Here is a 144,179-nt window from a genome sequence, read left to right on the forward strand (position 1 = left end):
CCGTGTTCACAGTCACCAGACTTCTGAGTGAGTACATCTGTTCTCAATTGCAGTCACAGCCTATTTAAACAAACTCTGAACATTGCCTCGTTGAGAGATAATTTATTCAGCCCACCCAGGTTGACGCTGCCAAGCCACGATCTTTGCATTCTAGTGATTCTAGCTTATGCTCATGTTTCTTGTTCTCAGTTCACAGTCCTACTCATAGTCTTGTTCATAGTAGCACTGATTCATAGTTTTGTGAATCTTGCCATTGATTTGAGTTCATAATTTGGATTTGTCTGCCCTGTTTGTGCATCTGCATCCACCTATCTTACCGAACAGATTACTTCGCTGGATGCAGCAGACTTCTGCCACTGCTTTCAGGCCCAGTGCAGGCAGGTCTGGGAGGAACAGCAGGAGCTCGACCAGATGGACACTATGCTGTGCCAGCTCATGACATGGTCCCCCAAATTGTTTGTATCTCATGCCATGGCCCAATTGGAGGTGCACAGGGCAGCCAAGCAAGCAATACCTGAGCCAGAAGACAAAGTGGAGGCCTCACAAACACAGACAAACTCTCTAGTGTCCAAACTGCCTTGAGCCTGGACATTGTTCTGCCCTCCTGCTTAGCAGAAGACATTGCTCCTTGCTCTGGCCTCACCGCATTCATCACTTTTGTTACCTGCTTCGCCCTGCTGGAGTCACACCTTAAAGACGGGATCTGTTATGTCAGCTCTGAGTTCACCTTTTGGATTTTTCTTCCGTTTGTGAATAAACCCATTATTCTGCATTTCCATCTGCCTACCTTTCCTACCAGTATGAACAACAATATGGCAAACATCTATAGGAGTCTGCGACATTTCCAATATATTGCCCTGTGAGAATGTTTTTTTTTTTATATCCAGTGCCTACAGTTAAATGTGGATAACTTATGTAGCCATGAAATACTAACATAAGGTTATGAAATTGTAATGTGTGAAAGGTATGTAGGCTATTTTATTACAGTTTTCATTATATATGATGTTTCAATTTTTTTTTTTATATCATTTCACAATCTAATAACTTTGCCAATTCTCATTCAATTGACCTCAAATTTTAACAGCATGTGTGGAAACAGGTCAAAATTGTTCATGTTTAATGTTTTTTATTTTTATCTTTTTAGGTATAGAAATGCCATTCACTGGAAAAGAAAATGTGCTTTGTGTGTTAGAGGACGCTCAAACATAGTCGAACAAGACTGTGCAGTGGTGCATTTATGAAAGAATTCTCTAAAAATGCACCAACTCCAATGCAGATTTGGACACGATGCAAAAAGTTCAAAGAGGAAGGCTGTGTGTGCAGGGCAAAAGGATCTGGATGACCGCCAGCATCGGAAGAGACGGTCGAGCGAGTGGGTTCACGAATATTGAAAATTTGTGAAATCATTCATGGAATCCAAATACCTTTGAATTTATCATCCAAATTTTGAGAAATGGTTGTCCAACATGGCCTTCGCTTCATGCACCTCCAACTTCAGGCTTCAGCGGCTATCTGTCTATCTATACGAGGGTAAGTCAAAAAGTTCTAAGACAGATGTTATAATTTCAAAAGGAATTCAAAAGAATTCAAAAAAGGAATACAAAGAAAGAATTCTTTGATGGAAACGCCGCTTGCAGAAGTGTTTAGACTTAAATGGAGGATATGTAGAGAAATAGCTTTGTTCTTTTCATAAATAAAGATTTTTTTCATTTGTCTTAGAACTTTTTGACTTACCCTTATATATATATATATATATATATATATATATATATATATATATATATATATATATATATATACACATACAGTGGTGCTTGAAAGTTTGTGAACCCTTTAGAATTTTCTATATTTCTGCATCAATATGACCAAAAACATCATCAGATTTTCACACAAGTCCTAAAAGTAGATAAAGAGAACCCAGTTAAACAAATGAGACAAAAATATTATACTTGGTCATTTATTTATTGAGGAAAATGATCCAATATTACATATCTGTGAGTGGCAAAAGTAAGTGAACCTTTGCTTTCAGTATCTGGTGTGACCCCCTTGTGCAGCAATAACTGCAACTAAACGTTTGCGGCAACTGTTGATCAGTCCTGCACGCCGGCTTGGAGGAATTTTAGCCCATTCCTCCATACAGAACAGCTTCAACTCTGGGATGTTGGTGGGTTTCCTCACATGAACTGCTCGCTTCAGGTCCTTCCACAACATTTCGATTGGATTAAGGTCAGGACTTTGACTTGGCCATTCCAAAACATTAACTTTATTCTTCTTTAACTATTCTTTGGTAGAACAACTTGTGTGCTTAGGGTCGTTGTCTTGCTGCATGACCCACCTTCTCTTGAGATTCAGGCTACATCCACACGACAACGGCAACAAGATGTTATTTAAAAATATATCACGTCCAAATGGGCAACGATCAGTAAAATATCAGGTCCATATGGCAACGCAACGCTTGCTGAAAACGATGCAATACACATGCCACACCTCTAGGGGCGCTGTAAGACGGTCCCTTCAGAGACACCAGAACAATAGAAGAAGTAAGGACGCATGCGCATAAACTATTATGCGCGAGACTTCATATTAGCCACAAAGTCAGGAAAATCTGTTCGTAAAATTACATTATAATGACCAAATACAATGAAAAGTATTTTTCCAGTCTCACCTGTGAAAGGTAATCCCATGTGATCTCGTTTGGACGGTAAACCTGTTGGTACAGTTAAACGCAGCTAATCTTTATTCTCCGCTTTGACCTTTCCAATATGGCGGCGAGGATGACGTATGATTCTACGCGGAAGGCGGCGTCTTTAATGGTCCGGAATAAATTGAATACTACATGTTGATGGGTTAATTTGTTGTTTCTCACCTGTGAAAGGTAATCCCATGTGATCTCGTTTGGACGGTAAACCTGTTGGTACAGTTAAAGGCAGCGCATGAATCTTTATTCTCCGCTTTGACCTATCCAATATGGCGGCGAGGATGACGTATGATTCTACGCGGAAGGTGGCGTCTTTAATGGTCTGGAATAAATTGAATGCTACACGTTGATGGATTAATTTGCTCCTCTACGCCCTTTTTGAGGAATGTACTGTAGGACTAAAACCAACATCTGAAGAGGTTAGATCGCTCCTTTTTTCCCCTATTTTTGCTGGCAGGATTGACTCTGCCCTAAGGGCAGAGTCTCTCTCTCTCTCTCTCTCTCTCTCTCACTTTGCACCATTACACAATAAATATTCACAGTGAAAATATTTTGTAAGCGCGTTTCATGAACCAAGTTATAGGATTTGTTGACAACTTGCATCGCATCGCAATGAGAAGATCATTGGCACTACTGGTGTTAAGAATCAGACCATTTCATAAATGAATATTTTGCTGTAGAGCTGCAGTGTTTGTATAATTGCATGTTTTTGCTTCACTATTACTGTCTCTATTCTGCTTCTTGCATTACTACTGTGAACTAACACTGAACATAATAATAATAATAATAATAATAATAATAATAATAATAATATCCAAGCTCGTGTTTCACTCTCACTAGTGCTCTGTAAGGCTTTTTCCTGGTGATATCCTGGTGATATTCGTTACACTTCTACCCGGCGTGAAGCACTCACAGTCATGTGGTTGTGATGTCATCGTAAACAAATCCGTTCTACTCATCCAGACGACTTCACAACAGCAACGTTGCCAGATCTTTCCACTCTGGAACCCGTTATCAAAAAGATTGCGTTTTGGGCACCCAAAATGCCGGTGCCGTGTGGACACCAGGCCTAAACGATAAGCAATTGTATCGGAGTCACCTGAATCTGTTGCCGTGTGGACAGGGCCTCAGTTCATGGACAGATATCCCAACATTTTCCTTTAGAATTCGCTGGTATAATTCAGAATTCATTGTTCCATCAATGATGGCAAGCCGTCCTGACCCAGATGCAGCAAAACAGGCCCAAACTATCATACTACCACCACCATGTTTCACAAATGGGATAAGGTTCTTATGCTGGAATGCAGTGTTTTCCTTTCTCCAAACATAACGCTTCTCATTTCAACCAGAAAGTTATTTTTTGGTCTCATCTGTCCACAAAACATTTTTCCAATAGCCTTCTGGCTTGTCCACATGATCTTTCACAAACTGCAGACGACCAGCAATGTTCTTTTGGAGAGTGGTGGCTTTCTCCTTGTAACCCTGCCATGCACACCATTGTTGTTCAGTGTTCAACTGATGGTGGACTCATGAATATTAACATTAGCCAATGTGAGAGAGGCCTTCAGTTGCTTAGAAGTTACCCTGGGGTCCTTTGTGACCTCGCTGACTATTACATGCCTTGCTCTTGGAGTGATCTTTGTTGGTCAACCACTCCTGGGGAGGGGAACAATGGTCTTGAATTTCCTCCATTTGTACACAATCTGTCTGACTGTGGATTGGTGGAGCCCAAACTCTTTAGAGATGGTTTTGTAACCTTTTCCAGCCTGATGAGCATCAACAACGCTTTTTCTGAGGGCCTCAGAAATCTCCTTTGTTCGTGCCATGATACACTTCCACAAACATGTGTTGTGAAGATCAGACTTTGATAGATCCCTGTTCTTTAAATAAAACAGGGTGCCCAATCACACCTGATTGTCATCCCATTGATTGAAAACACCTGACTCTAATTTCACCTTCAAATTAACTGCTAATCCTAGAGGTTCACATACTTTTGCCACTCACAGATATGTAATATTGGATTATTTTCCTCAATAAATAAATGATCAAGTATAATATTTTTATCTCATTTGTTTAATTGGGTTCTCTTTATCTACTTTTAGGACTTGTGTGAAAATCTGATGATGTTTTAGGTCATATTTATGCAGAAATATAGAAAATTCTAAAGGATTCACAAACTTTCAAGCACCACTGTATATATACACACACACACATATACATATATACACACACACACACACATATATACACACACACACACACACACACACACACACACACACACACCACCGGTCAAAAGTTTTAGAACACCCCAATTTTTCCAGTTATCTATTGCAATTCAAATCGTTCAGCTCCAATGAATAGCTTGAAATGGTACAAAGGTAGGTGCTGAACTGTCAGAGGTAAAAATCAATCAATCAATCAATCAATCAATCAATCAATCAATCAATCAATCAATCAATCAATAAAAAAGGTAAGGTTACCCAAAACTGAAAAATAATGTACATTTCAGAATTATACAAAAAGGCCTCTTTCAGGGAACATGCAACAGGTTAACAATTTAAAGCTGTTCTGCAGCAATGAAGGTTGATCAAGCCTTGAAAGCTGGTGCTACTAATTCCTACAGGTGTTCCAACTTTTCTTGATTGCTTACGTACTGTACAACCCTCTCTGTCTGCATAAAAGCAGTGTTGGAACACACTGTGGTACCATACCCTTGTGAACATCAGTTGAACAGTATTGTACTGCAGAAAGTAGTGTGTTGCTACAAAAATGGTGAGAAAAAGGCAATTAACAATGGAGGAGAGACAGACCATCATACCACTTAAAAATGTAGGTCTTTCCTACAGAGAAATTGCCAAGAAAATCAAGGTGTCAGTGAGTACAGTTTTCTTCACCATCAAAAGGCACTCAGAAACTGGGGGAAACTCTGACAGGAAGAAGTTTGGCAGACCCAAAGCCACAACTGAATCAGAGGACAAATTTCTGAGCGTTAACGGCTTGTGTGATAGACAGCTCACAGGACAACAGCTTCAAGCACAGCTTAATAGTGGTCGTAGTAAGCAAGTCTCAGTTTCAACTGTGAAGAGAAGACTTCGAGCTACAGGTTTGACAGGACGAGTTGCAGCAAGAAAGCCATTGCTAAGATGTCAGAATAAGACAAAGAGGTTTGCCTGGGACATGAAACACCGCCACTGGACTACTCAAGACTGGAAGAAGGTATTATGGAGTGATGAATCAAAATTTGAAATCTTCGGTTCATCACGCAGGATCTTTGTACGCCATCAAGTAGGCAAAAGGATGGTTCCATAGTGTGTGACATCAACTGTCAAACATGGAGGAGGAAGTGTGATGGTCTGGGGCTGTTTTGCTGCATCCAGGGTCAGTGACTTGTACAGAGTGAGATGGACCCTGAACCAAAACGGCTACCACAGCATTCTGCAGAGCCATGCAATACCCTCTGGTATGCGCGCCTAGTTGGTCAGGGGTTCATCCTACAACAAGATAATGGCCCAAAATACAAGTCCAAGCTATGCCAGAACTACCTCAGGAAAAAAGAACAAGATGGTAAGCTTGAAAACATGGAGTGGCCAGCACAGTCTTTAGACTTAAACCCCATCGAGCTGGTTTGGGATGAACTGGACAGAAAAGTGAAAGCAAAGCAACCTACAAGTGCCACACATTTATAGGAACTTCTGCAACAGATTTGGGAAGAACTTTCTGAAGAATATTTGATTTCTATTGTAGAAAGAATGCCACGAGTGTGTTCAGCTGTTATATCTGCCAAAGGTGGCTACTTTGAGTCAGAAGTTTAGAATACATTTTGGTCTATAAATTGATTCCATGATTTTTTTTTTTTAAACCTCCAATTGCTTATTTGTACTATGCTTTCATTTCAGCGTGCAATGAGACATTAAACTGAATAGTTTCCAATAAAAAACTGGAAAATTTGGGGTGTTCTAAAACTTTTGACTGGTAGTGTGTGTATATAAAAATTCAATCCACTTTTACTGCATATGAGCAATCGTGCGCTGTGATTGGCTACTCTACTACTAGGATATCAGCTCATATACCATGAGTAAAGAAAAACAAAATGGTAGAGCGTGTTGCTGAACCAACCGAGGACGAAATAAAAACTCGACTCGAAAACAAAGTCTCCAACAAAAAAAGCAACAAAATATGGAATGAAAGTATTTGATGGTAAGAACTTGTCTTTTTTTCAAGAATTATTATTATTATTATTATTATTATTATTATTATCGCATTTTTCACAAATTGCTCCTGTCATTTCGCCGGTTTGTTTACATTCTTCATCTTTAAGTATTAAAATTTGTCAATTTTGTTTAGACTGGTTCAAAAGCTCAAAGAAGTTTAAAAATTACAGAACTGAAATGTCAATGGAAGAATTAAATAAATGTCTAAAGCTATTCTATACCTTGACAAGGCAGCAAGATGGCACTTTCTACAAAAAAACCCCACAAAAACAAAAAACCAACACTAAAGTTAATCCGTGCAGCCATTGATAGGTTTTTAAGAAGTCCGCCTAAGCGGAAATGATTTTGTCCCATAGGTGCTAAAAGAAGGCAACTGGACTTGAAATTCTTGAAGACTTTTCACCTCTCTTCCGAATGGCTTCTTCAGTTCCAATGAGAGGTGAAACGTCTTCAAGAATTTTAAGCAAGTCCAGGTGCCTTGGCCGGTTAGCTCAGTTGGTTAGAGTGTGGTGTTAATAATGCCAAGGTCACAGGTTCAGTCCCTATACTGGCCAGTTCTATTCTTTGGGTGGCATGGTGGTGTAGTGGCTAGCACAGTCGCCTGCACAGCAAGAAGGTTCTGGGTTTGAGCCTGGGGGTGTTTCTGTGTGGAATTTGCATGTTCTACATGGGTTTCCTCTGGGTGCTCTGATTTTCCCAACAGTTCAAAGACATGCGGTTCGGTTAATATGGGACGGCCTTGGGCTGAGATGCCATTGAGCAAGGCACCTAACTCCCAACTGCTCCCTGGGTGCTGTTAACATGGCTGCCCACTGCTCTGGGTATGTGTGCTCATTGTTTGCATGTGTGTATTCACTGCTTCAGATGGGTTAAATGCAGAGAGGAATTTCACAAGCACGTGATGAATAAAGTTGTTGTTCTTCTTTCAGCACCTATGGTTTACTATGACTTGGACAACAGAGAACCTTCACAGACAAATTATTTTGTCGGATGTTTGTTTGAAGTTTTTATTTATTGAATTTGCAAAAAATGAAAATAAAAATTTCTCGAAATCCAGTGAATGTGGATAGAATAAAACGATTATTCCACGCAACCTTGTCGTACATGGCTAACAGCCAACTCGGTGCTACACGCCTCATCGGCTATCGGCTCATGTACAACTCGATTTCGTGGAATAATTGTTAAATATACATAAGTTTTCAAATTGATAAACTGATGTCAGTGTTTTTGTTAAGTCAGTGGGCTCTCCTGTAGAGAAATATGCCAATTTTTTGAAGGATAAGCTGACCAAGCACTCATCTGCTATACTTAAGAGTTACTTGAATTTAATTGTTAAGTTTATCCATAAAATATCTCAGATAATAAATTTCATGTAGATTTGAAGCTTCCATTTCATCCAGTGTTCTCAATGGACTTTAAAGGAAGGATACTATTAATTAATTAATTCCTGGTGTTTTATTAATTAATTAATGCCATCCAATGGCATTCTATAGATTTTTTGAGTACCTTTACAGCCCAAAACATACATTTCAGTATGGCATATTGTGGTTAAATCAAACTATCAGACAGTGGTGCTGGGCTTAATACCGTTCATTGCTTAAGCTGATATCACACAAGAAAAATGGGTGGCAAAAGTCCAACATTCTCTGAATCGTGCTCAAGTTTGTTGTTAGTTTTGAGGTCTGAATGCCAAATTTGAGCAATTTCGGTGCAAAGTCTGTGTGCTTAACTGAACTCTGAATATGGCCCAGACAGCACACACAGAGAAAACAGTAATTGAACAAGACACTTAAAATAAACGAGACACAACAAAGCAGAACATGAAGCAGGCGTGAATGAAAACGACTGAGTGTGGTTCAGGCAGAGCAAGAGCAGGTGTGTGTGTGAGGCAAACAGCATGTAAACAAGTGGTGTTTATGAAAGAAATGTTGCAAGGATTTCTCCGAATCTGATATCAGAATTATGGCTTATTTGTTGTAAAGCATCACAAAGCATGACACACACACACACACACACACACACACACACACACACAAGTGCTCACAGATGAGCCATCTGACACGCCATCCATCATTCGCATAATGCTCTGGATTTTATCAAGAACACACCAGCAGATGGGCTGTGAATAAGAGCAAGTGTGAAACCACACTCACACACACACACACACACACACATGATCTCACACGCCATTTTGTGTAAAAATCCCAAGCATCCATCTTCCTCAAAAGACGTTTCAGCCTCTGACACTTTCTCTCTCCATCTAAGTGTAACCTCACTGAAACTTTATGCTGTGGTCAGGTGACTAATTTCCTCCACAGTAATTAGCATCTGGCGTCTGATTGTTGGTTAGAAACAAACAAACAAACAAACAAACAAACAAACAAACCAATCAAACCACAATGTTTTCTCATTCAGGCCATTTTAATGCTGTTCAAGTCAGTTTAACAACTACCTAGTCTCAATTACTTTCAGTGTTTGGAATATAGCAATGCAATTGGCAGAGAGTCTGATGACATTTGGCTGTATACTTGTTGTATCCTCTGATGATACCACAGGATATGATTAAAACAATTGAACCAGAAAAGGCAATCATAACAGATTCTTTCCATTTTGTGTCACGGTTAAATAATGACACACACACACAAAGAAAGATGACAAGTATTAAAGTAATCGCAAAAGACACTTGCCATTTGGTGGAAATTGTCTTTAATTTAAGTTCAGTGTCCTTTGGCTAGAAGTGATTACTCTGGCGCAGTTCTTTCACCGAGACAAATGAACACTTGTCATAATATTGATACCTAAACAATACTCGGTTCACAAGTATGACATATCCACATGATAATGAGAACAAGAGGCCAGATTATCTTGGCGCATCATCTTTCAGGCCCAACCGCTGCCTCTGTCATTTGTGATTAATGCCAGAATTATTGTGTTTTATATTTCTCTTTCCTGTATGCTAACGATGAGGTTTACTGTTCCAGAATTCATTCAAAGTTTTTGTTTGATAGTCAGCCAGGATGACCAGGCTTATTCCAACATGTGATAGAACTACCGGGTTCAACAGTGTTCAACTTGCAAAGTGACTATGAGGTTTCTATTTTTGCTGTGTCTCATATTAGCCATTGTTTTTACCTTGGGCTCTACCATAAAGCAAGGGAAATGGCTTTTTTTTTTCATTTTCATTGTTTATGAGCCCATGGACAACCAGACAAATCCAACGGATCATGTATTGGTGATGAAGAAGCACAAACAGACTGTTGGTGACCTTTCGGTTTGACACTAAAAAAGATAAACATTGGAAAGATTCCTCTAAGGAATATAAAACGAGAGCACAGTTATTAAGAAGTTGACCACTCATGAATAATGGAGTAATTCTTTGTTTGCCTTGGGCTGTGTCTGTTCATTAAGCATTTTCAACCAACTATGGCCTAAAACAGGGGTTTTCAAACTTTTGAAGCCAGGGACTCCTTCCAGAGTTAGGGTTGCCAGATGTGAACAGACCAATGGCATCTCAAAAAACAGCACCAAAAGACCTATAGTCCAAATTAGCAAAGGGAGGAATAATTTTTCTTGAAATAACATCACTGTAGTAGCACAAATGAAGAAGAAGAAGAAGCCTTTATTTGTCATATGCACACTCAAACACAGTGAAATTCATCCTCTGCATTTAACCCATCTGAAGCAGTGAACGAACACACACACACACACACGCACACAAGTGAGCAATGAGCACACACCCATACTCAGAGCAGTGGGCGCCATGCTACAGCACCTGGGGAGCAGTTGGGGGTTAGGTGCCTTGCTCAAGGGCACTTCAGCCCAAGGCCGCCCCATGTTAACCTAACCACACATTTATTTTTTTTTTTAAACTGTATGAGGATTCCTGGAAAATTTGATCAGTTGTTTTTGTCACAGATCAAGTGCACTAAATCCCTGTGATAACATTGGTTTTATGTGTTAAGTGTTGTGCGCAAAGTGTCTGTTTTTATGTGTTTTTATGGTAAAGACAAGACAAGCCAAGAAAAAACATGCTCACTCATTGAGAACAATTGTCCCCTAGGGGACAATAAAGCTTCTACTGTATTCTATGTCTTTGAACCGTGGGAGAAACCGGAGCACCCGAAGGAAACCCACACAGACACGGGGAGAACATGCAAACTACACACAGAAAGGCCCCCGTCAGCCACTGGGCTCGAACCCAGAACCTTCTTGCTGTAAGGCAACAGTGCTAACCACTACGCCACCGTGCCATGTAGCAAGCATTTCTAATAACAATTCAATAATAAAAACAACAAGTGTTGCCGGGCAAAACAAACCTCGCCCGGCAGTCTGGCCTATTCACCTTACAAGGTAACTCTGTGACCTTCAGTTTGACATTTCAATGTCACTCAAGGACAACATTCATGGTGCTAAATGAAAGCCCATATGGGACTACCTATATGTTGATAATATTGGTAATATTTCTCAATCATCAGCTGTCAGGTTATAGTCCTATGAAAATCCATGACCTTGAGTTTGACATTTCAAAGTCATTCAAGGTCAAAGGTCATGGCAGCAACTGAAAGCCCATATGGGACTTCTCATATGTTGATAATGGTAAACATCTGTCCACCATTAACCATTTTAAAGTTATGAGCCTCTGAAAACCCGTGACCTTGAGTTTGACCTTTCAAGGTCACTCATGGTCAAAGGCCATGGTGCCAAATGAGAGCCCATATATGACTTCCTATATGTCGATAATAAGTATTAAGTATCTCTCTATCTTGAACCATTTCCCAGTTATGAGCCTCTGAAAACCCGTAACCTTGACCCCCTGACATTTGACCCCCAACCACTAAGAAAACTATGAGAGATACCCCATCATGTAGCATATCAATGGAATCAGAATTGAAAGATGAATATTTTGGATTTGGTTTGAAGAAAATATGATGAATATGAAGGAAGATATCATGAAAAAAATATTTTGACCTTTTTGGTCACCTTGATCTTGACCGGCTGACCTTCAAAAACGTTGGAGGTTCTATTTCAGACAAATGCCCATCTATCCTGAAAGTTTCATGAAGATTGGTCCATCCAATTTCCCGTAATGTTGCTAACAATAAAACAAAGAAACCCGACTGAAAACAATACCTTGTTCCGCTTACTGCATAGCAGGCAAGGTAAAAATGCTTCTGTACATCACTGATACACTGAACTTATATCCAGTATTTCCTTTGTTTGCAGAAATTAATTAGCTTTAATTCTGATTATTTGCTTTGAAACAAATTCTTGGCAGCCACAGAGAATTTTTTAACAAGCCTAAAAAACACCAGCCATAGACTTGCTTTTTCCACTTGCAGCCTCATTCTAAATCGAGTCCAATTTGGTGTATAAATCGTGACCCTAAGCCAAGAGCTCTATTATGATTACTGCACAAATTTAAATTTAGGAACAACAAAGCAAATATGTACCATCATATTAATTTATTCGAATCATTAGAAACTTTCAACTCAGCCAGATGGAGAAAGACTATGCATCATATTAAGCTGGGGTCCTGGGTTTAGTAAAATTGTAATTAAATAAAATATATTCCTACTTGTTTTTTTGTTTTGTTTTTTTAGTTGAGTTTTAATCTCAGCCCATTTTCATTTCAAATGACCAGACAGTTAGGCTTACAATGAACTAAATAACAGTGGCAAACTGTTACTATTAGAGCTGGGACTTGAGCTCAGCTACACCTTAGCCAGACACCAAAAAAGCAACAGGGCAAAGGCTTTTACAAGGGATTAGCGGCAGGCTGCCAGGTCGCTCCACTGCATGTCGTCATTGATGTTGATTTTAAAAGTAACTAAGTAAATTACACAGGGAAATGAATACTTAAGTCTAAGTGAAAAATACTATAGCAAGCGTGCAGCGTAGAAGAAGAGTCTGGAGACAGAAAGCTTAGTTTCTCGGTCGTTAGCCTGTGCTACTTGCTCTCGATAGATAGCACTGGCTTGACTGCTTTATTAGCATTTGCTAACACTACTGATGAACGCTACACCGGCTGGAAGGTGACTTCACTGCTGCACTGACTCACGGTTAAGCTAACGTTGGCCTTCGAGAAGGCCTATGTTGATACATTTTTTTGTCCCACCCACTATAAATCAAAATCTGATTGGTTATTTCATCTGTCACTTCCTACATAAGCATACACTGCAATGGCCTTCTGTCCCAGCAATGAAGTCCTAACCAATGAATGAGCCAGCTCTAAACTCTTCTCAGCCTAGAGACAACAAACAAAAAAATTTCACTAGATAACTCGATTTTAATGTTTTCAGGACAGTAACCCTTTCATTTTGGAAGCAAATTTGATAGAAAAGGAGGCCAAATTAGAATTAGAAGTGAATAATTATCATGAAATTATGAAAGAATGAAAGCAATTAAAGAAAGAATGAAAGAAATTAAATACAACATTTGAGATGTTGATATGTTTGGGCCCTCTGTGAAGGCCTGGAAGGCCCTGATGGTTCTGCAAAATAACTATATTAACCTTGATTTTCATCACATTCTTATGATTTAAAGTTCCACATTGACTTTATTAAAGACACTTGTTCTTGTACAAGCTTGTACAAATTTATCTTAAACAGGGGTTGTGTTCTAATACCTAATACCTGCCCTCAGTGACTTCAACTCACTTCTCCTTGAAGGAACGCTCATTAACATTTTAAAAAATCATTCTAATACTTTATTATCTTGATTGTCATTTGGTAGAAGAACGGAGTCAGCAGTAACATAAATATCCAGAGCAGAACTTACCCAGAAGGCCTTCTGAAAGAAAATAGATTCTGTTTGCTATGTTGAGATTGATCGTTGATGGCTGAAAAGAGCCATATGAAAACAAAATTATTAATTTGTGCTAATGTGGTGGTTGGTGGTGCCAAAAGAAAAAAAAAAGACAGATCACTTTGACTATGAGTGCAATTTGCTGGAATCCTCCAGAAAATAATGGCACAGCAGCTGAAGTGTGATGGATGATATCTTGGCATATGTAGGAGTTGAAAGAGACGTGTTCCACCCAAACACCTGTAGGTTTGTTTATACAATCCCAGAAGCAGCACGGTTCGAGGAGGACGGACATGTTGAAACATCATGACAGACTGTCAACACCTGCGTCAGTCGCCCTTCGGAAACTGGCATCCTGTGCACGCCGTCTCGAAATAAAGACAGCAAGAATAAAAAGAGCACATCACAGAAGATTACATGAAGTTCCTCTAGGGAATCTATCACAATGTGGCTTTCAGCTGTTCACACATAGTAGGGAGCTGGATGACTTAATGGACCATGTAGTGTCAACATCTTGGCGCACGATGAAGCAGAACGGGTAATTATCCATTAACGTAAACTTCAAAGTGTTGACATTGCAATACTTTTGGGTGGAATTGTTTCAGCGCCAGTAATCCTTTGAGGTGGTACGGTATGTCATCACTTTTCTGAAATACTGAGCTTTCCTAAAAAAAAAAATGTGGAAATGAGAATTGAACAAATTTCACACCTCAAGGAAAACCCAGTCATTGTGTTTACGCAAAACTAACAGTGCATGCATTGAAGCTCAAACAAGCCACTGGCAGTTTGCTTTTCATCAATTCACACTCTTATTAAAGAAATAATTAAGTTGTCATTATGATCTCGTCTGATTACCCCTTCAGCTAAATTGGGATAAATGAAAAAGAAAAAAAAAGAACAAGCCAACATACAAACAAATTAATAATTGACGAGGAGTGATAGTTATTTGGCCAAATAAACAAGCTGTATAAACTTTTGATAACTCACTTTCATCTATTCCTTTGACTGAAACATCTCAACCGTCAGTTGGGTTTTCATAAGAAAGTGACATCACTCACAACAGCTCATTCATCACCCCATAAGGATTTACAAATGAACCCTGAAAAGCAAAAACACATTGCAAGTCTTGACAATCTCACTCAAAACCCACTGTGGTGGATTAAATCTAAAGCCTCAAACGTGAAGTCCGTCTTGCACGACGCACTGATCGGAATACCACAGCCACCACAGCATGCCTTCATCTTGCCACATCTTCTCTGGTGGATAATAAAAAATGTCACCGCCTGCTGTGCTAATGGCCTCCATTTGTTCTGCATTACAATGCCGGTACCTCAGCCCGACTTGCACGGAATCAGACTGATTGTTTTCCAGTGGAACTTCTGGAAATGGCTCCCCGTGTTTAAAATTGTTTATTTTGGCTCATGACGGACTCACGTTTGATCTGGAGACACGTGCTGCCGAGACCAGGCTGTCTGCTTGGCCTTCTAGCTTGTGAGTGACACGTGTGTGGCTCACATACGCACGACCCGAGGCTAATTAAATAAAACGCATGAGTTTGAGCTGTGTTTGAGTGAACTGCATGCATGCCACAATGAGAACTATCTAACCAATCTCAGATCAGTGCAGGGCTTGATCATCAAAAACCAAATAAACACCTCCTATTGTTTCGTTCACAATAAGGTTTATCAAGATAAAACATATTTCCTTTTTTTATAATAACAGAGGTTTCATTAGAACAGTAGAGAGTATTTTCTGAAAACAGCAAGTGTTATTCTATCCACATTCACTGGATATGAGCAATCACGCACTCTGATTGGCTACTCTACTACTAGGCTACCAGCTCATATTGCTGGGTTTCAGTCACCTGACTTTTCTTACCGGTTTTACCGGAAGTGAAATAGCTGGTGGTCTAAACGGCTGCCGTAGTGCAAACAACTAGCGATAACTTATCAGAGTATGCTCGTAATCTAGAAGCCACTGCTCGCTTTAGATATATTCAGAAGATTGCTATGTGCAATGGAATTGAACCCTAAAGTTTGGGCAAGAAGGATTTGTCATACGATCTCGAAAACTAACCTTCAGTAGTCAAGTTCCCCGACATCTCGAACTATCTGGTGTTGCAGACATCCTTCTACACCACAAAACAGATGAAAACGTGTGGGAGTACAGAGGCTTACAACTTTTTTGTATGTGGCTGAGTAAAGGATCTCGGTATCAAGTTGCTGCCGAATGAATCCTGTTTTGTTTTTGCCTGTGTAAGTATGTGGGCTTTTTTTTTAAGCTTTTCGTTCATGTCTTTACAATGAAGCGCTGCAAGTTGAAGTGTAAACAAACAACAGTTCGCTTGATTCTCACTTGTGTTGGCTCTTATCTCTCAGGTAAATCATTCACAAAGCTCATCAGAAACCCCTTTAAAGACCTGGATCTTAGTTAAACAAGACGGAGAAGTGATCACAGTGCATTGTAACTGTACGGCTGGGTAAGAATTTTGTCACGACCTTCATGCATATGGACTTTGTGAGGAGTGAGGAGGAAACAAAGAAACAGCTGGGGACTTTAGCACTTTGTGACTAAAAAAAAGTACCGTAAAATAATGACGCATACAGTAACAAGAAAAGTACTTGGAAAACACTAAGGCAATAGCTGAGAAGGAAATACAAACCTTTCACCAAGTGACCACTGCAAACTTGAGCATGCTTCAACTCGACTCCCTTCGATTTCAGTGAGAGGTTCAAAAGCCACCTTTCTCCACGTCTTTTTGTGAAATCCTGTGTTCATTCACGGGGAACCCTGAAGAAACTTTTATCAGGTTCACGGTTTGATCGATTCAAACAACCTAAAACAATGCAAGCGTAAGGCATTTTCCATGAGAGCAATGCACCTTCCCCATACAAACGCTTTGTCAACTGAGCTTTGGTAGACCACCAGCGAAAGCTTTGAATAACTAATGAGGTGGATGTGACATCACGTGAAACCCAGCAATGCCATGAGTAGAGAAAAAGAAAATGGCTGAGTGTGTTGCTGAAACAACTGAGGATGAAATAAAAACTCTACTCAAGAACAAAATCCCCAAACATAAAAAAGCAATAAAATATGGGATAAAAGTATTTAATGGTAAGAAGGTATCTTTTTAAAATTATTTTTCAATAATTATTATTATAGCATTTTTCACAAATTGCTCCTGTCATTTCGCCAGTTTGTTTACATTCTAAACGGGAATTATTTTGTCAGATGTTTTGTATAAAGCTTTTATTTATCAAATTTGCAAAAAATAAAAATGCTCTGCTTTTCAAAATCCAGTGAATGTGGATAGAATAAAACAGTTACTCCACTCAATCTCATCATACATGGCTTATAGCCAACTTGGTGCTACGGTACATGCCTCATCGACTATCAGCTCATGTATGACTCAATTTCGCAGAATAACTGTTATTTATATCTGTCATAACACTGAAATTTGCTAACAATTACAAATTCCTAACAATAAAAGAACAACTTTTTTCCATCGATCCATCCATTATCAATATCACTTATCCATCAGGGTCTTGGGGAAGCTGGAGCCAATCCCAGCTGACTTCAGGTCAGAGGCGGGGTCCATCCTGGACAGGTCACCAGTCTATCGCAGGGCAAACACAGAGTTGAACAACAATTAACACTCACATTCACACCAGTGGGCAACATAGAGCAACCAGTTGACTGAATCCACATGTCTTTGGACTGTCAGAGGAAACCGGAGCACCCGGAAGAAACCCATACAGGCATGAAGAGAACATACAAACTCCACATTTAAAGGCCCCAGTCAATCACGAAGTTCGAACCTAGAACCTTATTGCGCTGATGTGACAGTGCAAACCACTGCACTGCCATAGCAACATTTTACATTTATAGAATGTTTTTTATTGATTTATAGCAATGTTTTATGTTATAGAATGTCCACAAATCAGATTGGTTCATCTTAACACTGACATTATAGCAGCTATAAAATGGTTTCCTCACCAACCTCTTGTTTTTTCCCCTCTATTTTTAAGTTAATGAGACAAAAAATTGCAGCTAGTTATGTTACCGAGAAGCCCTCCAAAGATTACCTCTTTACCTTTGACTGTTACCGAGTGCTGTCACTGGAGACTCCTTCCCTTTGTCAGAGTTTATCACCAAGTAAGAAATACGAGTATCATGAAGAAGAGAATTCCTGTCCATAAGGAACAAAGACTAAGAAGGATATATTATGATGGAGTATTTTTTCCAAGGTTGTCACTATGGGCATTATTGGCTAGCATCATGTCTAAAATGGTACTCTAAAACTCCTTCAGCATCACAGTTTAGTGACACAAAGTTTACACACACACACACACACACACACACACACACACACACACACACACACACAGTGGTGCTTGAAAGTTTGTGACCCCTTTAGAATTTTCTATATTTCTGCATAAATATGATCTAAAACATCATCAGATTTTCACATAAGTCCTAAAAGTAGATAAAGAGAACCCAGTTAAACAAATGAGACAAAAATATTATACTTGGTCATTTATTTATTGCGGAAAATGATCCAATATTACATATTTGTGAGTGGCAAAAGTATGTGAACATTTGCTTTCAGTATCTGGTGTGACTGCAACTAAACGGTTCCAGTAACTGTTGATCAGTCCTGCACACCGGCTTGGAGGAATTTTAGCCTATTCCTCTGTACAGAACAGCTTCAACTCTGGTGGGTTTCCTCACATGAACTGCTCACTTCAGGTCCTTCCACAACATTTTGATTGGATTAAGGTCAGGACTTTGACTTGGCCATTCCAAAACATTAACTTTATTCTTCTTTAACCATTCTTTGGTAGAATGACTTGTGTGCTTGGGTCGTTGTCTTGCTGCATGGCCCACCTTCTCTTGAGTTTCAGTTCATGGACAGATGTCCTGACATTTTCCTTTAGAATTTGATGGAAAATTCAGAATTCATTGTTCCATCAATGATGGCAAGTCGTCCTGGCCCAGGTGCAGCAAAACAGGCCCAAACCATGATACTACCACCACCATGTTTCACAGATGGGATAAGATTCTTATGCTGGAATGCAGTGTTTTCCTTTCTCCAAACATAACGCTTCTCATTTAAAACAAAAAGTTCTATTTTGGTCTCATTCGTCCACAAAACATTTTTTCAATAGCCTTCTGGCTTGTCCATGTGTCTCATCTCATTCTCATCTCATTATCTCTAGCCACTTTATCCTGTTCTACAGGGTTGCAGGCAAGCTGGAGCCTATCCCAGCTGACTACGGGTGAAAACTTGTCCATGTGTTCTTTAGCAAACTGCAGACGAGCAGCAATGTTCTTTTTGGAGAGCAGTGGCTTTCTCCTTGCAACCCTGCCATGCACACCATTGTTGTTCAGTGTTCTCCTGATGGTGGACTCATGAACATTAACATTAGCCAATGTGAGAGAGGCCTTCAGTTGCTTAGAAGTTACCCTGAGGTCCTTTGTGACCTCGCCAACTATTATACGCCTTGCTCTTGGAGTGATCATTGTTGGTCGACCACTCCTGGGGAGGGTAGCAATGGTCTTGAATTTCCTCCATTTGTACACAATCTGTCTGACTGTGGATTGGTGGAGTCCAAACTCTTTATAGATGGTTTTGTAACTTTTTCCAGCCTGATGAGCATCAACAACGCTTTTTCTGAGGTCCTCAGAAATCTCCTTTGTTCGTGCCATGATACACTTCCACAAACATGGGTTGTGAAGATCAGACTTTGATAGATCCCTGTTCTTTAAATAAAACAGGGTGCCCACTCACACCTGATTGTCATCCCATTGATTGAAAACATCTGACTCTAATTTCACCTTCAAATTAACTGCTAATCCTAGAGGTTCGCATACTTTTGCCACTCACAGACATGTAATATTGGATCATTTTCCTCAATAAATAAATGACCAAGTATAATATTTTTGTCTCATTTGTTTAACTGGGTTCTCTTTATCTACTTTTAGGACTTCTGTGAAAATCTGATGATATTTTCGGTCATATTTATGCAGAAATATAGAAAATTCTAAAGGGTTCACAAAATTTCAAGCACCACTGCAGTTATTCCACGAAATCGAGCCGTACATGAGCTGATAGCTGACGAGGTACGTAGCACCGAGTCGGCTATAAACCATGTACGGTATGATGAGACTGAGTGGAATAACTGTTTTATTCTATCCACATTCATTGGATTTTGAGAAACAGTGCATTTTCATTTTTTGCAAATTCAATAAATCAAAACTTTATACAAACCTGTCAAAATCATTTCTGCTTAGGATGTAAACAAACCAGCGAAATGAAAATAGCGATTTGTGAAAAATACTACAATAATAATTCTTGAAAAAAAAGTGTTCTTACCAGGAAATACTTTCATTCCATATTTTGTTGCTTTTTTTTTTTTTTTTGTATTTTTGGGGTTCCTATATTTGGCTGGTTCAGCAACACACTCTGTCATGTTCTTCTTCTTTAGGTTTTTTTTTTTTTTGCGGTTGGCAAACCAACTTAAAGGTGCATACACACACACACACACACACACACACACACTTTTAGCTGTTTCTGTTATTTTTTTTTAAATACTTGATAACAAAGTGATATATCTGACTTGATGTGCACTGCCATTTTGTATTTCTCTACTCACGGTATATGAGCTGATAGTAGTATTAGAGTAGCCAATCAGAGTGCGCGATTGCTCATATCCAGTGAATGTGAATAGAATATCACTACACAAGTCTTCAGTGTTGCATAAACTAAAAAAGTCTCCATGCTAATGCTGTTAGTTAAAGCTAAATGCTTATTAGCCTGCAGACCAAACTAGCTAGTTATACTTGATATAGTTAACAACCTGTTTATCTTCAATATTAGTGTTTCTTTCTTTTTAAACTGAACTGAGCCTAGTGTGTGCAGTCATTCCCAGAGTAAGAGTGTCCTACATTCCCACATGCACTCAGCTTACTGTGGTTCAGCGTTGTCAGTCATGAGCAACCACTAGAAAGATGAAGCTGCACATTCTGACACACTAAAGATGTGGCCAACTGGAGGTTACTTCCCACTTGTCTTCTGTGTGTAAGAATAAAAAATAAAAAAAAAAACATGACAGATACTATGGTCAATTGTGATTTTACATCTTAGAGTTTTAACATTGATATTGTTTTATTTTAAATGCATTTTCACCATGTTTAACAACTAACAGCAACCTAAACTGATGCCTGTGCCAAGTACAGTGGCTGGTGTATTTTCCTTTCATGTCATCCAATATCAAGAGTCATGGACACTCAGGAATGGAAGTATTTATATTAACCCAATCCAGTCTAAACTGTGACATCAATCTGACAGTTGCAGAGCTCAAATACTATACTCTGACTGTTCAGAAGGTATTGTTATGTGTGCAAGTTAATCTGCTTATACAACCAGCGATTTGCCAATGATTACAATTTTTATTTATTAATGAATGACACATTGGCTTTTTTAACTGTTTATGGTCACATGTAATGTTATGGCATGTCTGCCAGACTACTAAGTTCCTGGTATGGCTTAATTTATAAACAGTCTTTCGCTCACCAATCTCTCTCTCTCTCTCTCTCTCTCTCTCTCTCAGTTAATAGAATCCAGAAAGCCCAAAGGTGATGCTGAGTTGCACTTCCTGACTGCACTTTCCAGAGTGCACCACGGTCTACAACATAGCCACCGAAGACTACATCACACCCATCAGCCCCAGCACATCACATGTCCATGATTATCCTCACCTATTTCTAGATCTTCTTGATTTGTATCCTATTTACAGTTGTAGTCAGAAGTTTACATACAGTGACATGAATGTCATCTTGGATATGAATGTCACGGCAATATTTGGGTTTTCAGTAATTTCTTTGAACTGCTCTTTTTCTGTGGCAGAAGGATTGTACAGCATACATCTTTAATTAAAAAAAACACTCGAATTTGGTGCACAAGTTTTAATTTTCTTTGTGTTTTCTGAAATCAACACAGGGTCAAAATTATACATCCGCTCACTTAGGTTATTAATTCAGAGGTGTTGAAACTTCCAAAATGTCTTTTATCTTGCCAAGGCCGAGGCCTCTTAACTTCCTGTTAGCGATCATGATTGACTACAGCTGGTAGCTTCTCTGTGCCTTCATAAAAAGGGTTTGTTTACAGCGCTCACTGGATTGACCAACACACAGTCAAATGGGAAAGTCCAGGAAGCTCAGTGCAGGTCTGAGAAAGAAGACGATCGCAGATATACACAACTCCAGAATGTCTCTTGGAGCCATTTCTAAACAACTGCAAATTCCAAGATCAGTTCAAACAATTGTATCCAAGTTGTTGTGAGGTGCAGTCACTTTGCCAAGCCACTTTGCTTCAAGAAAACCCAAACTGTCACCCTGAGCTGAAAGGAAATTGGTTTGGATGGTCAGGAAGAACCTTGGAACCACCATGGCACAGCCCTGCCATGAACTGGAAGCTGATGGATCACTGTCTACAGTTCAGATCACCATGGACTAAGAGGCTGCTATCCAAGAAATAACTCCCTGCTCCAAAATTGACACCTTCAAGCTTAACTAAAGTTTGAAGCTGACCACACAGACAAAGAAAAAGTCTTCTGGAGGACAGCTGTATGGTCAGATGAGACAAAGATTGAGTTGTTTGGCTACAATGACTGCCATGTACAGAGGGACACTGTACCAGCTGGTGGTGGTGGTAGGATTATCATGCGCTGGGGCTGTTTTACTGCCAGTGGAACTGATTCACTGCACAAAGTGGATGGAATAATGAAGAAGGGGAACTACCTCAGAATTCTTCAGCATAAACCATCAGAAACTTGAACATGACTTGGGACTTACAACAGGACAGTGAACCCAAACACACATCAGAACTGGTTGTGGAGGATAAAGCAGGCTAACATTTAAGATTAAAACAAGTCCTGACTTCAACCCTATTGAAAATATATGGACCGTGCTTATAAGTTGAGTCCATGCCAAGAAAAATAATAATAGCTGAACTCTACCAATTCTACCATGAAGAGTCGTGAAATATCCAACCAGAATTCTGCCAGAAGCTTGTTCATGGTAAACAAAAATGTTTGGTCAAGGTGAATCCTGCGAAGAGACATTTTACCCAAATATTAGGTGTGTTGTATGTATATTTTTGATCCCGTATGTATAATTTTGACCCTGCGTTGATTTCAGAAAACCCAAAGAAAATTAAAACTTGTGCATGAAATTCTAGTGTTTTTTTTTTTTTTTTATTAAAGATGTTTGCTGTACATTCTGCCACAGGAAAAGAACAGTTCAAAGAAATTACTGAAAGCCCAAATATCGCCGTGACATTCATATCCAAGATGACATTCATGTCACTGTATGTAAACTTCTGACCACAACTGTAAGTTAAGGTTTCTGTGTTTGTTAAGGTTTTGTTGTGATTTTTTTCCTCTTTGTCAGCGTTTTGTCTATACTTAACCATGTTATTTTTCATGATTATTGTTTACCTACGTTTTCTTTCATAAATATATTCTGCATTTGCATTGGGAATCTTAATACACTGCATCCCCGCTATAACGAACTCCTTGGGAGACGGCCAAATAGCTTGTTTTACCCAAAAGTTTGTAATACTGAAATGAACCCAGTTGTCACACCAAACACTCACATTAAATGTGAAATTTTAGGCACATTCTCCTTTGCATGAATTTCTCCTTCCGAGTCACTCAGTGCGTTTACATGCACATAGAGAAAATCGAATTTCTGCCGTAGCTTGACTGAAATCGAAGTTCTAAATGCCATGGATACACCTTAGCTCGGCTGAAATCGAAACGAACTGGATTTCTCGTAATCGAGCTACGCGACCTAGGTTATGCGATTGTAGCCGAGCTACTTAGTGCATGTAACCCTATCGAGCTACGTAGTCGAGCTACTTACTTCCCTTCCGGAAGTGATGAGTGACGAGACCACAAGCGGGAAACACAACAGCCTCGGTCGGCATGACAACAGTAGTAGTAGCGAGCAGCAGAAGAGGTCAGGAGGAACAAGGAGACAAAAAACAAAAACAATTTAACTTTTTGTGTGTTTATTAAGACATAAGTTAAATTGTAAGCAAAAAATGGACTTTAGAAAAATATACAATTGTACAAAATTAGTTGTCTTACAAAACAGTGGTCTGCGCAGGACAGTTTGTAGCCAACAGGTGGCAATGACATGTGGTGTGAATGTAAAGTGGAAATCACTCCTCTTCTTCATGACGACAACCGGAAGTGTACCAACACGATGGGGCGTGTAGCGCCACCTGTGGCTCGGGTGCACAATGTACCTCACACAATAGCTCGATTTCCTTGTGTGCATGTAGGATTGGATTTCTCTGGCACCCCTGCTGGGACCCTTAGCTCGATTACCGACAGTAGCTCGATTTGGATGTGCATGTAAACGTACTGAGTATCGCAGTTCATTGAGTTAAAGGATCACAAACGGAGACAATGATTTTTTTCGTCTGTTATGGAAATTACGGAGGTTACTGGTGTATTGTTGTCAATGTCCACCTACTGACTCGCTACGTTTTCTAAATCTTCACCATTCAGTTCATTCCAAAGACATGCAGGTTAGGTTAACTGGTGACTCTAAATTGACTGTAGGTGTGAATGTGAGTGTGAATGGTTGTCTGTGTCTATGTGTCAGCCCTGTGATGACCTGGTGACTTGTCCAGGGTGTACCCCGCCTTTCGCCCGTAGTCAGCTGGGATAGGCTCCAGCTTGCCTGCAACCCTGTAGAACAGGATAAAGAGGCTAGAGATAATGAGATGAGATGAGACTCCAACTCACTGGCACTAAAGGCAGGGGACACAAACTTACTTCCTTATATGCAAAAGTTTGTCGTAAAAGTTGTTCATTATTGCGAAGTTGCAGTGTAACCTGTTCCAAAGCGCTGATCCTGGAGACTCCTTCTGTAAATCTTGCATAAATACCTCCTTACAGAACACATCAGCATATCAACAATAACACATTTTACTTTGCTAAACCACAATATTTTTAAAAATCCATTGATTATTAGCTTTAGATTTTGAGGAGCATGAGCCATACAGTCCCTTTGTAAGCTGTTACTATAGAAACGTATTAACACATTAAACTGAGTATTAATATAAACTATAAAATATTATTTATATTACAGCCGTAATTATTGTCAGAGATGCTGTAACAGGAAATAATTGCGCATTCTGATTCAGAAATTCAGTCACACTGAGGTATAATTTTCTATAACAGCAGCTCTGAACATTAAGTAGTTCTGGCTGTAAGGCAAAATGCAGGTTTTTATTAATGTGCTATTTAGAATACGTTATTGTTTCTATAGTAACAACTTACACAAGATTTTGTATAGCAGACGCTCCATAAACAGTTTAAAGAGTTTAAAAAGTCGTATCCCTGACATTTTCTGTGAGGAAACATTTGTTTATCATTCGTGGATGGTTTTCATGGAAACTCATGGTCGTTCAGACATGTTAAGTTTTGTTAAGTGCAGTCTGATTTTCGTCAGTCATTTCTTAGTTATTTGCGAACACATCTAAGGTATATGTTAACATTCCTGACAGTTTTGTTTTGTTTACACGATCACACCACTTTTATATTTGTATAAATAGGCTAGCAGTAGCCTAGCCTGACAATAAACAATACTGGACAATGTGCAATACCTCTTCTGTTGCCCCCCCCCCCCCCCCCCATATCTTATTCTTATTCTTTTTTATATTTGTATATGCAAATACCTAATTTAATTTAATTTATCTAGAAGTTTTTTTCTCTATTTCTATTCTCTGTTTATCCTGTAATGATGCTACTGGAATTTTAATTTCCTGAGGGAACCCTCCCAAAGGGATCAATAAAGTTCTATCTAATCTATCTAATCTACAACCCCAATTCCAAAAAAGTTGGGATGCTGTGTAAACTGTAGATAAAGTCAGAATGCAATAATTTGGAAAACATGGAAACCCTATTTTTCATTGAACATAGTACAAAGACAACATTTCACATGCTGAAACTGAGAAATTTCAATGTTTTTTGAAATATATATGCTCATTTTGAATTTGATGTCAGCAACACATTTCAAAAAAGTTGGGACGGGGCATATTTACCACTGTGTTGCATCACATCTACTTTTAACAACACCCGGTAAACGTTTGGGAACTGAGGAGACCAATTGCTGTAGTTTTGAAAGAAACGTCGTCCCATTCTTGCCTGATGTACAATTTCAGTTGCTCAACAGTTCGGGGTCTCCTTTGTCTTATTTTGCACTTAATAATACACCAGATGTTTTAAATGGGAGACAGGTCTGGACTACAGGCAGGCCAGTTTAGCACCCGGACTCCTTTACTATAGAGCCATGCAGTTTTAATATGTGCAGAAAGTGGTTTGGCATTGTCTTGCTGAAAGAAAGAAGGCCTTCCCTGAAAAAGATTTTGTCTGGATGGCAGCAGATTGCTCTGAAACGTGTATATATCGTTCAGCATTAATGATGCCTTCCCAGATGTAGCTACCCATGTCATGTGCACTAATGCACCCTCATATTTTTTTAACAACTTTATTGGGAATCAATGAAAGGAAAATTACAGAATATGTAGGACTACCCAAAGAGGAAAGTGGGAACGGGACTCTAAGTCCCATGCTAGGCATTTCCTTTTGACTAACTTAAAATAAATAGAACAATTGACTTGAAAAATTAAATAAAATTCAGTTATGGTAAAAAATTGATAACTAGTGAACTAAGATCTATGAATAACAATCAAAAATAATCACTAGAGTTCAGATAAATAAAATCAAATAAAGTCACTGAGATTCGGTTATTATCGAGTATGATGACAAGGACACTTGCGAACTAGTGACCAAGTACATGTCAGATCAACATCAAATGTGTCCTCAAGCAAAGAGAAGTATTTATGCTTTAGAAACAATTTAAATTGAGAACGACTAGAAAAAATACTAGTTGGCGCCTCTTTACAGATGGCATTCCAGAGGCAAACTATCCTATTAAAGTAAGATGCTTGAAATGTAGTGGTTTTACAAAGAGATGTTTCAAGAACGATACCGGGGTTCTGAGTAAGACAAGTATGTCTATGTTTGGTGAATTTGACAAAATCATGAACATTAAGGTTTGTTTGTCCATATAAAGATTTATAAAAGAACATCAAGTCCTTAATCTCTCTATCATAGCAGAGAGGGAGTAAGTCCAAGTTCTTTAACTTTTCTTTGTAAGTGGTTTCCCCAGTCTTGGTCCTGAGGATCCATCTGGTGGCACGTCGCTGGACTCTTTCGATCTGTTCTTTGAGTTTAAACAGACTGGGTGACCAAACCTCAGAAGCAGTCACTAGCTGAGATTTTACATGTGCTAGGTTCTTCTGCATCTTGCATCGGTCAGTTGAGGGCATGTCCTCTTGAGCATACCAAGAAGTTTGTTAGCCTTGGCTGTGAAGGTTCTAATATGCTCGTCCCAGTTAAGGTTGCTTGTGATGGTAACTCCGAGATCTTTTTCCTTTTGTACACGTTGGATTACGTCTGCACCAAGGTGGTAATCATACAGGTTTGGACTTTTCTTGCGTGTCACTGTCAACAGCTTACACTTGGAGTCATTGAATTTGATGTTGTTGCTAAAGCGTTAAGCCTTGACTGCATTCTGAAGGTCTTCGCAGTCACCATGAGAAGCAACTTTATGGAATATCTTGGTGTCATCAGCGTACATAGCAGCCGTGGTTTTCTTGGGAATGACATCAGGAAGATCATTAATGAACATTACAAAAAGAAGAGGACCCAAGATGCTGCCTTGAGGTACTCCAGAGGTGACTGGAGCCCAGGAAGATGCAACACCGTTGACAACAACTCTTTGAGAACGACCATTTAAGTACTCCTCAAACCAGTTCAGGAGCATCCCACCGATGATGTACAATCTTAGCTTACTTAAGAGGATCTTATGGTCGACTTTGTCGAATGCTTTGGCAAAATCTAGGTAGATAATATCTACTTGAGTGTTCTTGTCAAGGGATTCTCCAATAGTGTGGAGTACGGAGAGTAGCTGAGTAACACAAGAGCGATGTCTGAGGAATCCATGCTGTGCAGTGGTGATCAGGTTCAACATGTGGTCGTAGATCCTGTTATAGACACAGTGTTCAAATACCTTGCTTATGATGGGCAGAAGCGAAATAGGTCTGTAGTTTTCAGCTAGTTCCTTTGAGTCTTTCTTGTGGATGGGTGTTACATCAGCAGATTTCCACTCCGGAGGCAGATGAGCAGTGCTCAATGAATGGTTAAAGAGAGCACAGATTCTAGGTGCAATTTCTTGACTGCATTCTTTTAGAAGGAGAGGAGGAATACCGTCAGGGCCGCAAGCCTTCGTAACATCCAAAGCACTCAAACAGTTCAGTACTTCATTCTCTGTGAGTGAGAGATCACGTAGTTCCTCATTAGCCTTTATAGGTAATGATGGCGTTCCTACATCTGTGTTGGAATTCTTAGGAAGAAATATGGAGGAGAAGTAAGAATTGAAGAATTGAGCTTTTCCATATGGAAAAGCTCATACCATCACAGATGCTGGATTTTGAACTGTGCACAGATAACAAGCCGGATGGTCCCTCTCCTCTTTAGCCTGGAAGATGTGGTGTCCATGATTTCTAAAAAGAATTTCTACTTTTGATTCATCAGACCTCGGGACAATTTTCCACTTCACCTCAGTCCATTGTAAAAGAGCTCAGGCCCAGAGAAGGTGCTGGTGTTTCTGGACATTGCTTATATCTGGTTTAACTGGATGCAGTAATGAACTGTTTTCACAGACAGTGGTTTTCTGTAGTGCTCCTGAGCCCATACAGTGATTTCCACTACAGACACGTGTCTGCTTTTAATGCAGTGTCGCCTGAGGGCCTGAAGATCACAAGCATCCAATGTCAGTTTTCAGCCTTGTCTCTTGCACACAGAGATTTCCCCAGATTCTCTGAATCCTTTAATGATATTATGGACCATAGATGATGTGTGATCCCCAAATTCTTTGCAATTTTACATTGAGGAATGTTATTCTTAAATTATTGCAGTTTGCCCATGCAGTCTTTCACAGAGTGGTGAACCCCTCCCCGTCTTTACTTCTGAGAGACTCTGCCTCTCTGGGATGCTCTATTTATAGACCCCTTTCACTGACGTCACCCGAAACCGGAAGTAAACAGACCCTGCGCCATTTTGGAAGACCAACAAACTCGTGATAAGGGGGAAATAACGGCAGCAGTATGTGAACCCACGAGAATAAAGTGGAGTGGCAAACGACTTAAACAAACAAATCTGAGCTGTTTTATTTATGATTTATTGGCCCAACAGTAGACTTGAAAGAAACCTGTGTGAGACTTGGCAAAAAACTGTGGATATAATGGATAAGTCTGTGCATGATCTGCGGACACTTTGAGGTAAGCAAACGCAAGAAATTCAGATTTAAAACATGCTAAAGTGGCCCCAAGTTGATAACTGTATGAGGAGCAAGCCTCCCAGACTTCTACAATTTAATAATAATAATAATAATAATAATAATAATTTAGGATGGTTTGGGGCTTGCTCGCTGCTGCCAGGTTGGTTGTTGAGTAGCCTGACTGTTTTTTTTTTCTTGCATGTGGTATCATTGTTGACGCGAGGTTGTTTTTTGAACATGCCAATGCGGACACGATTTCCCCTGATGAGTTATGACTTCAGACGCGATGCGTGTGTGGAGGTGTGGAGTCCGCGTGATATGTGCATAAGAGAGGCTTCTCATGTGTTTGGAGATCCGCTCTCCGAGACAAGCACAAGCACACACACACCCAAGGGAAAAAAAGGGACCCCCCGAAAATATCGGCATAGTTCGAACACTGAGTGTAGGCACTGGGTGTAAACAACAAATAGTTTACAATGTCTGGGTAGCAAACAGATGGCAGAATTGGTGTCCAGTCCTCCTTATGTTTGCATTCTCCCTTGCCGCGAGTCTTATCATATGGGTCAAACCCATCAATCACAGCCAGTTTCTCCACATACCGTGCCCTTTCTGCAGCTGGTAATGTACTCACATAACCCGAATTATCATCCATCGTGTCACTTTACTCTCGCTCGTACTTTGTTTTATATTGTGAGTGCATGTACTTGGTCTTCCAATATGGCGCCTAACAAAATCTCGCGGCGCGGTGACGTCATGTGAAAGGGGTCTATACCTAATCATGTTACTGACCTGTTGCCAATTAACCAAATTAGGGTTTTTTTTAGCATTACACAACTTTTTCAGTCATCTGTTGCCCCTGTCCCAGCTTTTCTGAAACATGTTGCTGACATCAAATTCAAAATGAGCACATATTTTTCAAAACCAATAAAATTTCTCAGTTTCAACATTTGATATGTTGTTCTTGTACTATTTTCAATGAAATATAGGCTTTCCATGATTTACAAATCTTCACATTCTGTTTTTATGTACGGTTTACACAGCGTCCCAACTTTTTTTGGAATTGGGGTTGTAATCTAATCTAGTGAAATTGTTAGCCTCGGTTATTAGCGAGCAACAGTGTTCTCACAGCTTTAACCACCTGAATATCAAATATATCGCATGACGAACTAACCAAAACACAACAATAATGCGAACAGAACAAAGTTGACTAGCCCAAGGATATGCCTAGTTATGAGGCTTTAGAATTACAGCTATTGTGCTAATACAAAACAAGGTGGGCTCTTTGCAGAATAAAGTAGCTCGCGTCCAGCCAACTCTTTTATATTCATATAAAATCAACATGTATCAGTTTAAGCCTGTCCTCCTTTAGAAGCTTTACAAAACAGGCTACATTCCTTCCTATTCAAATTGTGTGTAAAACTCGACAGGGTCTCAGCTCTTTGTTGTGTTCTCAGCATTGCCTGAGGGTAGCAGACAATTTGTGAAGTTCGCAAATTCCTCTTGTCTGCGATGTAGATACCAAATTAGTCTCTCGGGTTTTTTTTTTAACAATGGCTGTTGTTTGCTCCAGTTTGAAAGCATATGAGATGTATATTCCTGGTCATGGTGACATGTAAAGAAGAAAGAGGACATGCCAAAGGCCAGCAGTGTGTTTTTATCTTGAATGACAAGCTCCCAAGGACACCAAATAGCCCATGAGATGCCTCCAAAGCTGGAGAAACATTGCACAGATAAATTTGGGACAAAATGGGCATTGATGTATGTCTACGGTGAATGAAAGGACTTTTAGAAACAGAAAATTCCATCCACCTTTGTTTACATCTTAAAATTGGCTCTACTCTACATATATATGTTGTGTATGTATGTATGTATGTAGAGAGGATATTACATGGTTGTGCAAAGATATGAAGTTTATCTTTGAGTGGTGAATGTATATGTCATGAGTGAGCAAAGTAAACGAGTGGTATATTTTTCAATATGAGCAGACAAACTTCATATCTTTGTGTCACCATGTAATGTTATATATACGCAAGCTAATCAAAAGAATTTTAATTTTGAACCGGTTCGCCATTTTGACAACACGCGTCTAGTCAGCGGGAAAACACTGGAAGTGACATCAGTGGAGTGAAATATCAGGAATTATTATACATACAGGACACTTTTTTGATGGAATAAAAACATGTATTCTAGTCCCTTTTAGCGGGTTTCATTCATTTGGTTTGATAGCATGCAATATTGTTAGCATATGGTTCATCCTACGTGTATTATGTCACTCTACCCAATGGAGAATATTGTTTACCCAATGTCGTTGAATATAGTTTATGATATTGCATGGTTGTCAAGACAACATGATGTCACACGTCGGAGACGTAAAAATTCTATGTAAAACTAGCAAGTGACTGTGACAATTTGCAAACACACATGGCCGCCAGGTATGGTTTGTTAAATACGGAAGATTTTGAGAGAATTTTGAAAGAGAAAGACGTGTTGAACACCCGAAAGGAATGTGTATGCATGATAATAATAATATTAGCTTGTTTTTTCGTGGTATATCAGATATATTCTATTCAGCTACTCATCTTTGACTCATTCAATATCGTACTTGCTGAATGGAATATATCTGATATACCACTCAACGCCAGCCAATATTATTTAAATACATCATCGTTGCTATTCTCGATGTCCCAGATGTAGTTTGTATGAAAAATACGAGTGGTGTATTTCAGAGTAAAACATTCATGTTCATATAATGTATGTATGTATGTATGTATGTATGTATGTATGTATGTATCTTATGCAATGACTTCAGGACTGACACACCCTGGGGTTTTCAGACAGCTAGAGACCGCAGAAGGAAATACCTTAGGCGTTGTCACAGTTGTCTGCACAGAAAGAGCTTGAATCTGAAAGACAGCATGTAAATAACACCAGACTGTCATGACAGATTAATCACTCCTATTAGACTGAAGATGTCAAATGAAGTACAGAATTCAGACGGATGGGTTTTATTTGGGGGTGGAATGGTGTAGAGAAAGAAAATTCATACTATGACCTTTTTATCACTTTTTATAAGTGGGTTGACTTTAATTATATCAGGCTATAGAGGCAGTCTGAGGATTAAATGAGTATGCTAAAATGCTAAAAGCTAAATTAAAACAGCTAAAATAAAAATGGCCGAAGAAGATGTTGAGTTTCTAAATGTTCATCACCACAATAAACAAATACAGTTTTCTCTGAACTTTCTGACATTTAGTAGGTTTGTGCTATAAACATTTGCTTGCTGTGTTTTCAAAGTCTTTTAGCATCAGTGAATGGATTTGCTACACTTAGCCTTTTCATTTAGCGTAGTAAAACTAACAAGCTAGTAAACAGCAAAGTAGCACTGTGATCTTCATGATGTTTACTACAACATTTTGTCCCAGCTTTCAGAGGGAAATTTACCACAGTATCGCAAGTGCTTCTGTTGCCAACTTAGCATGATTTATCTTTCTTTGATAGGCTAACCAGCACTTAGTAATGGCTAATTACTGTCCCTCTGAGTTACATGTCAATCCTGGGATCGAGATGCTGACCTCTTCTGCTCCTCAGACCTGCCTGATCCATCCTGGTGCCCTGTGTCTGGTTGGAGTCTCATCACATCGCTCCTGTGGAGGACGGCCCCATATGGACAGTTGAAAGTCACACTTGGAAGACACTCTGGACACTTACAGTAATGCTTTTGTGGCTGAGGACTACAGTTGGCTTGCTAACTTTGGGACTGCGGTTGTCATGAACAGTTTTACACTCAAGTTTCCATTAATGAAGAGTTATAACATCAACAAAACTGACTTCATGTTAAAACTGTTAATGTTAGTCATGTTATCTGTTGTTGTCCAGGTGAGGATGGGTTCCCTTTTGAGTCTGGTTCCTCTCGAGGTTTCTTCCTCGTGTCGTCTAGGGGAGTTTTTCCTTGCCACCGTCACCATGGGCTTGCTCATTGGGGATAGATTAAGGATAAAATTGGCTCATGTCTTGGGTCATTCAGATTCTGTAAAGCTGCTTTGGGACAATATCTATTGTTAAAAGCACTGTACAAACAAACTTGACTTGACTAATGTTAGCGTAGCTAGCTAAACTAAAGAATAGCTAGCTAGCTAGCTGTTTAAAGTTAGTGTTAAGATGGTAAATAAAGCTTTTTCTTTCTAAATTGTCTTATCTCTGAATGTTTGTCTTTGGAAAAAGTCATAAAAAAAACAAATTTGTATTTTTCTTTTGTTGTTTGAGGAAAAAAAAGTAGGTGTGTTGTAGCACTATATTGTGACATATATCTCTGTGTAATTTTGTTATATTTCCAAACCTGCAAAGGTGATCTAGAAATATGGTTTTATGCTACATCCTTGCAGATGTTGAATTTGAGGTAGATTTTCTTATACTATAATTCTTCTTATTTCTTATGAAAGAAATGCATAACACTCATGACTGCTTAGACATAAAGTCTAAGTCTCTCAGCGTGTAGATTTAGGAAAGCAACCAGTGACCGTGAGTTAGTAAAAAGCTTGTGAAAGCAGAGAAGGCTCACAGTTGCGCTCCTCACTATGACTCTATTGCCTTGAGGCGTTTCCTCATGTCTGACAAATTGCCATTACTCTCCTGATGTGTACTCAGAAACAACCCCTCAGAGGGCAAGACCGAGAGAGAGCAAGAGAGAGAGAGAATAGAAGGTCATTCGGTACACATCTTGATATAAAACCTTGCATGTACAGCAGGGTGCAAAAGTCTGACTACACCATCAAAAAGAGCTTTTTACATAACAAACTGTGAAAGTAGCATTGACGTCAAGTCATACTCAATTAATTTTAGCACTGACAAATGCATTTAAAAACAGAAGCGAGCCTTTACATGAAATCGATTTAGTTCACACACACACAATACAGTATGTTTGATTTGAATGGTAACATAGCTATGCATGCTCCTTACAGAGATTGTTCACAATCTCTCAGTTCAGTTCCAGAGCATTTGTAGCACTTCTGCGATTACCATGGGTAATAATGTTTATGTGAAAGTCATCCAAATCAAATAAGAATCATTGCTAAATAGAAGTTCAAAGGCAGTTTGGGATTCCATCAATAAATGTTGACAATACTTAAGTACAAAACATAAATTCAAAACATTTTTTTCGAATAGTAATGGCCTTAGGATGAGACTGGCATAATAAAAAGTCTTAATTTGGTAAAAAGTCATTCTGATCATGGACTTTTAAGGTGTTTAAAATTCCATGGTATCCATGTGCACACCTGAATTAAATAAACCACATCAAAATGTTGATTTGTTTCACATATACTGGACATTTGAGTGAATCAAATAAACTGAATCAAAATGCTGATTCATTTCACATAGACTGGATGTTCGAGTGAATCAAATAATCCAAATAAAAATGTTCATTCGTTTCGCATATACTGGACATTCAAGTGAATCAAATAATCTGAATCAAAATGTTGATTCATTTCACATATACTGGACATTGCAGTGAATCAAATAAACCCAATCAAAATGTTAATTCGTTTCACATATACTGGACGTTCGAGTGAATCAAATAAAAGTAATCAAAATGTATATTCATTTCACATGTACTGGACATTTGAATAAATCAAATAAACCAAATCAAAATGCTGATTCATTTCACATATACTGGATGTTCGAGTGAATCAAATAAACCAAATCAAAATGTTCATTCATTTCACATATACTGAACATTTGAGCGAATCAAATAAATCGAATCAAAATGCTGATTCATTTCACATACACTGGACGTCCGAGTGAATCAAACGAACCGAATCAAAATGGTGATTCATTTCACATACACTGGACATTTGAGTGAATCATCTCATCTCATCTCATCTCATCTCATCTCATCTCATCTCATTATCTCTAGCCGCTTTATCCTGTTCTACAGGGTCGCAGGCAAGCTGGAGCCTATGCCAACTGAAACTAATCTAAATGCTGATTCTTTTAACTGATACTGGACATTCGAGTGAATCAAATAAACCGAATCAAAATGCTGATTCATTTCACACACACTGGACATTCGAGTGAATCAAATAATCTGAATCAAAATGTTTATTAGTTTCAAATATACTGGACATTTGAGTCAATCAAATAAACTGAATCAAAATGTTGATTCATTTCATATACACTGGACATTTGCGTGAATCAAATAAACCGAATCTAAATGTTCATTCATTTCACTGATACTGGACATTTGGTGAATCAAATGAGTAAAACTTTTTTTTTTTGAATAGTAATGGCCTTAGGATGAGATGGACATAATAAAAAGTCTTAATTTGGCAAAAAGTAATTCCGATTACTTACTTTTAATGTGTTTAAAATTCCGTGGTGTCAGTGTGCCATCAATCCAACACAAGATACTTTTTTTCCACAAATGCCAGTTAAAACTTTATTGTGCAAAAGGGAAGCCTTATGTCAAGTCAAGTCAAGTCAAGTCAAGTCATGACAACATTTTAAAAAACACATGCATGCACTTCTAATAAATGTTAATTGACAACATTGAATGAATGTCCTTTACTTGCATTACAGCTGAGTTTTGAGTCAGAATTAGACCATTCAGAATCGAGAAAATAAATAGCATGCTATCTCATCTCATTATCTCTAGCCGCTTTATCCTGTTCTACAGGGTCTCAGGCAAGCTGGAGCCTATCCCAGCTGACTACGGGCGAAAGGCGGGGTACACCTTGGACAAGTTGCCAGGTCATCATAGCATGTTATTATAATAAATAAATAAATAAATAAAATTATGTAGTTTCATGTATATGGTGTGTATTTATTAAAAATGACTAATTTTGCATGTGTACCGGTCTCTGCAGTGTTTCATTCCCAGGCCTGCAGCCCAGGTGTGCTGTCCGTCATTGCCCCATAACGATAAGATCTGACACTGAGCATGCAAGACGGCTGCAAGACCCTAACCTGATACGTAGTGGGCCCTTCCACCTGGGTGGGCTGTGAGCACTGGGACACGCCAAAGCCAGGCCTGGAGGGGGTTACCTGTTCCCAGCTGTGATCGGAGCTTGAAGCCACGACTCATAGAGGAGTCTCTGTGCTGAAAGATGATGGTGTGTGACCCTGGAGGTAGAGACAGACAAGCGATGGATTACCTGGGGCAAATGGAAGCTGTGCTTAGGTGAGGAAAAGAGGGAGCACCGTGGATAAGGTGCCGTGTGTTCAACACGTGTTGGATGTTATGAAAGATTATAGTTTTTGCTAAGTCCATACAGTAAAGAAACACATATCCAGACACATTTGATTATGATTATCTGTGTTGCACTACAGACTTAGCACATATACATACACTTCAGCATGAATACCTTTACCTCTGGAATTATCCAAATCAGCCAGCATGTGGAAGACTGGAAAAATTTTCCATCCTTCAACTATTAAGTGCTTGCTGTAGCCTCAAATTCATGTTCCTGGCAAATAGGACTGGAACCCGATGCCGTCTTCTGCTCTTGTAACCCATCTGCCTCAGGGTTTGATGTGTTTCGCATTCTGAGATACTTTTTTGCTCACCATGGTTGTATAGGGTGATTATTTGAATGACGATAGTTTTCTTGTCAGCTGGCCATTCTCCCCTGACCTCTACCTCTCTCATGAACAGAGTGTTTCTGTGTACAGACCTGGGGTGGGTTTCCTAAAAGCCTCTTAATGCTAACAGTATCTTAACTAGGAGAGAGAGAGTGTTCATTGTGCTGCTCACTCTACCATTTAACGATGATCTTTGTGTTACGATGCTTTTGGGAAACTCAGCACAGGGTGTTTTTGTTTGTTTATTTTACGGAAATACTCAAAGCCTAGCACATTTGGCACCAACACACATACCGACTCACGAAGATCATATTTTTTCCCAAACTCCACCCATCCATTATCTGTAGCCGCTTATCTTGTGCAGGGTCGCAGGCAAGCTGGAGCCTATCCCAGCTGACTATGGGTAAGAGGCCAGGTCATCACAAGGCTGACACAGAGAGACAAACAACCATACGGTCGCCACCATACAGCCACCAATTAGCCTAACCTGCATGTCTTTGGACTGTAGGGGAAAACGGAGCACCTGGAGGAGACCCACGCGGACATGGAGAGAACATGCAAACTCCACACAGAAAGGCCCTCATCAGTCGCTTGGCTCGAACCCAGGACCTTCTTGCTGTGAGGCAACAGTGCTAACCACTACACCACCGTTCCGTCCCTTTTTCCTAAACTTCTCCCAAAAAATGTTTAATGTGAGTATTAACTGAAGCTCTTGAACTGTGTCTGCATGATTGTATGTATTGTGCTCCTGCCACATGATTGGCTGATTTGACAACTGCATGAATGACCATGTGTAATGGTGTCCCTATTAAAGTGGCCGGTGAGTGTATGTTATCTATAATCTGCTACAATCCTGTACTGATATTTAAGGCGACATAATATGTAATCTGCATAGCCAAACTACTCAGTTATACTGTCTTGTTAACTTGATGCTTCTCCAGCTCTGCTTGTAGTTAATGTTTGTAATTACACATGATGTCTCAGATATTTATGGTATCATGGTACTCTTGTTCTTGTCTTACACTCCTGCAACGCTGTATTATTTTGTATGTTGCAAGAGCAAGATTGCATCCTGCTTTAAATGTGTTCATGAATGAGATAACAATGAAAATAAATCTCATCTCATTATCTCTAGCCACTTTATCCTGTTCTACAGGGTCGCAGGCAAGCTGGAGCCTATCCCAGCTGACTACGGGCGAAAGGTGGGGTACACCCTGGACAAGTCGCCAGGTCATCACAGGGCTGACACATAGACACAGACAACCATTCACACTCACATTCACACCTACGGTCAATTTAGAGTCACCAGTTAACCTAACCTGCATGTCTTTGGACTGTGGGGGAAACCGGAGCACCCGGAGGAAACCCACGCGGACACGGGGAGAACATGCAAGCTCCACACAGAAAGGCCCTCGCCGGCTACGGGGCTTGAACCTGGACCTTCTTGCTGTGAGGCGACAGCGCTAACCACTACACCACCGTGCCGCCTGAAAATAAATCAATAAATAAATAAAAAAAAAACTTGACTTGAGTCTCGTGTAGATGTTCGAGTTCTACCAGGATAAGGACGAATGCTTAAACTAGTACTGATTTATTTAACAGCATTTAATTTGATCCGATCACTGATGCTCATTTAAGAAGAGTATCCATTTTGATTTAATACTACATACTATACTATAAGCAGAGGTGGACAGAATACCCAAGTTTATTACTTAAGTTAAAGTACAGATCCCACTGGTCAAATGTTACTCTGATACAAGTGAAAGTTGTACAGTCAAATTTTTACTTAAGTTAAAGTACTGAAGTACTTGCTTTTAAAAATACTTAAGTATTAAAAGTACATTTTCTTTCAACGCATTGTTGTATTATTGCCACAACGCTTACAAAACCTAATGCCTCTGAAGCAACCGACTGCATTTTCTGACTAGCTTGTCGAACCCGTAGAGCTGAAGCTCCACCTGACATGCTAGCAAACTCTTTTCAAACTTGAAATCATATTGGATAGCTAATGTTACTAGAAAAGAAAGATTTCTACATTGTTTATTTGGCAAGATTATGCTAAAGTTAACGTTATTCATGTTAGTGTGACCCTGTTTTTACATGCTAACTAACAGTGTCCAAGTTAACTAGCTATGTGTTAACATTAGCTGTGGACAAGGCTACGACAACTTGGTGGGCAAATCCATAGAAAGTCATTTGACTAACCAGACTGCATAGCTATTGCAACATTATCGCTAGCTCTAAAAGCACAGACAACTTCATTGCAAGCTTTCTCTTGGAATAAAATGTTTACATCCATCAATATGGACAGCAAGTTTTTGTAGGCCATGATGTGGTTCGTTTTAGGCAAACAAAACAAACATTTAAAACGAAACTAATCTGTAATCCTGTCTGAAAACTGAAACATGGGTTCATGGGCCATGAGTGCTTGTGTTTTCCAGAAGAACCACCTCCTTCCATTCTGCCATCAACTGATCGTGTTCAAATAATACTGCTGAGAAATTGAACTTGATTTTATACAGTCTATGGACGTGACGTGACCCTAGTGATTCCTGATTGGCTGTCTCAGTGTCACCTGCGAAAAATCAATCACATTTTATAAAAGAAAACAAAAACATCCACTTTCAAAGCTGCTTCATAGTAACGAGAACCTTGATAGAAATGTAGTGGAGTGAAAAGTGCGATATTTGTCTTTCAAATGTAGTGAAGTTGAAGTCATAAGTTTAAAAAAAAATACTCAAGTAAAGTACAGATACTCAAAAAGTGTACTTAAGTGCAGTACTCAAGTAAATGTACTTTGTTACTGTCCACCTCTGTATATAAGTATATAACAAAATGTAAATAAATGAAATAATTCATTCACATCAGAAAGCTGCCACTGCCACCTGCTGGTGAACATCTTCTAATGGGGTCTATTACCTAATCTAGGCTAAACTAGAGGGAATGCAATTTTTTTTTAAATTATGTTTAACCTATTCAAGAAAGAAAGAAAAAAATAATAAACCAGGATGTCACACTAATGATGTACCCTTTTGCTCCACGCGCATTCAATCGGATTTTTGATTAAAACCGGTCCCTTGATTGCATGCAAAATATGAAACATAGCAAAGTCCCTTCCTCATTGATCAGTTTAAAGGTCAGTCTGCTTTCCTTCTCATGTTATTACTTAGTTTGTGATCATGGTTCATTGGTGTGTGTGTGTGTGTGTGTGTGTGTGTGTGTGTGTGTGTGTGTGTGTGTGTGTGTGTGTAGCTCTATTATGTATTATGAGTCAATGACAGGTTCTCACCCTTGCCAGAGACCATAAATCCATAAAGCAATATTTATAAATTACTATGATTTGGTGTTTCAATTATGTTTCACGGCCTTGTGAACTTGCAGTGAGAAACATGTTTCACACAGAATGTGCTTTTTTTCCTGAAATAATTCACTAATAAGGAGTAGTTTACTTTTGAGTGACTGCCTTCTTTCTAGTTGAACTTACCTGAATCTGTTGAATTTGAATTATTTAAGGTAAAAAATCAGGATAAGCAGGTGAGCAGGTATTTTGACTGGGAGCGGAGTTAATTTCAGGGCCAGAAAAAGGTCAAATCTGGAAACAGAAAAAAGACACTATAAAAAAAACCTAGCTAGATTACTGAAAGACAACATTGTGGATCACAGTTTTTCAACCATTAAATTAAGCTGATTACATTTATTACTATCTGGCAAAACTTTTAAACAATTACAAACAGGACCTTTGAGTGAATCAATTTGCAGGTTTCAGTAAATCTGAAAATTCCGCTTTCCAACTGCTCTACGATATACAGTTTTTTGAATGTTGAGTCAAATAAATTGAATCAAAATGTTCATTAATTTCATATATGCTGGACATTTGAGTGAATCAAATGAATCGAATCAAAATGCTGATTCATTTCATACATACTGGACATTTGAGTGAATCAAAATGTTCATTCATTTCACATACTGGACATTTGAGTGAATCAAATGAACCAAATCAAAATGCTCATTCATTTCACACATACTAGACATTTGAGTGAATCAAATAAAACGAATCAAAATGTTCATTCATTTCACAAATACTGGACATTTGAGTGAATCAAATAATCTGAATGTTCCTTAATTTCACATATACTGGACATTTGAATGAATCAAATAAACTGAATCCAAATGTTCATTCATTTCACATACTGGACATTTGAGTGAATCAAATGAACCGAATTAAAATTCTGATTCATTTCACACATACTAGACATTTGAGTGAATCAAATAAACTGAATCAAAATGTTAATTCATTTCACAAATACTGGACCTTTGAGTGAATCAAATAATCTGAATCAAAATTTTCATTCATTTCACAAATACTGGACATTTGAGTGAATCAAATAATCTGAATGTTCCTTAATTTCACATATACTGGACATTTGAGTGAATCAAATAAACTGAATCAAAATGTTCATTAATGTCACATATATTGGACATTTGAGTGAATCAAATGAACCAAATCAAAATGCTCATTCATTTCACACATACTATACATTCAAGTGAATCAAATAAATAGAATCAAAATGTTCATTCATTTCACAAATACTGAACATTTGAGTGAATCAAATAAACTGAATCAAAATGTTCATTCATTTCACAAATACTGGACATTTGAGTGAATCAAATAATCTGAATCAAAATGTTCATTAATTTCACATATAATGGACATTTGGGCAGTGGCTAGACTTTGCTTGGAGCTGGTCTAGAATGGAGATGTAAGGTGCCTCCTTCCCTCCACTAGCCTGGGTGGACACCTTGGGCAAGTGTTAGTACACCCTTAGCCTTCCTCGACCAGGAATACGGTTCCTATTGCCTTGTAGGCAACTAGGGGTAGTCAAAGGCTAAGGGAGCAAACCCCTACAGAAAAACCCGGAGTGGAGCCCCGTGAGGCAGTCTGATGTTAATTCAGTCACTGGCAACTCCTGCAGTCGACCTGGTCCCAAACATATTGGTTATGCCTTTCCTTTGGACCCTACCAGCAAGACCGAGAGGGGGATTCTGGGAGATGGGCGAACCAGTCTCTCCTCACACACAGCCCTGGCTAGCACCTGGAGAGGTAACTTCAGCGTGTCGCTTGGCTCTGTCTGACACAAAATCAAACCGAGGAGTGTGCAGTTACCAGTTAAAAGTCATGGCTAAATTGGCACATGGCCTGACGCCTGGGGCCACTCCTGACAGTGGGAGGGGTTGTTTAGCCCCATTGGATACCTACTGCCCACTTAAACTGGGCAGCCCCCAGTCAATAAGGTGCTTCCCACCACTGTCCGCCTGTTCTGCTGGGGTGAGCAGAACTGAAGCCTGGAAACAGACTGACAAGTGGACTGCGACTACTTCACCCAAGAAGAAAGGATTTACCAGAAAAAGGCCAACTCTCACTCTTGGGAGTTGGAATATGCAAACGATGCTGACCGGCCTGACCAAGGACATACGAAACACTGATGGCCTGCGCAAGACTGCCATAATTAGCAGAGAGCTGGAAAGGCTTAATGTTGACATTGCGGCATTGCAGGAAATCCATCTTGCTGGCTCTGGCAGCCTCAAAGAAAAGGAATACACATTCTTCTGGCATGGTAAAGGCGAGGACGAACCTAGGGAACACGGTGTTGGTTTTGCTATAAGAAACAAACTTCTCCAGTTAGTGGAACCTGGCTCAACCATATCAGAGTGCCTCATGCACATGAGACTTAACACCGTTGAAGGCATCACAAACCTGCTTTCTGCTTATGCCCCAACCTTGACCTCTACCTCGGATGCCAAAGATGCTTTCTACAGTGAGCTCGATGAAACTATCAAACGCATCCCAAAGAATGAGGCCCTGTTTCTTCTAGGAGACTTTAATGCTAGGGTGGGAAATGATCAGGAGTCTTGGCCCATCTGTTTGGGCCACTTTGGTATTGATAAGTGCAACGAAAATGGGCAGCGCCTGCTGTAACTTTGTTCTTACCATCATCTCTGTATCATGAACACCTTCTTTGCTGTGAAGTTGCAACACAGGTTCTCGTGGATGCACCCCAGATCCAAACATTGGCACCAGCTGGACCTTATTATCACACGACGGGATCATCTCAATAACATCCGCATCACAAGATCTTTTCACAGTGCTGATTGTGACACTGATCACTCCCTTGTCTGCTCAAAGGTCCAGTCGTGCCCAAAGAAACTTCACCGTGCTTGGAACCCTGCCAAATCTTGTATCATTATTGCTGCAACTGCAATCCCCAGGAAGGTCCTAGCCTTTCGAGAACTTCTCCAAACCAAACTAGAGAACTACCATGCACTCGGAATAGAGGACCACTGGCAGCATGTTAAAGACGTGACTCACGATGCAGCAATGCAGACTTTCGGCAAGAAGGAACCCAAAAGTCAAGATTGGTTCGACGCAAACATTGCGACTTTGCAACCCCTTATCGAAGCAAAGAGAGTTGCCCTGCAGAATTACCAATGCAACCCTACACCACAGTCCTTAGAAGTACTACATGAGGCCAGAAGACGCGCAAAAGAAAAATGCAAGGAATGTGCTAACAACTATTGGATGAGTCTCTGTGCTAAGATCCAGGCTGCAGCTGACACTGGCAATGTCAAGGGTTTGCTCGACAGAATTAAGAAGGCCATTGGACCTACACAAGCGAAGTATGCCCCACTGAAGTCGTCAACTGGAGAGATCATAATTGAAAAGTCTAAACTGATGGAGTGCTGGGTTGAGCATTATAGCGAGCTCTATGGTGGCACCAGCTCCATTTCACCTTCTGCTCTCAACCAAATCGAAAGGCTCCCCACATTGTTCGAGTTAGATGTGATTCCCACCAAAGAAGAGCTCTCCAGGCTATCACAGAAATATCTTCCGGCAAGGCTCCTGGAATATGGTAGATGGCATCCCAGCTGAGGTCTTCAAATGTGGCGTAAGCAAGCTCCTCGACACCTTCCATCAGCTTCTCTGCAAGTGCTGGGAGTTAGGATCCGTCCCACAGTAGATGAGAGATTCCTCTATTACTAATCTGTACAAGAACAAGGGAGACCGTAGTGATCGAAATAACTACTGTGGTATCTCACTACTATGCATTGCTGGTAAGCTGTTTGCTCGAGTAGCTTTCCACCACCTACAGAAACTCGCCAAGAGGGTCTACCCCGAATCTCAATGTGGTTTCCGTCCCAATTGCTCGACAGTGGATATGATATTCTCTCTGAGGCAGCTACAGGAGAAATGTCAAGAGCAACAAAGACCCCTCTTCATCACTTTTATCAATCTAACAAAGGCCTTCGACATGGTCAGTAGGGAAGGTTTGTTCAACATATTGCAATTAATTGGTTGCCCTCCTAAACTCCTCAACTTCATCAAGTTGTTTCAGGACGGGACCCGAGGCACTGTTAAGTTTGACGGCAACACGTCCGAGGCCTTCGACATTAACAATGGTGTTAAACAAGGATGTGTACTACCTCCAACTCTCTTCAACATCTTCTTCTCCATTCTCCTGAAACATGCTTTTGGGTCAGCCGATGAAGGCATCCTGCTATGTACTCGATCAGACGGGAAACTATTCAACCCAGCTCATCTCCAAGCCAAGACCAAAGTCCGCAAGTGTATGCTACATGACCTTCTATTCGCTGATGATGCTGCTCTTGTTGCACATAGTGAAAGAGAGCTGCAGACCCTCCTGGACCGATTTTCAAGCACTTGTGCAGCACTCAGTCTTACTATCAGCCTGAAGAAGACAAAAGTCATGCACCAAGGCTCTGAAGCCACGCCTACTCTAACCATCAATGACTACACCCTGGAAGTCGTCCCACAGTTTACCTATCTTGGTTCCACCACCACTGCAAAAGGATCCCTGGATGCGGAACTCGGGAAAAGAATTGGTAAAGCAGCAACAAACATGATGAAGCTTTCCTCCTGAGTGTGGGAAAATAAGAAACTGACTACCCAGACGAAGATTGTCATATACCATGCCTGTATTTTGAGCACCTTGCTCTATGGCAGTGAATCATGGTCCACTTACGCAGGGCAGGAAAAGTGATTACACACTTTCCATATGAGATGTCTACGCCGTATCCTTTAGATTAAATGGACAGACAAAGTATCCAACAACGATGTACTCGAGAGATCTGGTGTCCCGTCGCTTTTCACCCTACTCAGGCAATGCAGGTTGAGGTGGCTGGGCCACGTACGTCGGATGATGGACGGTCGAATTCCAAAGGACCTCCTTTACGGTGAACTGGAATACGGTTCAAGGCTCATGGGTCGTCCGAAGCTTCGCTTCAGGGACATATGCAAGAGAGATATGATTGCAATTGGCCTGGCTGTTGATAACTGGGAGCTGCTTGCCACAGATCATGCCAGATGGAAGACCAGTTGCAGCGTGTCCCTTGAAGCAGGAGAGAGGAGGATAAAGAACGAGGCCGTGGCGAAAAGGGAGAGAAGAAAGGCGGCTAGAAATGCTCCATCGACGTCGGATTTCATGTGCGTTGGCTGTGGTCAACCCTGCCGTTCAAGGATCGGGCTCTTCAGCCACAAGAAGCGGTGTCATCTCTTGCGCTAAAGTCATGGACATGCGTCCGATGACAGCCTACTACTACTACTGGACATTTGAGTGAATCAAATGAACCGAATCAAAATGCTGATTCATTTCACACATACTGGACCTTTGAGTGAATCATATAAACTGAATCAAAATGTTCATTCATTTCACAAATACTGGACATTTGAGTGAATCAAATGAACCGAATCAAAATGCTGATTCATTTCACACATACTGGACATTTGAGTGAATCAAATAAACTGAATCAAAATGTTCATTCATTTCACAAATACTGGACGTTTGAGTGAATCAAATAAACTGAATCAAAACAGTCATCCAACTCATGTATAAAAGACATTCAAAAGGATGAAATCACATCAAGGAATCAAATCTTTGAGGTCTTAATGTTCATCACTAATAGAAAGTCTTGTGCTAGTCACAATGCCAGTAAATGAATGTGTCTGTTTATGACAGCAAGTTGGCCAGTGGGATGTTGTAAGTATATAATTAATCACTTGATTATGTCATTAGCTAAGAGGGAACATTAGCTGGCAGTCTGGTGACTCTACTGCATTTGCATACAAACAAGAACTTATTGCTTGTTATTACAGAGGAACAGGGACTGTGGTGAAACACAATAGACAGAGAAAGAGAGAGAGATTACTAAAGGATTCCTTTTTGAAATTAATGGTTTTAAAAAATATTTTTTACAAACTTTTTTCTTTTATTTTGAAGACCCCATTAGTAGAACATTCAGTCATTTGGTTGTTGCTTGATTTCATGTGTAATATATTCTAGTATATAGTACGACACAATATTAAGGCATACATACATTCGTCTCCTACATCTTGCAGTGCATTGTGGGATGCCATTAATGCATGTGTGTTCCATTGCTGCAGGGTAAAACCTACATGGGAAAACCTTAAGAAATGGCCTCATTAGGTTTACTGCATATGGGGCAGATTCCAAATTTCCTTACAACTGTTAAGCTTAGCCTGAAGACTTGTTTCCGAGAGCATTAAATATTTATGTAGAAACTCTCTCAGTGTGCCTGTATCTATGTGTATCTAAGTGTGTGTGTGTGTGTGTGTGTGTGTGTGTGTGTGTGTGTGTGTGTATCTCTCTCTCTCTCTCTCTCTCTCTCTGTATATATATATATATATATATATATATATATATATCCTGTGATGACCTGGCGACTTGTCCAGGGTGTACCCCGCCTTTCGCCCGTAGTCAGCTGGGATAGGCTCCAGCTTGCCTGCGACCCTGTAGAACAGGATAAAGCGGCTAGAGATAATGAGATTATATATATATATACAGGTAGTCGTCGACTTACGACTGCGTTTGGTTACGACTGACCGGTCATAAACCAATCTGGTCATAAGTCGGCCTATGTTAAATGAACGTAAGTATATTGTGATGTGTAATGATATTGTAATCATCTTAAAGTCTTATTTTATCAACATTTTCTTATTTCATTACCTTGGCTCATTATTTGGTTTAAGTCAAACACTGCATACTACACTGTGTACAGTACAATTCGTTTAATATGTGCAAAACAAAAAATACGAAATACAGGTGTGAAAAATAGAAAAGATTTTAGTTTGAAACATACCAAAATGGGGCGGCACGGTGGTGTAGTGGTTAGCGCTGTCGCCTCACAACAAGAAGGTCCTGGGTTCGAGCCCCGGGGCCGGCGAGGGCCTTTCTGTGTGGAGTTTGCATGTTCTCCCCGTGTCCGCGTGGGTTTCCTCCGGGTGCTCCGGTTTCCCCCACAGTCCAAAGACATGCAGGTTAGGCTAACTGGCGACTCTAAATTGACCGTAGGTGTGAATGTGAGTGTGAATGGTTGTCTGTGTCTATGTGTCAGCCCTGTGATGACCTGGCGACTTGTCCAGGGTGTACCCCGCCTTTCGCCCGTAGTCAGCTGGGATAGGCTCCAGCTTGCCTGCAACCCTGTAGAAGGATAAGGCGGCTAGAGATAATGAGATGAGATGAGACATACCAAAATGCAAATGTAAAACATAGCAAAATACAAAATTTAGTGACCGCTGCCATCACTGGTACTTGGCTGTGGGTCGTCTACGTCATCGTCAGCTGTTGCAGCGCTCGGGCTGGCGGGAGCATTTGCTCGTTTCATAAACCAGGAGCTGGGGCGGAAACTGTATGACGGAGCACGCGAGGGAGCGCGAGAGAAACTGCGCATGTGCCTGGAGCTGGGGCGGAAACTGTTGTACGCAGCGAGAGGTGCTGCCGGGACCTAGGGCGGAAACTGTCGTACGCTCAGCTAGCTCAACTGGGAAAGTTGATCGGTCGTAAGTCGACGACTACCTGTATACACACACACACACCATACAACTTGTGGTTACTACTCTGTTTACTCTGATTAGTATTAGAAATGTAATAATACAATAAGAATGATAAAGAGCTTTGGATACTCAGAACAGATAGTATTGGCTGATTTTAATGGTTTATTTTATCACCTCGGTCCTAGATTGTATTTTGTTTGCTTTTCTGTTTATAGTTGAGTTGCAGTCCTTTCTGTTCTTCCTTTGCTTTGCTTACAGGACCTTCTATTCTATTCTCCATCCTTCCATCCATTATCTGTAGCTGCTTATCTTGTTCTACAGGGTCGCAGGCAAGCTGGAGCCTATCCCAGCTGACTATGGGCGAGAGGTGGGGTACACCCTGGACAAGCCACCAGATTATTGCAGGGCTGACACATAGAGACAAACAACCATTCACAATCACAGCTATGGCCAATTTAGAGCCACCAATTAACCTAACCTGCATGCCTTTGGACTGTGGGGGAAACTGGAGCACCCGGAGGAAGCCCATGCAGACACGGGGAAAACATGCAAATTCCACACAGAAAGGCCTTTGTCGGCCACTGGGCTCGAACCCAGGACCTTCTTGCTGTGAGGTGACAGCGCTAAGCATTACACCACCGTGCTGCCCCTCTATTCAATTCTATTCTATTTTATTTAATTTTATTAAACTATACTACACACCTGGTTAGATATTTCCATCCCAGAATTTAATTACCCATTGCTCAGACCTCAGCCGGAGAAGAATCCCACAGCACAGTACAAGCTTCTGGAGTATTGGAGGGAGTGCATCGAAGGGTCCTGTCAAAGCATGTATCAACTTAAATATCTTTATAATCAATATATATAGAAGCTAACATATATCTCTTTTTAGTTGGATTTTATTAAAAAGAAAAAACGGCAGATGAGAAGCTGTTCTGGCCAGTGGTGGAGCTAATTTCTCATCTCATCTCATTATCTCTAGCCGCTTTATCCTGTTCTACAGGGTCGCAGGCAAGCTGGAGCCTATCCCAGCTGACTACAGGCGAAAGGCGGGGTACACCCTGGACAAGTCGCCAGGTCATCACAGGGCTGACACACAGACAACCATTCACACTCACATTCACACCTACGGTCAATTTAGAGTCACCAGTTAACCTAACCTGCATGTCTTTGGACTGTGGGGGAAACCGGAGCACCCGGTAATGCTGAGTGGAAATGTTACCTGAAGAGAGAAGCCCACAGGTAGGACCATGACAGTAATTATGAGGTGAAGAACAGACTTAAAAAAGTTGGTGGGCAGAATGTCCAATTCAGATGTTGAGGAACTGAGATTTTGTAAATTTTTTTCAAGAGTTTCGAAATTCTGACATTGTGTTGAAATTGTCTGTCTGTGTCACTGGTGATTGCAGCTTTTCAGTTATTTGCAACTGAGATATATTATGAGCAATATTCTGCCGTATTTTATCAATTTTACCTTTGAAGAAGGATGCAAACTCATTGCATTTATTAACTGTGAGAAGTTCAGGTGCTAATTGTGGTGGGGGATTAGTTAGCTTCTCTACTGTTGAAAATAGCACACGGGCATTGTTCATATTCCTGTTGATGATGTTGGAGAAGAAAGACTGTCTTGCTTTACCAATTTCATAATTATATTTACAAAGCATCTCTTTATGGATTTGATAATGGATGTGAAGTTTAGATTTGCACCATTTTCTTTCAGTCTTCCTACATTCTCTCTTTAGCAATTTAACAGCTGGATATTGCTTCCATGGTGCTTTCTGCTTGGCATTGACTCTTTTGATTTTGAATGGAGCAATATTATCCATAATTTGAGTCATATTTAAATTAAAAATTTCCAGTAAGTTGTCTACAGAGTCTGACATTTTAGTTGAGATCCGTGAGAGAGCTTGCTCAAAGAGAACACGTGTTGTCGTTTATGACTCTCCTACCCATAGTCGTTGAGCTGTTCTGAATGTGAGGGGACATAGAAACATCAGAGAAAACACAGAAATGATCAGATAAGGCCAGGTCAACAACATTAGTAGGAACAGTAAGACCCTTTGCGATAATGAGGTCAAGGGTATGACCACGAGAGTGGGTCGGCCCCTGTACATGTTGTACTAGGTTGAAGTTGTCAATAAGTGCAAGTAGTTCTCTGGCATGAGTGTTTTCAGGATTATCTACACTACCATTCAAAAGTTTGGGGTCACTTTGAAATTTCCTTATTTTTGAAAGAAAAGCACTGTTCTTTTCAATGAACATCACTTTAAACTAATCAGAAATACACTCTATACATTGCTAATGTGGTAAATGACTATTCTAGCTGCAAATGTCTGGTTTTTGGTGCAATATCTCCATAGGTGTATAGAGGCCCATTTTCAGCAACTATCACTCCAGTGTTCTAATGGTACAATGTGTTTGCTCATTGCCTCAGAAGGCTAATGGATGATTAGAAAACCCTTGTACAATCATGTTAGCACAGCTGAAAACAGTTTAGCTTTTTAGAGAAGCTATAAAACTGACCTTCCTTTGAGCAGATTGAGCTTCTGGAGCATCACATTTGTGGGGTCGATTAAATGCTCAAAATGGCCAGAAAAATGTCTTGACGATATTTTCTATTCATTTTACAACTTATGGTGGTAAATAAAAGTGTGACTTTTCATGGAAAACACAAAATTGTCTGGGTGACCCCAAACTTTTGAACGGTAGTGTACATGCAAGTTAAAATCCCCAGATATAATAAGACAGTCAAACTCTAAGCAAATGACTGACAACAGTTCACCAAACTCTCCCAGAAAAACTTTGGCTGAATGTCTTGGAGGCCTGTAAATAGTTAATAACAATGTTAGGAGAGCATGTAACAATAAGTGTTCAAAGGATGTAAAATCACCAAGTGAGGACTGTTTACATTGAAAAGAGGCTTTGAATATATTTGTGATCCCTCCACCTTTCCCATGTCGGGTAGCACTCATCTCATCTCATCATCTCTAGCCGCTTTATCTTGTTCTACAGGGTCACAGGCAGGCTGGAGCCTATCCCAGCTGACTACGGGCGAAAGGCGGGGTACACCCTGGACAAGTCGCCAGGTCATCACAGGGCTGACACATAGACACAGACAACCATTCACACTCACACCTATGGTCAATTTAGAGTCACCAGTTAACCTAACCTGCATGTCTTTGGACTATGGGGGAAACCGGAGCACCCGGAGGAAACCCACGCGGACACGGGGATAACATGCAAACTCCGCACAGAAAGGCCCTCGCCAGCCACGGGGCTCGAACCCGGACCTTCTTGCTGTGAGGCGACAGTGCTAACCACTACACCACCGCGGGTAGCACTCATGAAATTAAAATTTGGGGGAGCTGCTTCAATAAGGGTGGTAGCACTCTTTGCTTGATCCAGCCATGTTTCAGTTAGAAGCAAAAAATCAAGATTGTGTTTGCAAATAAGATCATTAATTAAAAATGACTTGTTTGAAAGTGATCTAATGTTCAGAAGAGCTAGCAACAGCAGAAAAACACATTGGGTTCCACTTCTGCAGCCAAGAACAGGGATCTTAGAACCAACAAGTTCCTATTAAAGTGGCCCGTGAGTGTACAGTGGTGCTTGAAAGTTTGTGAACCCTTTATAATTTTCTATATTTCTGCATAAATATGACCTAAAACATCATCAGATTTTCACACAAGTCCTAAAAGTAAATAAAGAGAACCCAGTTAAACAAATGAGACAAAAATATTATACTTGGTCATTTATTTATTGAGGAAAATGATCCAATATTACATATCTGTGAGTGGCAAAAGTATGTGAACCTTTGCTTTCAGTATCTGGTGTGACCCCCTTGTGCAGCGATAACTGCAACTAAACGTTTCTGGTAACTGTTGATCAGTCCTGCACACCGGCTTGGAGGAATTTTAGCCCATTCCTCCGTACAGAACAGCTTCAGCTCTGGGATGTTGGTGGGTTTCCTCACATGAACTGCTCGCTTCAGGTCCTTCCACAACATTTCGATTGGATTAAGGTCAGGACTTTGACTTGGCCATTCCAAAACATTAACTTTATTCTTCTTTAACCATTCTTTGGTAGAACAACTTGTGTGCTTAGGGTTGTTGTCTTGCTGCATGACCCACCTTCTCTTGAGATTCAGTTCATGGACAAATGTCCTGACATTTTCCTTTAGAATTCGCTGGTATAATTCAGAATTCATTGTTCCATCAATGATGGCAAGCTGTCCTGGCCCAGATGCACCAAAACAGGCCCAAACCATGATACTACCACCATCATGTTTCACAGATGGGATAAGGTTCTTATGCTGGAATGCAGTGTTTTCCTTTCTCCAAACATAACGCTTCTCATTTAAACCAATAAGTTCTATTTTGGTCTCATCCGTCCACAAAACATTTTTCCAATGGTCTTCTGGCTTGTCCACGTGATCTTTAGCAAACTGCAGATGAGCAGTAAGGTTCTTTTTGGAGAGCAGTGGCTTTCTCCTTGCAACCCTGCCATGCACACTATTGTTGTTCAGTGTTCTCCTGATGGTGGACTCATGAACATTAACATTAGCCAGTGTGAGAGAGGCCTTCAGTTGCTTAGAAGTTACCCTGGGGTCCTTTGTGACCTCGCCGACGATTACATGCCTTGCTCTTGGAGTGATCTTTGTTGGTCGACCACTCCTGGGGAGGGTAACAATGGTCTTGAATTTCCTCCATTTGTACACAATCTGTCTGACTGTGGATTGGTGGAATCCAAACTCTTTAGAGATGGTTTTGTAACCTTTTCCACCCCGATGAGCATCAACAACGCTTTTTCTGAGGTCCTCAGAAATCTCCTTTGTTTGTGCCATGATACACTTCCACAAACATGTGTTGTGAAGATCAGACTTTGATAGATCCCTGTTCTTTAAATAAAACAGGGTGCCCACTCACACCTGATTGTCATCCCATTGATTGAAAACACCTGACTCTAATTTCACCTTCAAATTAACTGCTAATCCTAGAGGTTCACATTCTTTTGCCACTCACAGATATGTAATATTGGATCATTTTCCTCAATAAATAAATGACCAAGTATAATATTTTTGTCTCATTTGTTTAACTGGGTTCTCTTTATCTACTTTTAGGACTTGTGTGAAAATCTGATGATGTTTTAGGTCATATTTATGCAGACATATAGAAAATTCTGAAGGGTTCACAAACTTTCAAGCACCACTGTATATTGTGCAATTTAAATTCTCTTTAAACTCCTTACAGCAGGGGTCACTGTTCGACTGTATAAGATCATATGTGATCCTTTGTCTCAAAGTGTAAAAATTCCGACACAAGACCTTCAATATACCTCAGAAAATAGAGATAATAAGTGACAACCAACCATTTAGAGTAATAAAAATGGTAATAATGTTAAATAAAATGATTTTTTTTTTTTTGCTTTATTAAATTTAGCACTACCATGCGTTGTTATGAGCTCACACAGGCCTCTGTTTTAGCAATACAACAACAACAACAAAATGTTCACAAGTTAATTTTAAAGCCTTTATTTAAAACTTAAAATTTAGAGTCAGACATAACAATCCTAATCAAACGTATTTGTTACAAAACAAAAGAAAACTCAGTCAAAATAGGGGTAAAATTAACAGATGCATGTATAAAGAAAATATAAATATTATCTTATCAACTAGAGAACCTGGGTTGAATCGGTCGTCCAATCAAAACGTCAGGCGCGGATCACGTGATTTCTGTGTGGTTTGACTTCCTTGTTTCGCTGTTAGTGACAACAGAGTCTGCTTACTGGAGATGAGTTATGTTTCACGACTAACCGTTGTTTTTTTTTTTTTTTACAGACTCTTCTATGAAAGAAGTTATCTATTTAAGATTCGACCCTGTGTGGCTGCAAATAATTCATTTATTGTGTCAGGTAACCTTGAATACCACATACAGTATCATTGAGATATGATAATACAAGTGAAAAGTGGGATTTGTATGTGTTTAGTGTTTAGCCTTGGCTTTGAATGTAGATACCATTATAATGATGTTCATATACACATCACCATGTTACCTGAATACGTTTGTGATTATTTGCACAGCTATTTTGCATGCTCTATGTTGCATAACAGATTTGCAGAGTGTTCTTGCACTTCTCTAATAGATATATGGCCAAGCAGAATATTGCCAAAGAATAAACCAAAGAATGTTTGTGTCTTTTCATTTCACCCAACACAGAATGAAATCTCCATGGACCGTGCTCTTTCTCGGCCCGCTGCTGTGCGCTGCTTCAGCTTGGGCTGTTTCGAAGCCTAATTTCATCCTAATGATGGTGGATGATCTGGGAATAGGAGACCTTGGATGCTATGGAAACACGACTCTGAAGTAGGCTGTGTGGCGTCACTGTCGGCTTTTGTTTAAGCCCTTCAGGGACCGAGTGCTTTTTCATATACAACAGCTCAACGATACAAAGCAAAAGTGATGGCTCAAACTCAAACAAACAGCTATGCGGGAAGGACAACCCATATTTTTAACAAATACGGCAGTCCTAGATATAAAGGTCGTCCAGGCAGAAATGTGTGGTTTAATCAGGCGCTTCATGGGGTTGTCATAGATGTGATGATCCACTCTGTGTAGGCAGAGTGATATAGATGAGGCACTCTTCTTCTCCATCCTGCCTACCAGATCATTCATTCAAGTCTCATTCCTTTTAGGAGCATTGATCGAGAAGGAGATTGAGAGCAGCAAGTGTCCTTTACGTTTGCATTCAGTCCGAGCAAGAGCTGTTCATGGAGTTGACAGTGATGTAAAACTGCCACAAAAAGTTTTTGTCCACAGAAAGTTGGTGGATTAAATGTCAGACAGTGTAAACACTGTTGAACCGCAAACAAGAGCAGCTTCCAGGTTTAAGGAGGCCATCTTAAGCTAATAATAGCAATGATGGTGGAAATAATTTTGTAGGAAAACAACAGAGCTGTCAGTTTCTGACCAACAAGTAATAGAAGTCTGTCTCACCCCCAAACCTTTTCCATAAATACATGTGCGGATCTTTTATATGCTTCTACAAGCAACATCATTTAAGATATGTAATGTGGGGTTGAGGGGGTGGAATGATATTCAATCATTCATTCATCTTCACTAACTGCTGGTCAAGGGGGATCCAGAGTCTATCCTGGGAACACAATGTTTTGGATGTATTTGGACTAAGATAATGACCCTAAAAATAGCCTCAATGAGGCTGTAGCTCATGATGCCCATAAAATTGTAAGTATGACAGGTGGCGCCACCATCTTGACAACTTTTATGTACACCCACCTGGGGAACATTATGGGAGTTTGATCAAAATCTGATCAATCCTGTAGGAGGAGTAGTGGTTTTTCTAAACTGTGGATGGACAACAACGACGGACGGATGGACAACGTGTGTCTCTACCTTAAAATGGTAGAGACAACCAATATGGAAATACCATAGCAAAAATTATTACGGCAAATCAGTGATGGTCAATTTTGGTCTCTTCTGATTCCAGGAACTTGCTCTCAGAACTGAACCAAAGGTTCTGGAGGTGCAAGTCAGCAGTGCTATCTGCTGTGTAGTGCTGCAGTCAAGACCAGCTAAACTGAGACCAAGTCATGGTCAAGACCAAGACTTTGAGGGGTTGAGATCAAGACAAGACCAAAGCAGGGTGAGACCGAGTCAAGACCAGAACCAGACCAGTGTGTGTGTGTGTGTGTGGGGGGGAGGGGGGGGTGTTTAAAATGTAAAATTAGCAATGAGTCACATTTATTGGTCGCATTTGAAACAGGAAGTTTTACATCCAGTCACAGTAACGATGTTAACAAATAAATCAGACAATACACAGGCAATTTAATGAAATCCCTGTAGTTGTGGTCTTGACTAGTCTTGAAATAAAATCCCGAGTCCTCTATAGCCATGCCTGAGTCAAGACCGAGTAAAAATGCAGTCGATTCTGAGACCTTCAAAAAGTCAAAGTCCTTCCCGCACCATTGATGGCGTGTTTGGCGGCGCTGATCTTCGTTTCGTAGCCTCTCACCTATATTATATAGCTAGGGTTACGGGGGGGCTAGTCCTCTGGTAACTGCGAGAGTTTGATTCCCCACTCGCATCTGTATTGTAGCATGCCTTGCCAGAAGGCAAGGCAAGTTTATTTATATAGCGCATTTGGTGACAACAGTTCACCAAACTCTTCCAGAAAAACTTTGGCTGAATGTCTCGGAGGCCTGTAAATAGTTAATAACAATATGTTAGGAGAGCAGGTAACAAGTGCACATAAGTGTTCAAAGGATGTAAAATCACCAAGTGAGGACTGTTTACATTGAAAAGAGGCTTTGAATATATTTGTGATCCCTCCACCTTTCCCATGTCGGGTAGCACTCATGAAATTAAAATTTGGGGGAGCTGCTTCAATAAGGGTGGTAGCACTGTTTGCTTGATCCAGCCATGTTTCAGTTAGAAGCAAAAAATGAAGATTGTGTTTGCAAATAAGATCATTAATTAAAAATGACTTGTTTGAAAGTGATCTAACGTTCAGAAGAGCTAGCTTTACAGAAAGTCTAGAAGTAATATCCGTTTGGGCACTCTGATGTTGTTTTGAAACAGGAAGGAGACTAGACTGGTTTACCCCCTGGGTTAAATCTGCTCTATGTTTTCTATTTCTTATCAACACAGGAATAGAGAATGGCATAGACATACTGGGTCCCAGCTTGTTTTCAAAACTACACCCAATTCAGGGACCCACAGCACATCATACAAGACTCTCTGTATATTCCATGAGGTTGGGAGGGGGAAGGATTGGAGATGTCATGTATTTTTTAGATGGTGAAAAAGATTGGTAGCCAGCTGAAAGTCCTGGGCGAACACAGTTCAGTCTGTTGGTTGATTTTTAATGAACTGGGTACACTGCTTGTCGCGAATGATTTGGGCTGGAAAAAGAGAGTGCAGCCATTGGCAGCAATCTCTGCATACTTTTAGGGAAATCCATGCAGGGGGGAGATGGAGATGGTACAACAAAGTCAGAAGAGCGAGACTGAGATTGGGACTTTGGTGAGGTCTTTGTGAGTGTCTCCATGACTGTCTCTGTGGTGAGTGTCTCCATGACTGTCTCTGTGGTGAGTGTCTCCATGACTGTCTCTGTGGTGAGTGTCTCCATGACTGTCTCTGTGGTGAGTGTCTCCATGACTGTCTCTGTGGTGAGTGTCTCCATGACTGTCTCTGTGATGAGTGTCTCCATGACTGTCTCTGTGGTGAGTGTCTCCATGACTGTCTCTGTGATACTTGCATGGGGTCGAGATGTGGATGATACAGCCTTGGCATGATTGTCTTTGGTCAGGTCCTCAATCTGGATGGGCGATGCAGATATCTGTGGCTGTCCATTGTTAACAACATGCTCACATTTTCCATGTGATTGTTGATGTCCTTGGCAGTCTGCCCCAGATGGTTCTTGGCAGTCTGCCCCAGATGGCTGTGTGTCCTTGTTGAAGCATCTCTGCTGTGCTTGCATGGGTAGTTGTTTTGGCTTTGCAGAGGTATTGTTGATATCTGTAACTGGGTCAGTCTGTGAGCACTTATCAGCAGTTCTGCTCAATGTTGGCTGAGAAAAGAATGCATGCTGGAGAGAGAGGCTGTAGTGATCAGCCAAAACTTTGGTCCCAATCCGGCTGAGTTCAGTGCTATTTGGCTTGAAGAATTCTCTGCGATTCCAGAAAAGGTAAAAATTGTCTATGAAGTTCATACCAAATAAAAAACAAGTTTTTCCAAGCCAGGTGTTAAGACTGAAGAGTCTAGTAAATGCAAAACTTCCCCTTGCAGGCAGTGGGCCACTGATAAAAGATTGTATTCTAGTCTTATAGAGGTCAGAAAAAAGTTTTCTGAAATCATCTTGGACAAACAGCTGTTCTCTGAAAACATCATTTGCTCCCACATGCACAACAATACGTTTGATAGTTTTATGCTCGGACATGAGTTTCAAAATGCTGTCTTTGGTGTCAGAGATGGATGCATTTGGAAGGCAGCAAATAATCATCCCATGTCCTTTTAAATGTCTTACAGTGGAATCACCAAGAACAAGGGTTGTGGGATCAGGTGGTGTTACGAGCTGCTTTTTGCCTCTTCCCACAGCTCTTCGGTTGTGGTGCGATCTCTTTCTATGATGTGCTTGTCTGCCTGAAAATTCCGCTTCCACATCCCTGAGGCATTCAAATTTGTTCTGAAGCCTTATGGGCTGTGGATTTTCCATAGGACTGTAAATCCTATTGTAGTTTGTAAACCTGGCTCTATTTCTAAAGGCACCATTTTTATGATGGTCTTTGGTATGACCTGATTGTGAGTAGAACTTGTGATCTCCCGATCAAGAGGTAGACACGCTAACCACTAGGCCACTCATCCGTCCTTCAAAAAGTGGTCTTGAGAAAAAGACTGGTCTCAAATAGTACAACACTACTGCTGTGCCAGAGTACTTCCCTGGAACTTATGCGAAAGAAAAATTTATTTCTATTGTCCAAGATTCTGAAATGTTGCAGCATCCAGAGTATAGATTACACTACATCACACTGTTTAATGAATCAGTGCATCATCACTGAAGATCTGGGTGTGATTTGAGGCAAATGTTTAAAGAAATGATTTTTGGGTGAAACTGACTAATGTTAGCTACATTGGCCTCATAGCTTGAGTTTAAAACTAAAGAATCAGACACTGGATGCAAAACACATTTTGGCTGATCAACTCCATTTTTGATGAGTAGGAAAGAAATGTGGGTAAATGATATTTTCTGCTGAAGCATGTAATTAATGTTTGATATGATAAAGTCATTATAACCGAATCCCCTGTCTGCCCGAGAACATTCACTTATTCATCATTTGCTGCAAAAAAGAGCAAACAGATCTTCCTGTAATGGATGTGCTTTGTGTTTTGTGCCGCAGGACCCCTCACATCGATAGGCTGGCGGAGGATGGAGTGAAGCTGACCCAGCACATCGCCGCCTCTCCTCTGTGTACACCCAGCAGAGCTGCCTTCCTCACTGGCAGATACCCCATACGATCAGGTCAGCATTAGCTCACAGACCCGCTGTGAACGGGGAGGGAATGGAGTTATTTCAGTGGACGGGAGGTGTGATATGCTTTAGTGCAGAAGATTTACAGGACTCTGTGGTGAAGCTGTCAGACCTGAGGCTTTCCATTATGATGGCTTACTTTTATGTAGCGGGAGAAGATGTGCTGTATGTTGTCAAGCTAGACCTTATTATGGGCAAGTCTTCAGGCAAGCTTATTACCACGTTGTGGAAAACGGTAAAGAAAATGTCAGCCGCAAGGCAGACAGTGAACGTGTATTTGTGGACTTCAGTAATTTAGTAAAGTCTAAATATTGTGGCTTGACATTTGGGTAAACACCATACATATTTAGCTGTCAGTTGTGTTTCCATAGGAACAACTTCTAACAATTGATGAACGCAAATATGATGGTTAATCAAAACAATGCACGATGTTTATTATGCAGTGTGCTGTTAATTATATAAACCATGGCATTTATTTATGGAAAATGAGCAAACATGAATATGCAAGTGTTTAATAACTGCTTTTGCAAAGCACTGGTTGCAAAAGTATTTGCACCCTGAAGCTTAATATTGTGGTGTCGGCAAGGAACACGCTTGACTATTAAAGGAGAACTGAAGGCTTTTTTTTAATCAAAATTCTATTTATCTCACTTTATTAAATATAGGAATGCATTTTTGAGAGCTATTTTATCACTGCTATAGCAAATTATGAGTGTTTGAAATATGCTATGTAATATATCAGTCCATATATCAAAGCAATGGCCGTAAACGAGATTTGTCAAGACCTGTGCGAGACATCGTAGGACGGAAATAAAACGTACAGCGGAAATCAAAGTGACCAACATCTACCAACGTTGTCAAAAGACGCGCATGCCCTCTTTCAAATGCCGATGTAATCAAGCTGGAAGTTTTGTTTGTTTTGATAGCAATCAGGAAAGTTTGAAAAAAGTAGGTAGTAATCGTCATTTAAACTCGTTTTTGTGCAATTCTTCAGTTTTCAAAATGGCGGCACTGACACCTGGCTGACACTTCACGTTTCGAAGTCCCACACAAGTCTCGTGAAGATCGCGCGGATAAGTGACGCCTGCCGTGGACCAAACAAACTAAATTCAACATGGCTAAAAACCGAATAGACCGATAAGTATAATATTTAATTGCAATTAGTTGCCAATATGAGTCACGATATAAGGTTACTAAAACCGAAAACGTAATTGAATAACACGTTAATTAAGAAATAAAGCAAGTGTAAAAATGACTTCAGTTCTCCTTTTAATAGACATATTAGGCGAAAATTCAATCCAAATTGCTTGAAACAGGTCTCATTACCTCACCCGCAACAGAGTAAGCGGTATTTTCAGGGTAGGTGGGCAATTGTCCATAGATTACCTAATTAAATTTTGAGGGTAATCGGGTCAAGGTGAAGGTCAAGGTCACTGAAAAAGTCAACCTTTCGGTCAAAATAACATTTTCCGTGATAACTCAAAAACGGTTGCCAATAGACAAACGTTTACTATTATGAGCATATAAGAACTCCCATATGGCCTTTAATTTGGCACCATAATCTTTGGCCTTGAGGTCATGGATTTTCAGAAGGCTGTAACTTGAAAACGGTTGATGGTAGACATATATTTACCATTTTCAACTTGTAGGAAGTGCCATATAGGCTTTCATTTGGCACCAAAGACCTTTGACCTTGAATGACTCTGAAATGTCAAACTCAAGGTTATGGATTTTCATAGGACTATAACCTGACAGCTGATGATTGAGAAATATTACCATTATCAACATATAGGTATAAAATAAGTGCTGCCGGGCGAGGTTTGTTTTGCCTGGCAACACTTGTCAAATTCAGAATTGAATGCTGAGTGACATACATTTTCTTAAAGAATTAAATTGTTCATCCGTTCTTAAGATATTACAAACCAAACATTGAAAAAAAAACGCTTAATTTTTAGAAAACTGCTGTAATATTCTATATGAGGATCACATGGTCCAAAATGGGCCTCATTAACAAATGAGATCAAATGTGTTTTTCTTCCTAACCTTTTTTTTTTTCAAGATATTTACATGGAAATTGGCAGGCACATAAATGATTGTATACTGAATATAAAGTTTGAAAATTAATAAAAAACAATTATGTAAATTAGTATTTAATTAGCATGAAGGATGAATACATACCACTTAGGAATGTTGTTCACATCTCCCGTTCTCTATTAAAATAAAAAAGTAATAAAAGATTATTTCTAATACCCTCTTTGTGCTCTGTAGGCCTTTGTATTTCTAAGTAGGGCCTACGAGTGTTTATATTAAATAATACAAAAGATTCTTATTTTGATTAATATTCACAGCTTTCAAGGCAAACATAAAAAAAAAAACTGTGTGATCCACATCCATTAAACAATTCATGTTAATTGAACTGAAACTGACACTCACGTTTCTGACTTTGGTGTTTTAAAATATCATTCCGACCACTAAGATATCAATATTTTTCATCAAAACAACTACAGTTATATTCTAAAATAGTTATTTATTTACAGGAATCAGTTTGATTTGAAAAAATAAGTAGGTAAAGCAATGAAAACTCACTTCAAAGTCTCCTGTGAATCACATCATCAAAACTAGCAGACGGAAAATTTTGCTGAATCCTTCATCAGAAACAGTGAGAACGAGAGAACATCCCTATAAAAGTTATCTGATTGATATTCATGAGTAATCCAGTTGGAAACCAATCAGAAGAGGGAGAGAGAGAGAGAGCCTGACCACTTTCCCGTGACTCAAAAAGCACCGGCAGTTTCCCGACGTCCCGCGAGCAGAGAATGTACTCTGTTGTGCCAAATTCAATCTGCCGTTACTCCCAAAGTACTGAACAGATCTTAATGAGATACATTTCTTTGGAAAGCAGAGATTATAAGCTTTTTAATGATAGTATTCACGATAGAAAATATTCAAGAGTTAAGCAATGACAGATTTGGAAACTCAGATGAGCGTCTGCATGCACAATTTTCACAGCACGGCTAGCGAGTGTCTGATATGCCTACTACTAAGCAAAAATAAATAAATAAATAAATAAATAAATAAAATACTTTTTATTGGCAACACACAAGCCCGGTGGTTTGCCAGAGAAAGTGTCAGGAGTAAACAAAACCAAGCATACTTGACGATAAACAAAAATAACCCGAAAAACAATGTGCTGATAGAACACATACCGGCACAGATAAACATACAACACATTCATATATATATATATATATATATATATATATATATATATATATATATATGTATATGTATATATATATGTGTATGTGTGTGTGTGTGTATATGTGTGTATATGTAAATTCCAGGAGGGCATCATGATTTGAGAAGCTGCAGCAACAGAAACAACACTGAGCCTCCAGATGGAATGACTTCCAAAGTAGGGGATGGACCTTCATCCAAATTCTCATGTATTCCAAATCCCACACACTGGACACCTTAACAATTTACACCAATTTGTCATATATAGCTAGCACAGGATAATGTGCACAGAGCTATATCACCTGGATATAGTTATATGTTTCAGGCCATGTTGATGGTAGGACAGTATTCAGCATGTTACCTTTTTTTACAGACTCTACAAAAATTTATTGTTACTGTAAAATGTGGTGGAGGATGATTTGTGGGCAAAGCAAACTGCTTGTAGAGGATCTTGGACTCCTCTATACATGACATTGTAAATTCCTTTACCGTATGTTCTTAGGACTGTGCATGTAGACCGTCCTCATCAGTTGAGATGAAATAATGTTTTTAATAGGAAGAAACTGAATTGGCCCTCAGAAAGCATTGAATTTCTGTTCCTGCAACCATTTCTATGTTGTTTTGGAATTATTTGGGCCAAACCTTTTTCTGAATGGCTTTAACCTCTTGGTAGCAGCCCCCAGGGTTTAGTATAAAATATTCTGGTACAGTTCACTATAACATTAATTAATCTTAGTCTACTGCAGTTCACTAATACTCTTCATACTTTGTGATAATGTTGTGACTGTGTGTGATTTCATTGCAGGAATGGCCAGTCATGGTCGTGTTGGGGTGTATGTAATCTCTGCAGTATCTGGAGGCCTTCCGAAGGAGGAGATCACATTTGCCAAAATCCTGAAAGAGCAAGGCTATGCAACAGCACTGATTGGTATGCTATATACACACACATAGATGTGTGTGTGTGTGTGTATATATTTAACAGTTATTCCACAAAATCAAGTCGTACATGAGCTGATAGCTGACAAGGCACATCGCACCGAGTTGGCTATAAGCCATGTATGACAAGATTGAGTGGAATAACTGTTTTATTCTTTCCAAATTCACTGGATTTTGAGAAACAGAGCATTTTTATTTGTATTTTCTGCAAATTTGATAAATAAAAATTTTTTATACAAAACATCACACAATCATTTCTGCTTAGAATGTAAACAAACCAGTGAAATGACAGTAGCAATTTGTGAAAAATGCTATAATAATTCTCAAAAAATAAAAAGATGCGTTCTTACCATCAAATACTTTCATTCCATATTTTGTTGCTTTGTTGTATTTTTTTGGGGTTTTGTTTTCAAGTAAAGTTTTTATTACATCCTCGGTTGGTTCATGAACATGCTTCACCATTTTGTTTTTCTCTACTCACAGTATATGAGCTGATATCCTAGTAGTAGAGTAGCTAATCAGAATGTCCGATTGTTCATATCCAGTGAATGTGGATGGAATAAATATATTTATTCTATCCACTTTCACTGGATATAAGCAATTCCATATTCACAGGTGTTCTGATTAGCTACTCTACTACTAGGATATCAGCTCATATACCATAAGTAGAGAAAAACAAAATGGCGGATGGAATAAAAACTCTATTCGAAAACAACCCCCCCCCCCAAAAAAAAATACAAAAAGAAGCAACAAAATATGGAATGAAAGTATTTGATGGTAAGAACGCATCTTTTTATTTTTCAAGAATTATTACTATTATAGCATTTTTCACAAATTGCTACTGTCATTTCCCTGGTTTGTTTACATTCTAAGCAGAACTGATTTTGTGTGATGCTTTTGTATAAAGTTTTGATTTATCAAATTTGCAGAAAATACAAATAAAAATGCTCTGTTTTGGAAAATCCAGTGAACGTGGATATAATAAAGCAGTTATTCCACTCAATCTCGTCGTACATGGCTTATAGCCGACTCGACGCTACGTGCCTCTTCGGCTGTCCGCTCATGTACTGTACGACTCAATTTTGTGGAATAACTGTTAAATATATAACTCCTCATCCAAACTATTTCCTAGTGTACCAAAAATATTCAACATGCCATTCATTTGGTATGGATCGTTTAAAATCCATGGTTGTTTTTCCATGCTCTTCAAAGAAAACAGACATTTTGTGTTTTGTCTCAGGGCAACCATCTTTACTAACGAGCACCATACAACATGCACATTTTTTACGTATTTTCTTCACAGGAAAATGGCACTTGGGCCTGAACTGTGAGCACAACACCGATCACTGCCACCATCCCAGCAATCATGGATTCGAGCACTTCTACGGCATTCCCGTGACCAACCTGCGCGACTGTCAGCCAGGCCATGGTTCTATCTTCTACACCGTCCGAGCCCACATTCCCTACAGAGTGCTGGGCACTGCCCTCGCCACCCTGCTCCTCCTCCACGCTAAAGGACTGATTCTTATTTCCCGCAAGCTCGTTCTGTTCCTGGGGGCGACGCTGTTTCTGACGATAGCTCTGTTTTTCCTCTGGGTACTCGCGTTCCCCTACTTCAACTGCTTCTTAATGAGAGGATACGAGGTGGTGGAGCAGCCATACATGTCTGAGAATCTCACACAGAAGATGACCAAAGAGGCAATTGAGTTCTTGGAGAGGTCTGTGATTGTTTCCCATTCTTACTTAAAGAAATACTTCAGATTTTAATCAACCTCACGGCACATTTGCTGCGTATGGCTGATGTCTGCAAAAAGCTGTTTGCTTGAACGTAACCTGTAATGGATGTCTAAGGGCAGTTGCATCAATAAACATTTATGACCGTTTTATTTCGCTCTGTTTATTTGGTGGCCATTGTGTGCAGCTAGCAATAAACGCCGTGTGCTGAGGATTATGTTTTAGATGTTATGGAATTTAATCAGTATCTTTAATATTCAGTGTGTGATTGCACAGAGCACTATCAGCAAGTGTGGTCATTAAAAATGAGTTCAAAATGCTGTGAATTGCACTTTGATGCAAGAGGAATGTTTATAGCTTGGCAAGCAGGATGCGTATCTCAGTGCTCGCAGAAATGAAGTGCTCACACGTGCAACAATTTCTCTACAAACTCATTTTACTATTTCACACTTTTTCTTGGTGCGTAATTCGGGGAACATATATTTAATTGAAAATAGTACAAAGACAACATGTCAAATGTTGAAACTGAGACATTTTATCGTTTTTTGAAAAATGTATGCACATTTTGAATTTGATGTCAGCAACATGTTTCAGGAAAGTTGGGACAGGGGCAACAAAAGACTGAAAATTTTGTGTAATGCTTAAAAAAAACTAATTAGGTTAATTGGCAACAGGTCAGTAACATGATTGGGTATAAAAAAGAGCATCCCAGAGAGGCGGAGTCTCTTAGAAGTAAAAATGGGGAGGGGTTCACCGCTCTGTGAAAGACTGCGTGTGCAAACAGTGCAACAATTTTAAGAATAACGTTCCTCAATGTAAAACTGCAAAGAATTTGGGCATCACATCATCTTACTTATGGTCACCGTCATATTATGACGATGGGGGACCCTTGGACGCCCTCAGTCGATAAAGTATCTGACAGAGTCCGGACGTTCCAAGAAGCCATCTTGAGTTGTTTTGGTTGTTTGCGAGCAAATCTGGGAGGATCAGGACCGCGGGGTCCACAAGGCTTTACCCGAGGCCCATCATGAGTGCTGTTATGCTGCCCAGATATACAACACTGGTGGTGTTTGTGCTTGATCAGTAGAAGGTCTTTAGTGGGTAATAAGTTCCACAGCAAAGAGTTGCTGGCCCTGTGTCATGGGCAAGCAGGCTGCCCTCTTCTTTGCTTGCATTCCCCTGACTGTATTGCTCTGGAGTGGAAACATGTTACGCACATCACCATAGCGAAACAGGAGAGGCAAACTGAACAAGGGTCAGTTGGACACCCAAGCAGGGACGGACCCTGATTTTTTTTATTTTTTTTTTATCGGCGTTTACTCCCCTAGATCCTCCACGTTCTGCATGATGGAACCAGGGGCGGCGTGCGGACGGCATGTGATAGGCTAGAAGGAGTGGCCGCTTGCTAGAATGCCATATGTTGCATGTCACATGCCGCTGGATATGGGGAGGCCAAACTGGGATGCCAAGATGTTACAGGCCAACCAGTCGGGTACTACTCCACCAGTGATCCTTGCCCCTTCACATCATCTATGGTACATAATATCATTAAAAGGTTCAGAAAATCTGGAGAAATCATTTTCTGCACATATTAAAACTGCATGGCTCTGTAGTAAAAGAGTCCGGGTGCTAAACTGGCCTGCCTGCAGTCCAGACCTGTCTCCAATTTAAAATATTTGGCGCATTATGAAGCACAAAATGCAACAAAGGAGACCCCAAACTGTTGAGCAACTGAAATTGTATATCAGGCAAGAATGGGACAACATTTCTCTTTCAAAACTACAGCAATTGGTCTCTTCAGTTCTCAAACATTTACAGTGTTGTTAAAAGTAAAGGTGATGCATCACAGTGGTAAACATGCCCCTGTCCCAACTTTTTTGAAACATGTTGCTGACATTAAATTCAAAATGAGCATATATTTTTCAAAAAACAATAACATTTCTCAGTTTCAACAATTGATTTGTTGTCTGTACTATTTTCATTGCAAATAGGGTTTCCATGATTTGCAAATAATTTACAATTTACAGTTTACACAGCGTCCCAACTTTTTTGGAATCAGGTGACTTGTATTGCAGAACCTGCTGAAGTATCTCTTCATGTTTTCACAGAACACAGTATGTAGTCTGTTTGTACTTTTGGTTTTGCATCATTTGATCATTAGCACAACAGTGTACGCCAGTATTACATTGGCATCATAACTTTTTTTTTAAACGAATATCAGTGAAAGGAAATGGTTTCAGATCACTACCCAATACCAGCATTATCAGTACATCTCAAGTATCCATGTTGCAAATAATTGTGTTGTTTCATATCTGTTTGCTTAGCTTTCAAGAACAAGCAAACAAAGCCTTATGTAATAAAACTTTTTTTCAATCTTGTTTGACAGGAATTCTGCAAGACCATTCCTGCTCTTCTTCTCCTTCCTCCAGGTTCACACAGCTCTGTTCGCGTCCCCTCACTTCCGTGGTAAAAGCCAGCACGGCCTGTACGGAGATGCGGTCATGGAGGTGGACTGGAGTGTAGGTAATGAGTCTGGACTTCAGAGATGGACAGTAATGAAGTACATTTACTTGAGTATTGTACTTAAGTACACTTTTTGAGTATCTGTACTTTGAGTATTTTTTTTGGAAACTTAGGACTTCACTACGTTTGAAAGGCAAATATTGTACTTTTTACTCCACTACATTTCGGTCAAGGTCCTCGTTACTCGTTACTATGAAGCCGCTTTGAAAGTAGATGTTTTTTTTTTCTTTTCTAAAACGTGATTGATTTTTTTTCTCAGGTGACTCTGAGACAGCCTATCAGTAATCACTAGGGTCACGTCACATCCATAGACTGTATAAAATCAAGTTCAATGATTTCTTCATAGCATTATTTGAACACGATCAGTTGATGGCAGAATGGAAGTTGGCGGTTCTTCTGGGGAATGAACGACTCATGGCTTTACCGAGAACCCATGTTTCAGTTTTCTGAAAGGATTAAAGATTCATTTAGTTTTAAATGTTTGCTTTGTTTGGCGAAAACGAACCACATCACAGCCTACAAATACTCACCATCCAACCTGCGGAAACATGTTGAGGTACGTAAACGTTTTATTCCAAGAGAAAGCTTGCAACGAAGTTGTCTGTGCTTTTAGAGCTAGCGATAACGTTGCAATAGCTATGCAGTCTGGTTAGTCAAATGACTTTCTATGGATTTGCCCACCAAGTTGCCAACTTATCTGAAGTCCTTTCAGAAATGTTTAGCATAATCTTGCCAGGGGCGGCACGGTGGTGTAGTGGTTAGCGCTGTCGCCTTACAGCAAGAAGGTCTTGGGTTCGAGCCCCGTGGCCGACGAGGGCCTTTCTGTGTGGAGTTTGCATGTTCTCCCCGTGTCTGCGTGGGTTTCTTCCGGGTGCTCCGGTTTCCCCCACAGTCCAAAGACATGCAGGTTAGGTTAACTAGTGACTCTAAATTGACCGTAGGTGTGAATGTGAGTGTGAATGGTTGTCTGTGTCTATGTGTCAGCCCTGTGATGACCTGGCGACTTGTCCAGGGTGTACCCCGCCTTTTGCCCGTAGTCAGCTGGGATAGGCTCCAGCTTGCCTGTGACCCTGTAGAACAGGATAAAGCGGCTAGAGATAATGAGATGAGATGAGACATTTCTGTCTTTGGTTACAGCATTAGGTTTTGTCAGCGTTGTGGCAATAATACAACGATGCATTGACAGAAAATGTAATTTTAATACTTAAGTATTTTTAAAAGCAAATACTTCAGTACTTTAAGTAAAAATTTGACTGGACAACTTTCACTTGTATCAAAGTAACATTTGACCAGTGGGATCTGTACTTTGAATTAAGTAATGAAGTTGGGTACTTTGTCCGCCTCTGCTGGACTTTGCGTGTCAAACCTTAAGGCCCGGTCACACAGCGCTTTACGGCTTTATCACGGCCAAAACCCATCAAAAAGTGCTCTCCCGTGAAGCAGACGATGTTGTTCGTGTTGATGTCGAAGTTAAGACGTGTTACAGTCGATATACAGACGTGACAGGACGCAGGGGAAAATCGGAACGGCGTCGGACGCGGCAAAAAGTTTTGGACTGCTCAAAACTTTAGACCGCGGACAACCACGGCCGGCACACGTGGTAAAGACGTGCAACACAGGTGAAAAACACGTGATAATCAGTGTCCCGGCCGTTATTAAAACTTGGGGAGACGTGGTAAGACGCGAAAGTTTGGCGGTCTATCACGGGCAGAGCACGGTCATCGGACGGGTGTTACGCGTTGGTATCACGGGATATAGCGTGTGTTTAGCGGCTTATCACTGAGAAATGGATTTTTCCGCGTACATAGCACTGTCTAAGCCCGTTAAACGACGTCTCAAACAAGTTCTAAATTCGATTGATCACTGTCTAATCACTTCTGCATCACTTCTGATTTGCGGCATGTAAATACCGTAATTTTCTGAGACCTTGGCACTTGCAGTCTAGATGTCAAGGGGTGAACATGAACCCTCAACGCTGTGATGTCCTCATCTTAATGCTCCAGCACCAACAGAACCAACTGATACAGGCTCAACATATCCTACCGCTTTTATATGCGCAGCAAGCCGCTCTTCCAACGACGCTGAGCCGCGGTTACCCGTGATTTGGCAGTGCTGCAGCAGTGAAACAGCCGCCGACGGCCATACCCCGTACAAAGCACGGCAAAGCCAAAATTGACCAAAAATTACCACTTACGACCACGTCCACCAGATTTTTGTATCTTTTTGTACGTGATATAGACGCGGAGTGCTGTGTGACCGGGCCTTTAGGAAGAATGTGAGCAGTGGGTAGGACAGCTGTGATTCTAGTACGGTATACTGTATGGAATGAGACTGGCTGTCAGTATAACAAATGCAAGCCAAAGGAACCCAGAAATAGGAGAAGCTCTCTTTGTGATCACATCTTTATGTTCATGTCAGTGCTAGTTACAGCAGCTATAATCTCTAGGCACTTCCATTGTCTGTGAAAATGCATGAAGTCGGCCTAATTTTTTTTTCTTTGTTTGCTATGAAAGTCTTATGAGCAAATGAGCATTTAATGGTAGAGGCTACAGTGACTGGTGTTTATTTTACAGAATGCATGAGTTTAGTCATCTATACCCATCTGGTGCAATTAAATGCAAAAGGGATCTTTTAAAAAAGCTTTACTGCTTGATTGAAATTAGATAGTGTGATTTGATTTCAGAGCGGTTACCCATTCAGCAAGCCGGTTAACATCCCTTTTTGGAAAACTTGCAAAATCTTGCTGATTCCTCAAAATGCAAGCTGTTCTGATCAGAAAGGAAAGCACTTCCTAATGGGAATAATCCTAATCATTTCTGTGAATTAAAATAATTTGACACTGACGGGTAAATGGAAACCACGAGACCAGTTCCCATTAGGATGTTTAGCTCATAAAACTGATGAGCTGTTGCCATGGCATGGCGTCCATCGTCCACAACTCAGTAAAATCATATCTCCTCCGTCAGTTCTCCACGGATTTCCATTCCGATTCACTCTGCACAAAATTTGGTCGTTGTTCTGTCATATTTTTTGCTAAGGAGTTACTAATTAGGCCAAATTTAACAAATTTTCTCACTAGAATTGTATCTCCTCTCTGATTTCTCATCCGATTCGAGTTCTGATCAATGTTTTGGGTAGATCTCATGAGGAGCAAAACTTGGTCGTTTGTTTATTGAATTTTCCTGTTGTAAACAAGTTGTTTATTTTTAGTTAAATCATATTTCCTCCTTCTATTCTCAGTGGATTTCAGTTCTAATTGTTTCGTTTGAAAGAACTAGACCTTCTGCACAACACTCGGTCATTGTATTGTTAAATTTTTTGCTAACGAACTGCTTATTAGGTCACCTTAACGAGTTTTGGGACTTCTCATTAGAATTGTATCTTCTCTCTGAGTTCTCACCCGATTTCAGTTCTGATCGATGTTTTGGGTCGATCTTCCGTTGGTGAACAAAACTTGGTTGTTTGATTTTCCTGTTGTAAATAGTTTGTTTACAGTTTTGTTTATTTTCAGTTAAATCGTATCTCTTCCCTCCCTCAGTTCTCAATGGATTGCAGTTCAGATTGTTTCGTTTGAAAGAACTCATCCTGCTGCACAAAACTTGGTCATTATTTTGTCCAGTTTTTTGCTAACAAGTTAGTAATTAGGCCACCTTAACAAATTTTCCAAGCCTCTCACTAGAATTTTATCTAGACCTTCTTAGACCATTGTATTGTTAAATTTTTGCCAACAAACTGCTAATTAGGTCAACTTCACGAATTTTGGGACTTCTCACTAGAATTGTATCTCCTCTCACAGTTCTCACCTGATTCCAGTTCTGATCAGTGTTTTGGGTAGATCGTCCCGTCTTCTCGTCTTCTTCCGCTTATCCAGGACTGGGTCGCGGAGGCAGCAGTCTAAGCATGGAAGCCCAAACTTCCCTTTCCCCAGACACCTCGGCCAGCTCCTCGGGAAGAACACCGAGGCGTTCCCAGGCCAGCCGAGAGACATAGTCCCTCCAGCGTGTCCTGGGTCTTCCCCGGGGCCTCCTCCCGGGAGGACATGCCTGGAACACCTCCCCAGGGAGGCGTCCAGGAGGCATCCGAAAAAGATGCCCGAGCCACCTCAGCTGGTTCCTCTCGATCAGTGTTTTGGGTAGATCGTCCCTCGGAGAACAAAACTTGGTCATTTGCTTGTTTACAACAAGAACATCAACGATTTGTTTACAACTTTGATTACAGCTTTCGCAATGGATTTCAGTTCTGATTGTTATCTTCTCTCTCATTTCTCATCCGATTTCAGTTCTGATCGATGTTTTGGGTCGATCTTCCCTCGAGGAACAAAACTTGGTCATTTGTTTGTTGAGTTTCCTGTTGTAAACAATTTGTTCACAACTTTGTTTACTTTCAAATAAATTGTGTCTCCTCCCTCTCTCAGTTCTCAATGGATTTCAGTTCTGATTTGTTTTATTTGAAAGAACTAGACCTTCTGTACAAAACTTGCTCAATGTATTGTAAATTTTTTGCTCACAAATGAGTAATTAGGTCAACTTCACAAATTTCCTTCTGACTAGAATTGTATCTCCTCTCTCATTTATCATGCAAATTAAGTTCTGATCGATGTTTTGGGAAGATCTACACTCGGGGAACAAAATTTAGTCCTTTGTTGGTTTTCATGTTGTAAACAATTTGTCGTGGAGGTTGGTCCTCTCTCACATTGTCACATTTCAGTTCTGTTTGACGGTTTGGTCGTCATGGTTGGTTTGATGGCAGGCCAGATGAGCTACTACGCCCTTGATGTTCAATTTTGTTTTGGTTTTTTTCCTTTTTCTCAGTGTAGTAATACAGTATGTATAGCTTTTTAAATATATCTGTTTATTATTGCACTTGGCACCTCACTCCCACCAGCCAGATTTCTGAAGCTTTTGTGAAAAACAGTGCTACAACTTTTCCCACAGCAAACATGTTAAGGTATTGATTTTACATGCTGCTAACTGCTATGTAAAACTACTCAATAATGACAGGATGCTGTAAATTATCGTGATGTCAGGGTGTTCAAAAATTATTATCCCTGTTGGATTGATTAAAAAAAAAAACGGCAGGTATTTAACAATATCCCAATCACACGTGATATTTTTCACAAGCTAAAAAAAAAAGAGAACGCACAGATTTGATAAGGTTTCTGGAAAACACAGATTAGGTAATGAAAATACACACGTCAGATGTGACCAGAGGTGATGGTTTTGTTCTGTATTTGTTTTTGTTAGTGAACTGGCTCTATCAGATATATGAGGAGTTGTGTTCGATACAGATAGACATGAGCCTACAGAGTGTGGTGTGAGATTAGAACATGTACAACACTTTCACCTGGCACTCAATAACTGGCTTACAGCTCATGAGCAAACATGTGTGTGTCTCATTTACATGCAGGTGGAGTCAATTCACCACTAACCAAGCAACAAAATCTGATGCGAATAGACTAGATTTTGTGATTTCTTTTTGTTCCTTGGATTGTCGATGATACATCCCATAACCACCCCATAGGCATGATCAATTGTTTTGATTAATGGCCAACTGATCATCACAGCGTATCCTGTTTCTGATCCCAGGTCAGATAATGAAAACTCTGGAACGGCTAAAGCTGAAGGATAAGACGCTGGTTTATTTGACCTCGGATCAAGGCCCGCACTTAGAAGAGATATCCATCCATGGCGAGGTGCACAGAGGTTACAGTGGCACATACAAAGGTAGAGTATCTGTACATCAAAGGGAGGTGAGCAGTGGATGGAACAGCCATGTTTATGGTGTAGTTATACACTCACCGGCCACTTTATTAGGAATACCAACACACCTGCTGTTTTATGCAGTTATCAAATCATGCAGATAGAAATCAAGAGCTTCAGTGAGCTTAATGTTCACTTCAAACATCAGAATGGGAAAAAATTGTGATCTCACAATGAAATGTGAGTTTCTTTCACTGTAGCATGGGTGTTGGTTTGAGCCAGATGGACTGGTTTGAGTATTTCAGAATCTGCTGATCTCCTGGGGTTTTCACACATACATTGGTGCTTGAAAGTTTGTGAACCCTTTAGAATTTTCTATATTTCTGCATAAATATGACCTAAAACATCATCAGATTTTCACACAAGTCCTAAAAGTAGATAAAGAGAACCCAGTTAAACAAATGAGACAAAAATATTATACTTGGTCATTTATTTATTGAAGAAAATGATCCAATATTACATATCTGTGAGTGGCAAAAGTATGTGAACCTTTGCTTTCAGTATCTGGTGTGATCCCCTTGTGCAGCAATAACTGCAACTAAATGTTTCCGGTAACTGTTGATCAGTCCTGCACACCAGCTTGGAGGAATTTTAGCCCGTTCCTCCTTACAGAACAGCTTCAACTCTGGGATGTTGGTGGGTTTCCTCACATGAACTGCTCGCTTCAGGTCCTTCCACAACATTTCGATTGGATTAAAGTCAGAACTTTGACTTGGCCATTCCAAAACATTAACTTTATTCTTCTTTAACCATTCTTTGGTAGAACGACTTGTGTTCTTAGGGTCGTTGTCTTGCTGCATGACCCACCTTCTCTTGAGATTCAGTTCATGGACAGATGTCCTGACATTTTCCTTTAGAATTCACTGGTATAATTCAGAATTCATTGTTCCATCAATGATGGCAAGCCGTCCTGGCCCAGATGCAGCAAAACGGGCCCAAACCATGATACTACCACCACCATGTTTCACAGATGGGATAAGGTTCTTATGCTGGAATGCAGTGTTTTCCTTTCTCCAAACATAATGCTTCTCATTTAAACCAAAAAGTTCTATTTTGGTCTCATCCGTCCACAAAACATTTTTCCAATAGCCTTCTGGCTTGTCCACGTGATCTTTGGCAAACTGCAGATGAGCAGCAATGTTGTTTTTCGAGAGCAGTGGCTTTCTCCTTGCAACCCTGCCATGCACACCATTGCTGTTCAGTGTTTTCCTGATGGTGGACTCATGAACATTAACATTAGCCAATGTGAGAGAGGCCTTCAGTTGCTTAGAAGTTACCCTGGGGTCCTTTGTGACCTCGCCGACTATTACACGCCTTGCTCTTGGAGTGATCTTTGTTGGTCGACCACTCCTGGGGAGGGTAACAATGATCTTGAATTTCCTCCATTTGTACACAATCTGTCTGACTGTGGATTGGTGGAGTCCAAACTCTTTAGAGATGGTTTTGTAACCTTTTCCAGCCTGATGAGCATCAACAATGCTTTTTCTGAGGTCCTCAGAAATCTCCTTTGTTCGTGCCATGATGCACTTCTACAAACGTGTGTTGTGAAGATCAGACTTTGATAGATCCCTGTTCTTTAAATAAAACAGGGTGCCCCCTCACACCTGATCGTCATCCCATTGATTGAAAACACCTGACTCTAATTTCACCTTCAAATTAACTGCTAATCCTAGAGGTTCACATACTTTTGCCACTCACAGATATGTAATATTGGATCATTTTCCTCAATAAATAAATGACCAAGTATAATATTTTTGTCTCATTTGTTTAACTGGGTTCTCTTTATCTACTTTTAGGACTTGTGTGAAAATCTGATGATGTTTTAGGTCATATTTATGCAGAAATATAGAAAATTCTAAAGGGTTCACAAACTTTCAAGCACCACTGTACCAGTGTCTAGAGTTTAACCAGACAGAATGGTGCGAAAAACAAAAAAAACATCAGGTTGAGCGAGGGAGGGACAATTCTGTGGGTGGAAACAAATGCCTTGTTGATAAGAGAGTCCAGAGGGAAATGGCCAGATTCGTGGTTCGAGCTTTTTTGCCAGGAAGGATATAGCAAGTCATAGCAACTCTTTACAACCTTGGTGAGCAGAAAAGCATCTCGGCATGCAACATAAAACAGAAGACCACATTGGATTCCACTCCTGCCAACCAAGAACAGAAATCTTAAAATCGAGAACAAGTTCCTATTAAAGTGGCCGGTGAGTGTACATCAGAAGGAGGTGAGCAGTGGATGGAACAGCTGTCTTCATAAGAACTAGTTATAAACCATAAGGAGGGAACCAACTGTCTGTAGAAGAACTGTGAGTCAGGCAAAGTTATAAAGAGGAGCTATTATTAATGAAAACAGATCCTTTTTTAATGCAATCACAAGCTGAAAAAGACAGAAAACTGCTATTTGTGTGTGTCTGTGTGGTGAGGGATGCTCCAATGATAATTATTTTATTTGAAATGCCAAGTATCCACGAAGAGTGCTCATTTTCCAGAGTTCTTGAAAAGAACACGAATTAAAATCAAAGACTTTTTTTTAATCCAAAAATGGCCTTTTTATGTCACTCTAAATGCTCGCAATGTCTCAGTGATTACGTCTCTTTTAGAGCAGGAGGGAAATCAACCAATTGGGAAGGAGGGATTCGGGTACCAGGGATCCTTCATTGGCCGGGAAAACTACCTGGAGGAAAGGTTATCGATGAGGTCACAAGTAACATGGATCTCTTCCCGAGCGTAGTGAAATTAGCTGGAGCTAGCATACCCAATGATAGGTGGGTCTGCCATTAAATGACATTGCTGTCAAACAAAATGACAGCTTGGACAGATGTGAGTTGATGGGTTATATGCTGGATTCAGAGCTTTGAAACTAGAATAAATTTTCAGTCAAAACATTTGCTACAGTGTTGCTTGAAAGTTTGTCAACCCTTTTAGAATTTTCTATATTTCTGCATAAATATGACCTAAAACATCAACAGATTTTCACACAAGTCCTAAAAGTAGATAAAGAGAACCCAGTTAAACAAATGAGACAAAAATATTATACTTGGTCATTTATTTATTGAGGAAAATGATCCAATATTACATGTCTGTAAGTGGCAAAAGTATGTGAACATCTAGGGTTATCAATTTGCTAAAGGTCACGTGGACAAGCCAGAAAGCTATTGGAAATATGTTTTGTGGACAGATGAGACCAAAATAGAACTTTTTGGTTGAAATGAGAAGCGTTATGTTTGGAGAAAGGAAAAACACTGCATTCCAACATAAGAACCTTATCCCATCTGTGAAACGTGGTGGTAGTATCATGGTTTGGGCCTGTTTTGCTGCATCTGGGCCAGGACAGCTTGCCATCATTGATGGAACAATGAGTTCTGAATTATATCAGCGAATTCTAAAGGAAAATGTCAGGACATCTGTCCATGAACTGAATCTCAAGAGAAGGTGGGTCATGCAGCAAGACAACGACCCTAAGCACACAAGTTGTTCTACCAAAGAATGGTTACTTTAAAGAAGAATAAAGTGAATGTTTTGGAATGTCCAAGTCAAAGTCCTGACCTTAATCCAATTGAAATGTTGTGGAAGGACCTGAAGCGAGCAGTTCATGTGAGGAAACCCACCAACATCCCAGAGTTGAAGCTGTTCTGTACGGAGGAATGAGCTAAAATTCCTCCAAGCTGGTGTGCAGGACTGATCAACATTTACCGGAAACGTTTAGTTGCAGTTATTGCTGCACAAGGGGGTCACACCAGATACTGAAAGCAAATGTTTGCATACTTTTGCCACTCACAGATATGTAATATTGGATCATTTTCCTCAATAAATAAATGACCAAGTATAATATTTTTGTCTCATTTGTTTAACTGGGTTTTCTTTATCTACTTTTAGCACTTGTGTGAAAATCTGATGATGTTTTAGGTCATATTTATGCAGAAATATAGAAAATTCTAAAGCATTCACAAACTTTCAAGCACCACTGTAGATGTCAAAAGTTCATTTGATGGCCAGTAGGTGAGAATAAAATGTCTGGATTTACACAGTGTTTCTGTATAATGTACTATATACACTTGTAATGCAAAATAGCAAAACTAATGCTACAGCTCTCAGCGTGTGTCTGTATTTTTCAGGAAGATAGATGGTCATGACCTTATGCCATTGCTGCAGGGTCGAGTGCTGCGTTCAGAACATGAATTTCTGTTCCATTACTGCAATGCCTTTCTGAATGCTGTGAGGTGGCACCCTGCTAACAGTGAGTCTTAACAAACATCACACGTGCACACACACATGGAGTTTATTATTTGTTTATTATTTGCCTGTCTCCTTTTACCAGGTACCTCCATATGGAAAGCCTTTTTCTTTACTCCTAATTTCTACCCTGAAAACTCGACCACCTGTTTCCACACGCATGTGTGCTTCTGCACTGAGGCCTACGTGACCCGTCACGACCCTCCGCTGCTCTATGATCTGTCGAAGGACCCATCTGAATCGAACCTGCTCACCCCAGACACAGAGCCCAACTTCAGGTCCGTGCTGGAGGTGATACTTGAGGCGGCGAGGGTGCACACGCAGGGTGTTAAAGCTGCTGAGGATCAGCTCTCAGCCCCACACATGCTCTGGAAGCCCTGGCTCCAGCCGTGCTGCTCCTCCTTCCACCAGCTGTGCATGTGCCAGCGAGACCGGCAGAGTGGGATTATGGGAAATTCAGTGGAGGGGCAGGGAGAGTAAGAGAAATGAGCAAATGGGTGTGTCATGACACCTACCTTGCATTTTAGTGCCTTTTTTTTGTTCCTTTGTGACAATGAGGAGCAGTGTTTTTGCACGTTAGTGAGTTAAATCATGCCAATTTCTTCTTCTCAACTCATCTCATTATCTCTAGCCGCTTTATCCTGTTCTACAGGGTCGCAGGCAAGCTGGAGCCTATCCCAGCTGACTACGGGCAAAAGGCGGGGTACACCCTGGACAAGTCGCCAGGTCATCACAGGGCTGACACACAGACAACCATTCACACCTACGGTCAATTTAGAGTCACCAGTTAATCTAACCTGCATGTCTTTGGACTGTGGGGGAAACTGGAGCACCCGGAGGAAACCCACGCGGACATGGGGAGAACATGCAAACTCCGCACAGAAAGGCCCTCGCCGGCCACGGGGCTCGAACCCGGGCCTTCTTGCTGTGAGGCGACAGCGCTAACCACTACACCACCATGCCGCCCCAATTTCTTCTTGTTTAATTTATTAATACTGCCACACGGCCCATTCGATAATTGCGGGTGCATTTCAAGTGTCGACTCTGTTAGTTGTCGTCGACTCTGTTGTCATTAAACTGGGCAATCCGCTAACAGAGTTGACATTTTCCACCATTTTGCGTCTTAACTCCACATGTCAGCCTCGAACTAGCTACCACATGGCATGTATAAAAACAGAATTTTAATAATTTATTATTGTTTTTTTTTTAAATGAGTGAGATTCACTCCCATATCACAATAACAGATTTGACGAATAGTTAATCTACTGTCGGTGTATCCTCAACATTTTGTTCAAATTAATGACAGAAGAAACGTAACATACCTCACTGCCTTTCTGAAGTTTCCCGCCAGAGGAAGTGACATCACTTGGTGCAGGTGTCATGCATATTATTAAAAATCTTTATGGATCTTATGCGGTTTTATAACAGAGTTGACAAGAACGTTGGGATGGATAAAAAAAAGATATATATATATATATATATATATATATATTTTTTTTTTTTATGACTGAAATTTCACATAATGGGCGGCACGGTGGTGTAGTGGTTAGCGCTGTCGCCTCACAGCAAGAAGGTCCGGGTTCGAGCCCCATGGCCGGCGAGGCCCTTTCTGTGTGAAGTTTGCATGTTCTCCCCGTGTCCGCGTGGGTTTCCTCCGGGTGCTCCGGTTTCCCCCACAGTCCAAAGACATGCAGATTAGGTTAACTGGTGACTCTAAATTGACCGTAGGTGTGAATGTGAGTGTGAATGGTTGTCTGTGTCTGTGTCAGCCCTGTGATGACCTGGCGACTTGTCCAGGGTGTACCCCGCCTTTCGCCCGTAGTCAGCTGGGATAGGCTCCAGCTTGCCTGCGACCCTGTAGAACAGGATAAAGCGGCTACAGATAATGAGATGAGATGAGATTTCACATAATACAGAAAATAGACTTTCTATGCAATTGATTTTATAACAGTTAATAGAATAAGCCCCAAAAAACAAATAGTTAGACTGAATCACTTCCTGTTTATTTAAGTTGAATGGATGAATCAGGAGTCGAAGACAGAAAGTAATGTGGGGGAGGGTGGGAGTCATTTAGTTAATGTTTTATGGATAAATTGGATCTAAAATGTACATCAAGCATCGCTATTGGTGAAAGTTTTTCATAATTTCCGTTATTGTTCATTAAATATTTCTTTTGGGGAAAATAACAAAAGGTTTATCTCAGAGACGCGAAATGTACCCCGAATTCTAGAATGACCCATATATTAAAACAACAACAAACAAAAAGTGTGCCTCTGATTTGCATCTGAATTCATACCCATCTAGAATACATTATCAGTTCATTTCAAATGATGGATTCATCACTTGTTACAGACATAATATATTTTTCTGCATGTTTCCTCCAATCAAGGTGGTCAGATCTGCATGCTGTGTCACTCTTGCCCGCCACGGTTGTCATGTGTTGATGGAAAAGATGGCTGTGTATATAAAATGCAGTCAGTCTGGATGATGTAGTGCCCCAGAAATCTGGGCTAAAACATCCCAGGCTTAATTCCTATCCCATTTCTAGGACATCAGATAATTTAAAAAAAAACCTGAGTTCTGCACCTATGCTTTGCAAAATCCTGACGATGTGATGATACAGTGAAGAAGAGGAAAAATGATGTGTGAGAATCTCCACCTCCTGGAGTGTCGCAGTCTCACCTAATGATAAAGTACCCTCGAAACCTTGGAATGCAACACTAAATATCACACACTTAATCCCATGGCTAGGATTTAATCCCATAATCCCATGGCTGGACCTTATAGAGGACCCTGAGTTCAGATGCTAATATTAAAACCCCTTGGCACTCTGGCAAGTGTTGGAAGTTGTGTTCCAGCCTTCTGCTGATCTACTGCACTGCTTCAATCTCAGCAGATGAAAGAGAGAAAATCTTGCTCTTCTTTTGAGTTTGGATGATTTATGAAAGACTTTTGGAAGCTTCATTGATTTCTGTGAGGTGCACACTGGTGCAAAAGATGCAAGCTTTCCATCAGTGTGCTCAAACCTGGAACTGTTCACAACAAGAAAACTCGAGGTATTAAATCCAGTCGCTGCTGTGCCTTTTCAAAACAAATACCTCTCTTGTCTATTTTGTATCTTTGCTGGCACTTTTATGGGTTGTACCCTGAATTCACACCTCAGTCAGTCCACACCTGTTGTATCTCCGCTCTGTGCTGGAGAAAGAACAACAGTGTGTTTGGGCAACTCAAGTATTCAGGTATCGGTCAGGAAAAGGTCTGGTTGAGTCTGGTTCCTCTCAAGGTTTCTTCCTCATGTCATCTCTGGGAGTTTTTCCTTGCCACCATTGCGTCAGGCTTAATGTATTAGTTCATAAGTTTAAAATCTTTATTTTTCTGTCAAGCTGCTTTGCAACAATTAATTGTGTTGTTATAAGCGTGATACAAATAAATTGATGACTTGAATTTGTGACTTGACATTTCTGGTGACTTTGTCCTTTGTATGAAAGAGATTTTACCTGTTTGTTGTGGTATAACAAAAGATAAGACTTTATTGTCATTGTAGTTGTACAACAAAACTTAGTTTGGTAGTGCTCAGAGAAAACAGCAGCAATACAAATAATATAAATAAAATATGAGATAAAGTAAGTGGGGGAATTGCAGTGTAGGCAGATATTGCACAGTGGTGCTTGAAAGTTTGTGACCCCTTTAGAATTTTCTGTGTTTCTGCATAAATGTGACCTAAAACATAATCAGATTTTCACACAAGTCCTAAAAGTAGATAAAGTGAACCCAGTTAAACAAATGAGACAAAAATATTATCCTTGATCATTTATTTATTGAGGAAAATGATCCAATATTACATATTTGTGAGTGGCAAAAGTATGTGAACCTCTAGGATTAGCAGTTAATTTGAAGGTGAAATTGGAGTCAGGTGTTTTCAATCAATGGGATGACAATCAGGTGTGAGTGAGCACCCTGTTTTACTTAAAGAACAGGGATCTATCAAAATCTGATCTTCACAACACGTTTGTGGAAGTGTATCGTGACACAAACAAAGGAGATTTCTGAGGACCTCAGAAAAAGCGTTGTTGATGCTCATCAGGCTGGAAAAGGTTACAAAGCCATCTCTAAAGAGTTTGGACTCCACCAATCCACAGTCAGACAGATTGTGTACAAATGAAGGAAATTCAAGACAATTGTTACCCTCCCCAGGAGTGGTCAACCAACAAAGATCACTCCAAGAGTAAGGCATGTAATCGTCGGCGAGGTCACAAAGGACCCCAGGGTAACTTCTAAGCAACTGAAGGCCTCTCTCACATTGGCTAATGTTAATGTTCATGAGTCCACCATCAGGAGAACACTGAACAACAATAGTGTGCATGGCAGGGTTGCAAGGAGAAAGCCACTGCTCTCCAAAAAGAACCTTACTGCTCATCTGCAGTTTGCTAAAGATCACGTGGACAAGCCAGAAGACCATTGGAAAAATGTTTTGTGGACGGATGAGACCAAAATAGAACTTATTGGTTTAAATGAGAAGCATTATGTTTGGAGAAAGGAAAACACTGCATTCCAGCATAAGAACCTTATCCCATCTGTGAAACATGATGGTGGTAGTATCATGGTTTGGGCCTGTTTTGGTGCATCTGGGCCAGGACAGCTTGCCATCATTGATGGAACAATGAATTCTGAATTATACCAGTGAATTCTAAAGGAAAATGTCAGGACATCTGTCCATGAACTGAATCTCAAGAGAAGGTGGGTCATGCAGCAAGACAACGACCCTAAGCACACAAGTTGTTCTACCAAAGAATGGTTAAAGAAGAATAAAGTGAATGTTTTGGAATGTCCAAGTCAAAGTCCTGACCTTAATCCAATCGAAATGTTGTGGAAGGACCTGAAGTGAGCAGTTCATGTGAGGAAACCCACCAAGATCCCAGAGTTGAAGCTGTTCTGTACAGAGGAATAGGCTAAAATTCCTCCAAGCTGGTGTGCAGGACTGATCAACAGTTACCAGAAACGTTTAGTTGCAGTTATTGCTGCACAAGGGGGTCACACCAGATACTGAAAGCAAAGGTTCACATGCTCACGCTCACAGATATCTAATATTGGATCATTTTCCTCAATAAATAAATGACCAAGTATAATATTTTGTCTTATTTGTTTAACTGGATTCTCTTTATCTACTTTTAGGACTTGTGTGGAAATCTGATGATGTTTTAGGTCATATTTATGTAGAAATATAGAAAATTCTAAAGGGTTCACAAACTTTCAAGCGCCACGGTATGTGTAAAGTGATCAAGTAAGTAAAATAAAGTGCAGTGTAAGCAGATATTGCACTGATTTTGCAATATCTGTGCAATACCTGCAGGCTACAGCTCTGAGGAAGAAGCTGTTCCTCAATCTATTTGTGCATGTTCTGATGGTCCTGTATCTTTTGCCCGATGGGAGGAGAACAAACAATTTATGACCTGGGTGTGCGGAGTCCTTGATAATGTTGTTAGCCCTCTTACATAAATGGTTAGTATAAACTTTGTCCAGATTTGGTAGCTTTGTTTCCACAATCCTCTGTGCAGTCTTAACTATCCGTTCCAAATCTCTCCGGTTCTCTGCAGTTCAGCTGGTGGACCAAACTGTGAACCAGTAACAGAGAATGCTCTCTATTGTGCTCCTGTAGAAGTTCACTAAGAGCTGGGAGGGGAGTTTGGCTTTCTAAAGCTTTCTCAAGAAGAAAAGCCTCTGCTGAGCTTTTTCACCAGGTGTGAGGTGTTAAGGCTCCACGTCAGATCCTTTGTGATGTGAAAGTCCCAGGAATTTGATTTTGGTGACCCTGTTCACCTCTTCACCATTTATGTTGGGGAGAGGTGTCATTTTCCTGGTTCTCCTGAAGTCCACAATGACCTCCTTTGTTTTAGTTGTGTTCAGGACCAGTTTACTGTCCGAACACCACCGGACCAGGTGTTGAACCTCCTCTTTGTAGGGCTCATCATTTTCTTATATCAGTGAACTTCACTATCGTGTTAGAGGAGTGTTCACCATAACAAATGTTGAATTTCTTGAGTTTGTATTAATCCAATAAAGTAACAACTTGCACAGGATTTGTATGGTTTTCAAAAATGAGTTATTTATCAAAGACAAAGTGTTTAATTGTTGCTATAATGAAGTTTCCTATAAAGAGGTTGGAAGGACCCTGTGCTTTGTAATATTCTGCCATGGGTAAGCCTTCAGGACGTTTTAGAGTCGGGTCGTTTAACGCATCATTTAGCACCAGGTTCAAAACAAACTTGCAGTGCGACATCGCTGAGGGTGTGGTGCTTGGCTGGTCACAACCCTGGCCCATTCATGGATGGCTCTGCTTGCTGGGGGGGGAGGAACCCCTACCCGGCTACACCAGACCAACTGAAAATCTGCAGTGCTGCGGTATCGTTACGTCTAGGCGGGATTCAGATTTAGAGGCATTCAGTCATAACCCCACAGATGGTAGCTTCGCACCAGTGGCTCCTCAGCCAAGCACACGCACCAAATGTCTAAACCTGCGGTTCCTCTCATACTGAGCAGGATTACTATTGCAACAACATATCATCAGTAGGGTAAAACTAACCTGTCTCACAACGGTCTCAACCCAGCTCACGTTCCCTGTTAGTGGGTGAACAATCCAATGCTTGGAGAATTCTGCTTCACAATGTTAGGAAGAGCCGACATTGAAGGATCAAAAAGCGATGTTGCTCTGAATGCTTGGCCACCACAAGCCAGTTATCCCTTTGGTAAGTTTTCTGACACCACCTGCTTAAAACCCAAAAAGCCAGAAGGATCATGAGGCCCCACTTTTATGGTCTATACTCCAAGTGAAAATCAAGATCAAGTGAGCTTTTGCCCTTCTGTTCCACAGGAGGCTTCTGTCCTCCCCGAGCTTGCCTTAGGATACCTGTGTTACGCTTTGACAAGTATACCACCCCAGTCAAATTCCCCACCTTCCACTGTCCCCAGAGTGGGTTGCTGCCCCAAACAGAAGTGCCTCCCTGTGTTGTGGCTAGGGAGCACCAGAAGCAAGAGCCCACTCAGGTGCTCCCCCTGCCTCACTGGGTTAGTGAGGAAATGATAAGACTTTGTGCTTGTGGCAGCAGGGGCATGGCCAAGCAGCTGTCTGTGAATGGAGGGTGGGGTCGGGAAAGGCAAGTGGCTAAGTCATTCCACCTGCTGTCAATTAATATGTGTGTGTTTTGTCACAGGGACCATAAAAGGAAGGAGAGAGAAGAGGGGCTCCCTCCCAACCACAACGTGTGTGTTGAGTGAGTGAGTGAATGCAAGCTGAAAAGCTAATAGTAAAGGGAAATAAAGTGTTTGTGTATGACCATCAACTTGCCTGCCATGCTTCTGTGCTCCACCCACATCAGGAACTGCCACAGTGCTTTTTCTGGAACATGACATGCTGTGTTTTAATGTCTTATTAATTTCAAGAGATTAAAAAAAAACAGCAACTGATTAGGGAATGACTAGCTGCTATAGTGTTGGTGTAAAATTAGTATTGTATCATACAAACACTTTGATGTGCACCTACAGGTTGGACAATCATGACCTCTATGTAGATGGAGTCATGATTTTGAATTAAGCTCGATGATTTATATTTTACTTAGGCTTTAGACTTTATTCACTCTTACTGGATACTTCATATGATTATAAATCTCTTGGGTATGGAAGAAACACCCAGGATGGGCCTGATTTCTCTCTAGGATGTATGGAGAACCACAGTCCATTTACGACAGAGACTTGGTTTGAATCCCAGACTGAGAAGTTTAATTTAGCTCTCAAACCTTCTTATTGAGAATTATCTGGAGCTTGAGGTAAGATATTGGTGAGGTTGGCTTACTCAATTAAGACCGTATGCTTGGAAAAGTGGTAATAGTTTTGGCAATTTGGAGCTAGGGAGCACCTGGCAATGGAGTAGATAGTTTATTTAAAGAGTAGAGTTGCTGATGCCAACACCACTATCCAGCAATCCTTTTTCTCACTGCCTTGAGCCAGCTGGTCTAGTTCCATTTGAAGAGACAAATGCATCCCATATCGACATCTTTAATTTCTCTCTGCCTTGAACTTCATTAAGCAGTTTTTGATAACTGTTGGGGGAAAACTGCTACTTCCAGTCAACGGTTAATGAGATTGATACAGGTTTTGTTGTTCGTATTCACAGCAGAATGACGAAGATTCACTTTCCTCCAAATGGCTTGATGTGGCATATAATTAAATTAGACTCTGTTTTTGTAAACACTTTGCTTTATTAATTAAGTGCCAATTGTGGTGCTGGAGGTTTGATTGAACCCCTTTATGTTAGCTGCCACTTGAAGAGGCGCATCAAAGTGATTAACCTGAGTAAATGTTGTGGGTTGAAGATTGAACACCCTACTTCTCTTGCAGTACGAAAGGTGTTTGTTGCTGTATTTTTTTCTTCTTTATTAGTTCAAGACTATGTGAAATCCACTCCCAGAAAAAGGAAACAAGGCATTTAGGACCAAAGATGATAATCCATTGTAGTGATATGTAAGAAGATAAGTTGCAATCCAAGTTACAGGTCCACAATTTGGCCACACAGTTATGATGTGACACTTTTTAAAGGACCCATGGCATAGTGGTTTGTTGATGCTTTAAACGGGCTCGTGGAGGTTTCCGGATGTTATATCCGCAGCCTTTCTCGAAATGAACCCTCAGCACGTAGATATAGCCTCCTGGGAGAAAGCCCCATTTCAGCCCTTTTCCCAGTGCGTCGTTTTGCTAATGAGAAGCATGGAGGCAGGGAAGGGTAGAGGCGGGCCATGGGGGGAGGGAGAGGGGCTTGACACAGAGAGTGAGAGTGTTCGGAGTGGTAGTTTACGAACGTATAATACCCTAGGCTTGAACACGCACTCCATAACCAAAGAGGATAGAAGCAGCAACTACAGCAACATATCGCTTATCCAACAGAAGACATGCATTGCGGAGCAATAGTCAAACATAAGCTCATAAAGTTACAGTCAATTTCCAGACTAAACTCAGTTTAACAGAGCATGCTGCATGCTTTTTGGTTTTGTAGCGCAGAGTACCTGGCTAACTGCAGGAAGCGGTTAGCTGCACAGCTAATGTAGCCATTGCAAGGCTAACGCACCGATTTTAAAACATGGCAAAACGACTTAACAGTTATACACTTGTTCGGTGTTTGTGGCTGATGCGGCAGGGATGCTTGGTACGGACCCAGGCTTCAGTGACAGTTGATGTGCAAAACCGGCCCTGTACTGTCCCAAGTTGTGGAAACATTCATCAGGAAAATGCTTCCGACAAACATACACCGTCTTAGGTAGACTCGACGGCGTATTATTGGAGTAAATAAAATTAAGCCACTGCGTCTTCAGGGGCTCTCCCGTCGGCAGTAAAAACAGGCTCCTTTCTGTGCTGTCACATCCATATACAGCGCAATTTCCATGTTTCGCTTGCTTAGGTGGTGCCATGTTGTTGTGTCCTCTATGGTCTCCTCACTACAAAATTGAAGTGACGTATCTATGGTGGCAACTTTTGAGCTGGGCGGGCAATCCATACAGTGGGTGGGAATCCAGAAGGGGGGCGTGGGGATCATCTCCCTTGCTGACGTAGTAAAGGGAAGAGCCTATCAACACGCCATTTTGATGCGCCATTCTCAAATGTTGACAAAGGGTGGGCATAGTTTGGTTTACACATTATGACATTTCTAGCCACTGGGGTGACTTAAGAAGGTCAGAGGAACTCATTTTAACGTTAAAAAACCTCAGAAAGTGAAAATTTCATGCCATGGGACCTTTAAAAATTATTATTGCCATGCTGGTGAGTTTGAAAGTAATATTACATTAAAGGTGGGGTATGAGATTTTTTTCAGGAGTATTTTTTACCATATTGCTTGAAAAGCTCCTCACACCCATGTTGCAAGCAATAGAATAGAAGGTATGACCCAAAAACGAAATATTTTAATCCAGTCTACAGTGTAAAATAAAGGAAAAACGCCATCCAATCATATCGAGGTACCACCTCAAAATGATTGGATACTGACACGTCAATCAGACTGAAGCCCGCGAGCAGCCCGTCCCTTCTGTGTGTGTGAGAGAGTGAGCAGAGTGTCACACAGAGCGCAGGATTTTCTCAGTGCGCTCCCTCCAAACAACGGGGATTTACACGAAAACGGAAGGAGATATTCACAAAATTATTTCACAGTGAGTGCCACAAGGATCTCCTGAACACACTGATGTAATTTTTTTGTCGGTAGTGAAAAAAATGAGGTCACTAGAGCGAGTTAAAAACGAGTGACTTTTCTGCCAAGTTTATAATGGCAGTCTATGGGGCTGCGCGGCTGTCCTCTCTTCACTTTCAGGCTTCTCATTCAAAAACTGCAAGTCCTATTGTGTAGGTAGACACATTGTGTGAATCAGGACAAGTGTGGCTACTACTTTTGAGAAAATTATGTGTGTGGAGTGAAAATTGGGGCTGAAAACACAGTTTAAATGAGAAAGTTTGAGCTATTTTTCCAAGCTCTCTACACTCTGCTCCACTGGTGTGTAACGCAATAGACACCCATTATAAAGGCTGATTTTCTCAGGCTTTATAAGGGGGAGGCGGGGTGGAGATGCGGGGGGTGGGAGCATGGCGAGGGCGGGCGTGTTTCTTTTCAAAATATGGCTTGCGGGAACCGTTATTCCAAAATCTCATACCCCACCTTTAACAGCATTGAGCAGACAGACTTATCCAGAGTAACGTACAACATACCCAGAGCAGCCTGGGGAGTAATTGCCTTGCTCATGGGCACTTCAGCCATTCCTGCTGGTCCAGGGAATCAAACCAGCAACCTTTTGGTCCCAAACCTGCTTCTCTAACAATTAGGCCATGGCTTCTCAGCTAATAAATCCCAGCTTTTTATCAATAGCCATAATCATGTGTTTTCTCTGATTGGCACCACACTGAATCACATTCATCAGCTGGACCATGTCAAGCCACAGCATACAGTTAGGTCCATAAATATTTGGACAGAGACAACATTTTTCTAATTTTGGTTCTGTACATTACCACAATGAATTTTGAACAAAACAATTCAGATGCAGTTGAAGTTCAGACTTTCAGCTTTAATTCAGTAGGTTGAACAAAATGATTGCATAAAAATGTGAGGAACTAAAGCATTTTTTAAGCACAATCCCTTCATTTCAGGGGCTCAAAAGTAATTGGACAAATTAAATAATTGTAAATAAAATGTTCATTTCTAATACTTGGTTGAAAACCCTTTGTTGACAATGACTGCCTGAAGTCTTGAACTCATGGACATCACCAGACGCTGTGTTTCCTCCTTTTTAATGCTCTGCCAGGCCTTTACTGCAGCAGTTTTCAGTTGCTGTTTGTTTGTGGGCCTTTCTGTCTGAAGTTTAGTCTTTAACAAGTCAAATGCATGCTCAATTGGGTTGAGATCAGGTGACTGACTTGGCTATTCAAGAATATTCTACTTCTTTGCTTTAATAAACTCCTGGGTTGCTTTGGCTTTATGTTTTGGGTCATTGTCTATCTGTATTATGAAATGCCGACCAATCAGTTTGGCTGCATTTGGCTGGATTTAGATTATATTATATTATATTATATTAGATTAGATTAGATTAGATTCACTTTATTCATCCCACAGCGGGGAAATTCACGTGTTACAGTAGCAAGAAAATGTCAAACAGACAACAAATAAAACTGAAATAAAAATTAGACAAACGAAGGATTAAATACAGAGGGCTATTTGCATTATCTACCGTGAAAAAGTATAGAAAAATTGCCTTACTGAGAGGCTCAGAAAAATCGCACATTACAGGTAGACTCTGTATATATACACACATATATACATAAATAATATTTATATAAATATAAGTATGCATAAAAATAGTTTAGGGCCTATATTATTGCACATAATAATTGCATCAATGAGAGATGGCAGAGGTAGTAGTGGTGAAGTCGTGCAAATTAAACGACAAACAGGTTATTGGTGCTATGTTACAAGTTGTGGGTGTTATACAGTCTGACAGCAGTAGGTATGAATGACCTGTGGTACCTCTCCTTCTTACACCATGGGTGTAGCAGTCTACTACTAAAAGAGCTGCTTAAAGCCCCCACAGCCTCATGTAGGGGGTGAGAGGGGTTATCCATGATTGAGGTCAGCTTGGCTAACATCCTCCTCTCACCCACCACCTCAATGGAGTCCAGAGGACAGTCCAAGACTGAGCCAGCCCTTCTGACCAGTTTATTAAGTTTCTTCCTGTCCTTCTCTGAACTTCCACAGTCCCCAGCAGACCACAGCATAGAAAATCGCTGATGCTACCACAGAGTCATAAAAAGTCCTAAGCAGTGTCCTGCACACACCAAAAGACCTCAGTCTTCTCAAGAGGTGGAGACGACTTTGGCCCTTCTTGTACAGGACATCTGTGTTGTTAGTCCAGTCCAGTTTGTTGTTGAGGTGAACACCCAGGTATTTGTACTCCTCCACGATCTCAATGTCCAAACCCTGGATGTTCACTGGTCCAATTTGAGGAACCGTCCTTCTGAAATCGATCACCACCTCCTTTGTCTTGCTGGCGTTGATGCGCAGGTGGTTCATTTCGCACCAGGCGACAAATTTGGTGATGACCTCTCTGTACTCCAGATAGTCCCCCTCTGACACATGTCCAACGATGGCTGCATCAACTGAGAACTTCTGGAGGTGGCAGCTGTCCGTGTTGTAGCTGAAGTCAGATGTGTAAAGTGTAAAGAGGAAAGGAGAGAGCACTGTACCCTGTGGAGCCCCTGTGCTGCAGACTACCACATCAGACACACAGTCGCGGAGCCTCACATACTGCGGTCTGTTAATGAGGTAGTCAATGATCCATGCAGCCAGGTGGCAGTCGACACCAGCTCCCCCCTGAGCAGTGATGGTTGGATTGTGTTGAAAGCACTGGAGAAGTCAAAGAACATGATTCTCACAGTGCTCCCAGTGCCCTCCAGGTGCAAAAGTGACCGGTGTAGCAGGTAAATGACAGCCTCATCCACACCAATGCCCGGTCGATATGCAAACTGCAGGGGGTCCATCTCGCTGTTCACCAGGTGTCGGAGGTGGGAGAGAACAATCCTCTCCATGATCTTCATTAGGTGAGACATTAAAGCTACTGGCCGAAAGTGGTTGGGCTCCCTGGGGTGCGCAGTCTTGGGAACTGGAACCACACATGATGTTTTCCACAGAAGTGGAACTTTCTCCAGACTGAGGCTCAGGTTGAAAATGTACAGAAGAATCCCACAGAGCTGATCTGCACAGTCCTTAAGCAGTCTGGAGTTGATACCATCAGGGCCAGCAGCTTTCCTTGTCTTGATCCTCCTCAGCTCCTTCAACACCTGATCAGTTGTTATGGAGAGGCAAGGGGTGTAGCCGAGGTGTGAGTCCTGTAGAGTGAGGTTAGGGGTGGAGTGTGTGGATTGGTCTGGCAGGGATCGGAGGGGGGTGATGTGGTGTGAGAAGGGAACTGTTGGTGTCAGAGGTATTATGGGGGGGGAGGGGGGGAGTGATATCACAGACCGGTCAGGACTATGGTGAGTGGGGGAGGGTGGGGTGGCACAGTCAAAATCTGTTGAAGGAGATTCAACTCATTTGCCCAGTCTTGGCCCCCAGATACAGGGCCCCTCCCACTGTCCTTTGTGTGGCCAGAGATGGTTTTCAGGCCTCTCCATACCTCTGCAGTGTGAGTGCTCCCCTTGAGGTGCTCCTCCAGCTTCCTCCTATAGCTGTCCTTGCCTCTCCTTATCGCCCTCTTCAGCTCCCTCTGCACTCTTCTCATCTCCTCCTTGTTGCCATATTTAAAAACCCTCTTCTTCTCATTTAATAGGGCTTTTAGTTCAGAGGTCACCCAGGGTTTATTGTTGGGAAAACACCATACCTTCCTGACTGGCACAGTGTTTTCAACACAGAAATTAATGTAATCTCACAGTGATTTGAGCACACAGTATGTCTCTGAATACCCCAGAATTCATCTGGCTGCTTCTGTCCTGTGTCATATCATCAATAAACACTAGTAACCCAGTGCCACTGGCAGCCATGCATGCCCAAGCCATCACACTGCCTCCACCATGTTTTACAGATGATGTGGTATGCTTTGTATCATGAGCTGTACCATGCCTTCGCCATACTTTTTTCCTTCCATCATTCTGGTAGAGGTTGAGCTTGGTTTCATCTGTCCAAAGAATGTTCTTCCAGAAACGTGCTGGCTTTTTTAGATGTTTTTTTAGCAAAGTCCAATCTCGCCTTTTTATTCTTGAGGCTTATGAGTGGCTTGCACCGTGCAGTGAACCCTCTGTATTTACTTTCATGCAGTCTTCTCTTTATGGTAGATTTGGATATTGATACGCCTACTTCCTGGAGAGTGTTGTTCACTTGGTTGGCTGTTGTGAAGGGGTTTCTCTTCACCATGGAAATTATTCTGCGATCATCCACCACTGTTGTCTTCTGTGGGCATCCAGGTCTTTTTGCATTGATGAGTTCACCAGTGCTTTCTTTCTTTCTCAGGCTGTACCAAACTGTAGATTTTGCCACTCCTAATATTGTAGCAATTTCTCGGATGGGTTTTTTTTCTGTTTTTGCAGCTTAAGGATGGCTTGTTTCACCTGCATGGAGAGCTCCTTTGACCGCATGTTTTCTTCACAGCAAAATCTTCCAAATGCAAGCACCACACCTCAAATCAACTCCAGGCCTTTTATCTGCTTAATTGAGAATGACATAACGAAGGAATTGCCCACACCTGCCCATGAAATGGCCTTTGAGTCAATTGTCCAATTACTTTTGGTCCCTTTAAAAACAGGGTGGCACATGTTAAGGAGCTGAAACTCCTAAACCCTTCATCCAGTTTTAATGTGGATACCCTCAAATGAAAGCTGAAAGTCTGGACTTTATGCCCATGTCCATTATATAACTATAACTTGAATATGTTTCAGTAAACAGGTAAAAAAACAAAATTTGTGTCAGTGTCCAAATATATATGGACCTAACTGTATGTGCTGCAGAGATACACTCCCTGCCCTCAGTCACCTAACCATTGCTTCAAATAGAGACTAACCCACTCTTGAAGGAATTATGATCAATCCCAGCCATCCATCTGGTTATTTTTGGATATATTTGCCTGCAGTGTTTTCTAACTAACTTAGTTTGACCATCCATCCATTATCTGTAGCCAGTTATCCTGTGTAGGGTCACAGGCAAGCTGGAGCCTATCCCAGCTGACTATGGGCAAGAGGTGGGGTACACCCTGGACAAGTTGCCAGGTCATCACAGGGCTTAGTTGGACTCTCATCCCATCTCATTATCTCTAGCCGCTTTATCCTGTTCTACAGGGTCGCAGGCAAGCTGGAGCCTATCCCAGCTGACTATGGGCGAAAGGTGGGGTACACCCTGGACAAGTTGCCAGGTCATCACAGGGCTTAGTTGGACTCTCATCCCATCTCATTATCTCTAGCCGCTTTATCCTGTTCTACAGGGTCGCAGGCAAGCTGGAGCCTATCCCAGCTGACTATGGGCGAAAGGCGGGGTACACCCTGGACAAGTTGCCAGGTCATCACAGGGCTTAGTTGGACTAGTTTTCTAAAATATAAACCAATTGCAGTAGTAATTTATACTGAAGTGATTTTACTGAAGAATGGATGAACATACGAATGTGTGTAATCTGTACTCGAGTTGAGGGGGGATGGGGGGATCCCCCCTGGAATAAAAAATGGTCAAAATCATCCCCCCTCTAAAACGGGCATCCCCCCTCTCTTCCCTTGAGCAATTTTATCAATAAATATGGACATTACTTCTATTTAACATTGGAATTAGAAATGCCATTCCACGTAGCTTTGCTGAAACTGAGCATACACTAAGCTACCGCGAGAGAGGGCACGCGCAAGCAAAGCGTTTGAGGAGGTGACATTCAGTTGGGGTTCTGTTATTTTTTATTTCATTCGGCGTCAGTGACAGCAGCGGATTGTAGCATCATGGCCAAGCGGAGTGGACAGGAAGACCTAAACAAGTTCAGATTTAAGATCGCAAGAAAAAACATTTCAGGAGGCAAGTCAAGAGTTACGAATATCAGTCACACTTTCTGTGAGCCCACTATCATGCTGTAAAGTTACCAATATGTAGCCTAATTTGTGGGCAGCGGATAACAACACAGCTATCATAATGAATGTTAGTTTGGAGTCTAGCCAGCTATCGATAGCTTATTCAGGTTCATGTTAGCTTTGATTTCTTGTATAAGGCCATTAATTTAATCAGCCTGGATGTTCGTTTGTTATTCTTCAGGCAACAAAAAGTGTTATTCAAGACAGGAAGGCTAAAATAAACGACACTAGCAGTTTTGAAGGCTTCATTGCCTCATTAGAGAGCCGGTCACAACATGTAAGGCAGAGCAGGATTGGTGTAGGACTCGACAAAGTGTCTGCTAAAATGCAGCTTTCTTTTTCTTTGTCATAGGCTCTTCTTCTGTCTCCTCAATGGGCCTTTTCCCCTTTCCAAAGAAACTTTCCAAAGATGCCTGCTTTTAACTCATTTTGCTAGCTTGTATCTAGTATGTATCAAAGTGCTGGTATGTCTCATCTCATTATCTCTAGCCGCTTTATCCTTCTACAGGGTCGCAGGCAAGCTGGAGCCTATCCCAGCTGACTACGGGCGAAAGGCGGGGTACACCCTGGACAAGTCGCCAGGTCATCACAGAGCTGACACATAGACACAGACAACCATTCACACTCACATTTACACCTACGGTCAATTTAGAGTCACCAGTTAACCTAACCTGCATGTCTTTGGACTGTGGGGGAAACCGGAGCACCCGGAGGAAACCCACGCGGACACGGGGAGAACATGCAAACTCCACACAGAAAGGCCCTCGCCGGCCCCGGGGCTCGAACCCAGGACCTTCTTGCTGTGAGGCGACAGCGCTAACCACTACACCACCGTGCCGGTATGTATTGAAGCAAAGTATCAAAGTATCCAAGGCAGCTCCTTGGTAACCGTCAACGTTAAGGTGTCACATGACCTAGATAACAGCGGGAATCAACGTTACAGAAAGAATCCGGTCATTTTTCAAAGCTCAAATCCTCGTTCAGATAATAAATAAATCAGAAATAACATAAGTACTTTTCTTTTCTTTCCATTAAAATAATAACTGGTATGGACATGTATAATTTGCATTACTCATAAGAATAAACACAATAATAACAAAAAGGAAAAAACAAAAAAATGCATAATGCCTCAAACATCTTTTAGGAAGTTTAGTCTGATTTACAATTTACTGTTGCTTGTTTTAGCTTATTGGTTACCTACCTACAGTGGTGCTTGAAAGTTTGTGAACCCTTTAGAATTTTTGATAATTCTGCATAAATATGACCTCAAACATCATCAGATTTTCACACAAGTCCTAAAAGTAGATAAAGAGAACCCAGTTAAACAAATGAGACAAAAATATGATACTTGGTCATTTATTTATTGAGGAAAATGATCCAATATTACATATCTAAGTGGCAAAAGTATGTGAACCTCTAGGATTAGCAGTTAATTTGAAGGTGAAATTAGAGTCAGGTGTTTTCAATCAATGGGATGATGATCAGGTGTGAGTGGGCACCCTGTTTTATTTAAAGAACAGGGATCTATCAAAGTCTGATCTTCACAACACATGTTTGTGGAAGTGTATCATGGCAAGAATGAAGGAGATTTCTGAGGACCTCAGAAAAAGCATTGTTGATGCTCATCAGGCTGGAAAAGGTTACAAAACCATCTCTAAAGAGTTTGGACTCCACCAATCCACAGTCAGACAGATTGGGTACAAATGGAGGAAATTCAAGACCATTGTTACCCTCCCCAGGAGTGGTTGACCAAGAAAGATCACTCCAAGAGCAAGGCGTGTAATTGAGGCTTTTCACCCACGTGACCAAGTCATGTGATGCATCGTTAGGCTGCCATTTTGGACGTCACGGCTCGAATCAGTTTGAATGCGAGGAAGGCGACAAACGAAAAACATAAAAGAAAAAGGAGCAAGATGCAGAAAACACCTTCACTATCCAGCGACGTAGGGCATTTACAGGGCGAGCAGAGGGAGAGGTATTTGCAAAAATTGAGGTTAGCAGGCTTAGAGAACGACGTTTACCTGCTTTCACCAGGATTGTTCACTGACGTATGGAAGTACACGAAGCCCTCGTCTTTACCTGACTTCGGCCCACATGATCTGTATACCTATGTCGTTAAAAACCCATCGCCATACACAGGTATTGATCTGAAAGCGTATAAGAGTTTGGATGCCTACAAATATTTTGTGTCAGGCTGGGTAACATGCCTACATCAGTGGGTCGTCCCTGGAGCCGGTGGTCGCCATCTTATTACAGCTAAGGTTTGTTCATATTTTCATTTACTTTCGGTCCTCAGGATAAACAAAATGTTATTAAATGTCATTGAAATAACTTCTTAGTCTGTTGAGACATGGCCCGTTATAAATTTGCTGTTACCAGGCAATGACCAAGAACTGTATTATTAGGGTCGGTGTCTGTGTTGTAGCAGTGTACTAGCAGCTAGCTGTTAGCGCTAGCTAATATCAACAACATAGTAGCTAGTATGTTACTGTAGCAATGTTTACGTTCAGTCATTTGGATGACTGTTAAAACCTTTCAGTCTCAAGTTTTTCCTTTACTGTATTTACTAGTTTACTGTAATTATGATCCAGCAGCTATTTACACCGGATCCAGTGTAAATAGCTGCCGGAGCGCGCTCCGGCTTGCTCCCCCTCAAATTAAGCAGCGCACTCCGGGAGCAAGCCGGAGCGCGCTGCTTAATTTGAGGGGGAGCAAGCCGGAGCGCGCTCCAGAACCTCGGCCGGAGCACTCCGGGAGCAAGCCGGAGCGCGCTGCTTAATTTGAGGGGGAGCAAGCCGGAGCGCGCTCCGGAACCTCGGCCGGAGCACTCCGGGAGCAAGCCGGAGCGCGCTGCTTAATTTGAGGGGGAGCAAGCCGGAGCGCGCTCCGGAACCTCGGCCGGAGCACTCCGGGAGCAAGCCGGAGCGCGCTGCTTAATTTGAGGGGGAGCAAGCCGGAGCGCGCTCCGGAACCTCGGCCGGAGCACTCCGGGAGCAAGCCGGAGCGCGCTGCTTAATTTGAGGGGGAGCAAGCCGGAGCGCGCTCCGGAACCTCGGCCGGAGCACTCCGGGAGCAAGCCGGAGCGCGCTGCTTAATTTGAGGGGGAGCAAGCCGGAGCGCGCTCCGGAACCTCGGCCGGAGCACTCCGGGAGCAAGCCGGAGCGCGCTGCTTAATTTGAGGGGCAGCAAGCCGGAGCGCGCTCCGGAACCTCGGCCGGAGCACTCCGGGAGCAAGCCGGAGCGCGCTGCTTAATTTGAGGGGGAGCAAGTCGGAGCGCACTCCAGCAGCTATTTACACTGGATCCGGTGTAAATAGCTGCCAGATCATAATTACAGTAAACTAGTAAATACAGTAAAGGAAAAACTTGAGACTGAAAGGTTTTAACAGTCATCCAAATGACTGAACGTAAACATTGCTACAGTAACATACTAGCTACTATGTTGTTGATATTAGCTAGCTTGACCTTCAAAATGGCGGACACCGGGGCGTCACGTGACCCTGTGACGTCAGGTGAAATACCTCAATAGTTGGCGAGGTCACAAAGGACCCCAGGGTAACTTCTAGGCAACTGAAGGCCTCTCTCACATTAGTTAATGTTAATGTTCATGAGTCCACCATCAGGAGAACACTGAACAATAATGGTGTGCATGGCAAGGTTACAAAGAAAAAACCACTGCTCTCCAAAAAGAACATTGCTGCTCATCTGCAGTTTGCTAAAGATCACGTGGACAAGCCAGAAGGCTATTGGAAAAATGTTTTGTGGACAGATGAGACCAAAATAGAACTTTTTGGTTTAAATGAGAAGTGTTATGTTTGGAGAAAGGAAAACACTGCATTCCAGCATAAGAACCTTATCCCATCTGTGAAACATGGTGGTGGTAGTATCGTGGTTTGGGCCTGTTTTGCTGCATCTGGGCCAGGACAGCTTGCCATCATTGATGGAACAATGAATTCTGAATTATACCAGCGAATTCTAAAGGAAAATGTCAGGACATCTGTCCATGAACTGAATCTCAAGAGAAGGTGGGTCATGCAGCAAGACAACGACCCTAAGCACACAAGTTGTTCTACCAAAGAATGGTTTAAGAATAAACTTAATGTTTTGCAATAGCCAAGTCAAAGTCCTGACCTTAATCCAATCGAAATGTTGTGGAAGGACCTGAAGCGAGCAGTTCATGTGAGGAAACCCACCAACATCCCAGAGTTGAAGCTGTTCTGTACGGAGGAATGGGCTAAAATTCCTCCAAGCCGGTGTGCAGGACTGATCAACAGTTACTGGAAATGTTTAGTTGCAATTATTGCTGCACAAGGGGGTCACACCAGATACTGAAAGCAAAGGTTCACATACTTTTGCCACTCACAGATATGTAATATTGGATCATTTTCCTCAATAAATAAATGACCAAGTATAATATTTTCGTCTCATTTGTTTAACTGGGTTCTCTTTATCTACTTTTAGGACTCGTGTGAAAATCTGATGATGTTTTAGGTCATATTTATGCAGAAATATAGAAAATTCTAAAGGGTTCACAAACTTTCAAGCACCGCTGTACCTCTGTATTTAACTCAATGTTCCCAATGTTCAGCTTTGAATAAAAATTCTATTGACTTGATATGAAAAGATTCAGTTGTTCATTTACATTGCCTGCTGAGGTTTTAATAAATTATTTACCAAACGATTTAAAAGGAGCCTACCATGACTATGAAGTTACACTTCAAATTTGTCATTTGCATTTCACCCCAATATAGAGAATGTGGTAGGTATGTCAGCCAGGAGACTGACTAAATATGACACATGACATCCACACTGTGCATGTTTTACAGTAAAATACCAGTGTATTATGTTTTTTACAACAATAAAAAGGGTACACAGTGTGTACTACACACGTTATCAGCACAAAATACTGTATGTCTGGTAAATGAACAAGGTCCACAGACCTACGTTGTGTGCAAACCCTCCTAAAAGCAAACCAGTTTCCCACCGACAGACTGACCAATGGGTCGACACGCGACTAAAAATTTCACCATCCCCCCTGGTTTGATTTTACAACTCGACCACTGTGTGTAATCGAGCAATCTGCCATGTCTGATATGTTCCTAAGTTAATTAACAAAGTTCATATCTGACCTCCTGCACAATAACAGAAGCCTGTTCCTGTAACTGTTTTTAGCTCATCCGGCTGCAGGCCAGGCCAGATTAGCTCATGCAATTACGTGTTGTCCGTCCACCGTTTACAAAAATCCCTACTCCTCCTACAGGATTGATTGGATTTTGATCAAACTCACATACAGTGTTCCCCAGGAGGGTGTGCATAAAAGTTGTCAAGACGGTGGCGCCACCTGTTATATTTATGATTTTATGGGCATTTGTAAATTTTGGGTGACTCGTCACATTAAATAAGACTCTTCATAAACTGCTGGGATGTTTTCACTGAAACTCACCCATAAGACTCTAAAGACATATTGTTTACCAGGTGGTGCCACCTGCCATAGATGTGACTACATATACAATTTCACAAAAATCGCTACTCATCCCACAGGATTGATCGGATTTCAAACTTGTACACAGCAGTAGTGGCTGGTATGAGCTACAGCCTCATTGAGGCTTTTTTTTTTGGTTGCATCACATGAGATCTAAGTCCCAATACACACCTCTAGTATCAAATTCCAGTCCATTATATTGTAGAACTCCTTTGCCATTTCAATGCTGTTTACCCCAATGGTACCGAGTATGGTTCAAATATGGTCCCTATTCACAAAGACTTTTTGTTCCACATCTGACATTTCCAGTGTTTTCTATCCTCAAGTAAACCCTGAAATGCTTGGCACACTGGCAGACATTAACCTTTCTCTTAACAAAAGGACCTGTGCAACTCAGCTGGGCTCGGCTTGGTCCCATTTGTGCAACAAAGTAGTTCTCGGACAAGCTTTAGAGTGCAGGATAGCCGTCTACCCACAGCAGCTTATGCTTTCTTTTTTTTATTCCACACTCCCTGTTTCACAGCTCATGACATGGCAGGGTGTAATTACATATGAATACACATGTTGGGAAGCCTCCAGAAAACAAGCACACTAGGGCTACTTCTATTCTTGAAGCCACATTTCCAGTGGAAAGAACAAGAAATACTAGGAGTGTGAGCCAGGGAATCTCTAGCCTCAGCTGCATGTGTTACAAGCTGGATAAAAAAATATATTAAAAAAAAAGTTTTTTTCCACCTCTAAAACACAGCACCCAGCTGTTCCATGAGCGGAAATTCTGCAAGCTACATCTTACTAATGATAGTGGATGAAGCTAAATCATCTCATAATTACTTATTTGTTCATTCAGTTTTACCCAATCCAACTAAGACAGGATACAGTTGAAGCATAGAGGTAAGCAGTCAAGGGTCTCTGGTACCTGTTTTCCATCAACAAGGTACCAGTGTCTGCTCTAGAGACAGTGCATGATCTGGCCTTTTTTGTATTTCTGCCATGAACCCAGTTCTTGGCTGCCTATATGCTGTGGCAACCAGGAACCAGTGATGTTAGCACCTTGGGGGTGACCATCATTTTGTCGCTCTGACAAGACTTTATCTGACTGCTGTTAAAATGCAAAGTCCAGCTAAGAAAACTGGTAGAAGCATGGTTTGGTTGTAGTAGTTTGGTTATTAAACATATGAAAATAATCGTGTTTGTTTCAAGCAGTTTCACTATTACGCCTGTGGAAATGGATTGATTTTAGTGGTTTGTGGAATAAACTGGTGGAACCATGGCTTGGTCCCAGTGGTTTGGCGATTTAAACAGGTGGAACCACGGCTTGGTCCCAGTGGTTTGGCGATTAAACTTGTAGAATAATAGTGAGGTTCCAGTGGTTTGGCGATTAAACTAGTAGAATAATAGTGAGGTTCCAGTGGTTTGGCTATTAAACTGGTGGGAACTTTGGTCAGTTTTAGCAGTTTGGCTTTTTAACTGGTAGAAACATGGCTCGGTTCTAGTGGTTTGTCTGTTAAACTTGTTGAAATGGGTTGGCTCTTGTAAGTGATAGATGTATGACTTAGTTCTAGTGTTTGGCTATTAAACTGGTGGAAAAATGACTCACTTCTAGTGGTTATGGCTATTAAACTGGTGGGAACCTTGATCAGTTCGAACAGTTTGGCGGAAACATGGCTAGGTTCTAGTGGTTCACCTGTTAAACTGGCTGAAATGGGTTGGTTCTTGTAAGTGGTAGCTGTATGACTTGGTTCTAGTGTTTGGCTCTTAAACTGGTGGAAACGTGGCTCACTTCTAGTGTTTTTGGCTTTTAAACTGGTGAAACCATGACTTGGTTCTAGCGGCTCAGTTGTAGTGCTTTGGATATTAAGCTGGTGTAAACATGGCTTGGTTCCTATAAAGGCTCTTTGGCTTCAGTTTCATGTTTGTGGAAAAAGTGGCATGGCAGTCTGGGGCTTTGAACATACCGTATAACCTTCTGATTATATAGGATTTTTTTTTAAAGAATTACATCATGGCTTCTGAGTTACAAAACAGAAAAGTTTTTGCCTGATTGTTGAGAGGTTACAAATTCGAATTCCAATAATCTCACAGACAGCTGTAGCCAGGATTAATTGGCCATAATCTTTGGATTGGCATGGATAGCATTACGACACTAGCCTCAGGCAGATCATAGATCATGTGAGGATCACATTATAGGGGAACTGAATACATTTGGATGTAAGTAGCAAACTGGCTTATACCAAGTTTATACAAAGAATGTTTCAAATGAACATAATTATCAAATGATAAATATCTAAATATGGCACGTGCTTCATAATTACCCACAGTAGACGCTCCAGAGAATCCAGAGCATGAATAATGTCTCAACTATGCTGTGTCTTATGTTTTTAAGACGAATGGGATATCATGTGATGCCACTGATCCACAAAGCTGATTCATTCATCAGCATCAACTTAATGGTGCTCAGTAAATAATATGCAGCTTGTGTCTAATGGAGACTAATTGAAGCAGCTGCAGTGTTAGCATCTAAACACTGCCTTCATGTGTCTCTTCTGGTGGAACTTCTGTAAAAGGTTTCATGTTGAATGTCAAAAAAACAACAAATGACATGGTGACTATTGAACTGGTGGAAACATTGCTCAGTCCTAAAGGTTTGACTTAAACCTGTGGGAGTGGGTTGATTCTTGGGGTTTGACTATGAAATTCATGGAAACGGGTAGGCTGTAGTGGTTTGGCAAATAAACTGGAGGAAAAATGGCTATGGTCTAGTGGTTTGGCTGTTAAACTGGTGAAAACATCACTTCGTTCCAGCATCTTGGTTGTAGTGATTGATATTGCTATGAAAGGGAAGCCATGGCCTAATCGTTAAAGAAGCAGATTTAGGACCAAAAGGTTACTGGTTTGATTCCTTGGACAAGCAGGAATGGCTGAAGTGCCCTTGAGCAAGGAAGACCCCCAAATACTCCCCAGGCTGCTCTGGGCACGTTGTATGTCTCTCAGGATAAGAGTGTCTGCTAAATGCCTGTAACGTAAATGTAAACTGGTTGAAATGCAGCTTAATTCTAATAGTTTGGGTGGAAATATAGATTAGTGCTATTGTGTTGGTTATGAACTGGTGTAAACATAGCCCGAGGTGGACAGTAACGAAGTACACTTTTTGAGTATCTGTACTTTACTTGAGTATTCATTTTTTTGGCAACTTATGACTTTTTCACTACATTTGAAAGACAAATCGTACTTTTTACTCCACTACATTTCTATCAAGGTTCTCGTTACTTGTTACTATGAAACAGCTTTGAAAGTGGATGTTTTTTTCTTTTCTAAAACGTGATGGTTTTTTTTGCAGGTGACACTGAGACAGCCTATCAGTAATCACTAGGGTCACGTCCATAGACTATAAAATCAAGATCAATGATTTCTCAGCAGCGTTATTTAACACGATCAGTTGATGGCCAAATGGAAGGAGGCGGTTCTTCTGGGGAATGCACACGCTCATGGCTTTACCTGGAACCCGTTTCAGTTTTCTGAAAGGAATAAAGATTCATTTCATTTTGAATGTTTGCTTTGTTTACCTAAAACGAACCACATCACAGCCTACAAAAACTTGCTGTCCGACCTGCAGAAGCATATTGAGTTATATAAATGTTTTATTCCAAGAGAAAGCTTGTAGTGAAGTTGTCTGTGCTTTTAGAGCTAGTGATAACATTGCCATAGCTGTGCAGTCTGGTTAGTCAAATGACTTTCTATGGATTTGCCCACCAAGTTGCCATTGCCTTGTCTACGGCTAACATTTACACATAGCTAGTTAACTTGGACACTGTTAGTTAGCATGTAAAAATGGAGTTACACTAACATGAATAACGTTAACTTATCTGAAGTCCTTTCAGAAATGTTTTAGCATAATCTTGCCAAATAAAATGTAGAAATCTTTTGTTTCTAGTAAAGTTAGTGACCCAGTATGATTTTCGAGTTTGAAAAGATTTTGCTAGCATGTCAGGTGGCGCTTCACTGACTAGCTAGCTTAACATTAAACCACCATGATTCCTTAGGCAAATTCATATATGCATGAATACATACACTTGCACACCTGCATGTAAGACCTGTGAGATGGACAGTATTGTACTAGTCAGTCACAACAAATTGCTGGAATTTTTTTGTTTTGATGTCAGATGATGTTCTTGAATTTTTTTTTGTCTTGCTTAAAGTAGTGTTGCTGTTGGGCAGTTATTAAGCTCGAGGTGTGGAACCGGGTTTTAAGCAGGTTGGATTGTCCTTTTTATTTTCTGAGCAAGCTGCATTTACAGCTATTCCATGGTCTTCCTGATGAACATACACATGCATGTGTGCACACACTGCTAGAGCTGGGTCAGAACACTACCATGCTGTTTTGTAGGGAGGAGTGTTACAATTTAAAAAAAAAAAATTGAAAATGACAATGGCTCTTTTTCAGTTCAGTTGTGTTTCATTTTGTAACATTCTACAAGGCTTTTATTCTACAGGTTCTACAAGCTAGTCAGTAAATCCAGTCGGTTGTTTCAGAGGCATTAGGTTTTGTAAGGGCTGTGGCAATAATACAACGTGTTAACAGAAAATGTACTTTTAATACTTTATTTTTAAAAGCAAATACTTCAGTACTTAAGTAAAACTTTGACTGTACAACTTTTCACTTGTATCGGAGTAATAGTTGACCAGTGGGATCTGTACTTTGACTTAAGTAATGAAGTTGGGTACTTTGTCCACCTCTGGACATAGCTAAGGTTTAGTGATTTGGCTGTTTAACTGGTGGAATCATGGCTCAGGTCTAGTGGTTTGGTCATTAAACTGGTGGAAATGGATCAATTCTAGTGGTTTGGTTATTTAATTCATGGAAGCATGACTTGGTTCTTATAAAGTTTCTTTGGCTCCAATTTGAGTTATCTAATGATAAATATCTAGCTACAGCCTGGTCTTCATAATTGCCCACAATACATGCACTAGAGCAAAAGTACCATCAATAATGGCTCCGCTTTGGTAGAACTTTCATAACAGGTTGCCTCATGTTGAATGTTCAACAAGAACAAAGAACACATTTTATCAAAAAGGTTGCCAAAAACGTTCCAGGTTCGGTACACAATTGTTTCCTGCAGAACAGAATTCCATCAGGCTGCTTGAAGCTAAGTTAAAGGTATATTTATGTATCCTCAATTTCTCTTTATCTTACCTTGTCTTCAATTCACACACACACACATAGCGGACTGCTAATCTTTCACCCTTCCCCGGGGAAACATAACCGGCTGGTGAAATCAAGGCCGAGCAAAATGGCTGTTCAGAGAAGGTCAGATGACTCGCAGAGTTCAAACGACCTCTCATGGTTACGCTTGTTCTCTGAACATGAAACCAAAGGACCTGCAGACAAATTCCTTTACAGTGTTATAAAATCTGGTGGCAGGAATCCTGCTGAGAGTTTTAGCTGGGGAAGATGGTGTTCTCAAATAAGACAGACTTCATCTTTGATTCTGCACTCCAGTAAGAGCTCGGTGAGGGCACATTCCTTCAGCTACACAACTTCAACCCCCACACAACTTATTTTTGCTTCCTGCTTTCAGAATGTCATGCTTAGGCTAAGCCAATTCTCTCTACATTGGCATCTCTGTTAAATCCAGAAATAAACTTCAAATATATTCAAACTTCAGCTGCCAGACTTGAGGCTTCTCGTACATAACATTACACCCAGACTGCAACAATTACACCAGCTGCCTGTTTTGAGTTTAGGACACTTTCCAAAAACCAGATCAGCCTCCACAGGGGGCAGGACGTGCGGGACCTCGAGAACAAGACACAATCTCACTGGGACTGTTGTTCTGTACTGCTTCAACCCAACATCTCTCTTCTCTCAATGTTATCTCCTCTGCGGAGAATCAGAAAGGTGTAAAATTATTACTACTGCTATTATTACATTAGAAACTTCAGATTTATGTAACATGAGTGGCAAAGGATACAAAGGAAATATGATCGAGGGATTTGGTAGCAGTTACCGGTAGGTTTTGCAAAATTTTCCACTTTATTTTTCACTCAGGCAAGGGATCTCAATGTTTGCAGACAAGGACCTCTTTAACTGTAAAATAAAATCCAATGATGAATGCAGTAAAACTAAAACACTAAGCTCATTATTTAAATACATACAATAATACATTGCCTTGCCTATTCTTTTTTTTTTTAAGAGCCAGAGATGTTTCATTGCTCAACTTTTCACTTCATTTTTATGGAAAAAAAACAAAACAAAAAAACACCTATCATTAGGTTCAGGTTCACTTTCATGGACGTGATTGAGGTTTGTAAACCAGCGACTTTTTGGTCCCAAAGCTGCTTCTCTAACCATGAGGCCATGACTTCTCAGCTAATAAACCCCAGCTTTTATCAATGGCCATAATCATGTATTTACTCTGATTGGCACCACACTGAAATCACACTCATCAGCTGGACCATGCCAAGCCACAGCATATGTGCTGCAGAGATACACTCCCTGCCCTCGGTCACCTAACCATTGCTTCAAATAGAGCACTCATGAGGGAATTATGATCAATCCCAGCCATCCAGCTGGTCATTTTTGGATATATCTGCCTGCAGTGCAAAAACTAATAAACTTAGTTGGACCAGTTTTCTAAAATATAAACCAAATACAGTAGTAATTTATACTGAATTGATTTTACTGAAGATGAATGGATGAACATGCAAATGTGTCTAATTGAGAAATCTGCCATGTCTGATGTGTTCCTAAGTTAATGAACAAAGTTCAATTTCTGACGACCTGCAACTTTTTTTTTTTGCATCACATGAGATCCAAGTCCCAATACACACCTCAAGAATCAAATTCCAGTCCATCACATTGTAGACCTCCTTTGCCATTTAGATACTGTTTACCCGAATGGTACCCAATATGGTTCAAATATGGTCCCTATTCCCAAAGACTTTTTGTTCCACATCTAACATTTCCAACGTTTTTCATCAACTAAACCCTCCCTGTGTCCAAAGTTGCTCACTTGTTCACTACTCCCTCTATAGGGAATTACGATATAGAGGACTATATAGTGAGCTCAATTGTAAAATGAAAAAAAAAAAAAACACCACACTCTTTCGGACACTACTCCATCATGCTGTTATTTACAATCACTGTCACGCAATTAAAATGCGCCAGATCAGTCGGCTGGTGGGTTTTCAAAATAATAAAATACATGCATGTATTTTTGTGATATTATACTGAGCATATTTCCCACATTAAATACAAAGTACCTGCATCTTTCAGTTCTTTTAAATCAAGGCTGAATACTTTCTTCTTTGCCGCTGCCTTTTATTAAAACAAATTTGAGACTTTTAATTTGATTTTTCAGCGCAACCGCAATGCATGATGAGATATATTGCTTTGGTTAATGACCATCATTGTACACTACTTTTTGTGATGCATTGTGGGATACTTTGAGTGCACTATATTGGGTACAAATAATCCTCACTAAGGTTTTGGACAGCACTACAAAATGGCGTCCTCACTATATAGTGCCCTATATAGCGAGTAGGGAGCGATTTTGGACATGGCCTGAAATGCTTGGCACACTGGCAGACATTAACCTACATAACCTATTAAATTAAAAAACAAAAAAACAAAAAAAAAAAAAAAAAAACAGGTTAAATATACAAATTTAATAATAAATAAAAATGTAAAAAAAACGGTAGGTCTCATCAGGGACTTCTTAGATGTGTTCCACAGACCTCACGTCAAGATCCATGGCACTGAGTAACTCATTTCAGAGAAAATCAAAATCATTTCCATTGCTTGTTCATTGCTCACAAGCTGACTGTTTTTAATGCTGCTTGTTGCTCATAAACAATAAACCAATATGCCATAACCACAAAACCATGCGTTAACACTTGATTCCAACGAACACCTTCCACTACCACCAAACACAAAAAAGCTTGGGGGGGAAAAAAGAAAAAAAAAAAAAGCAGCTCAGTCTGTGTGTAATTATAAAATTAAACTCTTATTTAAGAACTATTGTGTCAAAAGAATTTCCAGCATCAACCTATTCTGAGAATAAATGTACATATTATACAGTACACACACATCTTGCTTCAATTAAGACTTTACCCTTAAAATAACCCCCCAACAAACACTAAAACTTGCCTAAAAAACAAGTTCATTTATTATCTAGGTTAAATAAACTGAATAAAACAAAGCTGTGATTTTTACTCCTGTGTCCAGCCCTCTGTCCTGAGAAAGCGCAGTGCATCTTCATAGCCTTCTTGATGCAGCTCTTGCATTCGGAGCAGGGACGGTGGGAACAAGGCCTGGTTCAGTCGTTTGATGTTCTCAGTGGAAAGCTGAGAGAGGAATCAAAGCAAAGGCAAAAAGATCAGATCAGTGCTCTCCTTAATCCGAACACTACTGTGTGTTACATATATTCCTGTAAAACACCGAGGGATGTTGCTTGGGGAAGCTGTGGAACAGTAGTGAAGGTTATGAGTTTAAATCCCAGGCTTAGTCCGAATCAAAAGGAAAAAGAAAAAAAAATTGAGCGAATGAAGAAAAGGGGAGAAATCGAATCAAACTGTCGAACTGCAAAGGTGCCAATATTAATATTTTCCCCAGATGTGTGCCAGGCCACAGGCAGGTAAAAGTCTGGTGTGATCGCTGCTCAATAAGAAACAGCTCTTCTGTTTTTATCTGACCAAAAAGACAACAGTCTTGTCTGGTTGTTTTCAGTTAATTGAGATAAAAACATTGGAAAGCAAACATCATATCAAGCACCAGGCTTGTAGTACTTGAATCTGACTCATGCCCTGATTTTAAGGACTTGTGACTTGACTCTGACTCATGCATTAACTGCATTCAGACTCGTAAATTGGAGACGAAGACTCTGATTTTTTTTTCTTTATTTTTTGTAACATGCCATAATAATAATTTGGCACAAAATATTTATATCTACATTAAATTTTTATACCAATTTCGTGCAAGAGTGTCACACCTGCGCACCTTGGCATGTGCATCAGATAGACTTTTGGGTGCCAAGCGGACTCTCACGCACGCCATAAATGACTCGCACCTGCACAGGATTAAGGAGCAATCAGCGTGCCTATATAAAAACTGTGAAAACACACTTACTTTGCGAAGTATTGAGTTGCGTTGCTGACACATTACCGAGCCTTATTTCCTTGTTTGGCTTCCTGATTTCCTGTTTTTCGTCTTTGATTCTGCCGAGTCTACGATAGCCTGTTTGTGCCTCGCTCAACCTGTTGTGTTTTTCACCATTTTGCCTGCCGTTCTGGATTGTTTACCTGTCATCACTTGTATTAATAAAAGACACCTTCTGTACTTACATCCGTCTCCCAACCATCTCTGACAGAATACTTCACACTCCCTGACAAAGAGAAGCACATTCACCTGTTCATACGTCATGCTCAGGAACAAACTAACGTTAATGGTGCTGAAACAGCCACCGTCAAATGGTGCAGCTGGAGTGTCGGACTTGGACTCGACTTGAACACTGGGGACTTGAGTCTGGACTTGGACTTGAGGTTTAGGGACTCGACTACAACTTCATGTTTGAATTGGGTTTCCTTATTTTATTTATGTTCTCAGGCGTCTATCATGAAAAATCCTAAATAGTACATCTCAACCACAGAAACTGAAAATAGATTTTTTTCCCCCCATGTGAATCATATCTGATGTCTAACTGACACAGATGTAAGTAGATTGTCTAACAATATAAGAAAGCAGATAGCAGGCTAGCTGTAGGACTCACTGTAACCGTCATGTTCGCCAGTCTAAGGTTCAGCTTCTTGCGACCCGTGTGAGGCGGGCACACGTCTTGCGGGCCGCTGAATGGAGACACGGTGATGGTCCGTCCCATCGGAAGGATAGGAAGACTGTCAGTAAAACCCCCATCCATCCACTTCTACTGGAATGAAAAGCAAGTGTGTTTGCAGGAATGTAATAAAAGGCCAGAACCAATGATTTCAGTCAGACTTAATATAAACATCACCCAACATCACATATATGGACATGTGTACTGTTATGCCTTAAACTGAAGCGCAGAGACACAGCCACTGACTGCCTGCTGACAAACAGGCTGGAATTGACCATCCTGAAGCAATACACTATGAATCACTCACTCACTCTCTCACACACACACACACTACCTGGCCCTGGAATTCCACTGGCTTCACTCCTGCATACAGAGGAACAAAGCTGCTGGCCAGAAGAACCTGCAGGACGGAAACAGATAAGACACAGAGATCAGAGAAAGATCAGCAGCGGCGAGAAGGAGGAAGGCGCGGGAGGAAACAGCAGCGTGCAAGAGCAAACAGGAGGCGAAATAAATGCAGGCGCGTCAGAGCAGGAAGAAAGGAAGAGGATCACTAAAGGGAGAAATTAAGGAGAGCAGGAAGGAATGAGGGGGAAAATGCATATGGAAGAGAGAGAGAAAAAAAATGTAGAGCAGAAAAGAATGAGAAGGCAAAAAGGGAGAGAAGTAGAAAAGACCGGTCAACCAGGGAAAGAAAACAATGAATAACAATGGGGGAAATAGAAAGAAATAAATTGAAAGAAAGAAAAGGGGATGGGAAGGGATGGTTTAAAACAGGGAAAAAAGGATGAATTGAGGAAAGCATGAAGGAAAGAAAAGGACGCAGGAAGTGGAAAAATTGAAATAAAAGAACGAAAAGTTAAATTAAATAAAGGGATGATAGGAAGAAAGGACAAAAGGTTTAAATAAATAAAGTGCAAGAGGAAAAGTAAAAACGCAACAAGAAAGAAAGAAGAGTGCAGAATGAAGTTAAAAACTAAAAGGGAGGAAAAAAGGGAAGAAAGAAAAAGTGGAAGAGAAGTCAAAAAATAAAGTGACAAAAACAAAGAAAGAAATGGTGCAGAATGAAGAGTTAAAAATTAAATCAAGGGAGGATAAAAGACGGAAGGAAAAAAGAAAAAGAAAAGAGCAAGAAAAAACATGGAAAAAACTAAGCAACAAAGTGCAGAATGAAAAGTTAAAAATTGAATAAAGGGAGGATAAAAGAAAGAAAGAAAATAAAGCAAAAAGAAAGCAACTGTGCAGAACTAAAAGTTAAAAATGAAATAAAAGGGAAGAACAAGAAGCCTTTATGTCACATGTGCACTCAAGCACAGTGAAATTCCTCTCTGCATTTAACCCATCTGAAGCAGTGAAACACACACACACGAGCAATGACCGTGCACACACACACACACAAGCAAGCAATGAGCACACACACGAGCAATGAGCGCGCGCACCCACCCACCCAGCAGTGGGCAGTGATGCTACAGCGCCCGGGGAGCAGTTAGGTGCCTCACTCAAGGGCATTTCAGCCCAAGGCCGTCCCATGTTAATCTAACCTGCATGTCTCTGGACTGTCGGGGAAACCAGAGCACCTAGAGGAACCTCACACAGACACAGGGAGAACATACAAACTCCACACAGAAAGGCCCCAGTCAGTCACTGGGCTCAAACCCAGAACCTTCTTGCTGAGGCGACAGTGCTAACCACTACACCACCATGAGGATAGAAGAAAGGGATGAAAGAAAGAAAGATGTTAGATGGAGAGAAGCCGAATGCAAGAGAAGAGGAATAATAAAGCAGCTGCAGGAAGAGAGCACGTGAGAGACAGAGATGGAGGGAGAGACAGACGGGGAGAGAAAAGGAACAGAGTGTTAATAAAATCAGCGTGTCAGTGTGAAAGATCACATCGTGTGTTAAATTACTGCTTACAGCATCACTCACTGATGTGGTGTCGGCCGCCGCCTCACAGCCGATCTATAAATCACTCTGTTCTCCGGATGAGTGTGAATACCTGAATGAGGTGTTCTCTGGAGGGGAAGCTGGACACCACGCTGTTCCTCCCCGTCCTGCAGTTGGTTACAGAGACGTGGAGACGCTCGTTGGCCAACAGGTGAGCGTCGGGAGGCAGGATGTGCTCGATGCCACCTCTGGAGGCCGGGGACAAGACACACACTCGTTTGTCATCTCTGCATAATTAACAACATCGCCAATTCTCCCCAAACGCCGGCGCATAATTACACAATCTGCTTGGCCAAGCTGCTTCAGTCACAACACGGCAGGTGATGGAACTCAGGGTTTTGTTTTTTTAAACCAGAGAATAGAGGCCTTGATCACAGTTTATCTGAAGTCAAGGCAAGTTTTTTTTTTCCCCCCCTTTCTTTTTAACTGATTTTTTTTTGTATTAATTCCAATGTCACTTTTGTGTGTGTTCATATTTGAGCACATATCTCTCACACACACACACACACACACACACACACACACACACACACACACAGGAAGAACATTTTCATCCAGGTCTCTTCTTCGACTCTGACAGACCTAATAAGGCTGTGGTGGGAGATATGCCCTCTCTCACTGCGCCCAAAACGGCATCGCTGATTCATATTTCATGGCTCAGCGAAATGAATGCGTTTTGGAGGACGTGCATCGAGTTACCTCAAGGTCAAGATGGTCCTGTTCTCTTTCCGAAACACACACGCGCGTGCACACAATTATCTTGTAACCTCATAGCACAAGGACATTCTCTCGCTCAAACATCACCAGGCTGCTGCTGTTTAACAGGGCATCTTCCAGGGGTCCAGGAATAGAAAAGTACAAATAAATAAATAAATAAATAAATAAATTTGGTGTGCCAAACGCTGGGTCAGATGGAAAAAAACGGATGGAAGCGTGAATGAGCGTTTCACAGAGGTGATTAAGTTAACGTACAGGCTTTCGACGTCTGTTTTACGAGCCGTGTCTCACCAGCAGGGGGGAAACATGTGATAATGGTTGCACAATAAATGGAGGCTGACCGCCCATTTTGGCACTCAACTTCAAGGACCCTGAAACAAAAACGATATCAGCCGAGCTGTGATGGGTTCAGCTCTTGAGCTGAGGAGGGGAGGAGGATACAGTGTGCAGAAAACACACAGCTAGCATTACCATGGTCCTCTACTACAGTAATACAGAGAGCGGGAGAAAGAAAAAAACAAAACAAAAACACTCATTGCAGTCGCACAAGAAAATGTACTTGTACAGTGGATATAAAAAAAAAAAAAAAGTATACACACCCTGTTAAAATGATGGGTTTTTCTGATGTGTAAACAAAAAGAGACCATGCTAAATTATTTCAAAACTTTTCCCACCTTTAACATCACTTATCACCTGTACAATTCAGTTCAAAAACAAACAAACAAACAAACAAACAACAACAAAAATCAATCTGTTCAGGGAAAAACAAAAAACGTACAATGAGCTGGCTGCATAAGCTAATACTTTGCTGAAGCACCTTTTGGTTTAATTACAGCATTCAGTCTTTTTGGGTCGGAGTCGATCAGCCTGCCACATCTATACTTAGCAATATTTGCCCACTCTTCCTTACAAAAGCGCTCCAAATCTACCAGATTGCGAGGGCATCTCTTGTGCACAGCCCTCTTCAGGTCACTGCACAGATTTTCAATTGGATTTAGGTCTGGGCTCTGGCTGGGCCATTCCAAAACTTTTTTGGGGTCATTGTTGTGCTAAAACATGAAATTCCTCTTCATCCTCAGCTTTCTAACAGACACCTGAAGGTTCTGGGCCAAAATTGACTGGTATTTAAAACTGTTCATAATTCCCTCTACTTTGACTAAAGCCCCTGTTCTAGCTGAAGAAAAACAACCCCAAAACATGATGCTGCCACCACCATGCTTCACCGTGGGTATGGTATTCTTTTGGTGATGCACAGTGTTGTTTTTGTGCCAAACATACCTTTTGGAACTGTGGCCAAGAAGTTCAACCTTGGTTTTATCAGACCATAACACATTTTCCCACATGCTTTTGGGAGAGTTGATGTATTTTTTTTTTGCAAGATTTAGCAAGGCCTGGATGTTTTTTTTTACCCTACCTCACAGTCCAGACATGGACTTCATATGACTGAAACCCAGCAATAAGAGGGGTCAGAGGAAAATGCCCAGATTCGTGGTTCAAGCTTTTTTGCCAGGAAGACAGAGCAACTCTTTACAACCGTTGTGAGCAGAAAAGCATCTCAGCATGCAACAGCAGAACACATTGGGTTCCATTCCTGCAGTCAAGAACTGGAATCTTAGAATCAAGAACAAGTTCCTATTAAAGTGGCTGGCGAGTGAGTGTATCCTGCTCAGTCCTAAATAAATTTCCTGTCCTGGTGAAGCATTGTGACGGTTTCAAAACACTGAACACTCCAGGCTGTTAAATAAATGTCTCCTTTCAAAAAAAAAAAAAAACTTTTGTAATCCGTTCATTATTACTCTTCGATTTCCGCTGTATACACGTTCCTGTGTACGAGCTGTTACTATAGAAACAATAACATTGTCGAACAAGCTAATTGATATTTACCTATCGTTCACGTTACAGCCAGAACTAGTGCCCGAGCTCAGATCCATGCGTTCAAATTCCAATAATCCTGTAATAACACACACAAAAACTGTCCGACTAACAGAACTGAGGCTAATCCTTCGACTAAAACAAAGGAATAATTGCATTCTGAGCCCAATAATCACAAACACGATCCTTCTGCTTCTTTCTCTCCTCATATGGCATTTTGAGTTCATTCTGCAGAAGCTGATATTTCAGACTTACAAAAGTATAAGCAAGGTGACTGAAACCTCAGCCTCCACTGACCCCAGCTACTTGTTCCATTCTACTGGGATTCATAGGCATCTTGTTGCTACAGCAACACACACACACAAAGGTAAAAGCAATTCCCTGCATATGCCAAAGCTGCTTCTGATTCCATTTCACATGCACATGAAGAGTGATTGGGAGATCTGACAGACATACGAGTTGAGCAGGTTATGGTGTTAAGTTAAAGGACGTAACAAGGTGAAATATTTAAGGAATAAAAACACACTTAGGGGTGTGCCGTTTGAGGAAAATAATCAACAATAGTATGGTACGGGGTACGGTGTGGTGTTTCCCGAGTTACGGTTACCTACCACCAGGACTTTCAATCTGCTACCGTACCTCATTTAAAAAAAAAAAATCCATTGTGTACTTTTTATCCATTTATAGTTACATTTCATGTTTTGCAAAACAACAGAGTTCCTGTTATCACTTATGCTATCGCACCTCAACACTGTAGCTCTCTCACCAGAATGTTATTTTTTCCTTTTTTGAAGTGAATGAAACACAAACGTTATTATAGAATAGAACAGCACTGTAGTAAACTATTACTGATGTTTATATGTCGAATAATGACTCCTTATTAACCTCGCTCAGTCTTTATGGGAAAAGATCAGACCTCGGTCTTTTTGTATGGACCGAGCCATCTGATATTTACGGTAAAATAATATTTTCCCTGTGTAATTTAACTTTGTTACTTTTAAACTCAACATCGACAGCTACACACAGCGGCGCGACCTGGCAGCCAAAATTCACTCAAAATCTTCCGCTTTTAACGAAGCAAACCTCGCAGCCATGTTTGTTTACAAACAGTCACTCACTAGTGTTGAAGTCTTACATCTCCGACGTGTCTCTTTTCCAGTTTTTTGATGTCTGTTGGTCATACCTGTCAACTTTGAGGTTTGAAAAAAAGGGATATTTCCCAGATTTTAACTCAAAATAAGGGAAAATTTCGGAAAGTCGAACTTTCCGAAAATTTCAGAAAGTCGGTAATCGAACTGACTTTTCTTCACAAAATTAAATTCGTTCTGCCATTTGGGCAAGTAGCGGCAATACACCTTTTTTGGTTTTGCCTCGCTCCTTTCTTTATTCATGTCTCTAGTCTCACCATCTACTGAAACTCGCTCCCTGAGGAAAGAATTACGACCATCTTTTAGTTTTGTGAGAAGTTCCGAGCAGTGACCTTGGTCAGACCATAGATTTACATAGAAGACTAGATGCCTTGTCCCCGTTGCCCGTCAACGAAGTGGAACGTCCGCACATGGCGGCCATCTTACCTCAGACAGCTGGCTTACCCATTACATTGTGTTGGTAGCAATATGTACTTTTCAGATGACCGTAACTTCCTCAAATTTCAATCAATATTCAAACGGTTTGGTTTGTTATATAAAAAAAACAAACGGATGTATTTATGATAATGATGAATAATCATTTTATGTTTTAAAAAAATACGTATAGCTTGGCGAAAATATTTCAGTATACTACAGACTGTAAGACAGGATGCATGCTGAAATTCCTATGCTGTGAGAAGCCTAACACTGCATACTTATGGATAACTGCGGCCTTAGGACAAATAACCATACAATTTATTTCCAATTTTTAGTGAAAATATTTTTACATGTGATAGGGCCGTAGGGGAAGCTAAAGTTAAATAAACAGCTTACTCACTTCTGAAACTTCAGAAATACTTCATCCACCTCAAAAACCTAATGCACTCACAGCATAGCATAATAACAAATGCAAACTCACATCATAGCATAATAACAAATGCAAACTCACAGCATAGCATAATAACAAATGCAAACTCACATCATAGCATAATAACAAATGCACTGCCCGAGTAAGTAATAGTATAAAACAGTGACAGCGACTCACGGTAGTTTGTGACAAAAAAAAGCATTTAATTAATCACATGTGGTTATACTTCCAAGGATAAAAAGATATCTTTACATTTACAAAAAGAACATTCAAAGCTGATCATGTCAAAGTCAATATATGTTAGCACAGAAGATTGAAATTTCATTTGACTAGGCTCCAGTGTGCAGTTAAAATAAAACTAAATATACTGATATAAACATCTACAATTAAAAACACACACACAGACACACATCATCTTGTCATCAAAGTTAGTACTTTGATTTCCTGTAAATCATAATGTGAGTGCTGGGCTGTGCTTGCGCAAGTCTTCATACCACTTGTCTGTGGTAAGATGGCCGCCCTGTGCGGACGTTCTGGAATACGCGGTGAGGAATCTAGTCTTCTATGTAAATCTATGGGTCAGACTAGCGCTATGGTTCTGACAGTCTTCTTCACAGACATGCAATTAAAATCAATGTGTAATTACTAGACTGCCACCTGCTGTACTGGAGAGGGCGGGGACGCGAATTCATGGCCCGACTTCCTGCTGTAAACTCCTGTCAGAGGCACGTCATGAATTCTGGACCTACCGACTTTTATATAATGTGAAAATACAGGATATTTTCGGGAAAATAAAAATTAAAAAAAAGGGAAGACGGCGGGAAACAAGTCAAAATAAGGGATTTCCCGGGAAAAACGGGAGGGTTGACAGGTATGCTGTTGGTATGTCTGTTTTTCTCTTTTAAATATACATGTGTGAAGAATATATAATAAAAGTTTTTGTATCCTTTCAGATGTTCAGTTTCCAGTTTATTTAGTGCTTAAACCTAGCACTGGATTAGCCTCGTCGTCTTTCTTTCCCAGTTGACAAAGAAATGATTGTGCGCATGCACAGCAGAAAAGTTGTCTCATTGGATCTTCACATGAGCTCCGACGTGTGATGTGTTGTCTTGACAATGTGCAATATTATAACAATATTGCATGCTCATTCTCCATTGGGGAGAGTGGCGTAATACATGGAGGATAAGCGATATGATATTGCATGCAATCAATAAACCTGCTAGAAGGGAAGAGAACACGTTTTTATTCCATGGAAAAAGTGGTCTGTATGTACAGTGCCTTGCAAAAGTATTCATACCCCTTGAAATTTTTCCACATTTTTCCACCTTACAACCACGAACTTGAGTTTTTTATTGAGATTTTGTGTGATAGACCAACACAGAGTAGCACATAATTGTGAAGTGAAACGAAAATGATAAATTGTCTTCAAAATTTTAAACAAAAATCTGAAAAATGTGATGTGCATTAGTATTCAGCCCCCCTGCGTCAATACTTTGTAGAGCCACCTTTTGCTGCAATTACAGCTGCAAGTCTTTTGTGGTATGTCTCTACCAGCTTTGCACATCTAGACACTGAAATTTTTGCCCATTCTTCCTTGCAAAATAGCTCAAGCTCAGCCAGATTGGATGGAGAGCGTCTGTGAACAGCAATTTTCAAGTCTTGCCACAGATGCTCAATGGGATTTAGGTCTGGACTTTGACTGGGCCATTCTAACACATGAATATTCTTTGATCTAAATCCTTCCATTGTAGCTCTGGCTGTACGTTTAGGGTCATTGTCTTGCTGGAAGGTGAATCTCCTTCCCAGTCTCAAGTCTTTTGCAGCCTCCAACAGGTTTTCTTCCAGGATTGCCCTGTATTTAACTCCATCCATCTTCCCATCAACTCTGACCAGCTTCCCTGTCCCTGCTGAAGAAAAGCATCCCCATAGCATGATGCTGCCACCACCATGTTTCACAGTGGGGATGGTGTGTGTCGGGTGATAAGCAGTGTTAGTTTTCTGCCACACATAGCGCTTTGCATTTAGGCCAAAAAGTTCAGCTTTGGTCTCATCTGACCAAAGCACCTTCTTCCACATGTTTGCTGTGTCCCCTACATTTCTTATGCCTGTCTTTCAACAATGGCTTTCTTCTTGCCACTCTTCCAAAAAGGCCAGATTTGTGGAGTGTACGACTTCTAGTTGTCCTGTGCACAGATTCTCCCACCTGAGCTGTGGATTTCTGCAGCTCCTCCAGAGTGATCATGGGCCTCTTGGCTGCTTCTCTGACCAGTGCTCTCCTTGCTCGCTCTGTCAGTTTAGGTGGATGGCCATGTCTTGGTAGGTTTGCAGTTGTGCCATACTTTTTCCATTTTTGAATGATGGATTGAACAGTGCTTCTTGAGATGTTCAGAGCTTGGGATATTTTTTTATAACCTAACCCTGCTTTAAACTTCTCCAGAACTTTATCCCTGACTTGTCTGGTGAGTTCTTTGGTCTTCATGATGCTGTTTGTTCTTCAGTGTTCTTCACAGAACAAGTGTATTTATGCTAAGAGTAAATTACACACAGTAGGACTCTTAACTAATTAGATGACTTCTGAAGGCAACTGATTGCACTGGATTGTATTTAGAGGTATCAGAGTACAGGGGGCTGAATACTAATGCACACCACATTTTTCAGATTTTTATTTGTTTAAAATTTTGAAGACCATTTATCATTTTCGTTTCACTTCACAATTATACGCTACTCTGTGTTGGTCCATCACATAAAATCTCAATAAAAACTTAAGTTCGTGGTTGTAAGGTGGAAAAATGTGAAAAAGTTCAAGGGGTATGAATACTTTTGCAAGGCACTGTATAATAATTTCCCATAAAGACTGAGCAAGCGAGGATAAGGAGTTTATTACATGGCTTTTTTATTTCTAAGATTAAAACAGACGGTCATTATAAAGAGGTGCGACACTGCTTTCAGTCACACCTGTGGCAGATTCAGAGGTATCGTCGAATATCAAATCGTCGCCTTATGAATCGTATCGGGCCATGACAGATTCAGCGGCGTCATTGAAGATCAAATCGTTGCCTTATGAATCGTATCAAACTACTGCAGATTCAGCGGTATCATCGAATACCGAATCCTTGCCTTATGAGTCGTATTGAATCGTAGCAGATTCAGCAGTATTGTCAAATATCGCATCGTTGCCTTATGAATCGTATCAGACCGTAGCAGATTCAACAGTATCATCAAATATCGAATCATTGCCTTATGAATCATATCGAACTACTGCAGATTCAGTGATATCGTTGAATACCGAATCCTTGCCTTATGAATCGTAGCAGATTCAGCAGCATCATCAAATATCGAATCGTTGCCTTATGAATCATATTGAATTGTATTTGTAACATAGTTGAGTCACGCATGCAGAATAAACTAACAGTTTCAAAACTGAATTTCTGTTCACAGTTAGCCATTTCTGAATGCTCTTCATTGCTCATTTCTTGAATAACTCTGACTCGTTTGCCTTTTGTGTTTCAGCCGTTTTTGAGTTCCAATTAATCTTTTTTTTTTGTAATTTTGTTTATTTATTGCAACATTGAGAGCCTGCACCTTGGAAAGTCAGTCTGTAATCACCCACGGGCATTACGGGGAAAATTCTGCCTGCCAAGGAACCAATCAGAGTGCACGATTTTACAGGAAGTAGCTTGTGCTATATAAGTAGTGAGCAATATTGAGCATTTCCAAATACATGTAACTATTATACAGTTATAAAATTGAAAAACATGGCCAGGCTAGTGACCACAAAATGGAGGTTCATCAAGCCATCATTGATATTTCTGTTCAAGTTGACATCAGTGTGAGAATACACTAAAATGGTGCTGAAAATGTAATCATTCCACTGCTATTGAATAGAGGCTTTCAACATGAGACCCCGCTGATTGCACCTGGTTGAAAATCAAGTGTTCTTGGCTCAATACGCTGCATTCTGTACTGATAGCTCATACTGTTGAGAGCCCATTATGTCAGCTTTCATCAACTCATAACGGTTCAATGCTATATACAAGTCTTAGGCGCCCTATTATTGGTTATAGACTATTTTATAACTCCTACAGTATGGAACCATGACAAAAACACTTTATAGATTCCAAACATTAGGTTTTCCAGTACAAAATTAAATGTTACACAAAGAAAAAAAAAAAATTTCATATCAGTAAAGAAAGCAGCATATTACATAAGAGCACTTTTCAGATTAAAAAAAGAAAACATAAAGGCTACTGGGCTTTGCTGCAAAATTAAGAAGCAAGTGAGACAGTCCATGGCTGTGTCTGAAATCACTCACTCATTCACTACTCCCTACTCACTATCTAGGGAATTCTATATAGAGGACTGAGCTCATTGGTAAAATGAAAAAAAAAATGCTTTCGGACATTACGCCGCTGCACCGTTATTTACGTCGTTACTGTCGCACAATTAAAACGTGCCAGATCAGTCAGCTGGTGAGTTTTCAAAATTATACACACATGTATTTGTAATAAATCCATATTATACCGAGTGTATAATTTCCCACATTAATAAAGACAAAGTACTTTGTGTCTGCTGCATCTTTCAGTTCTTTAAAATCAAGGCTGAATCCTTTCTTCTTTGCCGCTGAGTTTTATTAAATCAAATTTGAGAGTTTTGATTAATTCGTCACTCTGCACTCTAACTTATTCTTGGATTTTATCTCCATCTTATTTTATTTGAGCTTATTTTTCTATTCTCTTACTCATACTTGCCAACCCTCCTGATTTCGGCGGGAGGCTCCCGATTTTAGCCTCCGCCTCCCTATCGTATTTGTTAAAAACTGGATAATCTCCCGGTTTTGGGAAATCCCTACCGCCAAGTTAAAAATATTCCAGATTACGTCCAATCAGAATCGTATGAGAAACACTGCTGACGTCAACTGATTTTTAACCAATCAACGAACAGAACGACAGTCACTTCTGTAATGTAGGATTCACCCAGGCTGTCCGACATTTTTTACAAGCAGTCATTCATCATGGCCACTAAACCCAATACCGAACGGCAAAAATATGAATGCAAATACCAGGTTGCATGGGAGAATGAATTTCCATGGATAAGCAAATGTTCGCCCTGTGATGACCTGGCGACTTGCCCAGGGTGTACCCCGCCTTTCGCCTGTAGTCAGCTGGGATAGGCTCCAGCTTGCTTGCAACCCTGTAGAACAGGATAAAGCGGCTAGAGATAATGAGATGAACGTTTTAAGTGAAAGTTTACAAGTGAATTATCTGGAAAGTGATTGATTTTGATAGCGTTTTGAGGTTTTCAGTGAAAGATTACTAGTGAGTATATTTTGGTCGTACTAAAATTTTGCATTCGAGTGAATGTCTTTGTGGAGTATATTTTGATAGTATGGTAGTATTTATAGTGCATTTTTTAAATTTTGTTTGAAAACTTTCAAAGTTTTCTAGTGCTTTTTAAAAATTCTGTTGGAAAGTGTTTAGTGAGAGAGACGCATTTTAGTAGTACTAAGACACTGCAGTATTTATTTAATTGGGTTGTTACCATTTTGGTTAAATCTTATTAAAATTTTATTCAATTTATATATACACGATATAGTTCTCTGTATTTTTACATGAGCTTACAGAAGGAAAACGCATTTGATGCAATCCAATAATACTTTCACTGTGACCATTTTAAGAAATTATAAACATTCTTCTAAAGCATCACTTGTGTTATTTTCTGCAGGTCTCTGTACTGCATGTATACAATATTCAGGCAGGAGATTTTTCAGCTAAAAATCTGATTTAAGACTTCCCTTTCATTGTTATTCTATTAAAATTCAAGACGAGCATTATTTCAGATTTTTCACTCTGAGCTATCTCATGCCTGATACATGAATCCCATAACCTATAGTAATTGATAGAACAATATCAACAATTCGGGGCGGCACGGTGGTGTAGTGGTTAGTGCTGTCGCCTCACAGCGAGAAGGTCCGGGTTCGAGCCCCGTGGCCAGCGAGGGCCTTTCTGTGCCGAGTTTGCATGTTCTCCCCGTGTCCGCGTGGGTTTCCTCCAGGTGCTCCGGTTTCCCCCACAGTCCAAAGACATACAGGTTAGGTTAACTGGTGACTCTAAATTGACCGTAGGTGTGAATGGTTGTCTGTGTGTCAGTCCTGTGATGATCTGGCGACTTGTCCAGGGTGTACCCTGCCTTTCGCCCATAGTCAGCTGGGATAGGCTCCAGCTTGCCTGCGACCCTGTAGAACAGGATAAAGCGGCTAGAGATGATGAGATGAAAATCAACAATTCAAAAACTCTTTAATTGTATAAATTTCAAATGGTTTGCAATTAATTGGGATCCACTGTTTTTATTATTTCAACCGCACATCATACCTTCATCCAACTGAATGTCGTTCACGCACTTTTCTCCCCCGTGAGAATTTTGAAAAGTTGGCAAGTCTGCTTAGTATTTTTAATTGTACTTGAATGTCCATTTAGAATGTTTCTTCCTCCGTCCCTTCACCCCCACTGTCAGTTGTACACTACTTCACAGTGCATTGTGGGATACGATGAGTCCAATTTTAAGGGTGTAATAATTCTCACAGCACTACAAAATGGCACACTCACTATATAGTGAGTAGTGAGCGATTTTGGACACAAAGTGTCCAGAAGAACTGTTGCTGGTTCTGCAAGATGCTCAGTAAAACCTACAGCTCATTTCCTTATCAAACTGCACTCATTGTGCCTGGGACTATTTTTATTTTTTTTTTAAAGCAAAGGGTCATCTCGCACCAAATATTGATTTTTTTTCATGCATTACTGCTTACTGATCTTTATGGGTTTTATTTTTTAAGTGTTCAAACATTTAATTTCATTATTTTTGATGGCATCTTTGCTCTACAGCATTTCATTGCATGCGCCTAAGACTTTTGTACTGTACTGTATGTGTATGTGTGTGGGGGAGAAACCAGTCAAAAGTTTGGAATCTCATCTCATTATCTCTAGCTGCTTTATCCTGTTCTACAGGGTCGCAGGCAAGCTGGAGCCTATCCCAGCTGACTACGGGCGAAAGGCAGGGTACACCCTGGACAAGTTGCCAGGTCATCACAGGGCTGACACATAGACACAGACAACCATTCACACTCACATTCACACCTACGCTCAATTTAGAGTCACCAGTTAACCTAACCTGCATGTCTTTGGACTGTGGGGGAAACTGGAGTACCCGGAGGAAACCCACGCAGACACGGGGAGAACATGCAAACTCCACACAGAAAGGCCCTCGCCAAGTTTGGAATCACCTTATTAATTAAAAGTCACTTCATGTATTAAAGTAATGATGGATGTTGCTTCTCTTTACTTAATCGAGCACTTCTTGACATAATATGGACTACTATGGAGTTCAAAACTCATGCGGATCAGGCGTTTCAGGTAGTGGCACCAAGACTGTGGAACACACTCCCGCTTTCCTTACGGTGTACTGACTCCATTGACTCTTAAAAAGCAGCTGAAGACATTTGTATACAGAAAAGATTTTAATTAATTAAATTGGTGTTTCACAGTGTATTGTGTTTTACTTTATTTTATTGTGTTTTATCTGTGAAGCACTTTGTGATTATCTGTGAAAAGTGCTATATAAATAAAATGTACTTACTACAGTTGTGATGTAGAATAGGGCTATTTACTGTATATTTACTATTTACCATTTACTGTTAGATCTCAAATGCATTAAGGCGGCAAGAAACTCATCCACTAATTACCTTTTGACGAGGCACGCCTGTGAATTGAAAAGCATTCCAGGTGACGACCTCATGAAGCTAGTTAAGATAATACTAATAGTGTGTAAAGCATCATCAAGGTAAATGCTGGACACTTTGAAGAATCTAAAATATGAAGTACATTTTGTTTACCACCTAGTTCCATATATTATTTCATAGTCTTCATGTCTTCAGTATTGCTCTACAATGTAGAAAATACAAAATACGGAAAAACCTATGAATTAAAAAGAGTAGAGCAGGGCTGTACAAACTTTTGACCGGTACTGTATGTGTGTATTTTGCAGAAGATTCCTCACCTCAGCTCAATCATGAAGTTATATCCAGGCGTCATCGCACCAAGCTTCTGTTTTCTGACATTGCTGGCAAATCTGTAAGTAAATTCTTTACAATGCTGGAGGAGAAAAGAAGACAAGAGTTAAACAGTTTCAGCAAAAGGTTTGATCGAGAGACATGATCTCAAACTGAAGCCTGAACGGAGTTGGATTAGTTTCATCATCGTCGTGTCACCGTTATTGCTGTTTTTAGCATTCATTCTTGTTGTCAGTGACATCATTGCTGCTGCTTTTTTTGTCATTGGTTCCTTTATCGTTGTTGTCGTGACTTGTTAGCTGGTGAACTAAAATACTAGTTAAAAAAATATGACGTGCGTTTCAAAAAAAAGGTCTCAAATATCGCAAAAATGTTTTTAACGCTCACGAGGTGGTTTCTCAGCCGACTCAATAAAGCAATATTTTGCAAAATTGAATCGTATTTACAGTGGTGCTTGAAAGTTTGTGAACCCTTTAGAATTTTCTATATTTCTGCATAAATATGACTTAAAACATCATCAGATTTTCACACAAGTCATAAAAGTACATAAGGAGAACCCAGTTAAACAAATGAGACAAAAATATATTATACTTGCTCATTTATTGAGGAAAATGATCCAATATTTCATATCTGGAAGTGGCAAAAGTATGTGAACCTGTAGGATTAGCAGTTAATTTGAAGGTGAAATTAGAGTCAGGTGTTTTCAATCAATGGGATGACAATCAGGTGTGAGTGGGCACCCTGTTTTATTTAAAGAACAGGGATCTATCAAAGTCTGATCTTCACAACACATGTTTGTGGAAGTGTATAAAGGCACGAACAAAGGAGATTTCTGAGGACCTCAGAAAAAGCGTTGTTGATGCTCATCAGGCTGGAAAAGGTTACAAAACCATCTCTAAAGAGTTTGGACTCCACCAATCCACAGTCAGACAGATTGTGTACAAATGGAGGAAATTCAAGACCATTGTTACCCTCCCCAGGATTGGGCACCAACAAACAAACAACTCGGACATAACTCAGTAAAAAAAAAAAAACCACCAAGGAGCGACATGCGCGATATATCCTAAAAGAACAGAAAAGATTAAGAGCAGAGAGCACTGAAGCTTTGTTTCTGTTATCAGAGGAACCCAGTCCTGTGTAAAATGTCACCATGGAGCCAGAGTGTAGCAATGAACCAATGTTCAAGATAGTTTTACACACACAGACTGAACTTTACAACAGCTGCATGCATGTGAAATGGAAATAAATCGACTAAGACAGGAAAAACTATTTTGGATAAAATTGTTACTATCCGTTGCACACTTCTCAGCCTGTGTGACTTAGTTGTGCCTTTTGAATCGAGAGTAAATGAAGAGGGAACTGAACATTAACTGTTTATTGAAATTATTATTACAAGGATGATTATAGTTACTATATGACCACAGCTACAACTGGAATGTGCTGATTCTGTTAGTGTTTGTAATTATTGTACCATCCACTATTAGATAAAATCAAAATAAAATCTTACAACATTGTTTGAAAGTCTAGAGCAAGGTATTTTGTTGCTTTACAAATAACACTTAAGATATTAACAATAATAAGTATCAATGATAGAGTGCAGATATCTGTGTAACTACAGTGGTGCTTGAAAGTTTGTGAACCCTTTAGAATTTTCTACATTTCTGCATAAAGATGAGCTAAAACGTCATCAGATTTTCACACAAGTCCTAAAAGTAGATAAAGAGAACCCAGTTAAACAAATGAGACAAAAATATTATACTTGGTCATTTATTTATTGAGGAAAATAATCCAATATTACATATCTGAGTGGCAAAAGTATGTGAACCTCTAGGATTAGCAGTTAATTTGAAGGTTAAATTAGAGTCAGGTGTTTTCAATCAATGGGATGACAATCAGGTGTGAGTGGGCACCCTATTTTATTTAAAGAACAGGGATCTATCAAAGTCTGATCTTCACAACACATGTTTGTGGAAGTGTATCATGGCACGAACAAACGAGATTTCTGAGGACCTCAGAAAAAGCGTTGTTGATGCTCATCAGGCTGGAAAAGGTTACAAAACCATCTCTAAAGCGTTTGGACTCCACCAATCCACAGTCAGACAGATTGTGTACAAATGGAGGAAATTCAAGACCATTGTTACCCTCCCCAGGAGTGGCAGACCAACAAAGATCACTCCAAGAGCAAGGCGTGCAATAGTCGGCGAGGTCACAAAGGACCCCAGGGTAACTTCTAAGCAACTGAAGGCCTCTCTCACATTAACATTAGCTAATGTTCATGAGTCCACCATCAGGAGAACACTGAATAACAATGGTGTGCATGGCAGGGTTGCAAGGAGAAAGCCACTGCTCTCCAAAAAGAACATTGCTGCTCATCTGCAGTTTGCTAAAGATCACGTGGACAAGCCAGAAGACCATTGGAAAAATGTTTTGTGGACAGATGAGACCAAAATAGGACTTTTTGGTTTAAATGAGAAGCGTTATGTTTGGAGAAAGGAAAAACACATAAGAACCTTATCTCATCTGTGAAACATGGTGGTGGTATTATGGTTTGGGCCTGTTTTGCTGCATCTGGGCCAGGACAGCTTGCCATCATTGATGGAACAATGAATTCTGAATTATATCAGCGAATTCTAAAGGAAAATGTCAGGACATCTGTCCATGAACTAAATCTCAAGAGAAGGTGGGTCATGCAGCAAGACAACGACCCTAAGCACACAAGTCGTTCTACTAAAGAATGGTTAAAGAAGAATAAAGGTAATGTTTTGGAATGGCCAAGTCAAAGTCCTGACCTTAATCCAATCGAAATGTTGTGGAAGGACCTGAAGCGAGCAGTTCATGTGAGGAAACTCCCCAACATCCCAGAGTTGAAGCTGTTCTGTACAGAGGAATGAGCTAAAATTCCTCCAAGCCGGTGTGCAGGACTGATCAACAGTTACTGGAAACGTTTAGTTGCAGTTATTGCTGCAAAAGGGGGTCACACCAGATACTGAAAGCAAAGGTTCACATACTTTTGCCACTCACAGATATGTAATATTGGATCATTTTCCTCAATAAATAAATGACCAAGTATAATATTTTTGCCTCATTAGTTTAACTGGGTTCTCTTTATCTACTTTTAGGACTTGTGTGAAAATCTGATGTTTTAGGTCATATTTATGCAGAAATATAGAAAATTCTAAAGGGTTCACAAACTTTCAAGCACCACTGTAATTCACATAACATGGTCTGAAGAGCAAATGCTACGTTTTTGAAAAAGAGTTCTCTGTAAGAGCTCATCATGGGAGGAGAAAACCTGGCTTTAATTGCATAACATCACTCAATGGAAACACAAACCATTTGCTGTTGCGCTTTGTTGAAACGTCAAAACAATTTCTATTTTGCTACAATGGAAACTCAGCTACTGTTGCCCTTCTTGTTGTTTGCTTAATCGTCGTCATTGTTGCTTCTGCTTTTGTTATGGTTGTTTTAATTCTTAATGCCTCTGTGCTTAACTTTACCTCCAGCTTGTCAGGAGCTGTGATGAGAACAGCAGCCACCAGAGCTCCAGCTGATGCCCCAGCGCAGGCTCTCAAACACGACAGCAGCCTGTGCCCATGTGTGAGGACAGCATCGACTACACCTAGTTGATAGATACCCAGAAATCCGCAAGCACTGAAGGACAAGTTGACCACCACCATCACTGCATCCCTGCAGGGAAATCATTATGATTTACACATTACAATTTTAGCTTTCAGTCAAGCCATCCCCATTTTACTGTGATTCCACCTAATAGGTACATCCTGTGAGGCGAAGTACACGAGACAAGACCAATGCTCTGTCGACTGGAAATTTTTATGTAACTTTTTTTTTTTTTATTCTATCCACATTCACTGGATATGAACAATCGTGTGCTCTGGCTACTCTACAACTCGTCTATCAGCTCATATATCGTGAGTAGAGAAAAACAAAATGGCGGAGTGTGTTGCTGAACCAACTGAGGACTAAATAAAAACTCTACTCGAAAACACCCCCCCCCAAAAAAAAGAAAAAATATGGAATGAAAGTATTTGATGGTAAGAATATCTTTTTTTTTTTTTTTTAAAGGCATTTTTCACAAATTGCTTTAAAGAGCCTTCATCTTTAAGCATTAAAATTGTTACATTTTTTTCAACTGGTTCAAAAGCTCAAAGAAATTTGAAAATTACAGAACTGAAATGTTCAAGGAAGAATTAAATAAACGTCTAAAGCTATTCTATACCTTGACACGACAGCAAGATGGCATTTTCTACCAACAAAACACTAAAGTCAATTCCTGAAGTCATCGATAGGTTAAGAAGTCCGTCTAAGTGGAAATGATTTTGTCGGACGTTTTGTATAACGTTTTATCAAATTTGCAAAAAGTAAAAATAAAAATGCTCCGTTTCTCAAAATCCAGTGAAAGTGGACAGAATAAAACAGCTATTCCACTCAATACCGTTGTACATGGCTTATAGACAACTCACCGTTTTGTGCCTTACCGGCTATCAGCTCATGTACGACTCGATTTTGCGGATAGATAGATGGATAGATAGATAAACAGATAGATAAACAAATTCATGTCTGAAGATTCTCAGTCATCCAGGTCATAGTAAACTGTGGGTGGTAGAAGAGGGCAACTGGACTTGTTTGAAGATTCTTGAAAACGTTTCACTTCTCATCCGAAAGGCTTCCTCCGTTCTGTCTGACTAATAGGGAGTATCAGGTATTTATCCTCTCATGGATCATCATAGAATCAGAATTCTGACGGCTGCATAGTAGGTGGCTGATAAATGATGTCTTAGACCCCCTTAGATGTCTTGTTAATAAACAAATTAACAAATAGTCAATATTGACAAGTGTGCAAAGCTACCGTTCCAGTGCAACAGCTGTATTTCAGGAAACTGTCATATCCACATTGTAGTATTGTAATGCTGCAAGTTTTCACATATAAAAAAAAATGGTTAAAAAAAAAAAGATAATAAATTATGTCCAGATATCCACCCAAAACACGTTGTTATATAAGGAAACCGAGAATCATAGCTCTCAGGGGGAAAACTTCTGGAAATTTAGATTTGGACAAATTTTGCAGTAAAATATCATCGAGCTACAATTCATAAAATAAAATCAACACTAAAAGTGTATTTTTTTCTCCTTTCATTTTGAGATCTATTCGATAAGTCTAAAAAAACATTATTAAAATATTTAGATAACAGATAGATAGATAGATTTACTTTATTGATCCCAAGCTGGGAAATTGTTTAACTGTTTGTTTCACTATATTGTACTGTTAGAAGTTAAGTGTCATTTATATCGAGTTTGTCAACAATTATTATTTTTTATATAATTAATTTTAATATAATTGTAATCAGTGTTGGGAGTAAAGCGTTACAAAAATAACAAATTACTGTAATGCATTGCTTTTTGCAGTAACGCAGTAATGTAAGGCATTACAGAAAAAAAAAATTGGTAATATTTTATTCGGTACAAATGTCGGTAACGCGCGTTACAATGCATTTTTAACCTGGAATGAAGTGGTGGGCTTTTTTTTCCCCTTCACACAAATTCGCCAAAATCACGCGAGATCAGCAGAGGTGAAACGTCCGCGCAAAATGTTTCGCTTCCTTTTCCTTTAGGCTAGTCAGACAGGAGAGAGAGAGAGATGAGTGAACCTGCAGCTGACCTAACGTTGGATAGCACATTCTCCAGATGGGCACACGCCCATTACTTTAAGTTTGTGAAAAATAAGGATGTGAAGAACATCGTAGTCAAATGCACTTTGTGTGCTAAACCTAAAGAACTGTCCACTTCCCGAAATAGCACCAGTAATTTAACTAAGCATTTCCAGAGGTGCCATAGTAACATGAAGTTAGCAAGGAAGCAAGTGGAGAATGAGAGTGGTGATAAAATCACAAAACAGCCAAAATTAATGTTCTGCCGCTCTGAGATGCTACTTCAGCCTAAGGAGGTTAGGAGACTTGTGGCAGAGTATGTTGTTGAAGATATGCTGACAGTTTGTTTACATTTTTGTCCTGTACAAGTGAGGTTTTTTTTTTTTTTCTGGTTGGAAGTCAGAATAAAGTGATTGAGCTGCCTTTCCTTCGAGGGCTAATATGCCTAAGCACTTCAATATCATTAAAAGCACTTTGATTTTGTTATTTCTAATTCTGTTTTTCGAAATGTGACTGGGTAACCTCATTTCATCTCATTATCTCTAGCCGCTTTATCCTGTTCTACAGGGTCGCAGGCAAGCTGGAGCCTATCCCAGCTGACTATGGGCGAAAGGCAGGGTACACCCTGGACAAGTCGCCAGGTCATCACAGGGCTGACACATAGACACAGACAACCATTCACACCTACAGTCAATTTAGAGCCACCAGTTAACCTAACCTGCATGTCTTTGGACTGTGGGGGAAACCGGAGCACCCGGAGGAAACCCACGCGGACACGGGGAGAACATGCAAACTCCACACAGAAAGGCCCTCGCCGGCCACGGGGCTCGAACCCAGGACCTTCTTGCTGTGAGGCGACAGCACTAATCACTACACCACCGTGACGCCCACTGGGTAACCTCATATAGCTAATAGTCATTGTCTAGCTGTGATTTAAAAGGCTTGTGTTTTTTTTTTTCAGGCCAGTTTTATTGTAGGCTACGATTTGCCATATGTTCATTTTTGTTAAATTTCTGAAATGGAGTCATATCCCTTAGGGCTAATCTTTTTTTTCTTTTAATGAAGCATAAACTATGCTTAATGCTGTAAACTTGAAAACAATAAAGGCATAGAAATGCTAATTTTGTATCCTGTCATATCTTTAGACATTACAATACAGTTCAATTAATGTTAATATGAATAGGCCTAAAGTTACAGTATTTCTATCACAGTTTGCCAGACTTTCACCTTTTGTCTGTTCTTGCGATGATTGTTCCTTGTATTGTGCCCTGAGCCATCACTGTGGCTATTACAGTATATTCTACTGTTTTTAACCATAAGCCTAGCTCAGTCAGATACCACATCACCTTCCACTGGATGTGTGATGAGCTAATTGAGCGTCTTGAGCTACATTTAGATTGCCAAATCCATACTTCCAGTTATTTTGGTGAGAGTAACTTAAAAGTAATGCAATAGTAGTGTAATGCCTTACATTTTAAATACAGTAATATTGTAATGTAACTAATTACTTTAAAATGACAGTAACAAGTAATAAATAAGGCAAAACAGTTTTGAAGTAACTTGCCCAACACTGATTGTAATATAATTGTACACTTATTAATTAATCAAACCTGCTCAAGTTCAAACGAGTGACATTTACACTAACTAAGATGAATGAAAGTTTGGAGTAACTCAGAAAGAAAAAAAATGTGTCAAATAAATAAATTAATTAAAATATATATATATTTTTAATGTATGTGGAAGTTATCTTCACCTTCACTTATTTACTCCCCCAAATGACTCACCATCACTCAGCACAGCCACCTGACCGCATTTAAACTTGCAGACCTTTTTAAACCGCGTTTCCGCTTTACTTCCGGGTATAAACAGGTTTCAAAATAAAAGCCTGACCTTTCATGGCTGTACATTTCTGAGTGAACTACTACCATTCTCAGTAGTAGGCAGTACACTAGTATGCAGAACACATACTAAAGAATACACAGGCATACTATTTAGTGTGGTAGTGCGGTACGGTCTCATCTCATCTCATTATCTCTAGCCGCTTTATCCTGTTCTACAGGGTCGCAGGCAAGCTGGAGCCTATCCCAGCTGACTACGGGCGAAAGGCAGGGTACACCCTGGACAAGTCGCCAGGTCATCACAGGGCTGACACATAGACACAGACAACCATTCACACTCGCATTCACACCTACGGTCAATTTAGAGTCACCAGTTAACCTAACCTGCATGTCTTTGGACTGTGGGGGAAACCGGAGCACCCGGAGGAAACCCACGCGGACATGGGGAGAACATGCAAACTCCACACAGAAAGGCCCTTGCCGGCCACGGGGCTCGAACCCGGACCTTCTTGCTGTGAGGCGACAGCGCTAACCACTACACCACCGTGCCGCCCCAGTGCAGTACGGTATCCATGTGAATTAACTGTATGTACTGTAATATATTGAATAATCATTTAACTTTATGCTAATTCTGTCAGTATATTTACGATAAACTATGACTGTATTACCCAATATGTTTGATAAATAAATACTTACAAAAAGTTTTGAATATTATGCGAAGTCAACACGGTTGTCCTCTGAGTTTGTCTTTGATGATGGTGGTCAAGGAGGGTGAAAAGAAAGAAAGAAAGAAAGAAAGAAAGAAAGAAAGAAAGAAAGCACAACTTTATTCATCACACACTTGTGAAATTCCTCTCTGCATTTAACCCATCTGAAGCAGTGAACACTCACATGCACACACACGTGAGCAATGAGCACACACACATACCCAGAGCAGTGGGCAGCCATGCTAACAGCGCACAGGGAGCAGCCGGGAGTTAGGTGCCTCGCTCAAGGGCACCTCAGCCCAAGGCTGTCCCATATTAACCTGTCTTTGGAAACTGGTCTAAACCAAAGGCAGGGTAGGTACTTTTCGAGAAACATTTTGTGTTATATTTCTTGAAATTCCAGGAGCAATCAATAAATCAAATGCTCTGACAATAAAATGAAAAAAAAACATATATATATATATATATATATATATATATATATATATATATATATATATATATGATCATTTTGTTGGCCCATCTGCCTGTATAACTGCCTACCTGTGGGCACTCTGCCCGTGCACTCATTCTGCATGACTGGAAGCTTCCACAAGGCTTGGCAGAAACATTATAGACATATTGCTAAAGCTAGCGAGCTTGACAGCAAGCTTGTAGGTACTAACAATAGCCATGTTCATTGTTTACATTCATTATGATAATGTGAGGTATTTTCGTACATGGGAATGAGACAGGAGGCAGTTGGATATAACAATGATGTGCTATCCCCCAAAACTACACAATATGGCCAAAGGTGTCAAGTCAAGTTTATTTGTATAGCACTTTTAACAACAGATATTGTCACGAAGCAGCTTTACAGAAAATTAAAGACTTTAAACATGAGCTAATTTTATCCCTAATTTATCCCTGATGAACAAGCCCGTGGTGATGGTGGCAAGGAAAAACTCCCTCAGACGACATGAGGAAGAAACCCTGTGAGGAACCAGACTATTCCAAAGGTTTGAATTCGCCAAGTTCTTTAATGCAGAATTATAGCCACCACAGGCATCCAGTCAAGGATAAAGGAGACAGTAGAAGTTTGTTTGCAACCTTTAATCTCCTTTCGTCATTGATGGAACATGGTTATTTGTTTTCATCTCGACAAATCCAATAATACTGGTTCATCTTCTAACCAGTTCTGAACCTTCTGTTGGTGGTTTCCAAATTTTTGTGAATGTGCTGCTTCCTCTTCTGATTTCGCTTCCACTTCTGCTTCCACTTCTTGTAGCCATCCTTCACTGAATACCACTCCAAATTATCCCTCTAGGGCAGCGTTTCTCAACCTTTTTTCAGTCATGGCACCCTTCAGAAGTATGAAAATTCTCAAGGCACCCCCATATAAAATATACGCAGTCATGCTGACCATACGCTGACCCCGGCAGTGATGTTGTGACATGGGAAAGGGGGCCGTGAGACAAATTTTGATGATGCATGAGGCAGCGATGAGCTGCATCAGTGTAACTATAGTTTTTAGGAATTTTAATTCATTTTATTTATTTCAATGTCAGAATATATAATTTTTTGACGGCACCCCTAACAAAGCCAGATGGCACCCCAGTTGAGAAAGGCTGCTCTAGGGTACTGATCTCTGATTGGATTGGATTGATAGGATTGCAGTCCTAAAGTTATCATGTCAGTTGTAGTCCTCAGCCATAGAAGCATTACTGTAAGTGTCCAGAGCCGTCTTCCAAGTGTGATTTTCGATTGTCCATATGGGCCATGCTCAATATGGACAGTCAAAACCTCATTACACAGGAGTAATGTGATGAGACTCCAACCAACCGTAGGGCATCAGGATAGATAAGGCAAGTCTGAAGAGCAGAAGAGGTCAGCATCACCGGTGTCTCAGGATTGATGTGTAACTCGACAGAGAGAGACAGACAGAGGAAAGAGACGGGGGAGGGGACAAAGAGAGAGAGAGAGAGAGAACACTGGTTGTTCAGTGTGCGGATATCTGATGATCACACCCATATGTGGCTCTTCCCCAAACTGTTACACGTTTGTCTCGTCTTCCCTTCATTGGAACTCAGGAGCCTAAACCTCTTCCATCATGGCAATGTCCCTGTGCACAAAGTGAGCTCCATAAAGACAGGGTTTGCCAAGGAAGAACTGAAAAGGCTCAGGCCCTAAACTCAACCCTACTGAACACTTTTTGAATGAAAAGGAACCCTAATTTTGGGCGGCACGGTGGTGTAGTGGTTAGCACTGTCACCTCACAGCAAGAAGGTCCTGAGTTTGAGCCCAGCGGCCGACAAGGGCCTTTCTGTGTGGAGTTTGCATGTTCTCCCCGTGTCTGCGTGGATTTCCTCCAGGTGCTCCGGTTTCCCTTACAGTCCAAAGACATGCAGGTTAGGTTAATTGGTGGCTCTAAATTGACTGTAGGTGTGAATGTGAATGGTCGTTTGTCTCTATGTGTCAACCTTGTGATGACCTGGCGACTTGTCCAGGGTGTACCCTGCCTCTTGTCCATAGTCAGCTGGGATAGGCTCCAGCTTGCCTGCAACCCTACACAGGATTAGCGGCTACAGATAATGGATGGATGGATGGATGGAACCCTAATTTCATCCCAGGCCTTCTCACCTGACCTCACTAATGCTCTTATAGCTGAATGAGCACAAATAAGAAGAGTGGGGGTGAAAGGGGCCAACTCCACTCCTGCTCATGGTTTAGTAATGAGCATATAAAGGTATGATGGGCTGGTGTCCTCATATGTTTGACCATACAATGTATTTAGCATTCACTAATCAGCCAAATGACATTTAGAAGTATGTTATCATTATCACTACCCCAAGGGCTCTCAATATTTATTGTGTGCAACAGGGTGGTTTCAGTCTCAAAAATGGGGAGGATGATTGGTTGGAGTGCTGCCACTTCTTCTGTTTCTGCTAGATAGTTTTGCATATGTCAGCTAAAAGCTTTGCTTCGTTGCTATCATTTGGTCAGTATCCTACAGTGCGTGTCTTCTCCAAACTTGTTTTTGGAGTTTGAAAACTTGTTTGAGGCCTGTCCTGAAAAAAGTCCTCAATCTTCAATCTGGATAGGCCTAAAACAAATTCCCTCCCTCTCAGTCAGTTGAAAATCTTGGCCACACAGTAAATAGACATTTAGTGTGACACTTGTTGTAGCTCTTGAGAGACTGACAACATATCCTTTATAAAGAAACATAGCTGGCTAAAGATCCATTAGCCCTTTGTGGTTTCGCTCTAATTGTTCTTGCCTTGACTGGACTGAAGTTTAATCGCTCAGAGTTGTCAGTGTGTAAGGCAAAAGCCATCAGTAATGTGTGTGACCAGATTCATCAACGGTCCTGAGAGAAACCGTACTGCCCACTTTTAGTGGGTGACCTGCCATAACCTGTCTGATTCATGAATGCTCTTTGTAAATCTCAGAGGTACCGTAAGTTCCTGTTACATGTCTTATTTGTAGTGCTATGTGTGTGTGAACCTGGTGTTAGGTGGATCTTCAGGCATGTGAACCGTTTTTGAGATGCAAGTGGCACTAAAATTGTTGAGATGTTTTGCCAAAAAAAAAAAAAAGGGCAGGGGTTGGGGGTTGAACACACTATAAAATAAGCTGTTGGATCCTCAATGCATTATGGATATTTTGCATCTGAAGGTCAGTTGGCTCTTATGCAGAATGATTGCATTTGGTAAATACCAGGGTATGTTAGCTTAATCCCTGGTTGTGTTGCGCAGAAGATTATGATTGAGTTTCATTGTCATCCATGCATCACGCAGTATGAGGGTAAGTCAAAAAGTTCTAAGACAAATGAAAAAACCCCTTTATTTATGAAAATAACAAAGCTATTTATCCACATATCCTTAATTTAAGTCTAAACACTTTTGCAAGCGATGTTTCCATTGGAGAATTCCTTCTTTGTATTCCTTTTCTGAATTCTTTTGAATTCCTTTTGAAATTATAACATCTGTCTTAGAACTTTTTGACTTACCCTCGTATATTACCCAAACAAGTACTTTGGCAAATCTACCTATATTTCTATCAAAGTTCATCTGATTAATTTACTAACTGAATATTAATGATAGTAATACTAAAACTGGACAGATATACCATAGTTTCCATTTATGTCTCATAAATCTGTAAGTCGGCTAGAAATGTAGAAAAGGTAATATTATGTATTTGAAATTCATTTTTAGAACTATAAGTAAGCATATCAGATGCTTGCTCTCCGTGCTGTGAAAATTGTCCATGCAGATGCTCATCTGAGTTTACAAATCTGTCATTGCTTAACTCTTGAATATTTTCTATTGTGAATACTATCATTAAAAAGCTTATGATTTCTGCTTTCCAAAGAAATGTATCTCGTTAAGATCTGTTCAGTACTTTGAGAGTAACGACAGGTTGAAGTTGGTACAACAGAGTAAAAACACTCTGCTCACGGGACGACAGGAAACTGCCAGTGCTTTTTGAGTCACGGGAAAGCAGTCAGGCTCTCTCTCTCCCTCTTCTGATCAGCTTCTGACTGGATTACTTGTGAATATCAATCAGATAACTTTTATAGGGACGTTCTCTCGTTCTCACTTTCTGATGAAGTATTTGGCAAAATTTTCCCATCTGCTAGTTTTGATGCTGAGATTCACGGGAGACTTTGAAGTGAGTTTTCATAGCTTTACCTACTTATTTTTTAAAATCAAACTGATTTCTGTAAATAAATAACTATTTTAGAATATAACTGTAGTTGTTTTGATGAAAATATTGAGATCTTAGTGGTTGGAATGATATTTAAAAAAAACAGCAGTCAGAAACGTGAGTGTCAATTTCAATTCAATCAATTGGAATTGTTTATTGGATGTGGATCACACAGTTTTTTCAAGGTGAGCTTTGAAAGCTGTGAATATTAATTGCAATAATCATTTATATTCTTTAATATAAACACTAGTAGGCCCTACTTAGAAATACAAAGGCCTACAGAGCACAAAGAGGGTATGAGAAAAAAAATATTTTATTCATTTCATTATCTCTAGCCGCTTTATCCTGTTCTACAGGGTCGCAGGCAAGCTGGAGCCTATCCCAGCTGACTACGGGTGAAAGGTGGGGTACACCCTGGACAAGTCACCAGGTCATCACAGGGCTGACACATAGACAACCATTTACACCTACGGTCAATTTAGAGTCACCAGTTAACCTAACCTGCATGTCTTTGGACTGTGGGGGAAACCGGAGCACCCAGAGGAAACCCACGTGGAGAACATGCAAACTCCCCACAGAAAGCCCCTTGCTGGCCACGGGGCTCGAACCCGGACCTTCTTGCTGTGAGGCGACAGCACTAACCACTACACCACCATGCTGCCCAAAATATTTTATTACTTTTTTTTATTTTGATAGAGAATGGTAGATGTGAATGATGTTCAATGCTTATGTATGCATATTTTATAATTAACATTGATTTTTCTTTCTTTGTGATGTATAAATGAGAGTTAAGATCAGCTTTATATTACACAAATAAAACCATCTGGTGAAACTTTGAAGAAGAGGGTGCATCGATTTAACTTTTTTTTTTTACCTGACTAGCATAACGAATTAAATACTATTAAATATTTTTTTCACCTGACTAGCAGTACGAATTAAATACTAATTTGCATGATTTGTTTTTACTATTTAAAAAAAAAAATTGTATTCAGTATACAACCATCTATGTGCCTGCTAATTTCCAGCTAAATATATTGAAAAATAAAAAAAGTTATTAAGAAAAAAAAGCATTTGATCTCATTGGTTAATGAGGCCCATTTTGGACCATACAGAATATTACAGCAGTTTTCTAAAAAATTAAGCCGTTTTTTCAATCTTTGATTTGTAACATCTCAAGAATGGATAAACATATTTTAATTCTGTTAAACATATGCTGTTCTGCATTCAATTCTGAATTCAATGAGAGCAATTTCAAGCAAGTTGGATTGACTTTTCACTTGATATGCTTACTATATGAGCTTAAGGTCATGACAGAGAATAAGTGACACAGATTTGCCATGAGTTTGTGAATTTGTCTGTCTGGCTGTAGATGTTTTCTCTTTATTATGCTGCAATTAATTTGTTCAGTGTGAAAATGTTTTCACCCTGAGGGCAAACAGTTGGTGCATTACATTTATTTATTTGGCAGGTGCTTTTTATTATTAAAGGAAATTGAGTTGTTAAAGGAAATGGCAGAATATATTTCCAGCAGTTGACTAGATATAAATGTAAGGAGATCAAAGAGAAGCCCAACATGATAGTTGGAGTAAGTGCCAGTGCTCAGAAGTATTACAAACACTAGTCTCCTTCTGTAAACCCCTGTGTAGGCATCGTACATTCCCACACTGGCTTTATTTACTGACTTTTCGCTCCGACTACCCTGGAGCCCAGTGCTTCACATATGAACTCCTGGTCAGCACTTAGCATTTCCCAGCATGCTTGTCCTGAGGTCTCTGGCATGTCACCACAAATTTGTCATTCCTTTACTCTTCCTCATGCTTCTATGTAATGCAGAATGTAGTTATAGCTTCAGCAGGGACTACAAGTCTGTGTGTGTTCAATTGTTTAAATAATGGAGACAAAAGAGTGTGTTCAAGGTGATGGAGCATGTTGTACTCAACATTGTTTCTGTTGTCGCTACTGGGGTTCAGATGACAGAATCCAGATTGATTTATTTCAAACATACTTCAAGGCTTTTCCGGAACAATCCCTGTGTAAGAAATATTTGCCTTCAATTTAACATCGATTAGGACACTTAGAGCCCTTAAGTATGGCTTATTAATGGCTGATACAATGGAATAGTTTTTTTTTCAACATTGTATTGAATATTTAAATAATATAGGCTGGTTTTTTTCATAGTATATCAGATATATTCCATTCAGCTAGCATGATATTGAACGAGTTGAAGATGAGTAGCTGAATGACCTTGTCATATATCTGATAGACCATGAAAAAAGCCAGCTATTATTATTATTATTATTATTATACATACACACTCTGTTCATATCAGCATACTCGAAGGCCAATGCTAGCTTACCCGCAAGTTGGCACTGTTAGTGCAGCAGTGAAGTCACCTTCCAGCTGCTGTAGCGTTCAGCAGTAGTGTTACCGAAGGTCAATGCTAGTGCAGTCAAGCCAGTACTATCGAGAGCTGCTAGCACAGGCTAATGACTGAGAAACTAGGAATTCTGTCTTCAGACTCTTCTTCCACGCACACTCGCCATAGTATTTTTCACTCAGACTTAAGTATTCATTTCCAGATGTAATTTACTGAGCTACTTTTAAAATCAACATCAACAGCGACACACAACGGAGCGACCTGGCAGCCAAAATTCTCTCAACATCTTCCGCTTTTAACGAAGCAAACCACACGGCCATGTTTGTTTCCAAATTGTCACAGTCGCTCGCGAGCATGGAAGTTTTACATCTCCAACGTGTCTCTTTTTCAGTTTTTCGATGCCAGTTGGTATGTTTTTTTCTCTTGTAAAAATGTGTGAAGAATGTCTAATGAAGTTTTGGTCGCCTTTCAGGTTTTCAGCGCATCTTTCAGTTTATTTATTTTGTGTTTAATTGTAGCATAGCTAATCCTAGCAGTAGCGCTGGATTAGCCTCGTCTTTCTCTTTCCCAGTGGACAAAAAATTGGCTCTGTGCACACGCCGCAGAAAGTTTAGTCATTGGATATTCGCATCAACTCCGACGTGTGATGTCATTTTTGTCTCAACAATGTGCAATATTGTAACAATATTGCACGCTCATTCTCCATTGGGTAGAGTAGTGTAATACATGTAGGATAAGCGATATGCAAACAATATTGCATGCTATCGAACCGAATGAATGAAACCCGCTAGAAGGGAATAGAATTCATGTTTTTATTCCATCAAAATAAATAAATAAATAAATTAATTAAAAAAAAAAATATATATATATATATATAATTCATAATGTCAAGTAAAATTCTAGATATTTCATTGGAACAACTGAATTCAACTTATATCAAGGTAAGATGTGACCCAACGTTAAAAACACTTATCTACTTCCATAAATATTGTTTATTTATTGCTAATATGTAAGAAGGTATGCAAGGAATAAAAATTATGTGCTGCTCCTGGAAAATATTGAACAATGAGATAATGAGGGAAAAGGTTTTATTGGTGCTACACTGTATTAAGAAAGTGCATGACACATTTTGGTGGTTTGATTTGAGCTATTTTAGCAGGGTTGGAGGGTTCCAGCTATATTTATTTTTTTCCCTCTTTTGACTTTGTTAGAGAGATTTTTCTTCTGGAAATGTGCGATATGGTGGTGTAGTGGTTAGCACTGTCACTTTACAGCAAGAAGGTTCTGGGTTTGAACCTGCTGGTTGACTGAGATCTTTCTGTGTGGAGTTTGTTTGCATGTTATCTTGGTGCCTGTAAGGGCTTCCTCCAGGTGCTCTAGTTTCCTCCAGCAGCCTAAAGATATGGGATTAGGTCAACTCTTCTTCTTTTGGCTGCTCCCATTAGGGGTCGGGATCACACATCACAGCGAATCTGTTCCACATATTTGATTTGGCATAAGCTTTACACCAGATGCCCTTCCTGACACAACCTTTCCCAATCTATCCAGGTTTGGATTGGCACTAAGTATGCACTGACTTGTACAACCCAAGTGGCTGGGTATTTAACCTAATCTGCATATCTTTGAACTATGGGGGGAAACTGGAGCACCCAAAGGAAACCCATGGGGAGAACACGTAAACTTGTAAGATAGGCCCCCATTGGCCATGGGGTTTGAATCTGGAACCTTCTTGCTGTGAGGCAACAGTGCTAACCACTACACCACCATGCCAACCTGGTCAACTGTCCATCCATCCATTATCTATAACCACTTATCCTGTACAGGGTCGGAGGCAAGCTGGAGCCTATCCCAGCTAACTATGGGCAAGAGGTGGGGTACACCCTGGACAAGTTGCCAGATCATTGCAGGGCTGACACATAGAGACAAACAACCATTCACACCTACAGTCAATTTAGAGCCACCAATTACCCTAACCTGCATGTTTTTGGACTGTGGGGGAAACCAGAGCACCCAGAGGAAACCCACACAGACACGGGGAGAACATGCAAACACCACACAGAAAGGCCCTCGTCAGCCACTAGGCTCGAACCCAGGATCTTCTTGCTGTGAGGTGACAGTGCTAACTGCTACACCACTGTGTCGCCCATAACCTGGTCAACTGGCTACTTTAAATTGTGAATGTGAGTGTGAATGACTGTCTATCTCTCTGTGTTAGCCCTGTGATGGACTGGTGACCTGTCCAGGGTGAACCCTGCCTCTCGCCCAATGTCAACTGGGATTGGCTCCAGCTCACCCATGACCCCCAGTGGATAAGCTATATAGAAAATGAATGAATGACATACTGTAAATGAAGCCATGGGATGCCTTGTCCTAATGGTTAGCTTTGGGACAAAAAAGATGCTGGTTTGATTCCCTGGACCAGCAGGAATGGCTGAAGTGCCCTTGAGCAAGACCCCAACTGCTCTCTAGGCTGCTCTGGGTATACTGTACGTTAAAAGCATCTGCTGAATGCCTGTAAAGTAATGCAATGCAAATGCCATAAAGCCCATTACACAATGAGAAGAAAGATTACAAATATTGATTACTTTCTGATTTTGTCTAGACAATCACTACAGTAAAATAAAAGGCTTGATTAAATGGGATGACAGATTTACAAGATGAATGATTCCTTTGAAATTTTACTTTGCATTATTACCATAATGGTAACCTTACATGTACGTAAACACTCGAAGATTAAATTTCCACTAAAATCATGTGACGCTGCTGATCGTTCTTTTGGCCTACATAGATGACAAAGTCATTAATCAAGAGTTTTGTACAGGTAAGGCACCTTCACCACCTTCGCTTGCATAAAATTTGACAGCAAACCATCTGACTGCTGTATTTTCTGGGCCTTTCGCTGTGATTTGGTTTTATTTTGGGATTATGCTCGAGGATGACACTGGAATGAAGTCGCCCAATTTGTCGTGATATTGAGTTAATAAGGACAAAATCATAAAAGCGTGAAGATTCTCAGGAACAAAAGTGAGCTCGGGTCTGACTACAGCCTACTGATGGAATGAAATGATCTTCGGTGTTGAGCTTAATCACAGCTAATTAAACACCCTCAAATCTTGAAGTTTGAATAATTCTTATGATGAAGAAACTTTTTGGTTGCCAATGGGGAAAGGCCTGTCGAAGGTCATTTGTTTTCGATAACACAAATCGGCGTCAAAGATCAAATAGTGTCCATAGATAGAGTAAAAACCAAGGCAGTAGACCAGAGGGATGAAAGGGGGAAAATATCAAAGAGATGTCTGGAATGAGGAGAGAGATGAGAGAGAATAGGGGAGGGTTGAATGACAGGTCGTCAAAGGAGAAAGGGAGATGTGGTTCAATCTCATATACGAATGAGGAAGCCTGTGCTATTGATAGGGATCTGTACACTTGAGAGAGCAGAACAGTCAGTGCAGAAGAGGTAAAATATATTCCCTTCCTGCTTGTATGCATTCAAAAGTCAGGCTCTGAATACACAATGATGCCTGGCGTGCTCAGCTAGGGCACTGTCAGTCTTTTTTTTTTTTTTAATCTTTATCTTTACCTTGTGCCACATTCTTCTTTCAGGCTTGGGATTTACAAATTGTTAAACATCACTTTGAACATATTATTCAGCTTTGCAAGGTCCAATCTGAATTGGACATGTCTCATTTATAATTCAGCACGCTGATCATCTCATCTCATCTCATTATCTCTAGCCGCTTTATCCTGTTCTACAGGGTCGCAGGCAAGCTGGAGCCTATCCCAGCTGACTACGGGCGAAAGGTGGGGTACACCCTGGACAAGTCGCCAGGTCATCACAGGGCTGACACATAGACACAGACAACCATTCACACTCACATTCACACCTACGGTCAATTTAGAGTCACCAGTTAACCTAACCTGCATGTCTTTGGACTGTGGGGGAAACCGGAGCACCCGGAGGAAACCCATGCGGACACGGGGAGAACATGCAAACTCCACACAGAAAGGCCCTCGCCGGCCACGGGGCTCGAACCCGGACCTTCTTGCTGTGAGGCGACAGCGCTAACCACTACACCACCGTGCCGCCCCCAGTCGTAATATATAACTAGCAAAACAGTTCATCTTTGAATTCAATTGGCCTTTTAAAAAGCTGCCATAATGCCAAAAGAAACATATACAACTGTACAGTTGCAAAATTTTGGTGTCATGCCCCTAAACCCTTCTAACACATTAGTCATAAGGTCCGCTAATCAGCTTGGGGTTGAATGTAGAATATTCAAAGGTGAAAATATCCAAGGAAGAAAGATGGATATGTGGTAGTGGTATTGACTGCAAATACAATGGACATACAGCATTGGCAGATCTCGCCATGCGTCCTCATGTGTACAAGGTGCTATCCAGGTGCTTAGGTAAAACAGAAATGCATCCATGCATGCTGGTGGATTCTATGAGCCATGGCCAAATATATGCAACATCAAGTCAAAGTCCCTCCCTTGCCAGAACCTGGTCTTCCCAGGCAGTCTCCTGTCCCAGTATTAACAAGGCGCTTTGGGCAGCACCGATCTCCGTTTCTGTAGCCCTTGGCCTCTCCGACTATAACATAGCTAGGGTTACAGTGGGGGGGCTGGTCCTCTGGTAACTACAAGAGTTTGACTCCCTACTCACATCTGTATTGTAGCCTACCTCACCAAATGACAGTAGGTACCATTTTTATTTTGGTCTTTGATATGACCCAACCATGAGTAGGACTCATGCTCTCCCAGTCAAGAAGTGGACACGCTAACCACTTGGCCAAGAATAAACATAAGTAAGAAAGCAGATGCAGGTGTTTCTTAATATATAATTTTATAAATAGTAAAGAATAGCCTAATTTCAGCTGGCTAACAAGCCACTGCCAAAGCTAGAGCCTTATTGGAACTGGAGGTCTACCGCCTCGGCTAAGTTTCTGTACAAACCACTCTCGTTTGTATTCCAATTTTCGTCGTGTTAAATGTGGTGTAATTTCTGAACTTCGATATGTTTTATGAGACATGCAATTCTGTGCACATTGTGGGGGATGTGGGTGGAATTACTCAAGGTAATAGAAGTATATTCATGTTTCCCTGGGTTATATCCTGAACTTGACTAGCTCATCACGTTTTATAGACTCCATTAGCAATTTCTTCATTCTGTGTGTTTATCCAATTATGCTTGTGAAATCCCAGTTTGTTTTACATGTATTACAAATTTAGAATGTTTTGTTCATGCATTCTATTCGTATGGGTGCGATTGGTTTCTGAGCGTTTGCTGTGCTGGCTTGTACGTTGCAGTCACGTTTCTCTCCTGTTTTAAAGTAAAGATACCGCAGCATGAAAGCCTTATGTTGTCTCCTTGCTTCCTGAGAACCATTATATGTAGGCTGTACGACTAGTGTTCACGTTGGGTTCGCGCTTTCATGACAGTGCTCCATTTAGTAAAGAGCACGCCCGGAGTTTAATTTTCCGAATGCATTTTTAGAGATATGTTGCGACATGTCGGCGTGTCATTAATGTGTATGGAGCGGCGCTGTCTGCGCCGTGCAGTCAATCAGGTTTCTCAGTATGTTGTGCACTGCTTACTCATGTACAGATCAATGCAGAGTTTCTGCGGGTTACTGCAGTTCCCTTCCTGACCAGATTCATGGCGCAGCTGGACAAGTACTCCCCACAGCTACTGAAGATCTTCAGAAAGAAAGGAGGGACAACCAAAGCAAAAACTGCTACGATCCTGGAGTTTCTTGATCAGGTATGATGTATGTAATTAACCACTAACAACAACAGCTTTTAACCCTTATATCTGATGAACATGCATACTGTTTGTGCAACTCTCACTGTATG

The 144,179-nt window shown here is 40.5% G+C and overlaps 2 protein-coding genes and 1 non-coding gene across 8 annotated transcripts; 2 read left to right on the plus strand and 1 right to left on the minus strand.

Moving 5' to 3' along the window:
* Positions 1-7,392: 7,392 nt before the first annotated feature.
* Positions 7,393-7,466, plus strand: trnai-aau (transfer RNA isoleucine (anticodon AAU)). Its single transcript has one exon. It is a non-coding gene; the product is annotated as a tRNA-Ile (tRNA).
* Positions 7,467-53,330: 45,864 nt separating this feature from the next.
* sts (steroid sulfatase (microsomal), isozyme S) lies at positions 53,331-77,672 on the plus strand. Of its 5 annotated transcripts, none has more exons than XM_060898985.1 (11): positions 53,955-54,999; positions 55,085-55,240; positions 58,494-58,615; positions 61,969-62,070; positions 62,667-62,789; positions 64,101-64,515; positions 66,918-67,054; positions 72,640-72,777; positions 75,418-75,577; positions 76,928-77,049; positions 77,131-77,672. In XM_060898985.1, the coding sequence occupies exons 5-11, from the start codon at positions 62,669-62,671 to the stop codon at positions 77,523-77,525; spliced, it is 1,488 nt and encodes a 495-aa protein (XP_060754968.1). In that variant the 5' UTR covers positions 53,955-54,999; positions 55,085-55,240; positions 58,494-58,615; positions 61,969-62,070; positions 62,667-62,668; the 3' UTR covers positions 77,526-77,672. The 5 variants fall into 5 exon arrangements, with proteins under 5 accessions (XP_060754966.1, XP_060754969.1, XP_060754968.1 ...); XM_060898984.1 differs by having other exon boundaries at positions 61,969-62,039; XM_060898987.1 differs by lacking the exon at positions 61,969-62,070 and having other exon boundaries at positions 53,955-54,822; positions 54,921-54,999.
* Positions 77,673-104,645: 26,973 nt separating this feature from the next.
* On the minus strand, positions 104,646-130,557 carry pnpla4 (patatin-like phospholipase domain containing 4). 2 transcript variants are annotated; one of them, XM_060898989.1, is made up of 7 exons: positions 130,501-130,557; positions 126,548-126,737; positions 123,038-123,132; positions 110,457-110,592; positions 108,795-108,860; positions 108,398-108,550; positions 104,646-106,976 (listed from the first exon to the last, which is right to left on the minus strand). In XM_060898989.1, the coding sequence occupies exons 2-7, from the start codon at positions 126,725-126,727 to the stop codon at positions 106,842-106,844; spliced, it is 765 nt and encodes a 254-aa protein (XP_060754972.1). In that variant the 5' UTR covers positions 126,728-126,737; positions 130,501-130,557; the 3' UTR covers positions 104,646-106,841. The 2 variants fall into 2 exon arrangements, with proteins under 2 accessions (XP_060754972.1, XP_060754971.1); XM_060898988.1 differs by having other exon boundaries at positions 130,470-130,536.
* Positions 130,558-144,179: the final 13,622 nt, after the last annotated feature.

This window comes from Neoarius graeffei, chromosome 18, assembly GCF_027579695.1.
Source record: "Neoarius graeffei isolate fNeoGra1 chromosome 18, fNeoGra1.pri, whole genome shotgun sequence".
Lineage (NCBI taxonomy): Eukaryota > Metazoa > Chordata > Actinopteri > Siluriformes > Ariidae > Neoarius > Neoarius graeffei.

Coding starts and splice junctions, on each gene's coding strand:
- pnpla4 (XM_060898989.1), bottom strand. CDS start 126,727: ATGGTGGTGGTCAACTTGTCCTTCAGTGCTTGCGGATTTCTGGGTATC. Junction 110,593..123,037: donor AACTTCATGATTGAGCTGAG/GTGAGGAATCTT, acceptor CCCGGCCTCCAG/AGGTGGCATCGAGCACATCC. Junction 106,977..108,397: donor TGGCGAACATGACGGTTACA/GTGAGTCCTACA, acceptor TTCCTCTCTCAG/CTTTCCACTGAGAACATCAA.
- sts (XM_060898983.1), top strand. CDS start 53,798: ATGAAATCTCCATGGACCGTGCTCTTTCTCGGCCCGCTGCTGTGCGCT. Junction 53,944..58,493: donor TATGGAAACACGACTCTGAA/GTAGGCTGTGTG, acceptor TTTGTGCCGCAG/GACCCCTCACATCGATAGGC. Junction 58,616..62,666: donor CAGATACCCCATACGATCAG/GTCAGCATTAGC, acceptor ATTTCATTGCAG/GAATGGCCAGTCATGGTCGT.